This window comes from Oryctolagus cuniculus, chromosome 8 (assembly GCF_051225735.1).
Source record: "Oryctolagus cuniculus isolate XC-2025 breed Fujian yellow rabbit chromosome 8, ASM5122573v1, whole genome shotgun sequence".
Classification (NCBI taxonomy): domain Eukaryota; kingdom Metazoa; phylum Chordata; class Mammalia; order Lagomorpha; family Leporidae; genus Oryctolagus; species Oryctolagus cuniculus.
This window is the reverse complement of record NC_142874.1, coordinates 141063312-141168524: the sequence shown is the minus strand read 5'-3', so window position 1 is coordinate 141168524 and position 105213 is coordinate 141063312. Positions and strand designations below refer to the sequence as shown.

Below are 105213 nucleotides of genomic sequence, written 5' to 3'. Positions count from 1 at the left end.
GAGATATAGCTCAGGTACTAAGAGAGAAAAACTGCCAGCCCAGAATATTATATCCTGAAAAGCTCTCATTTGTGAATGAAGGTGAAATAAAGACTTTTCATAGCAAACAGAAATTGAAAGAATTTGTCCCCACTCATCCAGCCCTACAAAAGATGCTTAAAGATGTGTTGCACACAGAAACACAGAAACACGGTCATCAATATGAAAGAAGGTAAAGGAAGGAAACCCCACAGCAAAAGATCACAGGAAGTTCAAAGCATATATTAGAAAATATCTCTGGCAAATGGCAGGACAAAGTTACTACTTATCAATAGTCACATTGAACGTTAATGGCCTGAACTGTCCAGTTAAAAGACACAGTTTGGCTGACTGGGTTAAGATACAAAACTCATCTATTTGATGCTTACAAGAAACATATCTTTCCAACAAAGATGCATACAGACTGAAAGTGAAAGGCTGGAAAAAGATATACCATGACATCAAAAATAAAAAAAGAGCAGGCGTAGCCATCTTAATATCAGACAACATAAATTATAACACAAAAACTGTTAAGAGAGACAAAGATGGGCACTATATAATGATTAAGGGATCAATTCAACAGGAAGATATAACAATTATCAATGTATATGCACCTAATTATAGGGCACTGGTTTATTTGAAAGATTTGTTAAGGGACTTAAAGGGATACTTAGTCTTCAATACAATAGTACTGCGAGATTTCAATACTCTACTCTCAGAAATAGACAGATCAACCGGACAGAAGATCAACAAGAATAGAGTAGATTTAAACAACACTATAGCCCAAATGGATCTAACAGATATCTACAGAATTTTTCATCCTACACATAAAGAATTTACATTCTTCTCAGCACTACATGGAACCTTCTCTAGGATTGGCCACATACTAGGCCATAAAGCAAGTCTGAGCAAATTCCAAAGAACTAGAATCATAGGATGCAGCTTCTCAGACCATAAAGGAATGAAGTTGGAAATTAGCAACTCAGGAATCCCTAGAGCAAACACATGGAGATTGAATAACATGCTCCAGTATGAACACTGGTTCATATAAGAAATCTAAAGAGAAATCAAAAATTTTCTGGAAGTAAATGAGGATAACAGCACAACATACCAAAACTTATGGGATACAGCAAAAGCAGTGTTAAGAGGAAAGTTTATATCAATAGATGCCTACATCAAGAAATTGGAAAGGCACCAAATAAATGAGTTTTCAATGCATCTCAAGGATCTAGAAAATCTGTAGCAAACCAGACCCAAATCTAGTAGGAGAAGAGAAATAATTAAAATCAGAGAAGAAAGCAACAGAATTGAATCAAAAAAAATAATTACAAAAAATCAACCAAACAAGGAGCTGGTTTTAGGAAAAATAAACAAAATTGACACCACTTTGGCCCAATGAACTAAAAAAAGAAGAGAAAAAACTCAAATCAATAAAATCAGAGATGAAAAAGGAAATGTAAAAACAGACACCACAGAAATAAAAAGAATCATCAGAAATTACTACAAGGACCTGTATGCCAGCAAACAGGAAAACCTATCAGAAATGGATAGATTCCTGGACATGTGCAACTTACCTAAATCGAACCAGGAAGACATAGAAAACCTAAACAGACCCCTAACTGAGACAGAAATTGAAACAGTAATAAAGGCCCTCCCAACAAAGAAAAGCCCAGGACCAGATGGATTCACTGCTGAATTCTACCAGACATTTAAAGAAGAACTAACTCCAATTCTTCTCAAACTATTCAGAATAAGCAAAAAAGAGGGAATCCTCCCAAATTCTTTCTTTGAAGCCAGCATCACCTTAATTCATAAGCCGGAAAAAGATGCAGCACTGAAAGAGAATTACAGACCAATATCCCTGATGAACATAGATACAAAAATCCTCAATAAAATTCTCGCCAATAGAATGCAACAACACATCAGAAAGATCATCCACCCAGACCAAGTGGGATTTATCCCTGGTATGCAGGGATGGTTCAATGTGTGCAAAACAATCTACGTGATACACCACATTAACAGACTGCAAAACAAAAACCATATGATTATCTCAATAGATACAGAGAAAGCATTTGATAATATAAAACACCCTTTCATGAGGAAAATTCTAAGCAAACTTAGTATGGAAGTAACATTCCTCAATACAATCAAAGCAATCTATGAAAAACCCACAGCCAACATCCGATTGAATGGGGAAAAATTGGAAGCATTTCCACTGAGATCTGGTACCAGACAGGGATGCCCACTCTCACCACTGCTATTCAATAGAGTTCTGGAAGTTTTGTTAGAGCCATTAAGCAAGGAAAAGAAATTAAAGGGATACAAAATGGGAAGGAAGAAGTCAAACTATCCATCTTTGCAGATCATATGAGTCTTTACTTAGGGGATCCAAAGAACTCTACTAAGAGACTATTGGAACTCATAGAAGAGGTTGGCAAAGCAGCAGGATATAAAATCAATGCACAAAAATCAACAGCCTTTGTATACACAGGCAATGCCATGGCTGAGGAAGAACTTCTAAGATCAATCCCATTTACCATAGCTACAAAAACAATCAAATACCTTGGAGTAAATTTAACCAAGGAGGTTAAAGATCTCTACAATGAAAATTAGAAAACCTTAAAGAAAGAAATAGAAGAGCATACCAAAAATGGAAAAATCTTTCATGCTCATGGATTGGAAGAATCAATATCAGCAAAATGTCCATTCTCCCAAAAGCAATTTATAGATTCAATGCAATACCAAACAAAATACCAAAGATATTCTTCTCAGATCTAGAAAAAATGATGCAGAAATTCATATGGAAACACAGAAGGCCAATTTAGTATATATTAAATAAATATTTCAAGAGTTTGCATGCACGCAGAAGCACAAAGTATAAAGTACTGTTTGAATACTAGCTATACCATTAATTCACATAGTACAACACATTAAGGACAGAGATTCTACATGGGGAGTAAGTGCACAGTGACTCCTGTTGTTGATTTAACAATTGACACTCTCATTTATGATGTCAGTAATCACCCGAGGCTCTTGTCATGAGCTACCAAGGCTATGGAAGCCTCTTGAGTTCAATAACTCTAATCTTATTTAGCCAAGGCCCTAGTACAAATGGAAGTTCTCTCCTCCTTTCAGAGAAAGGTACCTCCTTCTTTGATGGCCTATTCTTTCCGCTGGGATCTCACACACAGAGATCTTTCATTTGGGTCAATTTTTTTTTGCCACAGTGTCTTGGCTTTCCATGCCTGAAGTACAATCATGGGCTTTTTAACCTGATTGAATGCCTTAAGGGCTGATTCTGAGGCCAGAGTGCTGTTTAGGGCATCTGCCATTCTATGAGTCTGCTGTGTATCCCGCTTCCCAGGTTGGATTGTTCTCTCCTTTTTAATTCTATCAGTTATTATTAGCAGACACTAGTCTTGATTATGTGATCCCTTTGACACTTAATCCTATCATTATGATCAATTATGAACTGAAACTGGTCACTTTGACTAGTGAGATGGCACTGGTACATGCCACCTTGATGGGATTGCATTGGAATCCCCTGGCATCTTTCTAAATCTACCTTTAGGGGTAAGTCCGATTGAGCATGTATATTTTTCCTTAAAGCCAAAAACAGTTTCAGAGACTCATAAAATGTAACCAGGATGTCCTTAGCTCCATTTAAAAATCTCACTTAATGACAGCTTCACTTGATATTCCTAATGACACAGTCATTCACTAATCATGCTCTCTTCTATAGTGAAGCAGAGGTCCTTCTGCTTACCTCCACTTTGATCTTCAAGAAATCTTCTTTCCTTCCACAACTCTACTCCTTGATACAACTCGGAAATCACATCTGATTTGCAAAGCTGATAACCTGGTTTGTGAAGAAAACAGCTACTTAGATGCTAAGTTTTCTGTTACTAACGTGTATCATCATATTCCATGTCAGGCTACTGAGGGAGAAAAAGAATGATGAGTATCAACACAGAGAACAACACATTGAACTGAGAAACCCTTGGCTATGCATCACCAGATCAGAAAGAAAACCAGACTGTGTCCCACTCAGAAATTGAATAGGAACATTTTAACCAAGTTTTAAAAATTACCAAGTGTTAGCAGACTCATAGAATGGCAGATGTCCTAAACAGCACTCTAGCCTCAGAACCAGTCCTTAAGGCATTCGGATCTGGCTGAAAAGCCCATGATAATATTTTAGGCATTGAAAGCCAAGACACTATGCCAAAAAAAAAAACTGTATGAAAGATCTCTGTGTGTGAGATCCCAGTGGAAAAAATGGGCCATCAAATAAGGAGGTACCTTTCTCTGAAGGGAGGAGAGAACTATAACTTTGACTATGACCTTGTCTAAATAAGATCAGAGTCAGTGAACTCAAAAGGCCTCCATAGCTTTGGTTACTCATGACAAGAGCCTACGGTGATTACTGATGCCATAAACAAGAGTGTCAATTTGTTAAGTCAACAAAAGGAGTCACTGTGCACTTACTCTTCATGTAGGATCTCTGTCCTTAATATACTATACATTGTGATTTAATAGTATAACTAGTACTCAAACAGTATTTTACACTTGTGATTCTGTGTGGGTGCAAACTGTTGAAATCTTTACTTAATATGTGCTAAATTGATCTTCTATATATAAAGATAATTGAAAATGAATTTTGATGTGAATAGAAGGGGAGAGGGGAGGGTTGTGGGTGGGAGGGAATTTATGGGGGGGAAATGCCACTGTAATCCATAAGCTGTACTTTGGAAATTTATATTCATTAAATAAAAGTTAAAAAATTACTAAGTGTTGATAAAAGAAATTGGAAAAGATTTTAGTAAAAATCTGAAATGTGAAGAATTCTGTTTGTAGATTGGAAGAATTACTATTGTTACAGTGTACATACTAGCTAAAGTGATTTATGGATTCATTGCACTCTATTTCAAACTACCAACAACATTGTTCACTACTGATTCAGCTCCAAATGTCTGCAGTAGGTGGGCCAGTGCTGGGCCATTCTAATATTACAAGCAGGAATGCAGTCCAGGTATCCCGATCTGTGGCTGGTACCCAATTACTTGCATCTGCACTAGAAGAAAGTTGGAGTCAGGCACCAGAGCCAGGTTAAACCTAGCTATTCCTCTGTAGGATGAAGGGTTTTAAAGGCTTAGCAAATAATTTTTCCCTTAAAAGATATTTTCAGCAAATAAAACTTAATTAATACATCCTTTTTCCACTATATACATTTCACATGCCCTTTGCATATCCAACTAAGGAGTTTCTACACAGCAGAGGAAACAGTCATCTGAGTGAAGAGAAAGCCGACAAAGTAGAAAGAAACTATTCATCTGATAAAAGATTAACTTCCAGGAAAATATGTAACTCAAAGATCTCAGTAACAAAGAAAAAATAATCCAGTTTAAAAATGCAAATGGGCAGATGTTTGGTGTTACAGTTAAGTTGCCTCTTGGGATGCCTATACCCCATATCAGAATGCCCATCTCATGGTATAGCCACTCAACTTATGCTAGTGTACTTCCTAGGAGGTGGCAGATAATGGCTCAAGCACTTGAGTCTCTGCCAAACAAATGGGAAACCTGGCTTCTGTCTGGCCCCATCTTGGATGTTGCAGACATTTGGGGAGTAAATCAGTGGATAGAAGATTGCTCGTCCGTATCCCTCACTCTCTCTCTCCCCTCCCTCCTCACAAACATCCCTGTATCTCTCTTTCTCACTGTCTTTCAAATAAAAATGTGGAAAAAATAAAATGGACAAATGATATGAACATACATCACAAAAGAGGAAATGCAAATGGGAATCCATGTGCAATTTAAGAAGCTCTTCCTAGAATCTTCTTTCTGAGGCTCTGAAATCAGGTCTCCCTCTTCCTTAGGAGCAGCACATGTATTCTGCCCTTGGATGTTGCATGTACCTACCACTGCAGTAGCTACTCGTATTTCCTCTGATTGAAAATTAAATTCTCAGGTAAACACACAAGATAATATCTCCTATGAATATTAGCAGTTGATATCTTTTCAAAAAAATTTGGAATACTCATAGTAATTAATTTAAATACAACAATAGAATTTAAACAGTGATCCAAATGAGCAATAAGTATAATGAGTATTTGTAAAACGATGTTCAACATCATTTGCCAGTAGGGAAATACAAATCAAAACTACAATGAGATATTATCTCACTGCAGTTTGAATGACTATTATCAAAATAAATAACAGCAAATGTTGATGTAAGAAAAGGGAATGCTTACAAACTGCTGCTATGAGTAGAAAATAATACAACCAATGTTGGGAACTCTATGTAATTCTTCAAATCATCATTCTACTGTGGAGATATTTAATTTCTCCTTCTCCAGAGTGGAATGATGATTTTCAAATGGCATCCAGTAGTTAGTGAGTAAATAAGAATTCTCTTTTATTTTCTGGGGTTTTTTATCTTTTATTTAATAAATATAAATTTCCAAAGTACAACTTTTGCATTATAGCGGCTTTTTCCCCCATAACCTCCCTCCTAACTGCAACCATCCAACCTTCCACTCCCTCTCTCATCCCATTCTTCATCAAAATTATTTTGAATTATTTTTATATTCAGAAGATAAATTTAGTATATACTAAGTAAAGATTCCAACAGTTTGCACCCACACAGAAACACAAAAAATAAAGCACAGTTTGAGTACAGCTATACCGTTAATTCACATAGTACAACACATTAAGGACAGAGATCCACATGGAGAGTAAGTGCACAGTGACTCCTGTTGTTGATTTAACAATTGACACTCTCATTTATGATGTCAGTAATCACCCGAGGCTCTTGTCATGAGCTACCAAGGCTATGGAAGCCTCTTGAGTTCAATAACTCTAATCTTATTTAGCCAAGGCCCTAGTACAAATGGAAGTTCTCTCCTCCCTTCAGAGAAAGGTACCTCCTTCTTTGATGGCCCATTCTTCCTGCTGGGATCTCACACACAGAGATCTTTCATTTGGGTCATTTTTTTTTTTTTTTGCCACAGTGTCTTGGCTTTCCATGCCTGAAGTACAATCATGGGCTTTTTAACCTGATTGAATGCCTTAAGGGCTGATTCTGAGGCCAGAGTGCTGTTTAGGGCATCTGCCATTCTATGAGTCTGCTGTGTATCCCACTTCCCAGGTTGGATTGTTCTCTCCTTTTTAATTCTATCAGTTATTATTAGCAGACACTAGTCTTGATTATGTGATCCCTTTGACACTTAATCCTATCATTATGATCAATTATGAACTGACACTGGTCACTTTGACTAGTGAGATGGCACTGGTACATGCCACCTTGATGGGATTGCATTGCAATCCCCTGGCATCTTTCTAAATCTACCGTTAGGGGTAAGTCCAATTGAGCATGTGCCAAGCTGTACATGTCCTCCCTCTCTTATTCCCACTCATATTTAACATGGATCACTTTTCAGTTAAATTTAAACACCTAAGAATAATTGTGTGTTAATTAAAGAGTTCAACCAGTGGCATTAAGTAGAACAAAAAAATACTAAAAGGAATAAAATACTAAACTGTTCCTCAACAGTCAGGACAAGGTCTGATCAAGTCATTGTTTCTCATAGTGTCCATTTCACTTCAACAGGTTTCCTTTTAGGTGCTCAGTTAGTTGTCACCAATCAGGGAGAACATATGATATTTGTCCCTTTGAGACTGGCTTAGTTCACTCAGCATGATGTTTTCCAGATTCCTCCATTTTGTTGCAAATGACCAGATTTCATTTTTTTTTTACTGCTGTATTCTATAGAGTACATATCCCATAGTTTCTTTTTTTTTTTTTTTTTGACAGGCAGAGTGGACAGTGAGAGAGAGAGACAGAGAGAAAGGTCTTCCTTTTGCCGTTGGTTCACCCTCCAATGGCCGCCACGGCCGGCGTGCTGCGGCCGGCGCACCGCGCTGATCTGATGGCAGGAGCCAGGAGCCAGGTGCTTTTCCTGGTCTCCCATGGGGTGCAGGGCCCAAGCACCTGGGCCATCCTCCACTGCACTCCCTGGCCACAGCAGAGGGCTGGCCTGGAAGAGGGGCGACCAGGACAGAATCCGGCACCCCGACCGGGACCAGAACCCGGTGTGCCGGCGCCGCTAGGCGGAGGATTAGCCTAGTGAGCCGCGGCGCCGGCCATATCCCATAGTTTCTTTATCCAGTCTTCTGTTGATGGGCATTTAGGTTGATTCCATATTTTAGCTATTGTGAATTGAGCTGTAATAAACATTCATGTGCAGACAACTCTTTTATTTGCCAATTTGATTTCCTTTGGGTAAATTTCAAGGAGTGGGATGGCTGGGTTGTATGATAGAGTTATATTCAGGTTTCTTAGGACTCTCCAAACTGATGTTCATAGTGGCTTTACCAGTTTGCATTCCCACCAACAGTGGGTTAGTGTTCCTTTTTCCCCACATCCTCGCCAGCATCTGTTTTGGTAGATTTCTGTGGGTGAGCTATTCTAACCGGGGTGAGGTGAAACCTTATTGTGGTTTTGATTTGCATTTCCCTGATGGCTAGTGATCCTGAAAATTTTTTCATGTGTCTGTTGGCCATTTGGATTTCCTCTTTTAAAAAATGTCTATTAATCCTTGATTAAGTTTATTCCAAGGTATTTGATTGTTTTTGTAGCTATTGTGAATGGGATTAATCTTAGAATTTCTTTCTCATCAATGGCATTGCCTGTGTATACAAAGGCTGTTGATTTTTGTGCATTAATTTTGTATCCTACTACTTTGCCAAACTCTTCTCTGAGTTACAATAGTCTCTTAATAGAGTTCTTTGGATCCCCTAAATAAAGACTCATATGATCTGCAAAGATGGATAGTTTGACTTCTTCCTTCCCATTTTGTATCCCTTTAATTTCTTTTCCTTGCCTAATGGCTCTAACTAAAACTTCCAGAACTATATTGAATAGCAGTGGTGAGAGTGGGCATCCCTGTCTGGTACCAGATCTTAGTAGAAATTTTCCCCCATTCAATAAGATGTTGGCCACGGGTTTTTCATAAATTGCCTTGATTGTGTTGAGGGATGTCTGTCTATGCCCAATTGGCTTAGCGTTTTCATAAAAGGGTGTTGTATTTGGTCAAATGCTTTCTCTGTATCTATTGAGATAATCATATGGTTTTTCTTCTACAGTTTGTTAATGTGGTATATCACATTGATTGATTTGTGAATGGTAAACCTTCTACAAACCAGGGATAAATCCCACATGGTCTGGGTGAATGATCTTTCTGATGTGTTGTTCCATTCTATTGGCCAGAATTTTATTCAGGATTTTTGTATCTATGTTCTTCAGGGAAATTGGTCTGTAATTCTCTTTCTGTGCTACATCTTTTTAAGGTTTAGGAATTAAGGTGTTGCTGGCTTCATAGAAAGAATTTGGGAGGATTCCATCTCTTTCACTTGTTTTGAATAGTTTGAGAAGGATTGGAGTTAGTTCTTCTTTAAATGTCTGGTAGAATTCAGCAGTGAATCCATCTGGTCCTGGGCTTTTCTTTGTTGGGAGGGCCTTTATTACTGATTCAGTTTCTGACTTGGTTAAGGTTCTTTTTAAGTTTTCTATGTCTTCATGGTTCAATTTAGGTAGGTTGTATGTGTCCAGGAATCTATCCATTTCTGATAGATTTCTCTGTTTGTTGGCATACTACTCTTTGTTGTAATTTCTGATGACTCTTCATTTCTGTGGTATCAGTTGTTACATTCCCTTTTTCACCTCTTATTTTATTGATTTGCATGTTCTCTCTCCTTTTCTTAGTTAGTTGGGCCAATGGTGTGTAAATTTGGTTTATTTTTTCAAAAAACCAGCTCTTCATTTTGCTGATTTTTTGTAATTTTTTTGGATTCAATTCTGTTGATTTCTCCTCCAATTTTAATTATTTCTCTTCTCCCACTGATTTGGGATTTGGTTTGTTGTATGTTTTCTAGATTTTTGAGATGTATTGAAAACTCATTTATTTGGTGCCTTTCCAATTTCTTGATGTAGGCACTTATTGCCTACATCCTTTCCTCTTAACACTGCTTAACTACTTAACTACTTTCCTCTTAACACTGCTTTTGCTGTATCTCATAAGTTTTGATATGTTGTGTTGTTATCTTCATTTGCTTCAGAATTTTTTGATTTCTCTTTTGATTTCTTCTATGATCCACTGTTCCTTCAAGAGCGTGTTGTTCATTCTCCATGTGTTCGCATACGCTCTAGGGATTCCTGAGTTGCTCATTTCCAGCTTCATCCAACTGTGGTCTGAGAAGCTGCATAGTACGATTCCAATTCTTTTGAATTTGCTGAGACTTGCTTTACGCCCTAGTATGTGGTCAATCCTAGATAAAGTTCCATGCATTGCTATGAAAAATATGTGTTCTTTAAGTGTAACATAAAAACTTCAGTAGACATCTGTTAGATCCATTTGGGCTATAGTATCAATTAAATCTGCTGTGTCTTTGTTGATTTTCTGTCTCGTTGAATTGTCCATTGCTGAAAGTGGAGTATTGAAGTCCCCCAATACTATATTTTTGGAGTCTGAGTCTCCCTTTAAGTTCCTTAACATATCTTTTAAATAGACCAGTGCCCAGTAATTAGGTGTATATATGTTTATAATGGTTATATCTTCCTGTTGAATTGATCCCTTAATCATTACATAGTGCTCCTTTTTGTCTCTCTTAACAGTTTTTGTGTTAAAGTTTATTTTGTCTGATATTAATATGGCTATGCCAACTCTTTTTTGGTTTCTGTTGGCATGGAATATTTTTTCCAACCTTTCACTTTCAGTCTGCATGCACCTGTGTTGGAAAGATGTGTTTCTTGTAAGCATCAAATGGATGGATTTTGTTTTTTAATCCATTCAGTAAGTCTGTGTCTTTTAACTGGACAGGTGAGGCCATTTATATTCAATGTGACTATTGCTAAGTAGTGACTTTGCCCTGCCATTTTCCTGAAGATATTTCTAATATTTACTTTGAACTTCCTGTGATCTTGTACTGAGAGGTTTCCTTCCTTTACCTTCTTTCATATTGATGACCATGTTTCTGTGTTTCTGTGTGTAACACATCTTTAAGCATCTTTTGCAGGGCTGGATGAGTGGTGACAAATTCTTTCAATTTCTTTTTGCTATGAAAGGTCTTTATTTCACCTTCATTCACAAATGAGAGCTTTGCAGTGTATAATATTCTGGGCTGGCAGTTTTTTTTCTCTTAGTACCTGGGCTATATCTCGCCATTCCCTCCTAGCTTGTAGGGTTTCTGATGAGAAGTCAGCTGTGAGTCTAATTGGAGATCCTCTGAGAGTAATCCAACATTTCTCTCTTGCACATTTTAGAATCTTTTCTTTATGTTGCATTGTGGTGTTTGATTATAACGTGTCATGGTGAGGATCTCTTTTGGTCATATTTATTGGGGGTTCTGTGTGCTTCCTGTACTAGGATATCTCTTTCCTTCTCCAAACCCAGTAAGTTCTCTGTTAGTATCTCACTAAAATGGCTTTCTAATCCTTTCTCTCTCTCCATTCCTTCAGGAACTCCTAGAACCAGAATGTTGGGTTTTTTAATAGTATCCTGTAGATTCCCAACAATATTTTTATAGATTTCTAATTTCCTTTTCTTATCTTTGGTTTGACTGTATACTTTCCTGTGCTCTGTCTTTTTTTTCCTGGCAGAGTTAGATAATGAGAGAGAGAGAGAGACAGAGAGAGAGTTATAGACAGTGAGAGAGAGACAGGGAGAAATGTCTTCCTTCCATTGGTTCACTCCCTTAATGGCCACTAGGGCTGGCACTGCACCGATCTGAAGCCAGGAGCCAGGTACTTCCTCCTGGTCTCCCATGCAGGTGCAGGGGCCCAAGCACTTGGTCCATCCTCCACTGCCCTCCTGGGCCACAACAGAGAGCTATACTGGAAGAGGAGCAACCTCGACTAGTACCCAGCACTCCAACCAGAACTAGAACCCAGGGTACTAGTGCCACAGGCAGAGGATTAGCCAAGTGAGCCATGGTGCTGGCTTCCTGCACTCTGTCTTGTAAGTATGATATTCTCTCTTCTATCTCACTGATTCTGTGTTTAAGGCTCTCAACTGTGTTTTTTATTTGTTCTATTGAGTTCTTCATTTCATTTTGATTTCTCTTCAATATCCATTTCATGTTCTATTAAATTCCTCATTTCATTTTGATTCCTCCTTAAGATTTCATTTTTAGAGAGAGATTTTCTTTCATGTTCTGTATGGATTTCAATAGTTCATGTGTTTGTTTTTATTACTTCTAAATATTCTTATCAATTTTTGAGTTTCATTTCTTGAATTTTCTTGCATTTGTTGTTTGGCATTTGAGGAGATATTCTTTGGTTTCTTCTCTTTTTCTTTTCCCTGATGTGGCAGCTTTTCTCATTGTACTGTGGCTCTGTAGATAAGTGGACTGTCTGCTTTCAGTGAATCTCTAGAGGCTTGTGGTGAGTATGGCCAGAGAGCTCTGTTCAGTTCTTCAGGGTTAAGGGTGTGCCAAAGGTGACACACCCAGGTTTGGCATGGTAAATCTCTCTCTCTCTCTCTCTCTCTCTCTCTCTCTTTTAATCAGAAGGTAAGTAATTCTGTTCAGCTGAGCTCTTCTTTTTGATGGCAATCAGTGCCTGAGAGATAGCCCCTGTGGGTATATTTGTCTGCTCTGTCCCAACGACCAAGGGATCTGTGCAGTCCTCAAGGTAAGCTCAGATTCCCCTGCAATGTCTCTCACCAGGTAACCAGGGCCACCTGGGCTTGTGGCGTCTCCCACCAAGACTACTCAAGTCTCAGCCACACTGTGAGTTCTCCCACACACCCTCAATTTTTTTTCTTTTTTCACAGTCCCAGTTCATAAATTGTTGCCATTGATTTCTCAACAATGTTGCAGTGGATTCATTTCTGAGAGGAGCAGCATGGTGGGGGCAAGAGGCGTGGAGTCACCACACAGACCCCGGGAGTCAGGTGAAAGCAGGCTTGAGGCGAGCAGCCCACAGACTCATTTATTACAGTTGGAACATCTTATATAGTCAAGACCAGCCAATCTGGTCAAGGGGTGGTCTGTGCCCCAACCAATCACAGCCTGTTGCCAGGCAGGCTCCGTTGCCAGGTGGGTTTCAAAGCCATTCCTGAGTAAATGACACTCGCTTGCCAGAGGCCACCTTGGCATGGCTTTCTCATTCCACCACATTTCCCCCTTTTTGTTTATTTTTGAGCAATGGGAGGCATGATTCTTGGCCATACCATTGTTGATCCCGTTTTCATGTGGTCTCCGTATGCAGCTGTGCCTGTCTTAATTTGTCCCCCAAGGGATCTTACCCGTCATTGACTAACCAGCGCTCAAATCGAGAGACTACAGGATTGCTTGTTCAGATAGGGGTAGGAATGAGGAATAATGGTTATCAGGAATGGCATGACCACACACAGGCTGTGGGCCATTTGAGTGGCTGACCAGAGCTAGTGGGGTATAAAACAGTAACAGGTATGGCTATGGGCAGTTTCTCAGGGTAGGATGATAGGGCAGGTGCATCTGCTAACAAGGCGGAGTCTCAGTCTTGTTCAGCTGGTTCTGGTTGCCTGTCAGTTGCAGACTTGATGTTTCTGGCTGATACCCAAATGGACTGTTCTGCATTCTCTGGAAAGATACAAGCATATCCTCTACCCTTGGTTAGCAGAAGCCTTTTACAGGTGTTGGAATCTAGAGCCTGAACTTTGCATACAATTCAACATTAATGGCAAACATGCAGGTGGCTTGGGGTCTAGCAGCTGCCCTGAGAGCCTGGGGTGTCTGAGTACTGCCACAAATGTGGGGATCCTCACTGGGTGCAAATGGGATGACCTCGAATGAGTTATTGTTTAGAGGTCCTCTTAGTTCATCCCATGGGTATGTGGGGGGTGGCTGACTAGGTATTGCTACCTTGTTTGCTACCTTGTTTTTTTCACTGTCGGAGCTCTCTCTCCCTAAGTCATCAACCATTGTCTGTGAGACAGAGACCTGGAGTGTCAGGCTCTTATCATCACAGATTCACTTTCTTTGATAATCTGCACAGGATTCTGAGAGAGGGATATCTTTCCCATATCTGAGCACTTAAGAGTGGCATGGCATGCCAACTCTAGCCAAAGGAAGGACATGTACAGCACTACTGCCATAACAAAGCAAATTCCTAACACCTCAGCTGTTGGTGGCATTTTGCAGAAGGTTTCCCTACATTAGACAAACAGATAGTGGTGCATCAGATCGTAAGTATGTCCTGTGCTTAGGGGGGGACTTCCTTGATTCATTAGGTCAAAGCCGTATGCCCACACAGTGTCTCCGGAGCGTCACCTCTCTCAAGTGAGGGAAGATGACTTGGTTCCGAATTCTGGGATGATCAGTCCCTTATGTGAATTTGCCAGGTGAACCGAAAGTAAAAGGAAGAGCCGAGAAGCGAAGTAAGCTTCTGGGTGGTGTGTGCCTAACCTGGGGTCACTTAGACCGAGGACAAGGACAAGGAAAGGGACGTAGGAGGGGGTTCTGTGCTCACCCTCACAGAACCGAACAGCACACAAAACACTGAGGGGTCTTCTTGCCAAAATCCGGGGGGGACCTCGCTGAGTCCAACATGCTGTCTCTCTCAGTCACGTTGGTGTGCCAGATGTTGCCGTTGATTTCTCAACAATGTTGCAGTGGATTCATTTCTGAGAGGAGCAGCATGGTGGGGGCAAGAGGCGTGGAGTCACCACACAGACCCCGGGAGTCAGGTGAAAGCAGGCTTGAGGCGAGCAGCCCACAGACTCATTTATTACAGTTGGAACATCTTATATAGTCAAGACCAGCCAATCTGGTCAAGGGGTGGTCTGTGCCCCAACCAATCACAGCCTGTTGCCAGGCAGGCTCCGTTGCCAGGTGGGTTTCAAAGCCATTCCTGAGTAAATGACACTCGCTTGCCAGAGGCCACCTTGGCATGGCTTTCTCATTCCACCACAATAAATGCCACACATTCACTAGGTCTTAGTCTTCGTTTTCCCCACCAAAGTCAGGTTTTTCTGCGTGGCTGATTGCTGTGCACAGCCCCAAGCTGGCGCAGCTGTTACATATGTCCAAAATGGCATCTGCTCTGTCAGCTCATACACCTTTGTAAGGTGAGTGGAGAGAATCATGTCTGTACTGTCCCTTTTATTTTTTCTCTCCTCTAGTTAGGTGGTGCACTTTCCCCCATGGGGCTTCAAGCCTCATTCCCTCTAGGCTCTTCCTGCCACTTTTCCACCAGCGTCTCAGGCTACTGTGGTTCTGTCTCACCTCTCTTTCCAGCACTGTGCAAAGGTCTCAGCAGCTAGGCTCCCAAGATGTGGGCACCCATGCCCTCCACATAGATCCACTGTGTCCCTCCAAGTATGGAAGAGTTTCTTCTGCTGTTTTTTCCCTAACTCTTCCCTGAAACCACATTATCTCCACTTTTATTAAACTATCTTCTCCTGGACTATCAGTAAGCTCCCTCCCTGTTCTGCCATCTTGAAACCTCCAATCAGTCCACATGTATTTTTAAAGCTTCTTTCAGTGACAATAAAATTATCTCAATATGGCATCCTGTGTCCAGTTTTTACTTCTTATTAATTAAAAAAATTTATAATTATTTGTATTCAACAGAGCTTATTATAAGAGCAACAAAGTCCTTGGCCATATCTATCACTTATTAAAAACACAGAAACTTGTGGGTGTTCATTTGTCCTAAAGTTAAGTGAGTTAAGATGCTCGCATCACATATTGGGTTTGATACCAATGTTTCACCACTGACTGCACTGTTCTGCCAATTCCAACCCTGGGAGACCTCCACAGTGGCTCAGGTAATCATCCTCCAAGCATCTATGGAAGAGAGCCGATTAAAATCCCAGCCCCTGGTATTCCAGGGAATTTGTGAAGTGAACTAGCAGATGGAAGGGCACTCTCTTTTATTATCTCCCTTGTTTGTGTCTCTCAAAGGCATAAAAATAAGTTAAAATATAGAAAATGAAATAGGAGACTGGTGCTGTGGCATAGGTGGTAAAGCTCATGTCTGCAGTGCTGGTATCCCATACGGAGGCTGGGTGAAGTCCTGCTGTTCTACTTCCAATCCAGCTCTGTTCTATGGCCTGGGAAAGCAGTCGAAGATGGCCCAAGTGCTTGGACCCCTGCACCCATGTGGGAGACCTGGAAGAATCTCCTGGCTCCTGGCTTCAGATCAGCTCATCTCTGGATGTTGCAGCCATTTGCAGAGTGAAACATAAGATGGAAGATCTCTCTCTCTCACTCTCTTTCTCTCTCTCTCTGAGACTCTGCCTTTCAAATACATAAACAAATCATTTAAAATATAAATAAAATGAAATACACAATCTCAAGCAAATGCCAGCTCCACTGCAATAAGATTTGTGGATTAAAATGTACCCACATGAATCTGATGTAGATGAAAATGTTATCAGAATTGCATACAGACTTATACTCAGTTTACTCCATACTGAGTCATGTGTGTGTACAAATATCTTATTAGCAGAATTAAGTTTATTCTCATTGTCCTCTTTAAAACTCTCTTCAGGTGATTATAAAGGGCACTAAAAATTGAGAATCACTGAATTACTTGGCATAGGCAACAAAGTGCTCATATGTTGCTTCCATCCCATCACTTTGTACAACTTCTTATTAGGAACAACTAATTCTAGCTGACAGATATATCCTTGTTTTTCTTTTATCAACAGGATTGAATATAAAAGCAAAGAAAATACTAAAAAAAAAAACAGGAACAAAGCTATAAGGTCCATAAAATAACAATTCCTATATCATTAAGTTTAAAATCCCACCTAAATTAAAAGAAATAATAAAAAAGCAACTAACCAAAATCAAAATAAGTAAATTTCAGAGAAAGTAGAAGCTACAATTTTCTACATTGAACCTTGCTGTTGATAAGAATCATAAACAAACTAGAAATTATATAAGAAATACAAGATTTGCTTGTGCCTTGAAAAGATCAAAGCTCACATTTGATTGAATTGAAATTACTACAAAATTACTGATTCCCATCTGATGATTATATTACATTGAAAGTGACCATGATTAAAAGCCCTATATTATTCAAGTTGAAGAAAAAAACATAAATCTCTGTATATGTTTAGTTACATAACAGCTCAGTTATGTAATAAAATATTTTGTGTGACTTTATCATTGAGATGTTAATGATAATCAAAAACTAAACACTAAAGAAAATGAGTAGGAAACATTAAATATTTTCTTACCCTAGTCATACCTATATTTAAGTATACACCAAGGAATTAATATTCTAATACTTTTGACCTGCATGCTCAGTACTAATGAATAAGAGTATGGTAGATAGCAGGGGCTTCCAAGATGGCAGTTTAGGGAGGGAGCTTACTGACCTGTCTAGGAGAAGATAATTTAAAAGTAGAGGGGCTGGTGCTATGGCGCAGTGGGTTAAAGCCCTGGCCTGAAGTGCCAGCATCCCATATCGGCGCTGGTTCTAGTCCCAGCTGCTTCTCTTCTGATCCAGCTCTCTGCTATGGCCTGGGAAAGCAGTAGAAGATGGCCCAAGTCCTTGGGCCCCTGCACCCAAATGGTAGACCCAGAAGAAGCTCCTGGCTCCTGGCTTAGGATCAGCACAGCTCCAGCCATTGTGGCCATTTTGGGAGTGAACCAGTGGATGGAAGACCTCTCTCTCTTTCTCTACTTCTCTCTGTAACTGTCTTTCAAATAAATAATACAAGTTTTTTTTTAAAAAAAGTGTAGAGAGTGCAGTCTCAGGAAGAGTTAGCAAGAAAATGGCAGAGGAAAATATATACAAATTAGAGGGACTTGGTGGATCTATATGGAGGGTGTGGACACCCACAACCCAGGACTCCAGCAGCTGAGAGCTTCCACAACAGTGTTGGAGAATGAGGTGAGATCAGACTGCAGTAGCTCAAGCCACTGGCTGCAGGAAGAGTTTATAGGGAAATGGGCTTGGAGCCCCATGACAGATAGTGTACCTGCCAAACTAGAGGAGAAAAGTAAGAGGAGAGGCACTTTTCTCTCTCTCTCCCATCAACCTGTAACAACACCCTATTACAAGCTGATAGAGAGGATGCCATTTTGGACATATATAACAGCTATTCCAGCTCATGTCCACACCCAGCAGAAGGCAAGATGAGACTCCTCACTCTGGTGGGGAGAACTAACAGGGGACTGGCAGCTTGTGACTGTGGGAAGCTTGTATGTGGGGACTGTTAAAAAGTGAGGCTGTGTTAGAGGACTCAAGGTGTGGCTGGGACTTTGGGTAGTCACTGCGGGAGATTCCACAGGTTAAGAGCTCCCTTGGGAATCTGAGCTTACACTGAGGACTGCACAGATCCTTTGAGTGGTCCTTGTGGCAGAGTGGATGAATATTATACACATTGGGGCTAGCACTCAGGCACTGGTCTCCTTTGAAGAGAGGAGCTCAGCTGAGTAGAATAAACCTCTCCTCTGATAAAAAGGAGGAATTTACCATGCCAAACCTGGGTGTGTCACCTTAGACATGCCCTTTATCCTGGAGAATTGAACAAGCTCCCTGGCCACACCTACCACACACCTCTAGATATTCACTGAAAGCAGACACTCCACTAATCTACAGAGGTACAGTAGAAATATAAAAGCCACCACAGGAAAGAAAGAAAGAAAGAAAGAAAGAAAGAAAGAAAGAAAGAAAGAAAGAAAGAAAGAAAGAAAGAAAGAAAGAAAGAAAGAAAGAAAGAAAGAAAGAAAAGAAAAGAAAAGAAAAGAAAAGAAAAGAAAAGAAAAGAAAAGAAAAGAAAAGAAAAGAAAAGAAACCAATGGTATCTCCACAACTGCTGAATAACAAATGCACCAATTGAAGAAACAAGAATAAGAAAGACAACATGATGCCACCAAAAGAACACAACACTTCAATACTAGATTGTGAAGAAGGGATTGAGGAAATAGAATTCAAAATATTGATCATGAGATTACATAGAAGTAATCAGAAGCAAATGCACAAACTACTGAAATCTGTACATGACATGAAAGAAAATTTCTCACATCAAATTGAGAACAAAAAGAGAAATCAAAATTAAATGAAGAATTCAATAGAACAAATAAAAAATGCAGTGGAAAGCCTTAACGACAGAATCTGTGAAGCAAAAGAAAGAATATCTGACTTTGAAGACAAAGTACAGAGGAGAGTTTCAAGATGGTGGAGTAGAGAGGGAGCTTACTGCTCTAGTCCAGGAGAAGATAGTTTATTTTTTTTAAGATTTATTTTATTTATTTGAAAGACAGTTACACAGAGAAGTAGAGAAAGAGAGAGAAGTCTTCCATCCGCTGGTTCACTCCCCAAATGGCCACAGCAGCCAGAACTGAACTGATCCTAAGCCAGGAGCCAGGAGCTTCTTCTGGGTCTCCCAGATGGGTACAGAGGCTCAAGGACTTGGGTCGTCTTCCACTGCTATCCCAGGCCATAGCAGAGAGCTGGATTACAAGAGGAGCAGCTGGGACTTGAATGGGCACCCATATGGGATGCTGGCACTTCAGGCCAGGGCTTTAACCCACTGTGCCATAGCATCGGCCTCCATTTCCAGTTAATTTTTTACAAGTCCTGTTTCCCTGCAGTGCAACAATTGTGTACTTAGATCAATATTGCATCTGGTTCCCAGCTCTAAAATGGTTTTACCTCTTTATTCCCCACCACTGGTATAGCTTGTAGTTGCCTGGAAAATCCCATCAAACAGCACTGGGTGTGTCCAACAAATCCCCAATTAGGGTGTGTCTCCTGGGCTCTAGCCATGATTAGGTTTATTGATTGGCCTTTTCCTATATAAATGGGCCAAGTATAGAGTGCATTTGTTTAGAAAAGAAAGAACTTCAGAGTTCAGTACATTGAAAAGACAATTTGTGGTGTGGCTCTGCAATCTGCTCACAATCTAGTTGGCTTCGCTCTCACTACCAATATTTTGTGTCTGGTGAGTTCTACCCAAAAAACAGATGTCAACCTTCTTCCTTGCCTTACAGCTATATGAATAGAATCTATCTTGGGATATTTGCCATGTTAAAGTTGCATATTATAATTTTAAAATTGTATTGTTATCAATAGTTATTTCACCTTGATAATTTCCTATTTCAATCACGAGTATACCTTCTATATTTTGTTTTACATCTGTTTTATTAATGTAAATACATCTTCCATGATTCTAGATGTGTGCAGCTAATAACTGCTAGTGACTAGTGTGTAGACAAGCTAAATCACACTATCATCAATGTAAATAAATAACATTTATTTAATATAATTAAATGAGCAAACTTGGTTCACAGTGGCACCAGCCAAATGTTGAAGTTCTCTAGGCAAGCATATCTGACAGCTGTTCTGCTGGATGACACAGATACAGAACTTTTCCCACATCACTGAAGGTGCACAGGGGCACTCTATTGGACATTGGATGTCACAATCTATTTGTCTGTTGCTTTATAAATTTATTTTCTAGTTCTCTATTAATTTTATGTTTCATTATGTATGTTTTTAAAGTTTTATTACATTTATATCTTAGTGTTGATTATGTCATTCTTACATTTTTTAAAGTAAGAAATAATTTTTCTTTGAATATTGTTTTAGCTTTCTTCCAATGGAATTTCATATAGTTTATTCAAGTATTAGTACATATCATGAGATACTTTACAAATTCTGCCAAATATTTTAAGGAGAGAATCTCCCCTTATGCCAATCTTCTGTTTGTATCTTCTATGGTTGTCATTATTTTCTATTATTTTTCATTGTGTATAAGGATGTTATAGACTGCTCTTTTTTTTAAAGATGTATTTATAGGCTTGAAAGGCAGAATTACAAAGAGGCAGAGAGAGAGAGAGAGAGAGAGAGAGAGAGAGAGAGGTCTTCCATTTGCTGGTTCACTCAACAGATAGCTGCAACCACTGGAGTTACATCAAACTAAAGCCAGGCACCAGGGATTTCATCTGGGTCTCCCAGGTGAGTTCAAGCTTGGGCCATTTTCTACTGTTTTCCCAGGCCACAGCAGAGAGCTGGATTGGAAGTGGAGCATCCAGGACTTGAAGCAGTGCCCATATGGGATGCCGGCACAACAGTTGATGGCTTTACCCTCTAAGCCACAGTGCCAGCCCCTAGATTGCTCTTTTAAAAAGTGGTATCTCACTCCACTCTAATACAGAAATCATTTGTATACAGAGTCCATTTGAACTTTCTAAAAAGATTTTATTATTCATTTGAGAGGTAGAGTTACAGACAGAGAGAGGGAGAGTCAGGAAAAAAAAGTCATTCACCCACTGGTTCACTCCCCAAATGGTTGCAACAGCTGGGATTGAGCCAATCTGAAGCCAGTAGCATCTTCTGGGTCTCCCATGCGAGTATAAGGGCTCAAGCTTTTGGACCATCTTCTATTGCTCTCCCAGGCTATAGCAGAGAGTTAGATCCATAGTGGAACAGCTGGAACATGATCTGGTGCCCATATGGGGCCAACTACACCACAGCTTTGGCCCCTCCATTTTAAACTTTAAAAAGCAGATCATGAGGCCAGCACTGTGGTATACTGGGTGAAGCAGCCATATGCAGTGCCAGCACTTCATATGGATGCCAGTTCAAGTCCCAGCTGCTCTACTTCTGGTCCAGCTTTCAGCTGTGGCCTAGGAAATCATTAGAAGATGGCCAGAGTCCTTGGGCCCTTGAAACTTTGTGGGAAGACCTAGAGGAAGGTCCTCGCTCCTGGCTTCAGATCAGCACAGCTCCAGCCATTGCAGCCCATTGGGGAGTGAACCAGCAGATGGAAGACCTCTCTCTGTAACTCTGCCTTTTAAAGAAAGAAAGAAAGAAATATAAAAAAGGCAGATCTTGGGGCAAGTGTTGTGACATAGCAGGTAAAGCCACTGCCTGCAGTGTCATCATCCCATATAGGCACCAGTTCAAGTCCTGGCTGCTTCACTTCCAATCCAGCTCTCTGGAATGGCCTAGGAAAGCAGTAGAAGTTGGCCCAAGAAGTTGCGTTTCCAGGTGACCTGGAAGAAGTTTGTAGCACCTGGATTCAAACACAATCAGTTATGGCTGTTGCAGACCCTTGGGGAGTGAACCAGCAGATGGAAAACCACTCTCTCTCCATCTCTGCCTCTTTCTAATGCTGCCTTTCAAATAAATGAATAAATCTTTAAAAAAAAAACACACAGATCTTCTGGACCAGGTATGTAGCCTGGTGGTGAAGATGTTAGATAAGATGCACAAATCTCAGGGCAGAGCTCCTGGGGCTAATACCTGGATCTGCCTTCTCACCCTCATTTCCTGATAATGCAGATAAAAAATTCTCAACAGTGAGGCAGAAATAATTCAACAAGAAATTCCACAGTGTTTATCTAAGGGAGAAAACCAAAATGCTCAGGTGGATTACACATCTACACTTGGCTCCCTACACTTCAGAATAAATTAGTTAATTCAGTAACTCTGAATTCCATGGACTAATAAACACATAAAACTAAGTGTTTTGCATGTTCTTATCCATAAGATCCATGAATTTTTATCATTTACATTAGCTACCACAATGATAAATTTTTATTCTTTTTTAAAAATAAAGCATTAATAACCAGAATCTACAAAGAGATCAAGAAACTCCACAACAACAAAACAAACAACCCACTTAAGAGATGGGCCAAGGAACTGAATAGACATTTTTCAAAAGAAGAAATCCAAATGGCCAACAGACACATGAAAAAATTTTCAGGATCACTAGCCATCAGGGAAATGCAAATCAAAACCACAATAAGGTTTCACCTCACCCCGGTTAGAATAGCTCACCCACAGAAATCTACCAAAAACAGATGCTTGTGAGGATGTTGGGGGAAAAGGGACACTAACCTACTGTTGGTGGGAATGCAAACTGGTAAAGCCATTATGAATATCAGTTTGGAGAGTCCTAAGAAACCTGAATATAACTCTATCATACAACCCAGCCATCCCACTCCTTGAAATTTACCCAAAGGAAATCAAATTGGCAAATAAAAGAGTTGTCTGCACATCAATGTTTATTACAGCTCAATTCACAATAGCTAAGATATGGAATCAACCTAAATGCCCATCAACAGAAGACTGGATAAAGAAACTATGGGATATGTACTCTATAGAATACAGCAGTAAAAAAAAAATGAAATCTGGTCATTTGCAACAAAATGGAGGAATCTGGAAAACATCATGCTGAGTGAACTAAGCCAGTCTCAAAGGGACAAATATCATATGTTCTCCCTGATTGGTGACAACTAACTGAGCACCTAAAAGGAAACCTGTTGAAGTGAAATGGACACTATGAGAAACAATGACTTGATCAGACCTTGTCCTGACTGTTGAGGAACAGTTTAGTATTTTATTCCTTTTAGTATTTTTTTGTTCTACTTAATGCCACTGGTTGAACTCTTTAATTAACACACAATTATTCTTAGGTGTTTAAATTTAACTGAAAAGTGATCCATGTTAAATATGAGTGGGAATAAGAGAGGGAGGACATGTACAGCTTGGCACATGCTCAATTGGACTTACCCCTAAAGGTAGATTTAGAAAGATGCCAGGGGATTCCAATGCAATCCCATCAAGGTGGCATGTACCAATGCCATCTCACTAGTCAAAGTGACCAGTTTCAGTTCAATATTGATCATAATGATAGGATTAAGTGTCAAAGGGATCACATAATCAAGACTAGTGTCTGCTAATAATAACTGATAGAATTAAAAAGGAGAGAACAATCCAACCTGGGAAGCGGGATACACAGCAGACTCATAGAATGGCAGATGCCCTAAACAGCACTCTGGCCTCAGAATCAGCCCTTAAAGCATTTGGATCTGGCTGAAGAGCCCATGAGAGTATTTTAGGCTTGGAAAGCCAAGACACTGTGGCAAAAAAAAGACCTAAATAAAAGATCTCTGTGTGAGATCCCAGCAGAAAGAACAGGCCATCAAAGAAGGAGGTACCTTTCTCTGAAGGGAAGAGAGAACTTCCACTTGTACTAGGGCCTTGTCTAAATAAGATCAGAGTTATCGAACTCAAGAGGCTTCCATAGCCTTGGCAGCTCATGACAACAGCCTCAGGTGATTACTGATGTCATAAATGAGAGTGTCAATTGCTAAATCAATAACAGGAGTCACTGTGCACTTACTCCCCATGTAGGATCTCTGTCTCTAATGTGTTTTACTATGTGAATTAACAGTATAACTAGTACTCAAACTTTGCTTTATTCTTTGTGTTTCTGTGTAGGTGCAAACTGTTGGAATCTTTACTTAGTATATACTAAGTTGATCTTCTGTATATAAAGATAATTAAAAATGAATATAAATGAAGAATGAGATGGGATACGGTGTAGGAGATGGAATGGTTGTTGGTGAGATGGAGTTTATTGGGGGAAAAGCCTCTATAATCCAAAAGTTTTCTTTCAAACTTTATATTTATTAAATATAAGTTTAAAGAAATACATGTAGACCTACAATAGGTGAAAAATCATGGTCTGGAGGACATTCAGCTAGTTATTTCCTCTGAAACACTTCCAGAATCAAGAACTGTTCTCAGGGCTTAGACTGATTCACACATGCAGAACCCAAAGAATAGCCAGAGTGTCCCAAATACAGTTACCTGAACAACAAATACAGATGAACAATTTAATATTTTTAGTATACTTCATACCTACTCCTCCATGTCAGCTCAATTATATAATAACCTTCATATAACAGACATTATTAACCAATTAAATACCAATGGAAATATAATGTAATTGACATAATTCAAATAGGTAATACAGATGTCTCTCTCAGCATTATCTCTGGCAGCCAGGGTGCTCTTGCTCAATGCTTGAGGACATTCTGAGTCAACAGGCACAGCCTGCTCCCTGCATCTCTCCCCTCCATAGTCCAACCACCATCCCCAAGTCACCTGAGGCTAGAGGCTGACTTTTCCCTTCTATTAGAGTCTCACTACCAGTCACTCTCCTCAGAGGAGGAGACCTAATGTCCTAACACAGGACACCCAGTGGGAATTGGGGACAGTGTCCTTATGTCTTCCCTGGGACAGGAGGGTTCACAGGAGGAGTTAACTGCTCATGGTGTTGAGACAAGGGAGCTGCCATGAGCCTGGAGCTCCCCGTTATTGTCCAATCTTCTGAAGACCACTCTGAGGGACTGGCCTGGAACACAGCTAGGAGGTGGGTGATGTGAGGTAGTACAGGCCTGGACAGGGTTCAGGTGCAGTCTGCTATTTGGTGGCAGCAGATCAGTGCTGGGCTCTGGGTCTGGTGTCCTCTGAGTCACATGGAGTGATATTTTTCTTCCAAGTCTCATTGCAGGTGTCTGTTCCTGCAGAGTCTGGAGAGTCCCCTGCTCAGGGGTCTGAGAGGTCTTCTGTAGGTTTTGCAAAAGACTGATTCTTGGATTCTGCCAAGCATGGTGGAGGATCCAAGCAGATCTCTTGTCTGCAGTTCTACTGCTGAGTTTGGAGTCTGGATCCACTCTTAGTGCTTCAGACTGTGGACTGGGCTGTAGATGCACATCAGAAAATGTGACTTGTGCCTGAGATCTAGAGGTTTTGGCTGGGCCATGTATTCTGGTGGTTTCTTGGGGAACCTTAAAGGAGTTAGCATCAGTACTATGATTTGCCTGCTTCACAATGAAGGTGCAGTCCTGGCCATGTTGTTTCACTGCAGGCTGGGTGGTGTCAGGGATTTCTTCTTCCTGACCTTTTTCTGGCCAAAACTTGAGAAGTTACCCAGTTCATGTGTTTTGATGGAAGGTGAAGAGCTACTGGGTCTCATGGCAAGTTTCTATGTTGGTGGCTGACTTGTGAGGACAGGATCTAAAGCAATTCTCTCCTCAGCTGTGAAGACAGGCCGAGGCCTACTTGGTTGTTGTAGGAAAAGACAAACATATATAATAACATTAATATTTCCTTAACATAAAGTAGAAGTTAAAACAAATCAAATAAAATTATAGAGCAAAACAGATTGAATTTACTCACTTTATAATTACAAAAAGCCATTTGAATCAGGCATTGTGCAACTGACTTTGTAGTGATCAGAAATAAACAAATTGCATAATCAACCTGAATTACCTGGGATGTCAACAGTTCATGGAAATATGGCACACAAATATGTAACTTATTTGATGCATAAAAATTAAATTATTGCAGAATACTTTCAACATTACCATTTCCATGTAATTGTAGACATAATCATAATTTTGTGTCAGACTAAATAATGTAATTTTTCAAAACAGTAATTTTTTTCTTTTTTTTTAATTTTATTTAATGAACATAAATTTCCAAAGTACAGCTATGGATTACAATAGCTTCCCCCCCCCCCATAATTTCCCTCCACCCACAACCCAAGGCAGTATTTTATATAAAGTCAAAAAACACTCTCTTTATCAGTGTATCAAATTAATGCAGTTTTGAAGGTACTTAAATGACTGACAAATTTTGATGGACAAAAAGGGAACACTTGTCCATTTAAAGATATGTGGGGAGCAATCCGGACTGGACTAAGTTACTGGAATTAAGACTTATTCTATGCATCTGCTCTCCCACAATATGGCGCTGGGAGAGAAGTAAACAGCTTCCGCACAGCTGCCTCCAGTTCAACCAATAAACTGTAGGACTTGCTCCTGATTGGAGAGCAGCGTACTCGGCGTGTGGGCAGCCGAGTTGGGATTGGCGGAGGAGGACTATAAAGGAGGAGAGAGACGGCATGCACCAGGAACATCTAAGGGGAACATCTAGCTGAAGGAACACCTGTGCAGCCCCCGAGAAGAGCCGGCCGGCGGTGTGCCGCTCCCCTGCGGAAGTGGGGAATGTGGCCAGGGGGAACTGCCCTTCCACGGAGGTGGAAGGGACAGTAGCCAACCCGGGAAGAACCAGCAGCAAACCTGGGGAGGGCCGAGCAGACGAAAGAACAGCGCAGGGTCCTGTGTCGTTCCTCCACGAAGAGGGGGAGCGACATAATGGTGCCGTGACTCGGATAGGAAACCTAGCTCGGATAGGAAACCTAGGACGGATAGGAAACTTAGGAGGGAAGAAACGGGAAGAAGTGGAAAATGCTGGAGAGAGAGACTAGCAAACAGCCTAGGGAAAAGCCGGACGAAAGAGGTGCCGGAGGAAGCTGTTGAAATCCTAGGCATAGACTCAGATACGGACTACGGGGGGAAGCTGGGAGAAATCTCTAAGGTCGAAAGCGAAAGTGAAAGCTAGAACAAACAGACTCGGACGCGGACTGTGGGGAGAGGCCAGGAGAAATGAGGGAGGAATATCGTTGGAGGAAAGTTTGGGGAAACATACCCGGTAGAGAAAAGTGTTAGGGAAATTGAAGCCGCGGGGGGCAGGCCGAGGCTGAAACGAAAGCCACTTTGGGATTCTCAAGTTAGCCCGGGAATAGGGGGTGAAAAGTTGAAACCAGAAGCTGAAACATAAGCCTGGTTGGGATCCGTCTGATTAGCCCAGGGAGCAAAGGACGGGAAGCCAAACCGTGGGGCGGAGACGTAAGCTGGGTTGAATTCGCCAGGCTAGCCCGGGGAACTTAGATTGAATGCTAGTGGCGGACACGTAAGCTACGCTGTGTGACTCGTGGAGGCTGCCGCGCGCAGACAGAGCGTGCGGGGCTCAAGTACATAGGGAACGCGGGGCTGGCGCGAGGCCATGGTTCAGACGCGAAAGGGTTAAGTGCGAGACCGCGGAGTGTGCGCGCAAAGCAGAGCAGCGCAGATGAGAGAGACGCGGGCTGAAGCGGCTCAGCCGGAAAGCCGCCGAGAAATAGCCTCGGGGCGGAGCCTGCCGGCAGGGCGAGGCGCCGGGAAGCTGCAGGGATAAGAGAAATAGAAATTTAGAAGTAAAGTGAGAGAAATAGGAATGCTGGAAGATAGAAGTAAAATGCGAGAAATAGGAATGCCTGGAGATAGAGAAATAGAGAAATAGAAAGGCCTCCCCTCAACATGGCAACGAGAAAGCTTGGATTCGGTCTTAAGTGAGGCGATGAGCACCTGCAGGCAGCTTATGCGCCGCAGGTCACCGAAGACAGGCACGAACCAACACTAATAAGTCTCCCCCACAATACGGCAATGAGAAGGCTTGGATTCGGTCTGCCTGATTAAGGCGGTAAGCGCCAGCAGGCGGCTCGACCAGAGTATGAGCCGCAGGTCACCGAACACAGGCACGCATCAGCGCCTAAAAACCTCCTCACAACATGGCGAAGAGAGGACCCGGATTTGGTTTGCCTGATTGATAGGACTTGTAAGAACCTGTGGCAACTCTAGCAAGCAGAGCAGAGTGTGTGCCACGGGGCACCGAAGACAGGCGCGTATCAACGCCAAAAATAAAAAGAAAGGGGGATCTGTGGGGAGCAATCCGGACTGGACTAAGTTACTGGAATTAAGACTTATTCTATGCATCTGCTCTCCCACAATATGGCGCTGGGAGAGAAGTAAACAGCTTCCGCACAGCTGCCTCCAGTTCAACCAATAAACTGTAGGACTTGCTCCTGATTGGAGAGCAGCGTACTCGGCGTGTGGGCAGCCGAGTTGGGATTGGCGGAGGAGGACTATAAAGGAGGAGAGAGACGGCATGCACCAGGAACATCTAAGGGGAACATCTAGCTGAAGGAACACCTGTGCAGCCCCCGAGAAGAGCCGGCCGGCGGTGTGCCGCTCCCCTGCGGAAGTGGGGAATGTGGCCAGGGGGAACTGCCCTTCCACGGAGGTGGAAGGGACAGTAGCCAACCCGGGAAGAACCAGCAGCAAACCCGGGGAGGGCCGAGCAGACGAAAGAACAGCGCAGGGTCCTGTGTCGTTCCTCCACGAAGAGGGGGAGCGACAAAGATATGTTCACATGCATGTATGAATCTATGTTTTGGAGTGGTCTGATTCCAAATATATGCTTTCCCCTTCAACCATATTGTTTACAAGCATGCAATCAATTTTAGATTTTTAAAAAATGTTTTTCTCTTTGAATTAATATCAAGTTAATATAGAAAAAGTAAGTATTTGAAAATTAATGAAGTTAAAATGGTATCTGCAAAGTTTGGAAATGACAGTCACCTAGGCTCAATCAAATTCTAATTCATTCCTCACACAGAAGGGGCCATGAGAGTCAAGAAAACCAAGGCTATCATAGAGAAGCAGAGCATGGGCAGCCAGGAAACTCACACTCAGATCTTCACAGGACTTGGTCACATCTTTCCAGCTGTGCTGCTGCCTCCCTTGGAGGTTCCTAGGAAGTTTCTGGAAGACAGCCTTGCTTTGCAGTTCATCATGCCTGCAGAAAAAAACAGCAAGTTTACTTGTGTTCATTTCCTGTCCACCACCACCTCCAATCACATTGAACAGCACCATGGGCTACACTGATTCTGAACTTCTCTTCCAGTCAAGGCTTTCCCATAAATGCAGATTGCCCTGCCAATTGTTCACTGCCTACTTTCTAGTAAGTTTCACTGCTTCTCTGCCTGTCATGATCAAATTCCAAGATGTACCCTGCTCCTACAACTTAGTGCTTTGTCAGAAATAGGCAGAGCTCCATGGTCTGGAGACCTGGAGGAAGTGGGGCTCTTTCCATTTCTCTGTAGGCTCTCAGTCACTATTTAGAGGTGGGGATTCATTTCCTCTCTACGTTTCAGTGCCCAGAATGACTTTCAATGACTTTCACATGACTTACCTTTGATTCTCTTCCTTCTGTAGCTTTGTCTCCCTAAATGGCCCTGGGTTCTTGGGATCCTGCCATCTCCATGGCATCAGGTTCTCATTTGAGTCCAAGGGCTGTAGAGTCAGGGTCACATCCCTGCACTTGATGGGGCACCTCCTGCTGTTTGCCTGTGACCAAAGGCCACACAGTTTTTGCACTTCACCTGCAATTAGTAAAGATATTTGTTAGTTGGATAAGCAAAATTCACAGATATAATGGTTCAAAGATCACTATAATAACAAATTTTCAATTCTTAGTTTAATGCTAGCTTAGAGTACAAATCTTAACATGTGTCTCATTAATTACATGATATTTCAGATATACGATAATGCCCAAAGTCTGTGTTGGGGAGGCATATTAGATTATAAGACAAGAAATTCTACAGGAGGAGATGAGTCAGTTTTCCCACAAAAGGGCATGGTTAGACATGGCATTTAATGGACTATAAGGGTCTGCCCCACAGACTCTGAATAGAGCAGATATCTACTGATAATGTCTCAGGTCTAGATAACACAAGATGGAATTGATCCTTTAAGTTACAGAGGCAGAATTTTCCACATCCATATCGTCTCTAAGCTGTAAGGAGGATCCCTGATTCCCACCCGATCCTAACCTCTATTTGCCCTGGGATTCTCCTCCTCTGGTATGTGAACCCTGAGTCCAGCTGGTTTTCTATGTTCTCTTCTCATGTTCTGAGCTTTAAGGATTCTGTGAGTCTGAAGTTGTGGATAAGGACCTGCCATCCACCTCACACTTGGAAGCTCCTGAGTTCAGTTTTATCAGATGTTGGTTTTTTATTTCCTGAATCAATAAAAGATAAATTTTGAAATTATACACAAAAAGAATTCCCTTATGAACCTTCTTTCTCCAATGTTTTGGTAATCACACAATCAGATTATCAAACAATAAAGTTTTCTAAGATATTTTTGAACACACTTAATATTTCAATGTTAAATGACCATGACAAATGATACTCCGTGTTTTTTCTTCTATTTGTTGAATAAAATAACATGAAAACAGATGATTGTAAAAATAAAAGATAGAAAAATAATGGAAGGAGGAGTGAGTTTGGTGGTGTAGGCAGGAAGGATGCTGAGATGACAAGTATCACTATGTTCCTAAATATGTATATATGAAATTTGTTCACCTTAAAGAAATAAAAAACTAGTCAATTTCCATAACTCATTCATTCACTCATTCACTACCTGATAGAAAGAAGGATAATGGAGATTATGCCCCTAAGAATTTAGAATTCCAGGTAATAATTATTATTTGGAAAGATATTTTATCCCTTTCTGTACAAAAATAGAGAATACTTCCCAGAAAATTATTGCCTGATCCCTGCATGTCACTGATCCTGCAATTTATTTTCCTTAAGCATTTGTTACAAAACAATTGTAAAAAGAATCTGACCTGGAAACATTCCCTGGATCATGGCTTTAGATTATCTCAGCTCCTTTGGTTGCAGTCATCTGAGGAGTGAACCAGGAAATGGAAGATCTTTCTCTCACTCTTTCCCTATCTCTGTCTGTAACTAATGCACAAATAAATAAATAAAACATTTTGAAATAAAGTCAGCCTGCTGTCAAGAACATTTTAACAATTACCACTGATAGCATCTAAGATATGTCAATCCTTTGGAAATATTCATGCCTGCAAGCATTGTACTTACACACAGAAGGACACTCACAAACCTGTTTTCAGCTTTCATTCCTTCCATCATTCTTCCTTGTTTACCTTTGAGAAATCAGAGGCACATATAATCACATCAAGGCAACTAAGTTCCAAAATAGGCAGATGTAAGCCTTAACCTGAAAATTGCATCTCCTCCAGGTGTTGAAAAAAGCAGTGCAGTCATACAGGATATCAGGCAGTAAGACCACACCCTAAAACCCTTAATCTAATTAATGGCTTGTAGTTGATTGGTGGATCTTGTACCTGGTCAAGGGTGTCATGGGTAGTGTGGAATATAAAGGATGGGTGAGAAAAACAGACGATCATTTGAGGACAGTCTCATAGACCATCCAAGGAGAGAAGCCATGTGACAGTGGCTCCTGGAGACATGATGGCTGCTTCACCTCTCAAGGAAGGTGAGTTCCACTTTAATGACTTGCCAACACGCCAACTTTCCCATTCTAGCTCAGAGGGGGATGATACTCATGGTGGTGTTTGTCTCCCAGGGAAATCACCACCCTCACCTCAGAAAGAGCTCCCGCTGCAAAGTGATTTGGCTTCGGGGGCGACCCATCTGGCTCCCAGTGGAGGAGCTTCTCTGAGCTGCAGCTGGAAGAGACCTTATGGCATTGGGGCCGGTCTGCAGAATACGGGCAACACCTGCTACCTGAATGCAGCCCTGCAGTGTCTCACGTATACCCCACCCCTCGCCAACTATATGCTGTCCCAGGTGCATTCTCAAAGCTGTCGTCGTTCGGATCGCTGCATTCTGTGTGCCGTGGAAACGCACTTTCTCTGGGCCCTCCACAGTCCTGGCGACGTGATCCAGCCCTGTCAAGTGCTGGCTGCTGGCTTTCACACAAACAGGCAGGAAGACGCCCACGAATTTCTGATGTTTGCTCTGGATGTCCTGAAGGCAGCAGGTCTGCCTGGGCTCATGGACGAGGTGGGTCCCCAAGAGGACCAATCTCCATCCCAGCAGATAGTGGGAGGACACTGGAGGTCTCAAATCCAATGTCTCCAGTGCCAAGGCATTTCAGAAACCTTGGACCCTTACCTGGAGATCGCGTTGGATATCAAGACAGCCGACAGTGTGGAGCAAGCTTTGCAGCACTTGGTGCAACCTGAAGAGCTGGCTGGAGAAAACGCCTATCACTGTGCTACCTGCCTACAGAAGACAGCTGCTTCCAAGACACTCACCTTGCAATCGGCTGGCAAGGTGCTTCTCTTTGTATTGAAACGGTTTTCTGATTTCACGGGTAAGAAACTTGTTGGAAAAGTGCACTATCCCGAGTGCCTGGACATGAGACCTTACATGTCTCAGCAGAACGGGAGGCCACTGGACTATGTTCTCTATGCGGTTCTCGTCCACGTTGGCTTGAGGTGTCAATCAGGACACTACTTCTGCTATGTCAAAGCTGGCAATGGTCACTGGTATAAAATGGATGATGCTAAGGTAAGAGCCTGTGACATCACTTCTGTCCTGAATCAAAAAGCCTATGTCCTATTTTATGTCCAGAAGAGTGAATTTGGAGGAAAAAATGGGAATGTGTCTCCAGGTATGGAACCATCACACAAGGAGAGCTTGAAATGTTTTCCAATATTAAAGCTGTATAGTCAGTGGAGCACTTGGAGAAAAAAACTCAGGAAATCACCTTAGATCAGCAGAAATCCCTCCAAGACCAGAACCAACCAAAGAGTGCATTCAACCTCCAGAAAGTGGAGCCCACCCTGCCATGCAATGTGATCTGAATTCACCAGTCAAGATCTACGGGGGGATGAGAAAGCACCACCCATCCTGACCAGGAAAGGGCCCTGCTTCCCCAGGCATCTGAGCACATCACTGGTCAGGTTACCATAAATCCTAGCAACCTCCCTTGTCCAGGATGGAGGATTAGACCTCCCAAGAAAAAGAACAACCATGGAATAGTCCTCTGTTGATGTTCAGTTAATTTTATTACAAGAGTATTTTACATGTATGTGGTTGGGTGATAGTGCACAATTTAGTATGTATATTTGCAAGTGCAAAGTGTTTGTACTTATTAACTATCCTAAGTATTAAACTGAATCTTACATTTGAATAAAATTTATATTCAATATACTTCATAAATGATGAGATCATATTTTTTGTGTGGCCATTATGTTGGATTTAGATGTGAGCTTTAAGCATGTCATTAAGCACTTGTTGAGATTAGAGGCACAGAACCCACTGCTTAATGTTGGAATTTATGCTGAAGCTGAGAAAATATGGGGAATAATGGCCTCCTTCTTGTTTGGCTACAAATGAAGAACAACATCTCGTGTTTTCCTGACCATCACATCTCACTGAGGTCTTTGTGCCAGTTTTTTCTTAGTAGAGCAGGGGATCCTCATGGCCTCTCTCTTACCACCGTGTCATTGCCTCAGGTTGCCAAAAGCCCTGAAAGGTTGGTTTGACCCAGGATGAGCTTCTAGAAATTAACCACTGTCTTCAATTTTCAACAACATTGTGTGGTCATCTCCATGATACCTAGTGGGATCCCTTAATCCTCCAGATACACCACACTTTGTCCATGGAGATTCTGGGGCACAGAGACTGACCCCAGCCTCCAGAAAAGGATACTGTGAGGACAGACACTGCTGTGCATGTTATAGCTTTGTCTGAGTCAGTTTAAAGCCAGCAATTCACAATCAGTGCAACTGAGGTGCTAGAATAGCATGAAACCTTCTGAGTCTCAGAATACTTGGGGTCCCTTAGTTGACATGGAAAGACTGAGGCTGCAATGGGATGCAGGGACACTCCCACCCACCTACATAACCTAAAACATTTAAGCCCCTCCAAAAGTCTGCGGACATCTCCTGCCAGCCTGTGTCTCCCTCCCGGTGGTCAGACTCACTGTGCGCTACACGCCCAGCAAACAACTACACTACTGGGCAGAGGTAAAGGAATATAGATTTCAGGCCGTTGAGTGTCTGGGAAGATCTTATGGAAAGCAAAAGAAGAGGTGTAAGTCTTCAAGATTAAGAAGTTAGACTAAAAACCCTTTTCTTGTCCAGCTTCATGGTGCAACAGGTTAAGCTACAGCCTGCCATGCTGCCATCCACTCTGGGCACATGTTCGGGTCTAATATCCATGTGAACAGAAAATCCAATGAAATATCCCTGGAAATACCAGAAAATAATTTTTCATTATATGAAAGTAAATTGATCTATCTCCTAAGGAAGATACTTTTTACAGATTCCACATTCTATACTTGCAATAAGATATTCAGAAATAGGAAGCAAAAACACAGGATAGAACCTAAGGGGGCTGGCGCTGTGGTGCGGTGGGTTAACGCCCTGGCCTGAACCACCAGCATCCCATATGGGCACCAGTTCAAGACCCGGTTGCTCCACTTCCTGTACAGCTCTCTGCTGTGGCCTGGGAAAGCAGTAGAAGATGGTTCAAGTCCTTGGGCCCCTGCATCCACATGGGAGACACAGAGGAAGCTCCTTGCTCCTGGCTTCAGTTCGGCACAGCTCTGGCCATTGCAGCCAATTGTGTAGTGAATCATTGGATGGAGGACCTCTCTCTCTCTCTCTCTCTCTCTCTCTCCCTGCCTCTCCTCTCTCTGTGTAACTCTGACTTTCAAGTAAAATAAATAAATCTTTAAGAAAAAAAGAACCTCATATATTTCAAGAACAATTTCAGGTACATGAGAATAAACATAAAGACAAAGGAGAAATTGCTAAATATTTAGAAGCTAACTAAATTATGGAATATCAACCACATTTGTCTCAAATATACTTACATTTACAAATCATTTTGATATGAAGTAGAATAAATTAAGTGGAAAAGGAAAGGAATGTATGTACTCAAGACACAATAATTTTGGTGTTTTTTTTTTTTACTTTATACCTAACAACTACATATTTATACAGTACAACGAGATGTTTCAATAGATGCACACAGCATGTAGTGCTGAAGTCAGGATAATTAGCATACAATCACTTCCAGCATTTATCATTTCATTATGGTGAGAATATTGAAATACTTTATCAATGATTTTGAAGCATTCAATGTTGCTATTGCAACACTCTCAGTGGAACCAGAAATAAACCGGACACAAACCCGCAATGCCTCAGCCCGCAGGACCCAGGTCCTGGTGCAGGGAGGTCCTAGGAGCCGAGTCCACGTGGCATCTCTGCCTTCAGGGTGGGGGCGCAAACCGGGTGAGTGGGTGTCAGGGTGCAACCGCGCAGCAGGCACAGGCAGGGTCTGACGTGTCACATTCTGGCTTCCACCGTGAGAAACGAAGGACGGATTCAGAGTCCTAATGCACCCAGCTCCCACAGGACCCCTCCCGGGGTCCCGAGCCGACAGGAGCAGGCAGAGCACGAGGGCCGCCCGCTTGAACTGTCTGCAAGCAAGCAGTAGCTCTGCCGTCAACCAAAGCGGCCCGACAACGCCAAGCTTTTAACTCAAGGTAAGTGAAAATTCGTGAGTGGGAGCAGCCCATGGGGCTCGCGAGGACACGAAGGTAGACACTGGGGTTCTGCCGGGCAGAGGCTCTCGCAAAGCTGGATGCCCTCCAGGGACCCCATTTCCCTTCCCCGCTATAGGCCCTGTGGATTGGGCAGAGAGGGGCCCAAGCTTCGCCCACACTGGCCCTGACTTTTCTCCTGGACCTGCTTCTCAGGAACTCCGTGCCCAGTTGACCCGGAAGCAGACCTTCCTATTCGGGATGTGAAGGCAAGCATTTCCGGTTCACGCCCCTGCATCTCAGGTGCCGTAGGCTCTTCAAGCTCAGGCTCCCAGGTATGGGGTGTGGGCATGGCTGCGGCAGGCAAGACCCTGCGATCCCCCGAGCTGCCGGTGAGAACCTTGCATTGCTGTGCACTGCCTCAAGGCCCACTGGTCCACAGCCTGAAGTTGGTCCCGTTCCATTCCTGCTTAAAACCACTGCCAGCCTATGCCTGCCAGACCTTTTTGCTACTGGAGTTTTTATCCTCTCCTCTCCTCACCCTTCCCCCAAAGTCTTAGTCAGGAGCTGGATTTGTTAGACCCTCAGAGTGAGGATGCTAACACGTCGAGAGGCACACCCCAGAGACTCAGACTCCAGACCAGCTGATGCAAAAGCAAGAGGATTTATTCAGCGTCTACACAGATGAGCCTCCTGAACTCGGGAGTCTGGAGAGCCCCCCCAGTACAAGCCACACGGTTTATATACCCACAGCAACCAATCAAAAGCACTATAGAGTCCATGCACACAGCAGTCCAATCCGCAAGCTGATCATGTGAAGGGCATGCATCTTCTATCCAATCAGCTATGAGATCACACAGGAGGCATGCACCTCGTCGCCATTTTGTTGTTTACTTCTGTAGTAGTTCCTTTCCCTGCCAGCGCCATCTTGTTCACCCTGAGGGGGGACGACTTCTCGCTCCCTTTGTTCCCCTTGTGGGAGAGTGGCGTCCCACTTTCCACACCATTATTTGAGTATTAGGAGGTATACAAACTGGGTTAGGTCTTAGCACAGCCAGGCACAAGTGTCACAGCTAGCTAAGCATAGAGTCCCTTATTTTATAGCTGCACCTAATTTTAGCTTTGGGGGAAAAAGTTTAGGGCTGTAATTTTAAACTTTAATTTTTATTTGGGGCAAAGGTGACTTCTTGTTTTTAATGGTATTGGCTTAGGTCACTCCATCTTGGTTTGATTTTTAAGGTTCTTCATTCCCCCCTTTTCTTTTTGGAGAGATTTTAATCCTAAAATCTAAAGGTCAGTGCCATTCCTGAGAGCCTGGTATTGTTGGGTGAGTACAAGGGCCTGCGTGATGGACAGTGGTCCTGGATGAACTGCAGCAATCGATTGAGGATGCATGGACAAAAGTTAAAATTAGGAGGAGGATAATGAGGGGGCCCATGACTGTGGAAATGAGAGTGGTTAACCAGGGGGACTTGTTGAACCAACCCTCAAACCAGCCTTGTTGGGCCTCTCAATCTTTACGTCTTTTGTCCAACCTAGCCCTTAGTTTTGCCATGGAGTCTTCTATGACTCCCGAGTGGTCGACATAAAAACAGCACTCTTCACCTAGGGCTGCTCAAAGGCCCCCTTTTTCAAGAAGGAGTAAGTCAAGCCCTCTCCTATTTTGTAAGACTACCTCGGACAGGGAAGTGAGGGAGTCCTTCAGCCTAGTTATAGATTGTTCCAGGGCCTGTATGTCCTCATTGATGGCGATTTTTAAGTCATTATAATACCTAGGGCCTTGAATTAAGGCTGTTGTTCCAGTTCCGATTCCAGCGGCAACCCCTAGTCCTACCAGGACTGCCAGAGTTATAGAGACCGGTTCCCTGCGGAAGCGGGTAGGGCGTCTAGCATAGGAGTCTTCCAAGGTCCTAGTGGGGTTGTAGATAATCTTGGGCATAAGTCTTACCATTATACAAAAGTCTTGGGTGGTGTTAAGGACAAGGGGAGATGCACAAGGGGTAAGTCCTGTGTTACAGGCCCACCAATTTCCATTTCCTGGGCTAACATATGTGGCATTTTTTACACTTGCACTTGAGATGGTAATGTTACATAGTTGCGAGTGGGATGGGGGAGGGCTTCCTAAACATATGCCCTTTCCTGACACCTGGGTTAGTGTAAGTCAGGGCCATGCTTTGTCCCATGGACACCAGCTGCTATTGGTAGCATTATATGAGTCAACTACTGCCACAGCCAACAGGAAGAAGTAAGGTCGGGATTGGTGTGGTTAAGGACAGAGTAGGCCCCTTTGATTAATTTTAGTAGCCTTTGACTGGTCTCTAGAGGCAGGGGCGGTTTAGAGGGTGGGGAGGTTACTCAGGTTTTTTCTGAAGGCTCAGTTGGGGCCACCTGGATTGGGGTGATTTGAGGCCAGGATTTAACTCCAGCGGCCTTTGGCTGGGACCATGGGGCGGTGTTTGGGCCCACGGATACCGATGCTGGGGTTTCTATTTTTAACCAAATAGTTAATAGAAGACCCGTGTCATGGCCCAAGGAATAAAGCCGAACACCCCATTGTCTGCCGTAAATCCAATTTCGGTTTTGTTTTCCCTTTTCGGTAAAGGTTATGTTTAAGAGGTTACAGGTGAAGTTTGAACAGGAACAGGGAATGTCCTGCGCCCATCTGCCAACCGAAATGAGGTCCCAGTTGGATGAAGGTTTCCAGTAGGTAGTTCCCGATGTTTCACATCCCCAACTTGCACAGTAATAGTAGTCCGCCCCGCCACAGCGATACATGGTTTCCCGATTGCGGCCATTTCGGGGGCACGCGTACAAGTCAAGGGTTTTAAGCTTATGGCGTAGTAGGGGGTGGCTGCATTCATACCCCCACCCGCCTATTCCCCCGGACATCCTGATGTTGAACCTACAGATCGGGGGACTTTCCCTGGGGTCTACTGTCGGGATGTCCCAAGTGTCTAAACCAGCCGCCAGTTGACATAGATCTGGGGTAAGGTGCAGCCACCATGTCCATTTGGGTGCGAGATTACTTACAGAACATGCAACATCACTCGTGGCCGACACTACCTGCCATGTCAGCTTCTTTGGGGCATGGGGGTTAGCAAGGACAATTGCAATGATTAGGACAAATAAAGTTAAAAATATTATGTGGTTTTTGAGAGTCTTAGCTTGAGCGGATTTTGGGTGCGCTGTAGTTTCCATTTGGTTGGCTCACTCGGTGCTCCGTCAGCCTCTGGTGGTGCTCACTTGACATGGGACACGTGGATCCAGGCGGCGACTCCATCTACCTTCAGGGCCGTCGGCGTAGTCAGCAGTACAGTGTAGGGGCCCTTCCAGTGGGGCTCGAGAGTCTTAGACTGGTGTCTCCGAACATAGACAGAGTCCCCGATCTGAAGAGGGTGGGGCACCGATGTGTTCCCAGTCCGGTAGGCCGCAGCCAAGGGCTTCCAAATTTGGTTCTGTACAATCTGAAGTGCCTTCAGTCGTGCCTGCAAGTTAGGCATGTTAATAAAGGGATCAAATGCAGGGTTAAGCAGATTTGCGGCAGGAGGGGGTCCTCCATACAGTATTCTATATGGGGTTAGTCCATGGTCCAAAGGGGTGTTCCAGACCCAGAACAGAACCATGGGGAGGAGTTGGACCCAGTCTCTAGTGCCAGTCTCTATAGCTAATTTAGTTAAGGTCTCTTTAATTGTTCTATTCATCCGCTCTACCTGTCCTGAACTTTGGGGCCTGTAAGCACAATGTAATTTCCAATTTATCCCCAGTGTTTTTGGCCACCAGCTGACTTACCTGGGAGACGAAGGCAGGCCCATTATCAGACCCAATTACCTGAGGGAGACCAAATCGTGGGAAGATGTCCTCGATGATTTTTTTTTTTTTTGACGACCACTTGAGCGGTTTCTCGTTTGGTGGGGAAGGCTTCCACCCACCCAGAGAAGGTGTCTACAAAAACTAGGAGATACTTGTTACCATATTTTCCTGGCTTAACCTCGGTGAAGTCTACCTCCCAATTGACTCCGGGTTGATTTAGCTGGAACCTTGTTCCTTCCAGCAGCTTGAGGCGCCCCCACTTCTGAAAGCAAATCCTGGCCCAATAGGGGGTATGGGCAATCTGGCACCAGTAGGAACGAGTGAGTCACCTGTCCAGTGTTCAAATGGACCTTTCGTTCAGTTGTCCACCTGTACAATTTTCCCCCAGTAGCTCCCTGGACCCAAGAAGTTTTAGAACTCAGAGGCCCCTGGCCTTGGTCAGCACTGAATGTTGTGCTCCCATATCTACCAGGAAGGTCACCGGGTGCCCCCCTATGTCAAGAGTTACCCTGGGCTCAGGGGGGCTCCTGGCCCTGTCTTTCCTAGTTGTCTTCCCCCAAGAGCAGGACTGGAACTCTTTTTCTTAGTTTCCTGAGACAGCTTAGGGCAGTCCTTAACCCAGTGTCCCTTTTCTTTGCAGTAGGCACATTGGTCTCATTCTAATTGGGGCCTTCTCTTGTCTCCCAGCGTCTTATTCTGTCCTGGCCTACCTTGCCCTGCACCCTGCACTACTGTGGCCAAAATTTTGGTTAATTCTTGATTCCGCTTTTTGTCTCAGATGTCCTCCCTCCGCTCTTGCTCTTTGTGTAATCTTTCTTCCTTTTCCTCCTGTGTTTCCCTTTTATTGAAAATTTTATCTGCCTCCTTTAGTAGTAATACATACCCTTGCAGCCCATCCAGTCGTTGTAATTTGTTTCGGATATCGGGAGCTGACTGTCCGATAAACGACATAATTACATCCGACTGGCGTTCGGCGGCCAAAGGGTCAAAAGGGGTATACATGCTATAACCTTCTATTAAACGTTCTAAGAACCCTGCCAGCGTCTCTTCTTGACCCTGGATAATCGCACGTACCTTGGCCAAATTGGTGGGGTGCTTCCCTGTCCCTTTGAGACCCGCTAACAGAGTCTGGCGATAGACAGAGTCACTCCCTACTGGCCACAGTGTTGTAGTCCCACTCTGGGCGAGTCAGAGGGAAGACGTCCTCGATCTTGTTAGGCAGTTGGGTCGGCCTGCCATCTGCTCCCAGCACATTTTTACAAGCCTCTAATATGACTCGCTGTTTTTCCTCCATGGTGAGGAGGGCCTGTAAAAGTTGCTGACAATCATCCCAAGTGGGTTGGTGGGTGAATAGAATGGATTCAATTAATCTGGTCAAAGCTTGGGGGTCTTGGGAAAAGGAGGGATTGTGGGTCTTCCAGTTGTATAGGTCGGAGGCGGAGAACAGCCAATACTGAATCTGGCCAGCAACCGACCTTAAAGGAAATGCTTGAGAGGACCAGACACCCTCTGGACCACCGGCACGTTCCCTCCACAGCCGCAGGCAAGTAGAGTGTGGGGAGGAGGCAGGCTCTAACCCTCCCATTTTGGTGGAGTTGGGAGAGGGTGGCTCAGGGTCCTGGGGTTCCTGAACCAACTGTGGTGGGACCTGAGGAGGGTACCGAGGAGGAGGGTCTAGAAGTAGAAGATTTTCCTGAGTGTCTGGGAGAACTGGTGGAGTTTTAGGCATAGGCTTAGGTGGTTCATTCAAGGGAAGAAGGGAAGAAGAAGTGAGCGGCGCCGAGGGTAAGGGCACTAGTGGGGTTGAAGAAGGTCCAGGGCCAGGTTTCGGGGTCTGTGCCCCTAAAGGCGAAAGGAACGGCTTGACCCATGTTGGGGAATCTCGGGAGAGACTCTCCCAGGTGACAATATAGTGCACTTGGTCCCGATGTCCATGCAGTCCCGGTTGGAAAACCTTCTCTTTGACCTGTAAAATAGTAGTAAGGTTAAAAGCGCCATCCCGTGGCCATCCGACCTCAAGGGAGGGCCACGCAGAGGTACAGAAAGCCAGCCACTTTTTCTTGCGCACTTCCACTGACTGGTTATGTGCCCGTTTCATGACCTCTTTCCAATGTCCTAAAGTCTGACTTAAAGGAGTAGTTAGTTGTTGACCCATGGGTAAAACAATTGAATTGACAACATACAGGACACCAACTAGACAGACGAACAGAACAAACCATACAAGCCGTGCAGCAATTGATCGGCAACAAACCAAAAGTACTAATTCAGAGGGGAGCGGCCGACCACAGCCGGGTTCCCCGGGGAGGAGAGAGACCTGATCTCTCTCCCTCCCCCACAAAACTCTTGGAGCATCCTCCAGAGTGGGACCAGGGGTCTCAGGGCACATCTGCCTCCCCCGCTGGCCCAAGCGAAACAACCCCTGTACAGGTACAATTTTCCGAAACACCGAAGACATATACACACACAACAGCAACACGAAATGAAAACTGAGCTAGCTCTTACCTCCAACCTAACCTGGAATTGAGTCTGGGGGTGCACCGATCCCGGACAAGCCCCCAAAATGTTAGACCCTCAGAGTGAGGATGCTAACACGTCGAGAGGCACACCCCAGAGACTCAGACTCCAGACCAGCTGATGCAAAAGCAAGATAATTTATTCAGCGTCTGTGCAGATAGGCCTCCTGAACTTGGGAGTCTGGAGAGCGCCCCCAGTACAAGCCACATGGTTTATATACCCACAGCAACCAATCAAAAGCACTATAGAGTCCATGCACACAGCAGTCCAATCTGCAAGCTGATCATGTGAAGGGCATGCGTCTTCTATCCAATCAGCTACGAGATCACATGGGAGGCATGCACCTCATCGCCACTTTGTTCTTTACTTCTGTAGTAGTTCCTTTCCCTGCCAGCGCCATCTTGTTCACCCTGAGGGGGGACGACTTCTCGCTCCCTTTGTTCCCCTTGTGGGAGAGTGGCGTCCCACTTTCCACACCATTATTTGAGTATTAGGAGGTATACAAACTGGGTTAGGTCTTAGCACAGCCAGGCACAAGTGTCACAGCTAGCTAAGCATAGAGTCCCTTATTTTATAGCTGCACCTAATTTTAGCTTTGGGGGAAAAAGTTTAGGGCTGTAATTTTAAACTTTAATTTTTATTTGGGGCAAAGGTGACTTCTTGTTTTTAATGGTATTGGCTTAGGTCACTCCATCTTGGTTTGATTTTTAAGGTTCTTCAGATTCTCGCGTCCTGGAGCGAGATGGCTGACACTCTGGAAATATGGGTTCCTCAGATGCCATGGAAAGACTGATTGTATATTGAATGCAAGGGTCTGACCCATCCACAGATGCAGAGCAAAATGTTCGGAGCCCTTTGAGAAGTGCAAGTCCTTTTGCCTGTATGCATCACCCACTGCTGGTCAGGCTGATTGTGGAAGACTACTCCACCACTCCCTCTCAGTTCTCTGCTGAGACCACACACACACACACACACACACACCTGGTCAGGCTGATTGTGGAGGCCACTCCACCTCTCCCTCTCAGTTCTCTGCTGAGACCACACACACACACACACACACATACACCACACACACACACCTGGTCAGGCTGATTGTGGAAGACTACTCCACCACTCCCTCTCAGTTCTCTGCTGAGACCACACACACACACACACATATACCACACATACCTGGTCAGGCTGATTGTAGAAGACCACTCCACCACTCCCTCTCAGTTCTCTGCTGAGACCACACACACACACACACATACACCACACACACACAGCTGGTCAGGCTGATTGTGGAGGCCACTCCACCTCTCCCTCTCAGTTCTCTGCTGAGACCACACATACACACACACACACACCTGGTCAGGCTGATTGTGGAAGACCACCCCACCACTCCCTCTCAGTTCTCTGCTGAGACCACACACACACACACACACACACACCTGGTCAGGCTGATTGTGGAAGACTACTCCACCACTCCCTCTCTGTTCTCTGCTGAGACCACACACACACCCCTGGTCAGGCTGATTGTGGAAGACCACATACACCACACACACACACCTGGTCAGGCTGATTGTGGAAGACCACTCCACCACTCCCTCTCAGTTCTCTGCTGAGACCACACACACACACACACACACACACCCCTGGTCAGGCTGATTGTGGAAGACCACTCCACCACTCCCTCTCAGTTCTCTGCTGAGACCACACACACACACACACACACAGCTGGTCAGGCTGATTGTGGAGGCCACTCCACCACTCCCTCTCAGTCCTCTGCTGAGACCACACACACACACACACACACACATACCACACACCTGTCCTAATGTACTAATGGAGCCCAGTCCTGTGCCCAGCAGATTGCCCCTTTATAACCACAGCTACTGCCTCCTGGAGACCCCTGAACCCAGGCTGGAGGAGTTTACCAGCCCGTGCCAATCCCATCCCACTGGCTGTGCTGCTGGGCTATGTTTACATTCTCTGTAGCCCAAAAGAAAGTGTGCCTTCCTAGGAGAGGCATATTTATCCTATTTATCTAGGAAAGTGAGGCAGAAAGACAATATAAGTGGGTCAATTAGCAGAAAACAGACTGCTTGTGCCTGAGGATACCTGTTAGTGAAATCAGTGCCATCAGAGCTGAGGCACCATCTTTGGCTCAGGCTCAGTCGCCATCTTGTACACTAAGTTTCAGTTTCCTAAATCCAGCCTGATTTACCAGAAATCAGGTGACCAAATAGCCCAACCATATGCATTGCCTTCACCTCAACCAATGGAATTTATTGTTCTTACTTCCTTATCTCTGCTAAGCTATATAAAACCTGTTCTAGTATAGGCTGCTGGCAGCCTTGTAGATCAACAATAAACTTTTCCCTTATTCCAGTGTTTGACATGTTTTGTGGTGCCCTTTCATTGGTGCTGTGACTCGGACCCAGGCACTCCTGTTGGCCCTGCTTTCCCTTGGGCATCTGAGCTGCTTTGGGATCCTGGGTTCCTGCCAACCATAAAACACAGCTTCAGGCTGCTTTCTTCACCACTGACTGCTTTGTGATCTCCATCCACACACTGGCCCTTCAAAATTCCAAGATAAGATGGGTTGGGTGGAAAATTCTCTCATTGTGGCTTTGTACAGGTTGTGGTTCTGTGCAATTTCACCCTGAAGTCCTGGTACAAGACCCCACAACTCCTACGGCCTCATGCCCCTCTACAGACTTCGTGTCTCAGGCAACAGTGAGTGTGGGTGACAACTCAACCTTCTTTTTCCCTTCTACAGGCTTTACGTCCCCAGCCCTAGTGGGTGCAGCTGACAGCCCCCAACCTCCTGCTCCCTTACTCTCCTTGTTGGACTGCTGTGATCTCACAGGCACCTGCTATCTGCCAGTCTGACCTCTACTATCCACCAGTCTGACTGTCCTCTTGGTTGTCTCCTGAGTAATCTCGTTCCTCTCCAAATGGCCCCAAATCTCAAATTAATGCCATCGCCTCATCTTTGTAATCAGCCATAGCCCATGTATGACCTCAAAAACCAGTCCAAATGGCCACTTAATGGCACAATTGACCCCAACATTATCTGGGATCTCTATCACTTCTCTGAGTGTTCGGGAAAGTGAAAGGAGATTCCCTGTGTTCAAGCTTCCTCCTATCTCCAGTCTAAGCCTCTGCTCCCAGCTCAGGTCTTCTTGGCTGCTAAGGCTCCCACTAAAGACCCACAGCCAGAACAAAAACCCCTTTGTTCTATGTTCAATCCTGTGGATGAGCCCCCACCATACCACTCCCTACCACAGGCACCAGCTCAGCCCCTTCCTGCTCAGTTCCCAGCAGAGTCACCTCCCACTCAACAACCTCAAAGCCTACCATCCACTCCGGTACTGTCCACTCCAGCTGTGTCTCATTGACACCTTCCCCTCCCACCCAGAAATTCTAGGAAGTGGCATCTGTTTCTAACTCCCCCTATCTCCCGCTTGCCCTTATCTCAAAACCAGCCTTTGTCCATTTCTACTCCCCCTGCTGCCCCTGCCTTATCTCAAACCAAGTCCTCACTCCAACTTTTGCCCTCCCCCATTGCACTAAACCAGCATACTGTTCCCACCCTGCCACCACCACCTCAAGCCCTCGACTCCCCATTCTCCTGTGCCTAGTCCCCAACTCACTCACTCTCGTGAGGCAGCTAGGAAGTCTGCCTCCATATTGCCCCTTCAAGAGGTGCTGGGAGCAGAGGGCATAGTCAGGGTCCACATTTCTTTCTCACTTGCTGATCTCTCACAAATCAAACAAAACTGGGTTCCTTCACCTCTAACCCAGCTTCGTACATTAAAGAGTTTCAATATCTAACCCAATCCTATGATCTGACTTTTCACAATGTCTTTATGATCCTGATACCTACCTTCTAGAGGAGTGAAGGCAAGTTTGGGAACAGACTCGTCTCCATGGTGATGAGACCCATCACACTGACTCCACTCATTCCATAGGAGTATATGTGGTCCCAGAACAGGGCCCCAATTAAAATCACAACTCTCCCAATGGCATAATGGCCAGAAATCATTTCATTACTTGCTTAGTGGGCCTTAAAAAATCTACCAGAAAAGCTGTAAATTAGGATAAACTAGGAAGAGTTATTCAAAATAAAAAGGAAAACCCTTCCACTTTGCTACAGTTTCTGACATAGACCCTTCTCCAATACACCAACCTAGACCCAAAATCTCTCAACAGTTGGTACCTCCTCATGAGCCATTTCTTTGCCCAGAGTTTCCCTGATATCAAGGCAAAGTTAAAGCAGCTCAAGAGGGGCCCATTAGCTACAGGCAGAAATTCTAGAGGTGGTCTTTAAAGTATACAATGGGAGGGATGAGAAAGCCCAAAAGGCCAAATTTCAAATACTGGCCAAGGCCTTCCAACAACCTGCTGCCTCCAGTATCCCAGCTGACCACAGGAGTCCTCTGGCCAACCTCAAGTGTCCCTGGGGTCCGTGCTTTAAATGTGGCCGGGTGGGCCACTGGGACAGAAAGTGTCCCAACCCTAGGGACCCACTGGGTCTTTGTCCTAAGTGTTGTCAAAATGGCCTGTGTCCAGGACAAAGAAGCAATCTGTATAGGAGGACGGTGAGATTCTGTTGGGGTAACTGGTGTCCCATACCCATGGGTTGACAGTGGACGGGGTCCTGAGGTAGGCAGGGTGGCTGGGACCAGGTCATCTTGAGAGAGAAATAGTAAAATGGGAGGTAAAGTGGGTTGGGAGACAGGGCCAATGGCCAAGGGGTGAAAACATTTTCTGGCCACACTCTAAACTCTGACATCTCCATTAAAGGAGTTTCAGATATCCCCATCAAAACAAGAGTCACTCCACTCCTTCCCTACACCTTCAGCTCTTACTCTGGCCCATGCCTTCTTTGCAATGCCATAATGCCCCATGCTCCTAATGGCCAGAGATCTTCTCTCCAAACTAAAAGTCTCAGTCTTCATACCACTGCTAGACTCCACCTTGATCTTTTGTCTACAACTCCACCCCTTTGATTGTCCCCAGATCCCCATCTTTGTGTCCACTCTGCCTGATGCCCTTCCCCTTCCCCTCCCCTCTAAAAGCAGCCAAAATGGCCTCTCTCTCTCTCTTCCCAAACCTTCTTCTTCCATTCTGCCACTCTCTCCTCCTGAGTACAAAGAAAATACTGGAAAGACTAACAAAATGTTTATCACTCTAAAAGCCCTGCATCTAAAACATTGCAAACTGCCAAGACAGTACACTGTAAACTTCACCAAAAAGAGGCTTCCTCTTATCCCTCACACTCCTAATCGTAGTCCTTGTGGTACTCTGCTCTTCCAGGCTAACTTCAAACACCCCGCCCTCTGTCTGGGCAGACTCAGCTCTAAAGTCTTCTCTAACCAGCCACCTCTTTCTCTTTAGACCCTAAAATCCTAAGGCCTAGCAAATAGAGCACCATCTCACATTGCTATTCTGTCTCACATCTAAATTCTCTCTCCTACAAAGACAAAATCTCTGTTCCAGCCACCTCCAGTATTAACAGAGCTAACAAAAACACTCAAGAACAGTGGTAAGTCCTGAACAACTTTGCTCCAAAGAATGCTCCATGCCTAGCCTTCTTCTCTTTTAGCTGCCTTATCTAGTGACAACAAAAATCTCTTCATTAATATTTCATGGAGACAGAGGCTTGCCCTCTCTTTTAACCCAGCCACCTTGTCATCTCTCCTGTCCCACACCAAGAAGGCCATAAAGCTCTGAGACAAATTTCAAAAATTCTATACCCGTAAAGTCCTCTACCCAACAATGTTTCACATAGAGAGTAAAATATAAATAAACAAAGGTCTCCCTCGCAAGACAACATTACCCTGAGAGATATCTCTCCCAACCTATGTAAAATAATGATCAAGACTTCTGGCCCTTCAAACCGGCAGGCTCACTGGGTTAATTACTATTTCCAGACATATCTCCTTTTCCATAATTGCCCCTTGTTCTGTCACTGTGGGGAATCCCACAGGAAGTCCCAAAATAGTCACAGATCACCGCTTACCTGACCAGCAGAAAGAGGTGAACTGTGGAAAATCCACGGGAAAACATCTAGAGTCAAAAACTATGACTAGCCACAAAGTGAAAGTATCAGAAAATGGAGTCACTCATGCTAAGCCAGGAACTGATGACATCACTCATGTCAAGCTTAGCACTTGCTAGAAAAACACCCCTCAACAGACTGGACAGACATCTCTGGACAGTCCAATAAGCGTGTGCTATGTGCGAGTTACCTCACCAACTTGCACAAGGATTGAACATGAGCAGGAGACACCTGAGCCCAGACAATGGATTGGTGACACCTTGGGGAAATCCAACCTCATTGGACTAAGTCAAGCATGGACAGCATGTGAACAGCAGGTGAGCTGCAGGAGAAAATTAGGATAAAAAGAGAGCCTTTTTGCACTGCCCTCCATCCTCTCAGGGATCTTGGCCTGGTGTGTGTGAACCTCTGGATCTCCACACATCTGGAGCTGAAGAGGCAGCCCGTTACTCTGCATGGAGTAGATAGTGGCACAAGCTGACAATGGACAAAGGGCCCAGTGCGTGTGAACCTCTGGATCTCCTCGCACTTGGAGCTGAAGAGCCAGCTCACTAGCCCCCTTGCTAAGTGACATAAGGTGGCTACAGGATCAAAACTGCAGCCAAGATGCCACCTCACCACCTTGCCTGGACCCCTTATCAGCTTACTGCCAGATCTGACCACAAAGCCAGACCAGGCCTCTCAACAGGGGACCTCTCCAACTTCTCACCTTGCCATCTGCCTGGGAACTTTGAGCCTACTGCCCAGAGTGACAGCCTTCCCATGACTTCCTGCCTGTAAGTGACTGATCCAAGATCCATCTCTGCCAAGAAGGGGGGCTCTGGACCTTGAACACTGACACTCTTTTTCGTGACAGTGATACGAGCCTTGAAAATGCAGCTTTTACAAATAATGTTAGTCATGTGTAACATAACTGTGCTTTAACCCTATGTTTTGACCCTATGAAGGTATCTGCAAATAATGCTGGAGACCTTGATGTACATATGCTATTATAATTGGATAGCCCTCAAAGTTATTTTAACACTGTATACTGTGATCTGTGGATTAATGAATAAGTTCATGTGGTATTATTGATATTGATATCAATGGTATTGATTCCAGTAGTCATTAAGGAAATAGTGTTACTCTGATAGTTAAAGTGTCACTATAGTAAGTTAAGTAGAAGATAAGTAGTTATGTTTAGCTAAGTAGCTAAGTAGTTAAGTCACGTTAAGTAGTTGTGTTAAGTTTATTGATAAGTGTGTTAAATAGTATAGATTGATAAATGTATTGATACTGATAAGTGTATTGACCTCAGTGAGCATGCTGATGAGTAGCATGATTAAAAAAAAAAAAAAACCTGGTGTGTAAGCAATAAAACCTCTCATTGGAAAGACAGTCTTGTGTCCTTGTGTTCCTTTCTTCCCTGTGCTCTGACATGTCGCTCTTAGCCCCTGTCGAGCTGCATGACAGCAGGTGCTCACAACAGTCACCTATCATTCTTTCCTTAGAAATTTCTCTCTCCAACCAGAGGGGTGTCCATTGACTCCGATGGATGCCCTCCCCCATTAAATCTAACATAATGGTAAACAATATCCAGTGAGTAACTTGAGCCCCTGGCCCACAATCACCTTTGGGACCTGTCTTGCAACTGCCTGAACACATGTTTGTTTCAGAGACAGTTCCAAGTAGCTGACTGTTGACTAGGCATCATTGGCTTAAGGTGTTTTTTGGATAAAAACAAAACTAAACTCAAATTCAATTTAAAATCTAAAGAGATGTCTTTGGTAAATAAATAAAAATGCATAAAAATTTGATTCAGCCATAACTAGACATTGGATTTAAGCATAAAAATGTGTTATTAATAAAAAGGTTAAGATAAATGCAAAAAGGACATGGCTTATAAATCCTAATGGCTAGTTTCCTCTAGACTAAAATAAAAAAGATCAAAAAGTTTAAGTAAGTTGCAGATGGTGTGAGGAAGTCACAAAAGGTTATAAATAAAAAATCTTCTAAACATCTGTCCCAGCTAATTAATCTTGTAAAACCTCCTTTAACATGGTTACAACTCATCGTTCTGTCCCTCACCCTACTTTATCAGCTACCCAATTCTACCTTACCCTCTTGCCCTTTACCAACAACACTGCTTCATACGTGCTGCTCTTCAGGAACCTCTCATCGCAGCTATTCTACTCACTAATCTTTCTCTTCTGTAAACTCCTGTATCCCCAATCCTCAGAAAATCATCAGTCATCTTCTTCTACATTCTAGAGGTCATGATGCAATGTGTTGGGTCACCAATAGAACAGAACAACCCAATGAGCTTATGCTACCTAACATTCCCTGTGTTATCAATATGACCATCACTTCCACTGCTTTCTTCTGTAGCCCACTTGGAGCCTCATTTCTTTGTAATTATACACCATACCCCTGTATCAACAGTTCTAAGCCTGATCCATGTATATTGTTGATCCTTTCTCCCCACCTAACATTATATGAATACTCAGAGTTCCTTTTACAGACTACCTGCAAGAGACAAGCAGTCTTTCTCCCAGTCTTGGTTGAAATCAGCTTTACAACTTCCCTCTCTTCAGTGGTAATCTCGGGAACTGCTCTAGGCTACAATGTTATTTCCATTAACCAGCTCCAAAACAACTCCAACAACTACAAGAGGAGGTCACCAGATCCACTGAGAATTCAACAGACATTCTGGTTCTTCAAAATCAGATCACCTCACTAGTGGGTGTAGTGCTACAAAATAGGCAAGCTTTGGACCTTATAACAGCTAAAAAAAAAAAAAGGCGGGGGAGGGAATTTGTGTTTTTCTGGGAGAACAAGGTTGCTATTACATTAATCAATTGGGCCAGGTAAATCAAAATGTTAAAACGCTCCAAGAGATTGCCACTTCTATTGAACAATCTGACTAGGGTCCAAAGAACCCCTCTTCTCTCCCTCTCTATGGAGTCTTCTCATCACTTGGTTAATGCCACTCATAGGACCATTGGCACTTATTCTCACCCTGACTTTTATACTACCATGTCTGTTTAAATGTGTGCAGGAGGTGATAATGAAATGAACGAATGCCTTCACCAACCAGAAAGTCAACCAATTGTTGCTGCAGGGATGTACTCAGCCCCCTACCTGGAAGATTGTGGCTTGAGACTTACCCCATGCCGGCAGAGAGTAACTCATCTCCCCATGCAAGCAGGAAATAGCTCCAGAAGATAGGTCATCATCCCACCACCCATCCTGGGCTCTCAGGGCCAATTTAATCCCATACAACACTTGCTTCATTAAAAACAAAAGAGGGGAATGTTAGTGAAACTGACACCACCTTATCTGAGACACAATCTTAAGCCTCTGGGGCCATCTTGGGCTCTGGCCCTGTCACAATCTTGTACAATAAGTTTTGGTTTCTCTGAGATAAGTTTCAGTTTCCTAAGTCCAGCCTGATTTATCAGAATCAGATGACCAAATGGCCCCACCATATGCATTGCCTTTACCCCACCCAATGGAATTTATCATTCTTACTTCCTTATCTCTGCTAAACTATATAAGACCTGTTCTCCTAGTAAGGTTACTGTTCCTCTTGTGCACAGAGAGGCAGCCTTGTCAGTAGAGACATAAGCTTTTCCCTTACTCTGGTGTTCAGTGTGTTTTGTAGGGGCCTTTCAATACTGACATAAAAGTCACCAACAAGAACACCAAGGACAGGAATTGAAACAAAGAAGAAACTGCCTTAGCTCAGTGGAAATTCTTCCAAGAGAAAAACTAACAAAACATTTTGAAGGCAGATGAAAAAGGACACCATTAGCCTGAGATTTCCCCTACACACACAAACCTTACATAAGCAAATTTGAACTTTTGGAGATATCTCTTGTAATTAACTTAAGAAAAAAAATTGGGGGCTGACAATGTGTTGCAGTGGGTTAAGCCATCATCTGCAATGGAGTCCTGGATACTCCACTTCCCATTGAGCTCCCTGCTAATGCATCTGGGATAGGAGCAGAAGATGGCCCAAGTCCTTGGACCTCTGCACCCACAAGGAAGACCCAGATACAGTTCCAGACTTCCTAGACCTGACCCAGCCCCAAGTGGTTGTGGCCATTTGAAGAATGAACCAGAAGATGGAAAATCTGCATGTGTGTGTGTGTGTCTCTGTGTGTGTGTGTGTGTGTGTGTATGAGTTCCCCTCGTAACCCTGCCTTTCAAATAAATAATCTATTAAAAATTTTTAAATAATAATATATAACTGGAATCAAACAAATATGAGCCTCTGCTGAGAAAAAAGAGCCAGCCAGCTAGTTAATTCCATAATTAGGAACCATCCCTTGGATGCTACAGTAGTCAGATGAGGCAAAAGCCTAGGTAGCTTTTGTCTATTTCTGTATTCAAGTTCCTACCAACCCACTGGAGAGGAGCTCTCTGAACCTCTTTCATAGTAGCTGCCTGGTGAATGATTAACTTATTGTTTATATAAACAGTTGAATTTATTTTGTCTGAAGTTTTCAAAACCTGAATTCAATGTCAGGAAAATTAGGAGGCAATTTGCCTTCTGATAACTACCTGATTCACCAGTCAGAAACAAACATGTTTAGAATGATTCATCATGAGAAGGAAAACAACCTGCTCAACAATTTATCCAAAGATATCCATCTCAGGTATTCATGAACACTGACAAGTATCTTTCAGGGGAAAGAGCAGTGACAATGGCAACAAGGCAATGAAGAAAGATCAGAGTTCTCTGGATCTTCACACTTGGTCTTAGCCAAAAGGCTGAGAAGCAATCTCTCTTGATCTTTATTAAATGGACACACTGATCAACAGCAGCTATGTTTCTGTGCACCAAAACGAAAACAGTCATTACCCCACAAGGAAACCCAGAGGTAGGTTGTGTACGTGGCTACTATTGTGCACAGGGATCTACATTCCAAAGTAGAATCCATATATGGAAATATTTTTTGTTGTACTGTGAGTAATATGGGCATGGAAAAGGACTGCCTATATGGATGTTTTCACGGAGTAGAGCATCAATGTGCACACACAAATGCTGGGCTTTTGGATGTAGATCTCCACTATGAGATTATTGGAGAGATTTTGTTCCATGGGGATCTGAGGGGTAGAGTGTTTGTAGAGTCAGTTGTTGAATTTTCCTAGCGTGTGATTGAATTTACAAATTTTGCCTAATTGATCTTGGAGTTACATGTTGTGGTATTTATCTTTCCTGTGTCTGCTTCTGGTATTGGGTATTCATGTATGTTGATGAGTTGTCAAAAGTTTTAGAATGTGTTTTTGGGGAATAATGAGCTAGACAAGCCATATAAGCTTTGGAGATACAGAGTTTATTATAAATGCTGTGGTTTATGTGTTGCAGTAAAAGGTATAAGTGTGTACATTTGACATGCTGGGTGTTTGTGCATATCTCCTGGATAGTATATAAGACTATTTATTTGGAGAGAGCTTGTTTTTGGCATACATTCAGAGATGAAGAGAGTATATGTTGGTGTACTGTGTATAAAGAGTATTTCAACTTGTGTGCATATGGGCTTTTAGGAACTGGCATGATACTTTTATGATAGTTATTACAGAGGAAAATCAGGGAAAAGGAGATTCAGAGAGATGTGGCAGTCCCAGGAATACATCAAGGAGGCAGCTTGGAAGTGACATAGTGACAGTGAGAGCAGGTAATATGGATGTACAAAGGGAGTGCGTCCTTTGCAGGAGGGAAGGGCTGGGGAGGAGGGAGATGAAATACCTGCCCAGCCAGCTGCTTCCAAAGGGGTCACAGAGGGGAGCTCCTAGTCCAGAGCCAGGCCATAGCCTCTCTGTTCAGTCTCCTGCTCTTGCCACTCCCGTACTTTGTCCTGAACTTATAGAAAGAACAACATATTCTTCAGCAGCAGCATGACTGCCTCAGTCACTGCTCCAGGGAGAAGTGGGTGTATGACCAGTGCAGCCCCATGGGGAGCTGGGCGAAGAAGGGCTGAAACTCACAGTCAGATTACCTGCAGTCACCCTCTTACAATTTCCAATAATTTCACCTTGGTTTTCTGTTGCACCTGCAGTCCAAGAGGGTTGTGGAGCTGGTATCTCTACCTTCCTGCCTTTCCAGCACCCACTGCTGCTCTTGACCCCTGGCAAAGGCCTACACCCAGGTACAGGGAGAGTCTGGGTATGGAGAGCAACCCGAGAGCTCCTCTGGGCAGGATAAACCACAACCTTTACACCCCAGCCTACAGCTCAGGATGCCCCTCCAGGAGCCTGTGGAAGGTGAGCCCGGCAGTTCTGACTAATCGTGTGTGCTGTGTGGTGGGGCTAGGATTTTGGGGACTCTATACTTGCCCCATGAGCTTCCCCATGCCCCATGGAGAGCTCCATTAGTTTCTCTTACCTTCAGGACTCTCATCTTCCTCCCAATCTTCCCAATCCATTCCTGTTTGCTAATCCTGGATGACTGAAAAAATCCTTTAATAAAGAAGCCACAGAACCAGTGTGTAATTCCAGAGATTCCACATATGTACTTTTAATCTGTGGCTGCACAATGCAAACGGTAAATAGTCAGATTCCTGCTAAAGTTAAAGTTAAAAATCTTGTTTTTCTTTGCTATGATCAACATTAAAATGCCACAATTATTCAAAATAAATACAGTGAAAGAAAAGGGGGAGCTGGTGCCGCAGCTCAATAGGCTAATCCTCCGCCTGCAGCGCCGGCACCCCGGGTTCTAGTCCTGGTCGGGGCACCGGATTCTGTCCCAGTTGCTCCTCTTCCTGTCCAGCTCTCTGCTGTGGCCTGGGAGTACAGTGGAAGATGGCCCAAGTGCTTGGGCCCTGCACCCGCATAGGAGACCAGGAGAAGCACCTGGCTTCGGATAAGTGCGGTGCACCAACCACAGCACGCTGCCTGCAGCGGCCATTGGGGGGTGAACCAATGGAAAAAGGAAGACCTTTCTCCCTGTCTCTCTCTTTCACTGTCCACTCTGCCTGTCTAAAAAATAAATTAAAAAAGGAAAAAAAGGGGGAAGAGTTACATTTTTGTAATTTTCATGACAATTCTTTTTCCTTTCTTGTTTGAACAGGTATATCAGTATTTTAATGTTGTACTGAAATCCACAAAGCATAGAGCAGGTCTTAATAGGTTGATTTTAAGGAGAGAGAGTATTTGGGGGTCTCTCCATTTGCTGTGCACTTCACCAATCACACATAAGTGGTTTTAGAAAACATCAATAATACTTGTCTTCAATTAGTCTTTTTTTTAAATATTTATTTTATTTATTTGAAACACAGAGTTACAGAGAGAGAGAGAGAAGCCTTCCACTTGCTGGTTCACTCCCCCAGGTAGCTGCAATGGCCAGAGCTGAGTTGGTCTGAAGCCAGGAGCCAGGAGCCAGGAGCTTCTTCCAGGTCTCCCATGTTGGTGCAGGGGCCCAGGGACTTGGCCATCCTCCACTGCTTTCCAAGGTGCATCAACAGGAAGCTGATCAGAAATGGAGCAGCCCAGACTCAAACCAGCACCCATATGGGATGATGGCAATGCAGGCCAGGGCGTAAGCCTGCCATGCCATAGTGATGGCCCCCTCAATGATTCTTTTTTTTAAGCCAAGTCTCTGTCACCACAAATAAATCAATCAAGAATTATTTGGGTTGGGGGCGGAGCCAAGATGGCGGAATGCTGAGGGCGCGAACCGATAGTCCGGGAAAAGATAGCTTAATAAAAGTGGAGTTACAGTAGCCTCAGGAAAAGGATCAGGGAAAAATTGCAGAGGAACCTCTTCCGGATCTAGTGGCTGTGACTCAGAGGACCTATGGGGAGAGCAAGGTCGCACACCACATGGAAGCTGAGCCGCGGGAGCTGCTGTGGCCACCAGACCCGCTGGAGCAGCCAGACCCGCCGGACCTGCCGGACCTGCCAGACCCGCCGGACCTGCCAGATCCACCTGAACCGCCGGAGCTGCAGAGTCTGTGCACCAGCACTGGAAGGGGAGGTGAGACAAAAACCTCTCATTAACCCGAGACATTGGCGGGGAAAGACAGAAAGAGCCTGCAAATAACGAGGCCTGAAACCCCATTGGGGAAAGTTCACCAGGCTGGCTGAAGGAGAGAAAAAAATTGAATAAATAAGGGGAACCGGCACAGACATTTAGCCTCTCTCTCCACTCACCTTACAAAGCCAAGCAAGACAAAGGGCAGGCACCATTTTATGTAAGTAAAGCAGTGCGCACCATTTTGCATATGTAAAGCGGGTGCCCCTCATTAGCCAAGCAGAAAAACCTGACTCTGGTAAGCAAACGAATACCCACAGGGGCCAGATTTCATACATCAGCTACTCTCAATTCCACTCAGCTGTGTGGAATTACTTCCCAACTGAGTCAAAAAAAAAAAAAAAAGAGAGAGAGAGAGAGAGAGCAGAGCGAGCAAGAGAACAATCAGGGTGAATCACCTTTATCACACCCTTAACCCTGTAGAACCAGAGCTCTCTGGCCACACCCATCACAGCCTCTAAGGATCCATCAAAAGCAGACAGTCCTCTTAATCTAGAGTCACAGTATAATGAGAAAAAACCAAAGAATATCTCCAATTTGCCAAACAAACACAAAAGCTGAGGTAACAACAACAAGGAAGACACTATGATGCCCCCAAATGAAATAGACACCCCAATTCAAGATTATGAAGATGATGAGATAGAAGAAATGCAAGAAGCAGATCTCAAAAATTGATGAGAACATTGAGAAGTTCTCAAAAACAAATTCTCGAACTACAGAAATCCTTAATAGACAAGATAGAAAATCTCTTTTGTGAAAATGAAATATTAAGGAGGAATCAAAATGAAATGAAACAAATAGTAGAAAATGAAACTGTGATAGTGACGAGAAACCATAATGAAGTGAAGAATTCAATAGATCAAATGACAAACACATTAGAGAGCCTTAAAAACAGAATGGGTGAAGCAGAAGAGAAAATATCAGACTTAGAAGACAGAGCACAGGAAAATATAAAATCAAACCAAAGAAAAGAAGAGGAAATTAGAAATCTAAAAAATATTGTCAGAAATCTTCAGGATACTATTAAAAAAAAACCAACATTTGGGTTCTAGAAGTCCCTGAAGGCATGGAGAGGGAGAAAGGATTAGAAGGCCTTTTTAGTGAGATACCAGCAGAAAATTTCCCAGGTTTGGAGAAGAACAGAGACATCCTAGTACAGGAAGCTCATAGAACCCCTAATAAACATGACCAAAAGAGATCCTCACCACGAAACATTGTAATTAAACTCACCACAGTGAAACATAAAGAAAAGATCCTAAAATGTGCAAGAGAGAAATGTCAGATTACTCTGAGAGGATCTCCAATCAGACTCACAGCTGACTTCTCATCAGAAACCCTACAAGCTAGGAGGGAATGGCGAGATATAGCCCAGGTACTAAGAGAGAAAAACTGCCAGCCCAGAATATTATATCCTGCAAAGCTCTCACTTGTGAATGAAGGTGAAATAAAGACCTTTCACAACAAACAGAAATTGAAAGAATTTGTTGCCACTCGTCCAGCCCTGCAAAAGATGCTTAAAGATGTGTTACACACAGAAACACAGAAACACAGTCATCAATATGAAACAAGGTAAATGAAGGAAATCTCACAACAAAAGATCACAGGAAGTTCAAAACATATATCAGAAAATATCTTTGGCAAATGGCAGGGCAAAGTTACCACTTATCATTATTCACATTGAACGTTAATGGCCTGAACTGTCCAGTTAAAAGACACCGATTGGCTGATTGGGTAAAGGAACAAAACCCATCTATTTGCTGCCTACAAGAAACACATCTTTCCAATAAATATCCATACAGACTGAAAGTGAAAGGCTGGAAAAAGATATACCATGCCAACAAAAATGAAAAAAGAGCGGGCGTAGCCATCTTAATATTGGACAACATAAACTTTACCACAAAAACTGTTAGGAGAGACAAAGAGGGGCACTATATAATGAATAAGGGATCAATTCAACAGGAAGATGTAACTATTATAAATGTATATGCACCTAATTATAGGGCACCGGTTTATTTAAAAGATTTGTTAAGGGACTAAAAGGGAGACTTAGACCCCAATACAATAGTACTGGGGGACTTCAATACCCCACTCTCAGAAATAGACAGATCAACAGGACAGAAGATCAACAAGGAGACAGTAGATTTAAATGACACTATAACCCAAATGGATCTAACAGATATCTACAGAACTTGTCATCCTACGCAGAAAGCATTTACATTCTTCTCAGCACTACGTGGAACCTTCTCTAGGATTGGCCACATACTAGGCCATAAAGCAAGTCTCAGCAAATTCAAAAGAATTAGAATCATACCATGCAGCTTCTCAGAACATAGAGGAATGAAGTTGGAAATTAGCAACTCAGGAATCCCTAGAGCATATGCAAACACATGGAGATTGAACAATATGTTCCTGAATGAACAATGGGTCATAGAAGAAATTAAAAAAGAAATCAAAAATTTTCTGGAAGTAAATGAGGATAACAGCACAACATACCAAAACTTATGGGATCCAGCAAAAGCAGTGTTAAGAGGAAAGTTTATATCAATAGGTGCCTACATCAAGAAATTAGAAAGGCACCAAATAGATGAGCTTTCAACACTTCTCAAGGATTAGAAAATATGCAGCAAACCAGAACCAAATCTAGTAGGAGAAGAGAAATAATTAAAATCAGAGAAGAAATCAACAGGATTGAATCCAAAAAAACATTACAAAAAATCAGCCAAACGAGGAGCTGGTTTTTTGAAAAAAATAAACAAAATTGACACCCCATTGGCCCAACTAACTAAAAAAAAAAAGAGAAAAGACCCAAATCAATAAAATCAGAGATGAAAAAGGAAACGTAACAACAGACACCACAGAAATAAAAAGAATCATCAGAAATTACTACAAGGACCTGTATGCCAGCAAACAGGAAAACCTATCAGAAATGGATAGATTCCTGGACATGTGCAACCTACCTAAATTGAACCAGGAAGACATCGAAAACCTACACAGACCCCTAACTGAGACAGAAATTGAAACAGTAATAAAGGCCCTCCCAACAAAGAAAAGCCCAGGACCAGATGGATTCACTCCTGAATTCTACCAGACATTTAAAGAAGAACTAACTCCAATTCTTCTCAAACTATTCAGAACAATCGAAGAAGAGGGAATCCTCCCAAATTCTTTCTATGAAGCCAGCATCACCTTAATTCCTAAGCCGGAAAAAGATGCAGCACTGAAAGAGAATTACAGACCAATATCCCTGATGAACATAGATGCAAAAATCCTCAATAAAATTCTCGCCAATAGAATGCAACAACATATCAGAAAGATCATCCACCCAGACCAAGCGGGATTTATCCCTGGTATGCAGGGATGGTTTAATGTACGCAAGGCAATCAATGTGATACACCACATTAACAGACTGCAGAAGAAAAACCATATGATTATCTCAATAGATGCCGAGAAAGCATTTGATAAAATACAACACCCGTTCATGATGAAAACTCTAAGCAAACTGGGTATGGAAGGAACATTCCTCAATACAATCAAAGCAATCTATGAAAAACCCACAGCCAACATCCGATTGAATGGGGAAAAGTTGGAAGCATTTCCACTGAGATCTGGTACCAGACAGGGATGCCCACTCTCACCACTGCTATTCAATATAGTTCTGGAAGTTCTAGCCAGAGCTATTAGGCAAGAAAAAGAAATTAAAGGGATACAAATTGGGAAGGAAGAAATCAAACTATCCCTCTTTGCAGATGATATGATTCTTTACTTAGGGGACCCAAAGAACTCTACTAAGAGACTATTGGAACTCATAGAAGAGGTTGGCAAAGTAGCAGGATATAAAAACAATGCACAAAAATCAACAGCCTTTGTATACACAGGCAATACCATGGCTGAGAAAGAACTGCTAAGATCAATCCCATTCACAATAGCTACAAAAACAATCAGATACCTTGGAATAAACTTAACCAAGGACGTTACAGATTTCTACGATGAAAATTACAAAATCTTAAAGAAAGAAATAGAAGAGGATACCAAAAAATGGAAAAATCTTCCATGCTCATGGATTGGAAGAATCAATATCATCAAAATGTCCATTCTCCCAAAAGCAATTTACAGATTCAATGCAATACCAATCAAAATACTGAAGACATTTTTCTCAGACCTGGAAAAAATGATACCGAAATTCATATGGAGACAAAGGAGACCTCGAATAGCTAAAGCAATCTTGTAAAACAAAAACAAAGCCAGTGGCATCACAATACCAGATTTCAGGACATACTACAGGGCAGTTGTAATCAAAACAGCATAGTAGTGTTACAGAAACAGATGGATAGACCAATGGAACAGAACAGAAACACCAGAAATCAATCCAAACATCTACAGCCAACTCATATTTGATCAAGGATACAAAACCAATCCCTGGAGTAAGGACAGTCTATTCAATAAATGGTGCTGGGAAAACTGGATTTCCACATACAGAATCATGAAGCAAGACCCCTACCTTTCACCTTACACAAAAATTCACTCAACATGGATTAAAGACTTAAATCTATGACCCGACACCATCAAATTACTAGAGAGCATTGGTGAAACCTTGCAAGATATAGGTTCCGGCAAAGATTTCTTGGAAAACACCCCAGAAGCACAGGCAGTCAAAACCAAAATTAACATTTGGGATTGCATCAAATTGGGAAGTTTCTGTACTTCAAAAGAAACAGTCAGGAAAGTGAAAAGGCAACCGACAGAATGGGAAAAAATATTTGCAAACTATGCAACAGATAAAGGGTTAATAACCAGAATCTACAAAGAAATCAAGAAACTCCACAACATCAAAACTAACAACCCACTTAAGAGATGGGCTAAGGACCTCAATAGACATTTTTCAAAAGAGGAAATCCAAATGGCTAACAGACACATGAAAAAATGTTCAAGATCACTAGCCATCAGGGAAATGCAAATCAAAACCACAATGAGGTTTCACCTCACCCCGGTTAGAATGGCTCACATTCAGAAATCTACCAACAATAGATGCTGGAGAGGATGTGGGGAAAAAGGGACACTAACCCACTGTTGGTGGGAATGCAAACTGGTGAAGCCACTATGGAAGTCAGTCTGGAGATTCCTCAGAAACCTGAAGATAACCCTACCATTCAACCCAGCCATCCCACTCCTTGGAATTTACCCAAAGGAAATGAAATTAGCAAACAAAAAAGCTGTCTGCACCTTAATGTTTATTGCAGCTCAATTCACAATAGCTAAGACCTGGAACCAACCCAAATGCCCATCAACAGTAGACTGGATAAAGAAATATGGGACATGTACTCTATAGAATACTAAACAGCAGTCAAAAATAATGAAACCTGGTCATTTGTAACAAGATAGAGGAATTTGGAAAACATCATGCTGAGTGAATTAAGCCAGTCCCAAAGGGACAAATATCATATGTTCTCCCTGATCTTCCACAACTAACTGAGCACCAAAGGGGAAACTTGTTGATGTGAAATTGACACTATGAGAAACAGTGACTTGATCAGCTCTTGTCCTCACGGTTGATGTACAATGTAATACTTTATCCATTTTAGTATTTTTTTTTGTTCTAGTACTATTGGTTGAACTCTGTAATTAACACACAATTATTCTTAGGTGTTTAAATTTTAACTGAAAAGTGATCCCTGTTAGGAATTTGGAAAACATTATGCTGAGTGAAATAAGCCAGTCCCAAAGGGACAAATACCATATGTTCTCCCTGATCGGTGACAACTAACTGAGCACCAAAAAGGAAACCTGTTAAAGTGAAATGAACACTATGAGAAACAGTGACTTGATCAGCCCTTGCCCTGACTGTTGATGAACAACTTAATACGTTATCCCTCTTAGTATTTTTTTATGTTTGTTCTACTTAATACTTTTGGTTGAATACTGTAATCAATACACGGTTATTCTCAAGTTTTGAAACTTAACTGAAAAGTGATCGCTGTTAAATATAAGAGTGGGAATAAGAGAGGGAAGAGATGTGCAATTCGGGACATGCTCAAGCTGACTTACCTCAAACGGTAGAGTTAGAAACATACCAGTGGATTCCAATTCAATCCCATCAAGGTGGCATGTACCAATGCCATCTCACTAGTCCAAGTGATCCATTTCTGTTCACAATTGATCATAATGATAGGACTAAGAGCCGAAGGGAGCACATAAACAAGACTAGTGTCTGCAAATACTAGCTGATAGAATAAAAAAGGGAGAGAACGATCCAACATGGGAAGTGAGATACACAGCAGACCCATAGAATGGTAGATGTCCTAAACAGCACTCTGGCCTCAGAATCAGCCCTTAAGGCATTCCGATATGGCTGAAAAGCCCATGAGAGTATTACAGGCATGGAAAGCCAAAACACTCTGGCAAAAAAAAAAAAAATACCTAAATGAAAGATCTCTGTGAGTGAGATCCCAGTATAAAAAACAGGTCATAAAAGAAGGAGGTACCTTTCTCTGAAGGGAAGAGAGAACTTCCACTTTGACTACGACCTTGCCTAAATATGATCAGATTTGGTGAACTCAAAAGGCTTCCATAGCTTTGGCAACTCATGACAAGAGCCTAGGGTGATTACTGATGCCATAAACAAGAGTGTCAATTTGTTAAGTCAACAACAGGAGTCACTGTGCACTTACTCCTCATGTAGGATCTCTGTCTTTAATGTGCTGTACATTGTGATTTAATACTATAACTAGTACTCAAACAGTATTTTTCACTTTGTGTTTCCATGTGGGTGCAAACTGTTGAAATCTTTGCTTAATATATGCTAAACTGATCTTCTGTATATAAAGAGAATTGAAAATGAATCTTGATGTGAATGGAAGGGGGGAGGAAGAGGGAAAGGGGAGGGTTGCTGGTGGGAGGGAAGTTATGGGGGGGAACCATTGTAATCCATAAACTGTACTTTGGAAATTTATATTCATTAAATAAAAGTTAAAAAAAAAGAATTATTTGGATCTGGAACCAATGTAGAAGAAGGCAGAGAGAAAGGGAAATTTTTGTTTGTTTGTTTGTCTTTTAACTTTTATTTAATAAATACAAATTTCCAAAGCACAGCTTTTGAATTACAGTGGCTTTTTCCCCCCATAACCTCCCTCCCACCCACAACCATCCCATCTCCCGCTCCTTCTCCCATCCCATTCACATCAAGATTCATTTTCAATTATCTTTATATACAGAAGATTGATTTAGTATATATTAAGTAAAGATTTCAACAGTTTGCACCCACACAGAAACACAAATTGTAAAGTACTTTTTGAGTACTAGTTATACCGTTAATTCACATAGTGCAATACATTAAGGACAGAGATCCTACATGGGGAATAAGTGCACAGTGACTCCTGTTGTTGAATTAACAATTGACACTCTTATTTATGGTGTCAGTAATCACTCTAGGCTCTTGTCATGAGCTACCAAGGCTATAGAAGCCTTTTGAGTTCTCCAACTCCGATCTTATTCTGACAGGGTCATAGTCAAAGTGGAAGTTCTCTCTTCCCTTCAGAGAAAGGTACCTCCTTCTTTGATGGCCCTTTATTTCCACTTGGATCTCACTCACAGATATCTTTCATTTAGGTGTGTTTGTTTGTTTGTTTGTTTTGCCAGAGTGTCTTGGATTTCCATGCCTGAAATACTCTCATGGGCTTTTTAGCCAGATCAGAATCCCTTAAGGGTTGATTCTGAGGCCAGAGTGCTGTTTAGGACATCTGCCATTCTATGAATCTGCTGTGTATCCTGCTTCCCATGTTGGATCATTCTCTCTGAGAAAGGGAAATATATCATTTATTTTCTATTTCCATGTAGCACATCACAACGAATTCAGTGGAAATGACAGCAAAAATTGTTTAGTTCTGGTACCAAAGGGTCAGGGGTCTGCCAAGAGCTGGCTAGACCCTCTGCTCAGCCTTGTCAGGGCTCACTGGCTTTTGTCAGGGCTCAATTCCTTGGAGTCACAGGTCTATAACCCTCTATTCTCACACCCTGACTGCTGTTCCCTATTATGTGCCCCCCCTACACCCTGACAAGCCACTCCACCGGGACCTGCAAGCGACCTTTGGATTCTGATCTCTGCCCTCTAATACTCATTGCTAATGGTAGACTCACTTTGAAGCTGATTTGCTCATGATAGGGTAACTGTAAATACTTGCCTTCTATTAACTAACAGCTGTAACATTTACGCAAATTTCCTCTTCACTGTCACAAAGAACAGCCAGATCTCAGTGTTGGGCATCCATGGGGTCACGGAGGAAGTTTTCAGGGTTCCCTGGCCAGAAGGAAATGATATAGGGTGACCCCACCTTTTTCCAGGTCTTCCTTGGAGGACTTTAAAAAATACAAGGTTGTTCAGGTTTCCTATGCATCCTTTTCACGACAGCTCTAGCCTTTCCTGGGACTTTTGAGTGACTTGAAACATTTCTGAAGCCCACGGAAGTCCTCAGGCCAGTGGTAGTTCCAAGTCCCCTAAAGTAATTGAGAACATTTTCTGGAGGCTTTGGTCAAAGATGTGAACAAAGAAAGCTCTCACTTGGGCTACAGGCTTGTACATAGGGTTAGAAGGTCAAGGTTGCCTCTAAATTTTGGCTGAGACTCAGGAAGTAAAAGAAACTCCCTTTCTGAAATGAGGCGGCCCCTGCCTTTCTAGGGGATGTAGACCACTCGATGAAATCATCTGTCTAAAGGACACCATGTGGAATAATCCTGGGCCAGCTGTGTGCATGTATGTGTATAGGAGACTCTCCTAGTCATCTTCAGTAAAATCTGACATCCTTAATGGATAGAGAATAACTATTATATGTTGTACAACAATTATCTCAAAAATTATCCATGAAAGAACGGGGCCATCAAAGAAGGAGGTACCTTTCTCTGAGGGGAGAAGAGAACTTCCACTTTGGCTATGACCCTGTCGGAATAAGATCGAAGTCGGCAAACTCAAAAGGCTTCTATAGCCTTGGAAACTCATGACTAGAGCCTAGGGAGATTACTGACGCCATAAACAAGAGTGTCAATTTGTTAAGTCAACAACAGGAGTCACTGTGTACTTACTTCTTCATGTGGGATCTGTCCTTAATGTGTTGTCCAATGTGAAGTAATGCTATAACTAGTACTGAAACAGTATTTTACACTTTGTGTTTCTGTGTGGGTGCAAACTGATGAAATCTTTACTTAATATATACTAAATCAATCTTCTGTATATAAAGATAATTGAAAATGAAAAAAATTATCCATGATAAGCAATGTATTAGTAAATACAATGAGGAATGACAGTAACAATCAGGAAGATAGACATAAAAATATAAAGAATAAATAATGCTAGCCGGCGCCGTGGCTCAATAGGCTAATCCTCCACCTTGCGGCGCCGGCACACCGGGTTCTAGTCCCGGTTGGGGCGCCGGATTCTGTCCCGGTTGCCCCTCTTCCAGGCCAGCTCTCTGCTATGGCCAGGGAGTGCAGTGGAGGATGGCCCAGGTGCTTGGGCCCTGCACCCCATGGGAGACCAGGAAAAGCACCTGGCTCCTGGCTCCTGCCAGGATCAGCGCGGTGCGCCGGCTGCAGCGGCGGCCATTGGAGGGTGAACCAACGGCAAAGGAAGACCTTTCTCTCTGTCTCTCTCTCTCACTGTCCACTCTGCCTGTCAAAAAAAAAAAAAAAAAAAAAAAAAAAAAAAAAAAAAGAATAAATAATGCTAATATTAAAGTGATTGAGACTAGTGTACTGAGTCCTATGTGAGAGATACCAGTATGGACACTCATGAGTAGTTTGGAATCAGAGTCCAAAAATTGCACTATGGAATGTGTTTGGAGATGACATAGGTGAGCATCAGCAAAGAAAAGCCAGTGAAGCCACAGGAGCATCTGGGTAACACGAAGACTGAGCCACTCACTTGGAGAAGATAGCACAGCAGGGGGAGAGGAAATCTAATCTATGCCTTCCTACCAGGGGACGCTCAACCGTTCTCCACATTTCTGACAGAAGGCTGTTGGAGCTGGCATCCCTGAAAATGAAGACAAGCCTCTGAACGCACAGACACCCTCTCCGCTGGAGCTCAGAAGCCCCACCTGCCTGGATCACGGAGTCCCGTCACACCAGCCCTCATAGCTCCTTTTCCCTCCTGATATCTGACCTTCCAGGGCATGTGTGCTGGCCAGGAAGTTTGTTGAGTATGCCCTGTAGGAGATACAGCTGATGTCTTTCCTATAATTACACTGGTTTGTATTTTGGGGATGCTGTTGATTTTGTTTGGTGATTTTTATTGTTGTTGTGTTCCTTTTTGTGTGAGAGAGACAAAAACCACAAACTGCCATCCTCATAATTTTATTTCAACGGTAAACATCTGAAGATGATGTCAGCATTCTTCCTAACCTTGATTATCTGGCTGAAGTAGGATTTGTTAGATTTCTCCAGTATAAAGTTAGTCTTTCCCCAAATATCAACAATACATTTACTGGTTTTGGAGTGATTCCACAATGCGCTATACTTAGGAGTAGAGAGTTATATTCCACAGATTGTTAAGTAGTTGCATAAAACATGAGTAATTCTACTTTATAAGAGCTTTCCACTCCCTAATGCATTTATCTTTAAAGCCTGCCACTTATTTAAAGCTGTATGGATTTTTACCTGGGTATTCACTCCACACTTTGAGCAATAGTGCCATTTTGTTGTCTAGATTGTCCAGTTGGCCTCTGGAAAATCATATTTCATTTTAATATATGTGGTTATTGTGATTAACACTTCCTCACCCTAGGGGACCACAAGCATCTTCAAGCTAACTTGGCATATTTCCCTACCCAGACCAAGAGCCGACCATTTCTCCAAGGATTATTATTCCCTATTACTGTGAATATGGTAAAACAGAGATCTGGAGCTAAGTGTGCTTATTGTTACAGGAGAGAACGTGTTCCTTGGCCCTCTCATTAGATACTGCGAGAAATTTGTGTGTGTATAACTTACCTGTGTGTGTGTGTGCACCTTACTACTATCTATCCATCAATCAATTGATCAATTAATTTACAGATATAACATGGGACAACATATATATGTATATATTGACAACATATATAATGTATGTATATATATACAACATTGTATATAAACTTCTGTGTGTGTGTGTTGTGTAAAGAAAAACATAGTTTAGTAGTTCAGATTAATGTTTCCAACAACAATCCACTACCACAAAGAGCATTCTAGACTTCTCCCCTGACTTCTTTGTTACCTCCCACTCCAACTAGGCCAGGGCGAATAGGGGCTCAGGCACAGGGAGGAACTCTGAACACGAACACCTGTGCTGCATCCGCACGGCCGGCAGGGGGCGTGACAACCCGCCTTTTCTCACCCCCGTGGAGCACATGCGCATTCCGGACTTGGGCACTGGTCCGCAGTGAGAACAGAGCTCGGTTTTCTCAGGATCCCCCCGGCGGGCGGAGCCCAGTCTGCTCTTCCGTGGCGGGGAACAGGTTTCCCCCCTCAGCCTGACTGATGAGGACAGAGCTTTGCAGGAGCGACTTCATTTTCCAAACTGATTCTACAGGTTTTGTGCTTTGCTTCCTCCTGTTAAGATTTTAGCTCTATGCACTATTTTAGCTTTATGCACTATCACCATATTTGTGCATTTGCACTTACAGATTCTTTTTATCCTGCCATCAGCTGTTCCTTAGGGAATACATATCCTCCTGCAAACCTCAACATCTATTCTAAAATACTCCAGGAGTCCCATTCTTTTTGTGTCACTTGCTAGGGGACTTTGTACTCTAGCTCACCTTGGCAAATGTTTAGTGTTATTGTCAGTATTCTATTTATTAGCATAGTACATTGGGATTATCAACATTATGACTGTTGATATCCATCATTATCTTATTATTTCTCTTACAGTGGTATACTTCTGTATTTATCTTTACATAACAAAGCCTTTATATAATGATGAAGATATTTTCTCTATGCAAAAAGATGTCCCATTTCCAGAAGACACCCAAGAGTCTCTTGCAGGTGTAAATACACATTTGAGCTCCCGAGGTCCTACTGTCTACTGCCAATGGCGCCACATGTTTGAAACAATTGTGTGCAATAGTCCTTGTCCTTCTGCACAGACAGGGACGGGCCCATGGAAGAAGGGGAGCGTCGGCAAAGGCGTCCTCGCCCTTCTGAGTTTCCAGAAAACTCTCCAAGTCCCCTCAGGCAGTTCAGCACTGACTGCTCCAGTGAGTGTGCCCTGGATGAGAAAGAGCCACTACAGACGTTTCCAAGTCGACTCAGGGATCCAGGAAGCTCTTCTGCTTCCAGGAGAGGTGTGTGGCTGAAGAGCAGAAGACTGAAAACTCTCCTCAGGCTTAGCACAGCTGTCTTGGGTGGCTGAGGTGGGAATGGCGACACTCCTCCCTCTGCAAAATTTTCTGTTTCAGTCCAAGAGCCCAAGACTTCTCACTGATCAAATGGGAGGATCTGTTCAGATTCCTATCTCTGCTTGACTCTTGGGAGGTAGTCTAGGTCACCATGGGGACCAAGATTGGGGCAGAACCGGAAACCCTGGAGAAAAGGAGCAGCTCACTCAAGCAACCACAGACTATCCCAAGTCCTCCAGGGAACCCTTGCGGTTTCAGTCCTGGTCATGTATTCAGAATGGAGCTCACCTGGTAGCTCTCTCATGAGTAGATCAGGTCTCTCTGGGGTCTCTTTTTAATCTCTGAAGATGACTCATCACTGCTATTGTTAATCATGACCATTTGAGCAGGCTTGTGTTGGTCACATTTCTCCAATACAGTTTCTCGTTCCTTTATGGTCCCAGTGTATCTGGGGGGAAGGATTTCACCAGGCACAGCCCTCCAGGAGTGAAGTCTTCTGCCCTCCATCCTTGACTGCTTGGCCTCTGCATGGAACATGAGGATTTCCTTCCCAGGGAGGAAGTCTGCTGCCTGCAGTGATCTATTGGTAGAGACTGTCATTTATTTACATCGGTAAGCACCTTTGGGTGTTTATGTTGGGCTCCAATGTAACACCATCTGCCATTGGAGTTATTTGGTTGCCTGAGTTGTCACAGATGTGATCCTTGGGAGCACCTTCAGCTAGCTCGTCTTCCAGCAGCTTGTATGCATACTGCTGATGATTTAACACTTCCTTACTTCTGAATCCATAAGACCCTCCTGAACCACAGAAGCTCCTGGATCCAGCCTGGCCCAGCCCTAGCATTGCAGCCACTTGGGGAGGGAACCAGTGGGAGGGAGATCTCTGTGAACTCGGCCTTTAAAATAAAAAGGGGTTGCCGCCAGTGGATGCCAAATCCCTGTGCATCTCTCCTCACAGACTGCAAGCTCTCAGGCGGCCAGAACTTGCTCGATTTCTGGCTCAGCGTCGGCACCCAGGGACACTCCCTGAAAATCCCCGGAACTGCTGACTTTATTGTGAGAACTCGGAGGGCGTCTGCTCAAGATCCCCAGCATAAGCAGTACTATACTAGAGGTAGACAGCACAATTTCTAGTGGGCGTTTGACTCCGGCAATGATGAATGGACAAGGAAGCATTACTTCTTCAAGCAAAAATATTGCCTAGAATCGTTGTTGGGACCAGTGGCCAGGCTTGCTCCAGCTCTAGGCCAGATCTGGCAGATCATATCCCTTCCATACATGTAGATGGTCAGCAAGGAGGGGTATTTGTTTGCTTATGAAAAGGTTGTAAAGTATCTAACACTCCATCAACCAGTCAAAGTTAGCTGCAGAGGCACATGCTGACGCACAGTGGAGACAAACCTTTCCAGTGTGTTGTTGGCGGCTGCAATGCCAGCTTTGCTTCTCAGGGAGGGATAGTTCGCCATGTACCCACACACTTCAGTCAGCAGAACCCCTCCAAAGTTTCTAGCCAGCCAAAGTCCAAAGAAGAATCTCCTTCTAAAGCTGAAATGAACAAAAGGAGGAAATTAAAGAACAGAAGACAACGCTCATTACCGCGACCACATGATTTCTTCGATGCAAAAACACTGGATGTGAAGACATGGAGCCATATGCTTTAACCTCTCAGCTCATGGAGAAAGTTAGGGAAAGGCCACAGTGTTGGTTTTCATAGTGCTGTAATAGCTAAGAGAAAAGAGGATTCTGGAAAGATAAAACTTTTGCTTCATTAGATGACTGAATACATTCTGTCAGATGTCTGGGTGAATGAAAGTGAACATCAGTTAAAAACTAAAATAGTTCATTCATCAAAGCTACCCAAAGATACTGCCTTGCTTTTGTACCCAAACATACAGAATAATGCTGCAGAAGAGGTTGAAGAGATAAAAATAAATAAATACATAAAAAGCAAACAAGCGGGGACACCTGCAGTCTTAGCCACTGACAATGGGTTTAGGAAAAGTTGTACATTAGAATCAACCCCCTTCCCTCTCCTCCACCCCCACTTTTAAAAGAAATCCAGTATTTAGAATAATACTTATGCTTAGTGTAAGCATTCTGTGAATGAAGTAGGGTCTTTGGTGGAATATACTAATATATTACTGTATGTCCACATCTTCATGGAATGGGACTGTGGGAGACTGAGCAAACACTCTGCTGGCAACTTGGTGGAACAGCTTCTTAAAGGCTTTGCACGCTTGCCGCTTTAAGCTGCTTTTTTTTCTTCTCTTTAGTGATTACAATAGTTATATTGAAAACAAAATATGATATGTGCCCTTACCAATCTGAAAAGCACTGTAAGGATATTTATCTTAACAGTGTCTATTGGTTTGGAACTAAATTAGGAACTATTTAGGCAATGAAAAATTATCAAGAGAATTAACTTTTCAGTTATGATAAATAGATGTGATTGGTTGCCATTTGTGTTCTTTTGCAGAACTCTGATAAGAAAAGTGTTCAATTTGTATTTAAGCAAACAGTGAAGGACATTTGCAATCAACTAAAAATTCATCTATGGGATTAGGGCTGAAAATTCCTGTTAGAGAGTGTTGCAGTATGTATGGTGGCTCCCTTTCCAGGACTAGGGTTTTCTCATACAGTATAGTGGGTTAATATTTACCTATATAATTCATCTGTTAATGGTTTTTGAAAAATCTCTATTTCAACTTATTTGAATAATCTTTGTAGTTTTATTTAAACTATATGACTAATTTCTTTTCTGAGGAGTTTGGTTTTTGAGTTGTTTTTATCAATATAAAAAATTATATTTTTAAAGTATCTTGAAACTTAATCTTTTATGCACCAAAGTTGGTTTTGAAAACGGAAATAAAATCATTTTCTTCTTGCTAAGCAAAAAGCCATATGGATTTTTGTTTTTTATTTACAGATATGAAAGTATGTGTAACTTGTTAGTGTTGTATCACACAAATGTTACATAGAGATAATAGAACATTGCTTGTAAATAATTCAGCAGATTTGTAATATATTTTTATATTATGAAATGTACTGTAGGTGTTTTTCTAGAGGCATGAAAGTTAAATGTATATATTATGGTACAAGTAATATTGAAGGGTATTGTAAATCACTAGTGCTGCCAGACGAATTGTTAATAAAGCAAATTCTTTAACAATGAATGTCTTTTGCAGACTTAAGGGACTACGTACTACTGTTAATATCTATAAGAACAAAACACATTGAACATCCTTCCAGAAAGTCTTTGAGGAAGGACCTACACCCATAATAGAATTATGGCACTCATTTGTGACAGTGACTGTGAAATCCATTATTTCCTTGCTGTTGGAAGGACATATTGTAAGGTTTGTGGTTATATGCAGTTAAACTGCAGAAAATACTCCTGATTAAGGAGTTTTCACTTTACTACAATGATACAAAAACCAGCAGTTTTTACACTAAATGTTTTAAAAGAAAGAGTAGACAAAAACATAGAAATAAGCCTTCAGTTCCAAAATGGGAAAGGTTCCATGATACTTAAATCATTTCTCATTTGTTTTAAAAAATAAATAAAATTATGGGAGACTTTATTAATGAACAATAGGGTAAAGAGCTATAGATCTGAAATGAGTCATATAAAAGTAAATGAAGTGCAAATAAAAAGCACTGCTAATATAAGACATTCTGGAATGGTTGTTTAATAAAGGTATATTATCCATGCCATCTGTAGCAAATGTGATTTTATTTTTGAAAAGAAAAGCAGTGTGTTTTCTTACTTTTCTTTTGCTTAAGCACTTTGTCAATTGCTTTATTCTGTATCTATGAAGTAATCTGTGGTCTCCTTTGTTCTTTTTAAGTTTTGATTTGTTATAAAATTGCCAAACAGAAGTATTTCAGATATATAGTTTGTACCTGTATTTTTATGTTATTGCCTCATGTTCTTGTAAATCATTTTTAATTGACCATGATTGTAGACCTTGCTTGAGTTTTTTTCCTAATAAAACAAAAGCAAATTGCTTTTAGCTTCAAATTGTAACAATTCAATTAAATTTCATAATGACATCTGAAAATATACAGCTAATATTCTTTAGGGACACAGTGAATAGATTAGGTTTTTTTTCATTGTTTAGAAATAAAAAACAATCCACAACCACCCTGCGTGTTTCCTGCCTCACACACAATCATTTCTCCAAAGAGTATTATTATTTCCATTCACTGGGAAGTGTGACAAAAACACAGATGTGGAACTAAATTTCCACACTGTTACCGTGGCATACTTATTTCTTGGCTCTCTCCACTGACAGTGCACACACCTGTGTTTGTGCTATTTTGTGTATGCACCGTTAACTAGGATGGATGAACGCTTAGATGATAAACTGCTAGATAAATAATAGTGATAGATGAATTTCTATGTAGAACACTGTGTGCATTTTAAGACAGAAGAGCTCAACAGCCCTCGCCAACGTCTCCAACCCTAGCCCGTTAGCAGTCAGTGGAGCCATCTAGCCTCCCCTCATTAAGTTTTGAGGCTCCCACTGTGGGAGTCCCTGAAAGACTAAGCCCCGAGCATTCTGCGTTGCAGCCCGCGGCCAGCAGAGGGCGCACGAAGACGCCCAGTCCGGCCCTCGCGGCGTGCACTCTGACCCGGGCTCTGGAGAACCGGAGAACCGGAGCTGGGTTTTCCTGGGAGGGGGCCGGGGTGCACGCCCTGGCTTTGGGAAGACTTGGGGCGTCGGAACCGCTGAGGACCACGGTCCCGGTTACGCCCCTGGCCGCCAAGGATGGGGCTCCGCCGCAGGGTTCCTCAGTTGGGCTTTGATTTTTGGATAGAAAGACATCATACAAAGTGCGGGGTTTCAATGCCAGGAATCAGGGAACCTGGGAACTGCGTGAGGAGAATTTCTGGAGGAAAACGGAGAAGACCTAGCGCTTGTAAACGCGCCTGTAAACGCCGAGGGTCCGGGGCTTGCGGTGGGCGGGTCGCCGCCAGAGGACCCCGCCGCCCCCAGGCTGTTGGCTGGGATGCAGGCGAGGGGCTCGGGGCCGCCCTTCCTGCCGCCTCTCCACCCCCAGGAGTCAAATCCTCAAACTCGCCCGGAACTCGGACGAGCGCTCCCCGAGCAGCCCCGGGACGCAGCTCTGCAGAGGAACCCGAGGTCTGTGCCCCACCCCTGCCCAAATCCCGCCCTCTCCCCCAGAACGGCAGCATCACTCATTTTTATCCCCCCCCCAAAAATTGATAACAACGTCATCCATTCTTGCTTTAAAGGAAGCTGGCCTAGATATTCTTCCTTACTCACTCTTTGAATTTTTTTGAAATTCTACTGGCACTACGTTTTGGTGGAGTCCAATGTATACTAAAGTATTTAAAAGAACCCTTCTCTGCTTGGCTCATCTTGCACGGAGACGCTGGGCTCGGGCTGCAGCTTCCAGAACTATGGGACGTTTGCTGCCCACCCTCCCAGACTTGGGTCTTCCCTAAAGGCATCCCGGCAAACCAGCGCGGCTGTGGAGGGCAATAGCAAGGAACAAAAGGGACTCTGCAGAAGTCCGTGTTGCCTTATGAGATGGGGCAGCTCTGACTATGGAATCTCCACACAACAGTCTGGAATCTGTTCACTTGACAGAAAACAAATTCTGTAGCGCAGAGTTTGACTTACATGTTGCAGCTCCCATGAGCGGGTTTGTCCTTTGGAACAGCCTCCGCGCCTAGTTTCGGGGTGTACAAAGTGGAACTTATGGGTGTCCTGTGACCCAGCATTCCCACGCCCGGGGCACTTCCAGCAGAAATTGCTCCGTGCACAAGACATGCACAGGAATAGTCTCAGAAGCACCATTGTTAAAACCTATGGTCGGCCGGCGCCGCGGCTCACTAGGCTAATCCTCCGCCTAGCGGCGTCTGCACACCGGGTTCTAGTCCCGGTCGGAGTGCCGGAGTCTGTCCCAGTTGCTCCTCTTCCAGGCCAGCTCCCTGTTGTGGCTAGGAAGTGCAGTACCCCATGGGAGACCAGAAGAAGCACCTGGCTCCTGCCTTCGGATCAGCGCAGTGCGCAGGCTGCAGCGGCCATTGGAGGGTGAACCAATGGCAAAAGGAAGACCTTTCTCTCTGTCTCTCTCTCTCACTGTCCACTTTGCCTGTCAAAAAAAAAAAAAAAAAAAAAAAAAAAAAAAAAAAAAAAAAAACCCTATGGTCATCTACATATGCCTGTTAACAAGGAAATAAGGGGTGAAAAGTCGCAAAATGGAATATTAAACAATATGAGTTAATGATCTAGAAATCAATAAATAATTGGAACAAACTTTAACCAGCAGGATTGTTGCCAAAGAAGGCAAATCAGAAAGGGCACCTGTTGCACAAGCTCTGCATTTAAACAAATGCCAGGTGATCCATGCCCCAGACGTGCCCCAGACCTTGTGAGAAGGGCTACCCTTGTGGTAATGGAGACTGAGGGGACCACCATGGTTGTGGGAGGTGCTGGCCTCCTCAGCTTCCTGCAGGGGGTGCAGTCCATTTGTGAAAATCTAGCAGGCATTTGGATTCCAATGAAAGTTTCTAAATAAGAGTTAACAGATTTCCAGGGTGCTTTTAAAAATCTCAGTAGAAGGGCATAGTGGGCTAAACCAATGCCCACAGTGCTGGCATCCCATATGGGCACCTGTTCTAGTCCTGGCTGCCCCACTTCCAGTCCAGCTCTCTGCTATGGCCTGGGAAAGCAGTGGAGGATGGCCCAAGTCCTTGGGCCCCTGCACCCACGTGGGAGATGCAGAAGAGGCTCCCGACTCCTGATTTTGGATCAGCCCAGCACTGGTCTTTGCAGCCATTTGGGGAGTGCGCCAACAGATGGGAGACCTTTCTCTCTGTCTCTCCCTCTCTCTGTCTGTAACTCTAACTCTCAAATAAAAATAAGTAAAATCTTTAAAAAAAAAAAACTCAGTAGATAGGGAATTGAAGACAGAGCTGTTGTAGTTTGACTATAAACCAGAACCCGCCACTTCTCACTGTGATGACACCAATGATGCCGTGGCACAGGGAACCCACAGAAATGGCCACAGCATCTCCTGGAACAAGTGGCCATGACCACGAAAGTAAGCCCTGAGCAAGACCCATCTTCGTCCTCCCGGCGTGCGCCTGACGAAGAGAACCACGGTCTCCTGATCCCCACTTTTTCCACTTAGAGGTTGTAGTTGTTGTATTGGGTAAGATTCCATCTGGCATAAAGTGAGTCTTAGGATGAGTCTGTTCCAAAATGTGCTAGATAGCAAACATGTATGTACTCTTATGCTCACAAATATTTATTATTTGCATGTTTATGATGAAGTACATTCCTTTATTGATAAATGTGTTTTTCTATAATGTTCAAAGTAGCTCTAAAACTTTGTTAAGGTGCATAGATTTCACATTTTTCTCCACCTCAATACTGCTTGTAAATCATATCAGATTGAATATGCTTTTCTGGCAGAGCTGTTTTTCGTCTGCAAGCTGTGCTTACAGAATAAGCCATTCACCCATGTGTCTGACAAGGTCTCTTTTTAGTGTTCCGTTCCAGCTCATTTGAACCCTCTCCTGACCCCTGCTGGTTAGTGCATCCTGGACACACCTGTGGCTGCAGCCGGCGCACTGTGGGATCTGCCTGAAGGGTGAGGGCGCAGGCCACCGCCCCACACTCAGGGATCCTCGGCCACTGCGATCCAGTGTTTGAAGAATGTGAGATCTGCAGCGAAGGGGCTGGCAGCTTTGTTATGCACGCAGCCAGCAGCCATCTGGCCTTTCTCCTCCGTCACTGCCAGGCAGGGTACAGCTGGGGGACATATTCCATTAGGTGCTCCAGAGACTTTTCGCCTTTTTCTAGAACACTCTTCCCTGGCCACACTCGGGTTTGCATTCTGTACAACTTTTACTGGTTTGTGCCTTTTGAAAAAGCAAACCATTCCCCATGTGAGTTTGTGCTGAGGAGCTCCTAGCTGTAACATTTTCCCTGCTGGAAAACACTTCCCAGGTTAGGGGACCCAGAAGTGTGCACATATCTGAGAGAACTTGGCTTTCCCCATCAGCACCCCCAGAAACTAAAAGACCTCATTATCGGGGAGGTCATTAGCGAGGGGGATAAGCAGTGCTTGCAGGCAGGCACCCACACCCTCTCAGCCTCTCACAAGCGGCCCCACCCTGCAGAGACCTGCCACTACCTCTCTGCACCTCTGTTACCTTAAGCCTGGAGCGGGATGGACACAATTAGCAGAAACAATTGTGAAGATCGGGGTAGTACAGGATAAGACTGGGGAGGGTCTCTGAACAGTCACTGTCTTTACATGCGTAGACCACAGACTTGTACCTTCTCTCATTCTTTCCTTGATGCAAACAATGAGCTACTCTGTTGGCGGTAAAGAGAAAGGTGGGGGGTTTCCTGAATATAGACCCCCCCCAACGTGATTTAGCACTCTCATATGTCCTCCCTAGTCCATGGGGGTGCCCTCTGTGCTTTTCCTCATGCTTCCAGCCACAAGTGGAATGGTGGTGACAGCCACTCCCTTGGTACCTGTCAACCTCCCTCAGCGGTGGGTGGGGCTTGTGACAAGGGTGGAGTTTCTTCCTTGGAAGTCTGCTGAAGCGGAAGGTGCTGCTCACAAACACTTGCTTCACTGGATTTCAGCTGTTGCTCAGGCTGACGCCTTTGTCATTCACGAAATTCCGCATTTTTTGTTTTAAGATCACAGTATTTCCAAGTTTCCTTCTGTTCTGTAGTTAATATTGTTGAAAGAGGGCTTCGCCCCATTCATAAGATTTCTCTTTCTGCCTCAACTTCTGTCGCCACTCCTGTGTGAGGGCAAACTCCTCCATTCTGAATGCCACTGTAGCCTTCACAGCTAATCTGAAAATAAAAGTATATCCATGCACAGAGATGCTAAATGGTAAGCCACAACCCACTGTGGTGTGGCATTTTGAAATTGTAGAACATGTCTCCAATAACACAACATAATTTTGCATGAACCTGCATATTTATTAGATCTGTCCCTCTGCATACAGTAAATAAGAGCAAGAGGCATTGAAAGAGTGTTGGTAAATATAAAACTTTAACAAGACACAGACACGTATCTTCCAAATTTGAAATAAACAAAAGAAAAAATCACATTTGCAGTACATGTCACTCAGGTGAGATGGATCGTATTCCTGAAGGCATGCCCGATTTTCTCTCCAGGGTGGCTTCTCCTATGTCTCCTAAGGGTAGGATGCTGTGGGATTCCCCGCACAGGTGACTCTCCCGTGGTTTCTCCCCAGTGAGTTCGCGCGTGTCTTCTAAGAGAAAAGGCTTTGCTGAAAGCTTTCCCACACACGTGGCATTCATAGGGTCGCTCGCCAGTGTGTATCCTCTCGTGCTGTCTAAGGGAAGAAGACTGGCTGAAGGCCTTCCCACACACATGACATCCGTACAGCTTCTCTCCAGTGTGACTTAGGTGGTGTTTCCTGAGGTCAGAAGTTTGGACGAAAGCCATCCCACACACATGGCATTCGTACGGTCTCTCGCCAGTGTGAATTCTCTCATGCTGTCTAAGGTTAGAAGACTGACTGAAGGCCTTGCCACATACATGACATTCATAGGGCTTGTCTCCGGTGTGAGTTAGATTGTGCTTGTTGAGGTCAGAGCTTTGGATGAAGGCCGAGCCACACAGGTGGCACGTGTACGGTTTCAGCCCAGTGTGTGCCATCTCGTGCCGTCGAAGGCTAAAGCAGCTGCTAAGGGATTTCCCACACAGCTGGCATTCATAGGACTGACCTCTGCTCAGAATTTTCTTATGTTGTTTAAAGTGTGAGCGGCTGCTGGTTGATTTTCCACACTGTTTGCTCACAAGGGGTTTGTTTCCTGTGTAAGATAAATGTTGAGTAAACATAGAGCTGCATGTGAAATCTTCTCCCAAACCGTTTCTTTCAAAGGGATCCTCTTGAATGTGAGCCTTCACCTTTGGGAAAGAAGAAACAGGCTGTTAGTGGTGTGCACACCTTCATCCCTTCACTGATTTCCATACACATGAATCCTAGACCAATCAATCATTCAGTGTAGTCTGCAGTCAAAATCTCTCTAATGTTATATGCTTACAGAGTGTATATTACTCTTTTGAAAGCTTGAATATTTTCTCCTTTGTGGCACCCCAATTACAGAGCTATCAGATTAACATTGAAGGCTCCAATATGTTTCAAAGACTAGAAATGTGAACAATATTTATGCAGTAGTACAATATGAAGAGCTCAGGTTGCAGCTTTTAACTCATTTTCATTCCTCACTAAATTCAAAATCTGGCCGGCGCCGTGGCTCAATAGGCTAATCCTCCACCTTGCAGTGCCAGCACACTGGGTTCTAGTCCCGGTCGGGGTGCCGGATTCTGTCCCGGTTGCCCCCCTTCCAGGCCAGCTCTCTGCTATGGCCCGGGAGTGCAGTGGAGGATGGCCCAAGTACTTGTGCCCTGCACCCCATAGGAGACCAGGAGAAGCACCTGGCTCCTGCCTTTGGATAGGCACGGTGAGCTGTCCGCAGCGCGCTGGCTCACTCAATGGCGCGGCCATTGGAGGGTGAACCAACGGCAAAGGAAGACCTTTCTCTCTGTCTCTCTCTCTCACTGTCCACTCTGCCTGTCAAAAAAAAAATCAAACTCTACAAATATTTTGACCCAGAAACTGCTTAATCTCAATTTACATACAGTCAGACAATTTTACTCAATTAGTAACTCATCTCACTGCCAAACTTTTGATTTGGATTCATACCCATGAAACTTACCATTGGCATCGTTGTGGATGTGTCTCTTTGCATGTGTATAATTTCTTGTTTGTTAAGGGCACTGCCTAAAATAATTGAAGAAAATAAATTGTTAGAAAAACATTAGGGGAATGAAAATGTTAAAAAAAATCAAAGCTGATGTGTATGTTTCAAAAACTGGCACTTGGATGGAGCAAGTGTGTTTAATGAAGGCAGGCAGCAGGTACTAGAAACACACCTTAGGGCATTGACAATAAGGAAAACATTTCAGGTTTGAAATCTGAATAAAGTATAATGGAGATGAGATGTGGATAGGTAAAGAGAGGAAACGTTCAAGGGGGAAGATCCAGATGAGAGTCCTATGTGAACGTATAACTCCAATAAACAGACTAATACCCATTTTTCCCTAAAGCCAAAGAGACTGTCAGAACATGGGAATTGTTACATATAGAAGAAATAATGACAACAGCTGAGGGAATTTGTCCCGACGTCCTCTGTTATATTTCATTTTGTTTTATGTACTTTGAATGCAGAGAGAGAGAGAGAGAGCGAGCTCATCCTCTGATTCACTCTCCCAATGCTCACAATAGCCAGGGCAGGGCCAGGTTGAATCCAGGAGCCAAGAATTCAATTGGAATCTCTGACGTGGGTGGCAAAGACCATAGACCCAAGTACTTCAGTTGTCATCTGCTTCCCCACTAGGTGCACGTTAGCAGAAAGTTAGAATGGCAGAGTGGAGCTGGGACTTAAACCCAAGCACTCCCATATAGAATGCAGTCATCCTGAGTGACAGCTTAACTGTAGTGCCAAATGTCTACACCCTTCTGTTGTGTTTTAGAAAATATCATTCAGTAAGCAAATTGTTCAGTTGATATTTCCATGAACATAGTCGCTTGCTGACCAGGCACCACAAATCCCTTCTGTTTACCTGAACTCTGGTCTTGGAAAACTCTTCTGCCTTGACTCCACAGGTCTTCTTCTTGCTCCAGGTAGGAAATCACATCTAATTTGTAGATCTGATACCCTATTCATGGAGGAAAATGTATGCAGAGTTTCAGTTTTATGCTAAATAATCACTAGTTAGGAAAAGTAAGAACACTAAGGTCGGCCCAGGCAACACATGTTCCTGAATGATTAATGGGTCAATTAAAAAACTTAAAAGGAACTAAAATTTTTTCTCGAAGCAAATGAAAATACAACATACCAAAACCTATGAGATATAGCAAAAGCAACACTGGGTGGAAATCTTATAGCAATCAACACATACTTCACAAAAGAAAAAGATCTCAAACATTCTATTATTGTATCTCAAAGAACTAGAATGAGAACCAATAAATCCCAAATTAAAAAAAAATAAACAAAGATCAAGGCAGAAATAAATGAAATGAAGACTTAAAAACAAGTTTAAAGCATCAACAAAACAAAAAATTAGTTTATTGAAAATATAATATTGACATATTTTGGCTAGAATTTCTAAGAAAGAGAAGATACAAGCAAATAAAATCAGAGATGATAAATGAGACGTTGGGTTCATCTCTGGAGACCAGCATTGTGGCGCAGTGAATTCAGCACCGCATACAACGCTGGCATCCCATATCAGAGTGCCACTCAAGTCCCAGCTGCTCTGCTTCCAATCCAGCTTCCTGTTACAGCAGTGCATTTGCCCCCTGCCACCCATGTAGGAGACCAGACTGATGTTCCTGACATCTGGCTCCTGAATTCAGCCTGGCCCTGTCTCTCTAGTTTCTCTCTCCCTCTCTCTGTCTCTCTCTCTCTCTCTTTTTCTCTCTCGACACTCTGCCTTTCAAATAGCAAACAACAAAAAACTTTTATAATTAAAAAGAATGAATACCTCAGAAGTACAAAGGATCTCTAGAGAATATTATGAACTACAAGACAACAAAGTGGAAATACTAGAAGAAAAATACATTTCTGAACACATATTACCTCTAATATTGTACCATGAAAACAGAGAAAACCTGCACAGACCAATGATAAATAACAAGAAGCAATCAGTAATAAAAAGTCTACCAACAAAGAAAAGTCCAGATTTGGATGGCTTCACTGCTGAATGTTATCAAACTCTTAAGGAAGAACTAACACCAGTTATTCTCAAAGCATTTCAAAGAGTTGAAAGAGAAGAAACTCTATGAAACTCTTTCTGTGTGGCCAGAAGTATCCTAATGCCAAAACCAAACAAGGACACAGCGACAACAACAAAACCACAAACCAATATCCCTGATGAACATAGGCAAAAATCCTCAACGAAATATTAGCAAACTGAATCAGCTTCACGGCAAGATCATATACCATGATCAAGTGCAATTTATCCCAAGGATGCAAGGACAGTGATATGTCAACATATGCAAACAAGAAACATAAACATCACCTCAAAAGAATGCAGGGCTTAGACCATATAATCATCTCAACAGATGCAGGAAGGCATTTGATAAAATTCAACATCTTTTCATAGTTAAAAAAAAAAAACTCTCAACACATTAGGTATAGAAGGAATGCATCTCGGTTTTATAAAGGCTACACAGGACAAAACCACAGCCAGCAACATTCTGCATGGACAAAAGCCCATTCTCCAAAATTTGGAACAAGAAAAGAGTGCCCACTTTCATCACTCTTATTCAACATAGTGCTGAAAGTCTTAGCAAAAGCAACTAGGCAAGAGAAAGAAGTAAAGGATACCCATATAGGAAAAGAGAAAGTCAAAGTCAAATTACCCTTGTTGGTAGATGACATGATTTTATATGTTAAAAAAAAAAAACTAAACAATGCACCCAAAAACTTTTAGAACAAATAAGAATTACAGGATACAAAATCAACATGAAAAAATCAGTACCAATTTTACACACCAATAATTAAATTCCTGAAAAAGAAATCAAGAAAGCGATCACTTTCATAATGGCCACCAAAATGATACCATGGAATAAATTTAACCAAGGAAGTAAAGATTTCTATAACAAAAATTATAAGCATTAATGAAATGTATTCAAAGGGGCACACAAAAAATACAAGGCTATCCCATGTTCATTGATTAGAAGAATTAATATTGTTAAAATGTCCATACTACTCAAAGAATTTATAGATTCAGTGTTGGAATTCTTCGCAGAAATAGGAAAAACAAGTGCTAAAATTGATGTTAAGTCACAAAGGACACTGAATAGCCAAAGCAATCTGGAGCAAAAAGAACATAGCTCAAGGCATCACAACACCTGACCTCAAAACAGACTACAAAGCTATAGTAACTGAAGCAGCACAGAACTGATAAAAAGTCAGTACATGGACCACAAACACAGAGAACTAAGTAACAGAGTATGTATCAATAGCCACTGATCTTCAAAAAGTCACCAAATACATTAGAGAAAACACAGTCTCCTCAATAAGTGGTGCTGGGAAATTGGATATCTGTTCAGAGAAGCATGAATCTTGACCCTTAAATCTCATTAGATACAAAATTAACTCAAGGGCCCGGCACTGTGGCATAGTGGGTAAAGTCACCGCCTAGGGCGGGCATCCCATATGGCTGCTGGTTCTAGTCCCGGCTGCTCCTCTTCCAATCCAGCTCTCTGCTATGGCCTGGGAAAGTGGCAGAAAATGACCCAAGTGCTTGGGTCTCTGCACCTGCATGAAAGACCTAGAAGAAGCTCTTGGCTCCTGGCTTCAGATCAGCATAGCTCCAGCCATTGTGGCCATCTGGAGAGTGAACCAGCAGATGGGAGATCTCTTTCTCTCTCTGCCTCTGCCTCTCTGTTACTCTGCCTTTCAAATAAATAAATAAATCTTTAAAAAAATTAACTCAAAATGGATCAAAGTCCTAAACGTAATACTTGAAACTGTGAAACTACTAGAAGAAAGCCTAGAGGAAACAATTCAAGACCTCAAAAGCACAGGCAACAAAAGCAAAAATAGCCATTAAATCAAACTAAGAGCTTTCTGGACAACAAAGGAAATAATCAAAAGAACAAAGAGATAAACTGAGGGATGAGAGAATTATTTGCAAATTGATCATCTGAAAAATGATTAATATCCAGAATTTATAAAGAACACTAAAAACTCAGCAGCAGAAAGTAAAAAACAAATAATTCAATTAAAACATGGATAAATGATCTAAGAAGACATTTCCTCCCTAAAAAAGATACACAAATAACCAATAAGTATATGAGAAAATGACATCATTAATCATTAATCATCAGGGAAATGGAAATCAAAACCACAGTGAGATATCATCTCACTCTAATGAGAATATCAAAGAGAAAAAAAAAATACTGCCAAGGACAAGAAAAGAGTCCTAATACACTGTTGGTGGGAATGTAAGTTAGTATAGCCACATGGAAAATGGTACGCGTGTGCCTCAAAAACTAAAGGTGGAACTACTGTATGATCCAGCTATCCCATGTCTGGATTATATCAAAAAGATACCTGCATTCACATGTTTCTTGAATCACTGTTCACAATAGCCAAGCCATAGACTCAGCTGACGTGTTCATCAAAAAAAGAATGGATATGGGATGGCTCACTTGGTTAATCCTCCGCCTGCGGCACCAGCATCCCATATGGGTGCCGGGTTCTAGTCCCGGTTGCTCCTCTTCTGGTCCAGCTCTCTACAGTGGCCCAGGAGGGCAGTGGAGGATGGCCCAAGTCCTTGGGTCCCTGCACCCACATGCGAGACCAGGAGGAAGCACCTGGCTCCTGGCTTTGGATCGCCGCAGCACCAGCCGTAGTGGCCATTTGGGGAGTGAACCAATGGAAGGAAGACCTTTCTCTCTCTCTCTCTCTCTTGCTCTCGCTCTCGCTCTCGCTCTCTCTCTCTCACTGTCTATAACGCTACCTGTCAAATAAAAAAAATGGATAAAGAGGATGTGGTATATATATAAATATATATGTGGTATATATAAATACATGAGAGAGTATCAGTCAGCCTTGTAAGACAGGGTGAGATGCTGTCATTGGATGAAGTATGGACGAATTGGAGGATATTATGTGAAGTTAAATAACCTGGCACTGAAAGATGGCCACCATGTAGTTCTAACTCATGTAGAAGCTACGAAATTTGCTTCAGAGACGTGGGGAGTAAAATAGTGGTCTCTAGAGGCTACGAATGGTAGAGGAGAGGAACAGTAGGGGACAGCTGTGTAACAAGTACCAAATAACAGCTAGACAGGAGGCGTAAGGTCTGGTCTACAGAACAGCATGTGTCTATCGTTTACAACATGTTTATTACAAAGAACTAGGAGAGAGGAGTGTAAAGTTTCCCAACACAAATCATAAATGATTAAGGAGATGGGAACGTTAATTACTCTGATTTGATCATGGCACATTGTGTACCCATCTAATTATCACTCTATAACCCACAAATATGCAGAACTCTTGTATGTCCTTTTAAGATCTTTGAAATCACACACACAAAAAGAATTAAAGAAGTCCCAGCATTTTCACTGTTTTAGTCTCAACTCTCAGAGAGTTACTAGGGAAGAATATTTATAAAATACTTAATCAATTTATTCATGTGTTCAAAAATATTAACGGATCTCCCAAATCTACTCAGCGCTGGAGACTGATTAGGAAGAATGACATGAAATTGTGTCAATGCTACATTCTAGGAAAATGATAAACTAGACGTGAGTAAATGTGAAAGGAACCTTTTCAAGATTTATAAGAGTTATGGAAATGAGAGCACAGAGACTGCAGTCGGGTATAGAGAGGCTGCTGTAGATACTGAGTGAATGAATGAATACATACATAACAGATAAATACAGATAGACTCACCCAGGGAGACCAGATGACTGATATTTTCCAGTGTCACATCTCTGTACAGTTTTCTTTGGGATGTATCCAGCAGGGCCCACTCTTCCTTTGTGAAGTCTATAACTATATCTTCAAAGGTCACTGATTCCTAAAACACCATCCATCACCAGAGAAAATTCTTAGACTAGTATGTACTGGCATACATGAGAGTGCTAATTGTTAAATTAACAACAGGAGTCACTGTACACTTACTTCCCATGCAGGAACCTCTGTCCTCACTGAGTTGTATTATGAGAATCAACTGTAAAACTTGTTCTCAAACAGTTAGTGTGTGCAAATTGTTGAAATCTTTACCCAGTATAGAATTGGTCTTCTGTGTATAAAGTTAATTGAAAATGAATCTTAATGGAGAATAGGACTGGGAATGGGAGAGAAAGGAGGAGGAGGAGAAGGGGTGGCATTGAGGGTGGGAGGGCTGGTATGGTGGGAAGAATCACTATATTCCTAAAGTTGTACTTGGGAAATTTGTACCCATTACATAAAAGGTTTCTTTGGGGGAAAAATAAAACAGTATCATGGACATCCCAGTTTAGACAGAGAAGCCCTTGTTCATGTGCAGGAAGGAAGGCTGAGATGACACAGGCAGGGGAGGGAACTGGATGTACAGAAAGATGAGACTGTGCTTGACCTCCAGCCAGGCCACTCTGGGTTGACTTGGTATCCGTTTCCCATAGACATACATACACTGAATCCACATAACTATTATAAAGCAATACCAGATGAAGTGTACTACCTGGAAACTTTTTTGCAACCTCATAGTTTTGTCCTCCCAGGTAATTATAAAATTTTCATGTGAAAATTCATAACAAGAATTCTCTTCCACAATATTTCATGTAACTGAAGTACAGACACATCATAAGACTTACTATTAGCATGATTTACCGCTTTTAAACTGTGACTATAATTCAAATATTCTCTTAGACAAGTACTACATGCCTCATCTATAAGCTGGCTTATGAACTGTTGCAAGGGCTGGCACTGTGGTATAGTGGAATAAGCCACTGCCTGTAGCACCAGTATCCCATAGTGATGCTAGTTTGAGTCTTGGCTGTTCCATTTCCAATCCAGCTTCCTGCTAATATGCCTAGGAAGGCAGCAGAGGATGGCCTAGATGCTTGGGCCCCTGCCACTCACATGGGAGACCCGGAGGAGGCTCTTGGCACCTGGCACCCGGAGGAGGCTGGCACCAGCCCTGGCTATTGAGGCCATTTGGGGAGTGAACCAGTGGATGGAAAACTTCTCTTTCTATCTCTCCCCCTCTCTCTGTAACTCGGCCTTTCAAATAAATAAAAGAAATACTAAAAAGAAAACAATGAACCATTATAAGTGTTGAAGGATCCGCTGAAATAATATAATGAAATGCTTCCTAACAAATATGTGCTAAATACCTGCCATTAATCTATTGTTCTTTTTTAACAGGCAGCAAATTTTGAGGTAATCTGTAGCATTCTTCAGACCCAAATGAGCTTCATGGAAACCCCGGTTCACTACACGCCGTCTCTCAGCGTGACATGACTCAGGTGTTTGTGGTGAGGCTAAAATGCAGAGAGGTCAGCAACACAAGCCAGAGACCTGGGAGCCCGCTTGCTGAGGGGCAGTCCTACAGTGGTCATTCCGGGGACAGGAGGCCTCCCAGTCTCAGTTTGCTCTGGGAACCACCATCTCCCCTCGTATCGCGATCTAATCGCTTGGCTCAAGGGAAGGAAGAAGCTTCTTTATCGGTCTTTGTGCACCCAGCTCATTAGACACTTTCTCGGAGCCTTAAATTCTACTCTGCCTGCCGCATTCCTCCTCCTGAGTGTGCAGCCCCACTGGATTGGGTGAACTCACCTGCGAGAACATCTGACCCATGCTGGATTGTCAGGGTCTAGTCCTCGCTCATCTCTATCACCCACATTCACCACGAGGTTAAGCCCATTACAGCCAGAACCATAGTTAGTGGGTGAATTATAATCCAGATGAGAAAGAGAAAATCCTGCATCTCTTCTGTAATTCACAACCTTTCTGGGGCTGGAATAAACCAGTGTGATATTAAGAAGGCTATTCTTCACTGATGCGTTCCTGAGCAGGAGAACCAGCCCAGAGTCCTGGGAACACTTTGCTGGAGCTCATATCCCCAAACACCCCCCTGTTTGTCCTTACATCTTTGCAGAAAGGAGCTGTTCTTACTCCATCAATGGAAAAAGGCATTCCGTGCTTACCAGTGGGTGCATTGGCAGTAACTCGCTTTCCTGTGATCTTCCTCTGGGTGTCATGCAGTCCAAGCTTAGCTGAGCTTGCAAAGCTGAGGGCAGAGAAAGAAACCATGAGACCCCAGCCTTGTGCATAGTGTCCAGACCCACCTGTCACAAAACACCAGCTCTTCACCAGGGTGTGACATCACCTGAACAACAGAAAAACACAGGCTGGCACACAATTCTCCTATCCGAGGGCGCAGTAAGAAGGCTATGGCTATAGCTGCTAATAAGTAAGACATAAATGCAGATACCTTATGGATAAGAAGATGAAAATCATTGTTTTATGTGTGAATTATCTCATGAAGTCCAGGTTATTTAACCCTCTCCCTAGTTCCAGAACCCGGAGATCCCTGACTCATGCAACATGAGGATTATGCCTTCCACCCACAGGTGAGCACTGTGCAATTGATCTGACTTCACTTGCTTTGTGACTAGCAATGGTTCTCCAACAGCCGTCACAGCCCTCTGGAACCCCACTGCCGTCTGGAACCTATCTTTTACATCTGTCACCAGTGCATTGGTTTTAAATCAACGGAGAATTGATTGATGAAGGAGTTCATCAACTCAAGGCCTTGCTCCATTTGCAGAGAATCAATGCCACACATCCTCATACCTAGCCCTCACTGTGCCCTGTGGAAAGCAGAGGATTGCCAGGGTCTCCATGAGAGACTGTCACGATCCTCTAGGTTAAGGCCGCTCTGAAACCATGGGATGACTGGGTGTTGGGAGGAAATGAAGCTGCTTTGTCTAACATTTTATTACAGTGGTAGCTGAAATCCTTGAAAACTCGTATTTGCATTAGCTGAAACAACCATGTTTTTATTATACTCACACACATACACATGTGTGCATATATATGTATGCATGTATGTATGTGTGCGAGAAATCTATTATAAATTGTTACTCCCCAAACTGTCAATAAATTATTTCATGGAAAAATGATGATTGAGTCATAAACAGAAGTACAATTATTTCACCCATCTGTACCGAACTCCGAAAGAAAAAAGGTAAATTTGTATTAAATGTGTTATATATTTACATATATTCACTTATTTAGTCCTCACAATAACCCTGCAGATTATAGTTTACCTACCAATTTAATAATTGACATACACAGAGTTTGAGAAAACATGAGTAATTTAACAAAGTACACACTAGAAAATGTCACCATAGTAATTTTACTCATGCTACCTCCGCCCACCTCCTGTGCTCAAGTCCTTGAGTGCTGTGTCCCACACCTCCATCTTTGAACAGCACCTCTGACATTTACTAACAAGAATCCAAGTACTTGGATCATCTTCTGCTGCTTTCTCAGTCTCAGTAGCATGAGCAGGGAGCAGCCAGGACTCAGATGGCTGGGATGCTTGGGATGCTGGCATCACAGGCAGCAACATTTGGGACTCCCCGACCCACCCACCCATTTCCTTTTCTTATAAAGATATCAACCACATTGGAATATAGCCCAGTCTAAGCACCTCATTGTATATTCATTACCTAGTTGAAGACCCTTTATGTAAATTTGGTAGCATGCCCTGGGGGTTAGGACTTCAACCTAAGAATTTTGAGGGGCTAGTGCTATGGCACAGTAGGTTAACGCCCTGGCCTCAAGAGCCAGCATCCCATATGGGCGCTGGTTCGAGTCCCAGCTGCTCCACTTCTGATCCAGCTCTCTGCTATGGCCTGGGAAAGCAGTAGAAGATGACCCAAGTCCTTGGGCCCCTGCACCCACGAGGGAGACCCAGAAGAGGCTCCTGGCTTCAGATGGGCACAGCTCCAGCCGTTGCAGCCATCTGGGGAGTGACCCATCAGACGGAAGACCTCTCTCTCTTTCTCTCTCTCTCTCTCCCTCTCCTCTCTCTGTGTAACTCTGACTTTCAAATAAATAAATAAATCTTTAAAAAAAAAGAATTTTGAGTAATTTATGTTAATGGATATAAATCAGTGTATAACATGTATGAACCCCACTATGTGGTAGTAACTTAGTTTATCAGGGCAATAGCTACAATTATTCCTTTGTTCATGCCCCTTGGTCGCTTCTTCTCTCCTGTTCAAATCAGTATCCATGCTGTCCCTGGTCACTCTCTTCTCCTGTTAGATCCTGTCTCCTTACCGCAGTCAAGCCCCTCATTGTTTAAGCTCACTGGGTCTCTTTTATCTTGAAACAAAAATCATTTCTGAATCGTTTTAAGTCCTTTCTCTCCTCTCCTTTCACAATCAAGTGCTAAGTGCAGTTCTATCTCTCAGTCAGATGTTGAAAGGAAGCCCCAGATTAATGCTGGGGATGGCTAACCAGGGTCCAGGCCAGTCCACCATTCCAAAGGAATAAAAAGGAATTCTCCATGAATACTGCTGATTGAACTATCCAGACAATCCAGGAGCCTCTGAGGATGAACAGGGAAGACGTAGGAAAACTCCACAGGCTTTGGCCTGATGTTATGCTTGGTTGTAGCTTCTGACCAAATTCAGAGCAAAACAGAGAAATAGAAAATTTCTCTCTTTTTCTGACACTCTTAAAATTTTTCTTTTCTTTTTTTTTAAGATTTATTTATTTATTTGAATGTCAGAGTTACAGAGAGAAAGGGAGAGACAAAGAGAGAGAGGTCTTCCATCCACAGTTTTACTCCCCAGATGACTGCAGCAGGCTGGTCTAGGCCAGGCCGAACCCAGGGGCCAGGAGCTTCATCCAGGTCTCCCATGTAGGAAACAGGGGCTCAAGCACTTGGACCATCCCACATTGCTTTCCCAGGCCATTAGCTGGGAGCTGGATCAGAAGTGGATCAGTTCAGACATGAACCAGCGCCCATATGGGATGCCAGCATCAAAGGCGGAGGCTTTACTCACTATGCCACAACGCTGACCCCGAAATTTTTCTTTTAAGGACAGATAGAGATAACCCTTTTAGGTATGCTCAGAGGAAATACACTATGTCCCTGCTTCCAAGTGGGGGATCAAAGAAAGTACTAAGTGGAGGAGAACCAGCCCCTTCCAGCCCCCCATCATGAAATCTCATTAGATAAGACATTTAATAGACGCAATGCTGAACTAGGCAAATGTCTCATTGTACAACACTGTTGGAATTTTTCTCCAAACTGTTGCCTTAGGTTTACATGGTGTAGAGAGAACTCAACTGAATGAAAATGACTAAAAAGGCTCAAGTGCTTAAGAAGTGGGAACAAAAAGTGAATCTAGCATGAATATTCAAGAAATCCTTTCCCATGGAATACAGAACATGACATAAAATTATCCAGTCAGGTAGGATTGAACTACAAATCATAAAAATCTCAATGAAATAGAACTCAAGAGCAAAACTACAGGAGTAGACGATTTTAACACAGAGAAGGAGAAATGACTTCCCAGAGTTCTAAAATGTCCAAAAGTGAAATAAAGCCATGTAAGAAGAGAGATCAGATTGGAAAATGAAAGAAAGTGCAACATACTGTGGAAAAGTCACTCACACAGGAAGCTTCAAAAAGTTCAAGAGTGGGATATAATACTAGGCATCCAATTAGAGTCCTGCTGCTCCAGTTCTGATCCAGCTCTCTGCTGTGGCCTAGGAAAGCAGTTGAAGATGGTCCAAGTCCTTGGGCCCCTGCAGCCATGTGGGAGACCGGGAAGAGGCTCCTGGCTTCAGACTGGCTCAGCTCTGGCTGTTGCAGACAACTGGGGAGTGAACTAGCAGGTAGAAGATCTCTCTCTCTCTCTCTCTCTGCCTCCCCTCTCTCTGTGTAACTCTGACTTTCAAATAAATAAATAAATCTTTAAAAACAAAAAAGGCACTTCCCTGACCTTATTGAATGCCTCTTATCTCTGCAGAGACAGACTTTTAAATGAGATAGGAGGTGCAGGCACCATGGCGCAGTGGCACTGCCATCCCATCTGGACACCAGTTCTGGTCCCGGCTGCTCCACTTCTGATCCAGCTCTCTGTTATGGCCTGGAATAGCAGTAGAAAGATGGCCCAAGTCCTTGGGCCCCTGCACGCATGTGGGAGACCAGGAAGTGGCACCTGGCTTCAGATCAGTGCAGCTCCAGCCATTGTGGCCATTTGGAGAGTGAACCAAACAAACAGAACACCTTTCTCCCTCTCAAATAAATAAATAAAATCTTTAAAAAAAATGAGGGAGGGAGGGATTACGTAAAAACTTGACCAGAGAGAGCTTGAACACCATATACTATAAGCCTCAAAACCATAGCAAAAATGTTATTGGTAAATGTAACAAAAGAATTATTTTTACAATACTCACAGGAAAATTATTGGCTCATATTAATTTTTAAAAATGATTAAAATAATTATGTAAACATTCATCTAGAGAAGCCAAAGCAATAAAAAAAAATTTGATAAGGGTCAGCGCTGTGGCGCAGAGTAAAGCCAACATCCTATATGGGCATAGGTTAAGTCTCGGCTGCTCCACTTCCAATCCAGCTCCCTGCTAATGCACCTGGGAAAGCAGCCAAAGGATGGCCCAAGTCCTTGGGCCCCTGCACCCACGTGGGAGACCCACAAGAAGCTCCTGGCTCCTGGGTTTAGCCTGGCCCAACCCCAGCTGTTGCAGCCATCTGGGGAGTGAACCACCAGATGGACTATAGCTCTCTCTCTCTTTTCCTTCTCTTTCTCTGTAACTCTGCCTTTCAAATAAATAAATTAAATATTTAAAAAATAGAAAACAAGCTTGATAAAAAATTTTAAATTTCATAAAAGGAAATATAGGAAAGCAGAAAATAAATTATTTGCATGCCAAAAAGTAGAATGAAAATGTAAGATGTGGATTCACATGCCCGAGAGAATGTTCTATGCTGAAAGAGATGCTGTATACCTACATTGCACAATACAGCAGCAAGCAGACACGTGAAATCTAGCTAACACCACACTAGTTAAATTAGTATGAACTTAATAGCCCCACATAACTAGGAGTTACTGTTTGGGTCAGAATAAGTTTAGCGTCTTAGAAGAGATAGTTAAAATAATGAGATATATTAAAACAAAAGGACAGGTTATACAAATGCAGCAAAATGGGACATGAGAATGGCAAAGTCGATGTTGACACAACAAAATTTAAAGATCATCCAATGCTGCTTTACTGACAAATGTCTTACAATAAACCAGACTTACTGTAAGGGAACAAGGCTCACATCTTCTTATTTGGAGAACTCACCAAAAAAACGAAAGGCAGAGGAGAAGGTGATGCCAGCTAGACTCTGCCACGGTTTCCCCAGCCGGCTGTGAGGCAGCTCTTCGGCCTAAGTCCACTTTCCCCTCCTCAGGGCAAATGCATATTCTGTTTCTCTTTAAGTAGGGAAAGGGCAGCAGGGAGACCCAACCACAGCCACATTCCAGGGGACACACCCTGATTGCCCAGATACTAAACCTGATCTGGGTTTCTTTCTCTGGGACACAACTCGTTCAATTTGATTGGATTTTTCGGATAACCACAAAACCACTGTATAAAACTCCACACCCCCACCCCCACACACCTGGAGAGAAAAGAGTAAAGGCCTTTTTGAGGGGAAATAAGGGAGATCGGTTAATTCTTTTATTCCAGGGGTGGGGAACATCTGACCCTGGGAGACTCACAGATTGTTTGGCCCAGCCCTGTCAAGGCAACTGCAGGAGTGACTCAAAATTCACTAAATCTATGGTAGGTTAATTTTAAGTTGATAATTTTGTAAGGCCCACAAATGATGTTGTATGTACCCAAATGGGGCCAGCAATGTGGTGTAGCAAGTAAAACTGATATGGGATAAAGGCAAGGAGCACGATTAGGGCCATGAACTGGAAGCCACACCTCCCTCACCCTATGTAATCCTATCCATCCACCTATCAATCAAATGACCCCTTCCCCAGGATGTACCTTACCTGGGGCCAGGGGCGGTACCATGTAACCACTCCCCTTCCTAAGCTCCTTAGAAGCCTGGCAACGGGGAAGGGGCTAGCTCAGCTCCCGTGCTCTCTCTGTGCCTTTCAAATAAATAAATAAATATTTAAAATGAGTAAATAAATATGCAAATGGTCTTGGCAGTAAAAAGACTGACCACTCCTGCTGTAGTTATTCAGAAGTCCTTTCATTTTACTTATTATTTTACATTTTTTAACATTTTGCCACATTCACTTCAAATGTAGATATTGTACAGATGCACATATACTATAAATCCTTGAGTGCCTCTTTGCGCTACTGTATCTGACAGCATGTGACTGAGACATTGATCTTACATACAGAAGTGCACTCCTGTGACTTACAAATATGCTTTCCTAAATCAATCATTCTCAGCACCCGTATTTAAAATCTTCTGTCTTCAGTTCCTCCTACACATCCTCCCCTTTATCCTCACTTTTTATTATTATTAGAGTTACAGAGAGACAGAAAGACAGAGGACAGAGAGATCGTCCATCCGCTGGTTCACTTCCCAAATGGCTGCAACGGTCAGATCTGGGCCGGTCCAAACCCAAGAGCCAGGAGTTTCTTCTGGGTCTCCTTTGTGGGTGCAGGTGCCCAAGGACTTGGGCTATCTTCCATTGCTTTCCCAGGGGATCAGAACTGGAACAGCCAGGACTCAAAGCTGTGCCCATAAAGGATGCTGGCACTGCAGGGGTAGCTTTACCTGCTAAGCCACAGCAATGGCCCTAGCTTCACTTTCTTTTTTATTTTCTTTTGACAGGCAGAGTGGACAGTGAGAGAGACAGAGAGAAAGTGAAGTAGGCAGGCATACAGGTTAAAATTGATCAGATTTGTGTACTGGAAGACCATGCCCCTGTGTGACCTCATGCCCCTACCTGATGCCCTTGCCACGCCCCTGTGTGGCCTCATCCCCCTACCTGGCCACACCTGGGTGCTCACCAACCAATCAGGTTAATTAACCACTCCCCTTTGGAAGTGGGTTAAAAGCCAGGCCACAGCTCCTTTTCCCTGGCCTCTTGCTAGGAAGGGGCTTGCTGTAGCCCCACGCCTCCAGGGCGCATGGCCTTCGGGCCATGTGCTCTAGGCTTCCTGGACGAGATGCTCTTCCATGTGGCTGGTTCCTGGTGCTTGGTATGAACCCCCATTCACTTCTCTCTCCCCTAAATAAAGCTCTCACTCTCCTATGCATCTTTCCCACTAAATAAAAGCTTAAAATGTACCATGCTGCCTCATTTATTTGTGCCGGTATTTAGAATTCTTCTCTAAATATTAGGCAAGAACCCTCTCGGGCTTATTAACATTGGGGATTTAGTAATAAGCCCGTGGTGAAATTGTAAGGCACCCCAAATTCCGGTAGCGCATGTGGCACCCCGGATAACATTTCTATGGAACTTTAAGGGGCCACATTTTAGTGTAGATTTTAGGGGGTCTTGTCTGATTTCAAAAGGTCTTCCTTTTCCACTGGTTCACTCCCCAGTGGCCGCTGCAGCCAGCGCACTGCACCCCAACCAGGACTAGAACCCGGTGTGCCAGTGCCACAGGCAGAGGATTAGCCTAGTGAGCCACAGTGCCGACCTCTAGCCTCACTTTCAAAAGATGAGATTACCTCCTACTAAATAGATCAGATTAGTTTGCTACTTCTGCCATAGACTGAGTGGCTTGAAAAAAGAAAAGAAAAGCAAGACACCTTCTCTGGGCTCTCTCGGTCCTAGAGGTTGCCGTTCTGAGACCAAGGAGAAGCATGTTGGTTCTTCTGAGGCCTCTTCCCTCTGCCTTGTGGACAGCAGACGTCTCTGTGAATCAGCACAGCCTTCCCTCTCAACAAGCCCTAATTTCCTGTTCTTGTAAGGACCCCAGTCATGTTGGATTAGGATCCGCCCAGCTGTCTCTGTCTGTTTAAAGACACTCTCTTGGGGTCAGCATTGTGGCAGAGTGGGGTAAACCTCCTGTGATGCTCCCATCCCATATGGATGCCAGTTCCAGCCCACTTCCTCTCCCTCGCTTACCCTGCCCCCAACTCCACTTCCAACCCAGCTAATGTGCCTGGAAAAGCAACAGAGTGAACTGAGGTGCTTGGGGCCCTGCCACCCACGTGGGAGACCCGGATGGAGCTCATGGCTCCTGGCTTCCGTCTGACCCAGTTCTGGCTGTTGTGGCCATTTGAAGAGTTGATGGACAATCTCTCTCTAGCTCCCCTTCTCTGTCTATCTCTGTAACTGCCTTTCATGTAAAATAAATAAGTCTTTACAGAAAATAAATAAAGATACTCTAATAGCATACTGAGGCTCTAGGGGCTACGACTTCACCGTAAGAACTTTGAGGGCACACAATTCAGCCCATAACACTTACGAACTGCATAATGTGACAAAGTGCCCTACTGTGTCACCACCACAACAAATATGCACGCACTCATAGCCATCGGCTACTCCTCTCCTACTAAATGAAGGAGACATGCTATGCCTGGTGCCACCTTGTCGCCTTTGAGTCTCTTTTTCGCCTGTTTTGTCAGGAACTATATTCCTGTTTATAAAATGCACGTCATTTAAGAGAAATCTTTCCATCTCTTCCACAAAAAAAAGTCACCTTGTCATTTAAATTTCTTGTCATTTAAACGCCTATTGTCTTTTGAGACAAAATCTCCTCTAAATGTATTTGCTCCCAAGTTCTTGTTCTTCCATCTTCACTTGCAAACAAATTAATTTTTAAATAAATAAATTGTTACCATCTCCACTTACCTCTCCATTAAAAAAATGTAAATAAATTCTTACTTGGAAACAAAAACTAAGCCAAGATCTCCTCAGGGAAGCTAATTATCTGACATTGGAATCTGTGAGTCTCCTGTCTCCTCTCCAATGGCCTTGTCCAGATGCCCTCTGAAAGGAATTTCTCACTATTACTGGAATGCATCAACTCTCAGTACCAGTCCCTGTTCTCCTCTTTTTGCAATGACCTGGTTGGCTCACATTTATTCAATTGTGCCAGAATTAGGCCTGGACCATCAACACCCCAGATGGGGGAGTTGATGCTGGGCAGGCAGGCAGAGTGTTTGTTAGAGTGGCCCTCACCCAGTTTGCAAGTAGCAGGAGAAAGGGTAATTGCGGGGAGGGTTGGGAGAGAAGCAATAATAGAAGACAATGGGTCCTGAAATTCTGAGGCATCTAAGTCCGGAGACTGGTAGCCAGCTTTTGCTAGTTAAAATGTGAAAAGGAGGAAGAGGAACATGCTTTTGTTAAGGTTATACTATCGCTAAAGTTAAAGTGACCAGACTCTCATCTGAATCTCATTTCTGAGCACCTTTGCTGTCAAACTTACACACATCAAACGAAATACATCTCACTACGCCCCCTCACCCCCAAACATAAAAACCATTCCTCTAGTCTCCATTCTTAGCTGACAGCTGCACTGAACGTCCAACAAGCACCTTGCTATTATATCCTCAGGGAACATTATTATCAATCTTCATTTCTACCATAAACCATACAGATGCACTTTCTTCCCAGTTGATTCATTCTCTGGACCCCAATGATTAAAATGACAACAACAAAAACTCAGCCTATGAATGAATGCTAAGAGGCAAACTCCTTTCTGACCATTACATCTGAAGTCTAAATACGCAGAAATTCTATCTTCCAAAGGCCTAACCTGTCACAGATGGCTTGTCTCCAAATACCTGCAGTCAGATTTATCAATCACTTTATAACTGTGAATTCCATCACAGAATTTAAAATCTGCCCCTCTCTGTTAAGAACTCCAGTACTTACCAAAGCCTGAGTGGGTAGGAAAGCCAACGACAGAGCCTTTTTTGCAGATGGGGTCCCCACGCAAGGGAGTCCAGGTCTTCTTTCTCTGGCTGGGAAAACTGCTGCCTTGGTGAATATCTCTCTTTATATGCAATTGATAACCTCTTTAATCATACAATTCAGAAGATGCACCCTGATTTACTCGGATGGCAGTCAATTTAAATCTAATCAAGATCCTCATTTAACAAAATATTTTCCTACAAATTAAGTAAACCACATGGCACAATTAAGGAAAATGGGTTATGCCTTGTTTATCTATTCAAGCTCTGAAAATATAAAAGAACTTCATTTGTGGTCTTGGAATCGCCATTCTGTAGACACAGACTCAGATAGCTCTGAAAGTGTTCCAAAGACGCTTCCCTCCTGCAGGGTTTTCCAAGCAAGGAGAAATGGAAGACAAAAGAAATTCCAGACAGCTTAACAAGTTGTTTGCCTAGGAAGGTGATTGGTGCAGACAAGGTATCCTAACACCAGGCTCTACAATACTCGGCTACACGTGATTAATTCCTGCACTATCTCTAGGTGAAAAGTTCACTTGTGACCAGTGCAGCTGTAACATTTATTAGAGGATGTTTATGGCTTTTGCAGTCTCAGCCCAGTTCAAAAGTTCACATTCCTGGGCAGGAGCTGGAGGCTGCAGAAAGCCTGCTTCCTGCATGGCCTGCTGGCTCTGAAAGTGCCCTTTCAGTGTTGCTTTCCATGGTGGCTTCCCCTTAGTTCACAGCCCCTTCATTCACTCATTCATTCATTCTTTTTTTTTTTTTTTTTTGAGCAGTTTTTGGTTATGTAAGAAAAAATCTCAAACTCAGGGCTCCTAGTATACTCTCACCCACTTCACTGCTTCTAACACCAGGTGTGCAGAGTCTCACCCACCCACCCCCAAGTGTTGTGGGCTAGGTTAGCCTCAAACTCCTATTTCCGGTTCTTGCCTTTTACTTAGAGAAGAATTCTAAACACAGGCTTAAACACCACGTACATACAGTTTGATAAGGTTTATTTAGAAAGTGAGAATAATACACAGGAACACAAGGGCTTTATAAAGGCAGAGTGAACCAGGAAGGAGAAAGTGGGACTTCCATACCAGTCTTTCCCTGGGTAAGGGCACAGGACTGCCACACCTGCTCTGTGAACCTGCAAGTGTTCAGCCGTCCAGAGGCACTGTGACCCTCCCACTTTGGGATTTTCCCGAAGGTATGATGGGTTAAATCATTGCCCACTGGTGATCAAATTCCTCTCCAGCCCCTGTTGGCTCCCTGGTGGTTGAGGGGGTGGGGCTGAGGGTCCTACTTTTTCTGTCTTGTCTTTCAAGTGAGCAGAGCCCATCCTCAAGCTTCCAGGAATGGGCAGCCTTTAGTCAGCCTATTAGCACGTGAAAGGGTATCACTTGAAAGAATCCAAGGAGTTTAGGAGCTGTAAGCCAAGGAAACTGGATATGAAAACCAAATATAGATAGTATTTCACAATGTCACACAGTTTCACTGCAAAATGGGACAGAAGGTGTATATTGCAAAAATCAACTGATGCAATAAATACATATAATTTTGACTGCCAATGTTAAAAATGGACACAGCCATAGCTTCCCCAACTGTCAAAATCCTGTACCAGCATGGTAGAGTTTTAGAATTTTCCATCATGATTTACATTTTAAAATTTTCAAATGTTTCCCTGTACCCTAAAAGCATACTTTTACCCTAAATGTTCAAATGGGTGTTTACATGTTTTCAGTTGTATACTTAGCTCTTGATAAAATTCGGGTGTATAATTAAATTTGTTTCTCTCCATGAGAGTGGGGAAACACTGGTTCTGTGTTGATTGTGTGTGACAGTCTGTTTATTCTAATTTGTTCTCTGGGCTCCTTGTTACTCTCATAGCCCTTGCTGTAAGGGTGGGGTTTCCCTTCTACCCTTTTAACTATTCAACACTTTGCATATGCTAATGCTGGCTTTGCAGACTTGTTCATTCTTCAATTCTCTCCTTATCCTCTAAGATAAAATGTGTTGGGGTTTTGGCTGGAATTGTTTGAATTTCACATTAATTAATGCTTTTGTGATTTTCTCCAACAATGAGTATGTATTAATATCCATTTGTTCAAAATCATATCATTGCAACTATCTCTCTATTATCTATCTATCTATCTACCTACCTACCTACCTACCTACCTATCTATATTTTCCTGATTTAGTAAATGGAACTATTTATTTATTATTGGGGTGTGTGTTATCAATAATTCTTCTAATTACATTTTAATTTATTAAAATTATACATATGTACTACTTATTTTGATAGAAGAATCTTGGACCCAGTTAATTTGTTGGAAGCAGCTGTTATTTCTAAGACTTTTTATACTGTTTTGCTTACATTGGCAGTGTAGACAATCATCATTCATCAAAAACAGAAAGGTTGGTATTGCTAAAAGATTATTACTTTATTTTTAGAAGACACACGTCAGCGATTGTTCCCATCTCAAGGCACCAGCAACATGCATAGCACGGTGTCAAAAAGAAGTAAAAATGCAGGCCTGCTGGTCAGTTTATCTGTCCTTAAAGACATTGTCTTTTTAGGTTAAAGTATGTTATGAATTTTGGTTCCAATAGCCCTTTTCTACTGACATTTTACTTTAGTTATATCTTCTTCATGAGAAGTAGATTTCTGCTATTCTAAATATTTGAGATGTAAATAATTTCTGAGAGCAATGATTTTACTCTAGATTTGCATTAAAGAATCCAGCTCACATCCACCCAGCAAGCAGACTTTGAAATGGGTTGTACAAGATTGCTAATGATCATCTTTTTTAAAGATTTCATTTATTTATCTGAGAGGTAGAGTTACAGTGAGAAGGAAGGTCTTCCTTCCACTGGTTTACTCCTTAAATCGCCGCAACTGCCAGAGCTGCGCCCATCCAAAGCCTGGAGCCAAGAGCTTCTTCCTGGTCTCCCACAGGGTTACAGAGGCCCAAGGACTTGGGCTACCTTCTACTGCTTTCCCAGGCCACAGCAGAGAGCTAGATTGGAAGAGGAGCAACCAGGACTAGAAACGGCATCCATATGGGATACTGACGCTGCAGGCGGATGATTAACCTACTGCACCACGGTGCCGGCCCCAGCTAGTGATCATTTTTGAATATGTGTTGAAGTTTCATGCTTTATTTTATGTTCTCTAATTTTGAAAATATTTCAGCCAAAGAAACTAAATCATTCTTACACTATTTAGGGATGATTTTTAAATTCTTTTAAATCCTGGCTTCATTCTGATTAAATCAGCTAGTATTTGGTGCAGATGTTCACAGGCAGGATTGCGTGACCCCAACATGATCCACCTGCGCCAGATGCAGGTCAGGGTCTCCTTTCTCTTTTCCCAAGGGGACAATTACGTGCGTGACGCGTGGTCTCTGGGAAAGGGGTCTCAGATCCAGGAAGCCTGTACTCTACTCTCATTGTTCAAAGTAAGATTTCCCTGTGACGTTCACAGGCTTGGGGCTTTCTGATGGCAGACACATTTAGAATAAGTCACCTCTTTAATTCATTGTTTGGCAGCCTCTGGAAGGCCCTCATCTTCATGTCATGGTTGTGGGGGGAGGGCAGAAGCAGAGACTGGGACAAGCTCCAGTCCTGCTGGTTAGAGACCCAGGTAGGGCTGACCCACCCCATCCTCCCCTCATGTCCTCCTGTTTTGGACACCCCACAAGATCTGCTCAAGCTAACCCTATCTATGATTGAGTCCCCTAGACCTTGGAGGCCAGAGACCTTCTCTCAGTCCAAACGGGCCTCTGGTGGGAGGTTCAGAGAGGGCAGATCCTCAGCCAATGGGCAGAACCACACCTGTCATCTGTGATGTTACCAAAGGCTCTCTCCTGCCTCCCCAACTCTCACTCTGTACACTTCAGGGACCCTTCACTTAGATCTGGATTTGGAATTCAGAACTGAGGTCCTGTATCCCTCTGTCCTCCCATGCAAGCCCCTACTAACCTTCCTTAGCTACTCCTCCAGGAGCAAGTGTTGAGCAAATATCCCCCGGAGGGATTCCTCCTGCTCCTCTTGTTTACCCCTGCACTGATTGTTGGGAAATAGCTCACAAGTATGAATCAGGGCCAGACTCAATGGTTCCATAGAGAGGGAGGGTAGAAAGCAAGTAACTTGAACTCCCTGTGCTACAATAGTGGAGTTCCCTAATCCAGGGGGCTGACCAGTTTAAGCTGAGATTTGTGTGCATTTGAGAGCAGATATGGCAACTTGGGACCATGTTTGTCCCTGCATAGAAAGGAAGGTGATGCCAATGAAAGATTTTCTATTGTTTTTAATGTGAAGCCCTTTGCTTTCTTGCTTTCTTTTTTTAAAAGAAAAAAAAAACACATAATTTTTTGAAAGGCAGAGTAACAGAGAGAAGGAAAGAGAAAGAACTCTTCCATCTGCTGGTTCACTCTCCAAATGACCACAACACGTAGAGCTAGGCCAGGCTGAAACCAGGAGCCCAGAACTCCATCCAGGTTTCCCACATGGGTGCAGAGACCAAAGCACTGAAGCCATCACACACTGCCTTCCAGGCACTTTAGCAGAAAGCTGGATCAAAGACAGAGCAGCCAGGGTTCAAACTGGCAATCTGAGCCAAGATCACAGAGCTCCATCTAGGCCCCCCACATGAGTGGCAGGAAATCAAGTGCTTGAACCATCACCTGCTGCTTTGCAGGATGCAGATCAGCCAGGAGCTGAATTGGAAGTGAAGCAGCTGGGATACTGGTGTCACAAGCAAGGGCTTACTCAGTGGCACCACAGCGCAGGCCCCAACCACACTGATTCCCACAATAGTTGCTCATTTTTTCATTCTCAACAGCAATGAACAACACTGTCAATTCCCTGTATCCTTGACATTTGTGTTTTCTGTCTGGATTATGGGTTTGCTTCATGTTAGTCATTCTAATAAATGTGGAGCACCATCTCACTGTGGTCCTGATTTGTATTTCCTAACGAATAATGAGGTTGAGCTTCTCTTCATGTGTTCATTAGTCACGAATGAGTATATCCTCTTTAGAGAGATGTCAGCTCAACTACTTTCTCCATTTTCAATTTGGGTCACTTTTGTTGTGTTGTAAGAGCTTCATATATTCTGAGTATTGAACCTTCATTAGATATATGATTAACAAATATTTTCTCCCATTCTCTGGGCTCTGTTTGCAGTTACTGATAGTATTCTTGATGCACAATTTAAAAAATTTGGTAAGTTACACTTCATTTTTTTCTGTTGTTCCTTTTTTTTTTGATGTTGTGTCTAAGAAGTCCTCAGGAAATCTAATGGTATAAGTACTGTTTACTTGGTATGTTTAGTCTTGCATTAATTTTATGCTAATTTTTATATTGCATAAAGCAGTGGTCCAACTTTAGTCATTTTTCTATGGATATCTTGGTTTCACAAGACCACTTCTGAAAACATTGTCCTTTCCACAGTGAACTTTTTAACATTCATTCATAAAATCAATCGATCATATATGGAAGGGGTTATTTCCAGATTGTCTACTCTATCCCATTCGTCTCTGTTTTTATGCCAATGACTTGTTATCTTAATTGCTGTAACTTTATAGTAAATTTTAAAAGAAGAAGTGTGAGTCCAAATTCTTATTCAATATTGTTTTGGCTAGCTGATATCCACCAAGATACAACATGAATCTTAGAATTATTTTATTATATTGTACTGAAATCTTCCATTGAGATTTTGAAGTGGAGTGCATTAAACTTGTATGTAGATTTGAGTAGTGTATTGTCATGTTAACAATAATGAGCATTCAAATCCATGGACACTAATTCTATTTTCGTTTGTGTCTTAATCTCATTCAGTAGTGGTTTGTACCACAGTCTTTGGCTGCCATAGTTAGTTGGCCTTCCCTTAGCCAGTGGAACAGCAGAACGTGAAAGTATAGCCTTCTCAGGTCATTTCTTTTCTTTTTTTTTAATTTATTTGACAGGTAGAGTTATAAACAGTGAGAGAGAGAGGGAGAGAGAGAGAGAGAGAGAGAGAGAGGTCTTCCTTCCATTGGTTCACTCCCCAAATGGCCACTACAGCCAATGCTACGCTGATCCGAAGCCAGGAGCCAGGTGCTTCCTCCCGGTTTCCCATGCAGGTGCAGGAGCCCAAGCACTTGGGCCATCCTCCACTGCCTTCCCGGGCCACAGCAGAGAGCTGAACTGGAAGAGGAGCAACCAGGACTAGAACCTGGAGCCCATATGGGATGCCGACACCGCAGGCAGAGGATTAACCAAGTGAGCCACGGTGCCGGCCCCTCAGGTCATTTTTGAGCAAGCTTCTCAGCTTACTCACGTGCCTTTTCCATCCCTCTGCGTGTGCTGCTGGTTTGAAAATTCCTGACTTCCCTGAGTCTCGACTTCTCCTCTAGACACTGGATGGGCTGTTATTCATGTCCACCTGCAGAATGCTGCCCCAAGTGTCTATGGGTTTCCAATTTCCTTGCAGTTTGTATGACAATCACCTACCACTCATTCCACTTCCACTCTGAAAGCTCACTGAGCCGCTGAAGCTTGTGGGTGTCCTGTGGCAGACAGGCCTGATCTGTGCCCCCTCTTCCGGCGGATCCTGCTCCTGTCCTCACATTTGCCCCATTCCTCTTTGTTAATGCTGCTTGTCTTCGCCATCGTAAAGCAACTGCAGGGTGCACTCCATGGACCACAGTTTCAAACTCTCCCATGAAGCCTTTATCCGTGCCTTGACATTCAGTTACAGGGACCTGCATCCCAACCTCTGTCATCTGAGTGTCTGTATTAAAATTATTACCATTCACATTATTGTAATGATGACCTTTGTGATTGTCAGAATCAATATTTATTTTTCTATGATCACTATTTTGTCTTCAATCAGTTTTGCTATTGTTGTTGTAAGCATTAGATTGAATGTATTCACCGAGTGAGTCCAACTTAATGAAGACTATGAGAAGGTTCCTTGCAGACATAAATACACACGGTTGTCCCAGGTGTTGCTGTGCTGTCTGGTGCTCTTTCAAAGATCAAGCCTCTAACATGTCCCAAGACCTCGCAGGGTGGAATCAGTTGAAGCTTGCAGAGAGACAGGAAGTTTGTCCTGTCCCTTCCTGATTCTACTGAAAAATGTAGACGGCTCCTTGTGGTGCTCACACCTCTGTGTGCAAGCCTCCAAGTTCAGTTGCAGGGCTCCTAGGACAAACCTGACCGAGAAAAAGTCTATTCGGTCCATACTGAGACCCCAGAAACTGCTCCTGCTGCAACCAGGCTTCCTGAGTGGCACCCTTGGGCTTCCCAAGCCCCTGGATTTTGCTTGCTTTTGTTATAAATGAACTCAGTGTCTGGAAACTGTTCCTTTGAACCTGGAATGGGCAGCACGAGGCTTCACTTTGAGCCAAAGCCTCCAAATAGTTCTAAGCCAGGTTAGAACGCCAGAGGTCGCCATTGCCCACAGAAAATTTTACTTCCTAGCATGCATGAGTTCCTGAAAGTTCTGTCTGATGGCTGGGCAAGGCTGTAGAGCTCTGGAAAGACACAGAAGATCCTCTGAGCAGCCGAGTGAGCAATCTCAGAATTTTCTGACTTCCAAGGCAGCACAGGGTTTCTTGTACCGGCCCAACGCTTCCTCTGTTTTTCTGGGAGTCGCAAGGGGTGGCCTGCAGCTGTACTGGCTGGAGGAATGGGAAGGGAAAGGCCCAGAAGGGAGGGGCCCAGGAAGACTGATGGGAGAAGGGCAGCCAGAGGGTGCAGGCTCATGTGTGCTGGGTCTCATGTCTGATGCCGTGAGTCCCTGCAGAGAGGAGGGTGTGAGTCTGGAGCCTGTCCACCTGCTGGGGAGCCCACCCACCCGTCATCCATCCAGATTATTGAGCATCTTCTTATATCCCAGGCAGGCAAGACCAGAACAGAGTCTCGCTGTCCCTGCCCCGTGATCCCAACCGTGTCCTGACAACGTCGATCCCAGCACTCTCTCTGGCCTCTCTTGCTAACGTCCTTTCTCCCTGTCCAGTAAGCAGTTTGCATCCATGGGACCTGCACTGTGGAGCTCAGCATTTTTGAAACTTTCTGGTAGGCAAGGAACAAAGGGACCAGCAAAAGCAGATTCCAGCTACTGGGGGCTTTGAAATTCAGCAGTGCTGAGGCGTACACCACCTTCTTCATGGTCCCCAGACCAAATCAGCC

The 105213-nt window shown here is 43.2% G+C and overlaps 2 protein-coding genes and 2 pseudogenes across 4 annotated transcripts; 2 read left to right on the top strand and 2 right to left on the bottom strand.

The window, feature by feature from the left end:
* Nucleotides 1-31768: 31768 nt before the first annotated feature.
* LOC100344523 (ubiquitin carboxyl-terminal hydrolase 17-like protein 6) lies at nucleotides 31769-38526 on the top strand. The gene is made up of 4 exons (XM_070047121.2): nucleotides 31769-31793; nucleotides 31884-32936; nucleotides 36036-36211; nucleotides 38422-38526. Exons 1-4 carry the CDS (start codon nucleotides 31769-31771, stop codon nucleotides 38524-38526), a joined length of 1359 nt encoding a protein of 452 aa, XP_069903222.1.
* Nucleotides 38527-39802: 1276 nt separating this feature from the next.
* LOC149125186 (uncharacterized) lies at nucleotides 39803-54602 on the bottom strand (annotated as a pseudogene).
* A 1396-nt stretch (nucleotides 54603-55998) lies between these two features.
* LOC100344017 (zinc finger protein AEBP2 pseudogene) lies at nucleotides 55999-70494 on the top strand (annotated as a pseudogene).
* Nucleotides 70495-77534: 7040 nt separating this feature from the next.
* On the bottom strand, nucleotides 77535-97463 carry LOC100343762 (uncharacterized). 3 transcript variants are annotated; one of them, XM_008248805.5, is made up of 6 exons: nucleotides 97013-97463; nucleotides 87323-87405; nucleotides 85083-85209; nucleotides 80233-80328; nucleotides 79326-79390; nucleotides 77535-78513 (listed from the first exon to the last, which is right to left on the bottom strand). In XM_008248805.5, the coding sequence occupies exons 2-6, from the start codon at nucleotides 87374-87376 to the stop codon at nucleotides 77704-77706; spliced, it is 1152 nt and encodes a 383-aa protein (XP_008247027.1). In that variant the 5' UTR covers nucleotides 87377-87405; nucleotides 97013-97463; the 3' UTR covers nucleotides 77535-77703. The 3 variants fall into 3 exon arrangements, with proteins under 3 accessions (XP_008247027.1, XP_089158944.1, XP_089158945.1); XM_089302818.1 differs by lacking the exon at nucleotides 97013-97463 and adding an exon at nucleotides 92468-92622; XM_089302819.1 differs by lacking the exon at nucleotides 97013-97463 and adding an exon at nucleotides 92511-92622.
* Nucleotides 97464-105213: the final 7750 nt, after the last annotated feature.

Excerpts from the sequence above, each read along its gene's own strand:
- LOC100344523 (XM_070047121.2), top strand. The coding sequence starts at position 31,769 with ATGGCTGCTTCACCTCTCAAGGAAG. Across the intron at positions 32,937-36,035 it reads AAATGGGAATGTGTCTCCAG|GAACTCCGTGCCCAGTTGAC; the intron begins GTATGGAACCAT and ends CCTGCTTCTCAG. Across the intron at positions 36,212-38,421 it reads TGCGATCCCCCGAGCTGCCG|GTTATGTTTAAGAGGTTACA; the intron begins GTGAGAACCTTG and ends TTTTCGGTAAAG.
- LOC100343762 (XM_008248805.5), bottom strand. The coding sequence starts at position 87,376 with ATGACACCCAGAGGAAGATCACAGGAAAGCGAGTTACTGCCAATGCAC. Across the intron at positions 85,210-87,322 it reads TACTGCCAATGCACCCACTG|GAATCAGTGACCTTTGAAGA; the intron begins GTAAGCACGGAA and ends ATGGTGTTTTAG. Across the intron at positions 80,329-85,082 it reads CAGTCATCTGGTCTCCCTGG|GGTATCAGATCTACAAATTA; the intron begins GTGAGTCTATCT and ends CTCCATGAATAG.